Genomic DNA, 144179 nt, shown 5'->3' on the forward strand with positions numbered 1-144179 from the left:
AAACGACAGCGTGTCACCTTACTTTAAAAAAAAAGAAAAAAGGCGGGAAATGGGGGCCGCGCACGGACAGGGCCCCTCCCTCACACCACATGCGGTTAATTAGTTGGCCATCCAGAGGCACTCAGTCTATTAGTCACCCATTCAGTCAGTCAGTTCTGCCTTTCAACAACAGGGGGCAGTAGAGGTGCACCGTTCCCGGAAGCACTGCAATACCGGGTCGATGCCTGGAGCGGACGGGGCAAGCCCCACTTCCGGCTCCCTGTTCCAAAAATCTGTTTAATATGTGGTCCCCTCCATGGGGGACGTATCAAAATGACCTTTTCATACCAAAACAAAATGTAAATCAGCTCAAATACATGAATAATAAATATTATGCTTGTACTACTTACATTAACACATAATCACAATCTATAAAGCTGAAACATTCCCACACTATGCAAATCATGCCAACACAGTACAATAAGACTTTCAAAGATAATATTAAACAAATAGAACTACCTGCAGAACTATTACCCATAAAACAGGAAAAGGGCAATAAGACCAGCAAATACAATTATACACCATTTAAACCTAATTAAAACTATATGGTCAATAAAACAATTAAAATGTCACCTTCTATGCATGCTATTAAAAAGTTAAGACCTTTAACCCTCTGGAGTCGACGGCATCGTCGGCAATGCCGCGATCTTTCTTGTGTATTTCAGTTCATAACTCGCTGAAATCTTATTATAGAAACATGAAAAAAACGCTGACTAAATCCGTAATCTGCCTTCTTTTCAAAACGTCCATTGTCGGAAGTATTAAACTTTTAAAAATTAGGTTAAATCGGCAAAAGAGTAAACCATGTCACCTTACTTTGTTTTACCTGCATCGGGGGTGTGTAGTACCACTGTCACCCGAAGATCGCTATTCACATTCTAAATAGCCGCATTAGCGCGTATTCAGATCGCATTCGCATGGTAATTTGATGAACAACGCAACGGTGGAACGCGATCCAGATACATCCCCTTCAGCGCCATAAAAGGGGGGTAGGGACGTGGCCAAGTGACAATGGCTCATTCATACACATGAAAGTTGCTACATATTCAATGAAAGGAGCCAGAAATAGTTACATGAGTTAGATTTTTCTTATTCATTTATCCAAATGAATATTGCAACTACACCATTTAGTCATCTTCATGTAGCCAAGACTTTGGTGATCAGATATCTGGGATCAAGACAAACTGCCAGCATTGCTTCCCAGATAGCAAAATCTTTCTGGCCCGGATGTGGCCCACATCACGCATAATCATCTGGCCCACATACCGCATGGAATGACGGCGATTGAGCGGACCGCTCTCGGTTGCCGCATCAGGTTAACATCTGGGCCAGAGCAGGGCCTTATGTTAGCCACGAGTGGCCAGGCTCTGTCTGAGATCTGGCCATATTATGGCCCATTACCAGTTTCTGAACCTCACAGATGTTAACCTCGTAAGAGCTACTTTTCAACAGGAACTGTATACAGTCCCTGATCAGGCTTCAAATGTGTTTAGAAACAACAAAAGTCCAATGTCTTAAAGAATTTTGAATTTGAGGAAAAAAACAAAAAACAAAAAAAAAAACAAAACAACACCCGTGGATGTCTGGTGCTGGGTGGGTAGTGGGTACTGTCGTTTTGAGGTGGACACACCCTTTACATTTACAGCATTTAGCAGACACTTGTATCCAGAATAACTTCCATTTTCAATTTGGGGTTAAGGGTCTTGCAAATGAATCCAGCTTCAGTTGTATAAATGCATGTTTATGGGCCCATGAGTCATGAAAAATAATGAATGTAGTGAATTACTATATTCTCAAATTACTTTTTGTAGTTTTGCGAACAACATCATTTATTAAACAAACAAATCTGAATTGGCAGAATGAAAAATTAAAAATGAAAATAAACTATTATTTAATTCCTTGGAACAACAACCTGTGGAAAACTGTGAATTTTCAATATTTTCCTTGAGACTTGAAGGAAGAGTCCGTAAACGGAAAATGTGCCAGTAATTTTCTGCCAGTACATTTTCCGTTTTTTGACTGATTTTTTTTTTTTTTACAGTGTATACCTTTTACCAGTGAGCCGCAAGCCATATAACAATTTTTTAATAAAGTATTTAACATGTGGTCCATCTCTGTTTTGTGACATTTGGGCCACATTTGTCTAATCACAAGTGGGCCACTTTTACGATACATCCGTTTGCCGGTGCCGGAACCGGGCCAGCAGTGCCACACATTTGCCCGAAGTGGCCCACATCCGCATGCTATCTGGGATACTATGTACTTTTATAATGTTTCTGCAAGTGTTCCAAACTGCATTTTGCAATGTCTATACTTTGAATGTCAAATTACAAACTTCACATAAATCTGACATATTTACAAAGTACACTAAGATTAAGATGAGTTTGTTGCCAAACCAAATAGGCTACAGTATATAAGAAATAATTTATTTGCCAGGAATTAAGTTTATGATATTGAATGTGAGCATGGCCCAGTTAGTGAAAGTGTGTCCCCTACCCCTAGACTCCAGAGGGTTAAAAAGGAACACATCCGCAGACTTCCAAGCTCTGCACAAGGGTCGGGCTAAAACGGCATCATACACCTTCCCAAAACACATACAATCAGTAAGCTTGGGAATGAAATAGGTTAATCGCACAATAAACAGCACAACAGATCAAATAAAATGCTAATAAATGTTAATAATGTTAATATTGATGAATAAGTGCTACAGTGATCAACCAAAACAGTGCTCAGTAAAATCTTTACGTGCCATTAAATAAAATCCATACCAAATAAAACACACACACAGAAAATCAAAGCACACTTACCTAAAACCCGAAGTGTCCTCTGTGTGCTTCAGGAAAGTGCATCACGTCAACCCTGTAGGATGGAGTGTCACCACCTAGACGTACCGGGGCAGCTTTCGCCTAGGATCAAGGCAGTTGGATGGATGTCAACTTACCTCTGGGGGTAGGTCGTTTAGGTAGATGGCTGCTTCCTTCAGGGGGCTGGGGGTTTGGGTGAATGTCAGCTTACTTCTGTGATCAGGGTGTTTGGGTGGGAGCGAGCTTACCTCTGGGGTCAGGGGATTGAGTTGAAAGCAGCTTGCCTCTGGGGTTGGAACATTTGGTTGGATGTGAGCTTACATGAGGGGCCTGCTTTTTTGGGTGGACAGCAGCTTGCCTCTGAGATCGTCTGCCGCCGCCCCCCAACTTTCACAGCCAGGACCTCCTCCCTTCCTTAAGGTACAGTAGAATATTTCAGACATCCCAACCTGCAAAAACTCAATTCAGGGAGGTGCCCCCAACCGCCCGACAAGGAGTGAGATGTAACTTCAACAAACTTGATTTCAGTTTAATTTCTTCATTAATTTCCTCTAGTCAGCGCACTAAATTACAAAGGTCAATATTATGTATTATTTTGACAATAATATAAGTAGATTATTTTACCATTTATGCAAATTCCTTAATTATATTCCATTGCTATTTTACAAAAGTCTTCAAGGAGTCTGACAGCATTGGCAACTAACCAAGTGTCTAACTAGTGTAGACCTGAATAATACAGCACATGAAATGACACTTGTTAAACTCACCTCAACATGCATTTTACAGTCGTTTAAACCGTCATGAGCAATGCTGAAATCACTGTTGCTAACAGTACAGCATGCAACACTGTCATTATTTTCATCCTTATTAAACAAGGATACACTTTTGTGTAGTCTGAAGTGAAATACGTTTTATATTTCCGTTTTTTGGGGCACTCTCGCTCTGTCATGATGCTCCACTTAACCGATAACTTCGGTCCTCGAGAGGTTAAATAAAAGCCCGCCCGCATTGAAATCTGATTGGCTTATTTTGCTAAGTAAACCAATCAGGATGCTGTCTATCTAGCACGGGCTACAGGCACAAACGCAGGGACCCACACATATGCACGTTATCTCTCTTTCTCTCTCTCTCTCATTCCGTCGTACGCGCGCGTCTCTCAAGTGCGCGATGCTCACACTACTGTCTCGCATGCATGCTCTTGTTTACTTGCTCTTCTTTCCGGGATATTTTATTCAATTTGCGGGTATCAGGGAGTCGCTGTCAATATGTGGGAAACTCCCGGAACTTCCGGGAGAGTCGGGATGTCTGGATAACTGCTTATTTGTACTATAATGATAGCTGTTAATTTTCAGGGAGCTGTGATGATATTAGAAATTGTGCAGGGTTATATAAGTACTGTGAAGCTGTCGTTATCCAGTTAAATGTTTACAAATATTTATTATTTTATCATATTTTATGTATACTTTCAGCTTATTCACAGGTCTCTCCTACATTCATCTTACCGTCCGTCCATGCCTACTTTAATGTAAAATCAGACAGATTGCTTAACTTGCAGCTGTCCAATTACGCGTACATATTTTATTGTTGCAGATAATTAAGGTAGGTAATACAACGCTGAAGGTTAGATGTATAGTACGATTACATATGTACAACATGTGGTCATTTCAGTCAGACAAACGTTTAAAATGGAAAACGAGCTTTCCGTTTTTACCGGCAATTTCCATAGCACGTCTTAGTCGAAGTACTACACTGCCATCTATTGGACAAGTCAGGTTACTGAATCGTGAAATGTGTCTGTACTAAAATGGATAATATCTTCAGTCATGTTTTCTTTTAGGACCACTACAAGAGGATTATCAGTATGAAAGTTTATCAATACAAATCATTTATTAAACTAAATATTACAGGGCTCTCCCTGAAAATAAGATGCTCTTAGCTTCCAAAGCCAAGGACACATTCTAGTGATTTTCCAGGAGACTGGACCTAACTAACATGGGGCCTTATGAAAAACAATCAATCAGTTCATGTTGAAGCTCACAAGGTGTGGAGAACAAGAAACACAAGTATGGGAGAAAGGCAAGGTGCAAAGCATACACAAGCAGTGTAACGACATATCAGTTACAATGTATGATTAAACATACATCATTTCTCACAGTATGAATAGTGGCCCGTTGCTCCTACTATAGCCTCACGCCTCCAGGGTCATGGGTTCAATCTGCACCCCTGCTGTAATAAACAGTGAAGTTATTACAGTAACATGATGTTTATCAGTAAAATAGTACAATACTGTAGAAAAAATGATTTCTGGGCAATATTTATGAGAACCTTGCCGATAAAATACTGTAATGTACTGTAATTCTGTACATGAACTTCAAAAAAATAAACTGTAGAATTTACTCAGATTGAATGATGTAACAATTTGCACTCACTTTTTTGGGTTGACTTTAAACCAGGGGTGGCCAATCTTATCCGCAAAGGGCCGGTGTGTATGCAGGTTTTTTGGATAACCTGTAGGTCAGCTGTTCAAACCCAGGTGTGAGGACTCTTCAGCCAATCAGTCCTCTAATTAATGACCTAATTAGGGAGTTGCAGCAAAAACTTGCATACACACCGGCCCTTTGCGGATAAGATTGGCCACCTCTGCTTTAAACCCATTTTAAGTAAAGTATACCCAATTCTAGGAAATATTTTAAATAAATGAAGCTAAAGTCTACCTACTATCTGTCAGGGTCAGCCCCTGCTGTGGTCCTACCGTGTCCCTTCCCCGTTTGACCAGCAGGCGTTGCTGGTCATCTTGTCCTTCATGTTTGTCTTTGAGTTTCCCCTGTGCTGTTGGTCTCGTGGCTCAACACCTTGAGCGTCCGGTTGTCTTTGTACCTTCTGTCCTGTGTTTGAATCCCACCTCCTGTTTTTGTATTTTGCTCCCTAGTGTTTCAGTTGAGTTTGTCTAGTTATTGTATTTGGTGATTTTGTATATGGGTTTTGGTTTTGTTCCTTCTGCCCCTGCTTGTGTCTTTACCTGTTTAAATTCCCTAGTGTTGGTTTCTGTTTCCCTGTGTCCCTGTTTAGTTCCTTTGAGTTTATTAGTTTCACCTGTGCCCTGTTTCCCTGGTCTTTGTTAATTAGTCTCACCTGTCCTGTGTTAGTCTCGTTACCCCTTTAGTATTTTAGTTCCTGCTTCTGTTTAGTTCCTCAGTGGTTCATTGTTTTTGTGTGATTTGTTGTTTGCGATGTTCAATGGTTTTGCTATTTTCAGTGTTTGATGTGTATTTGGTTTTTGTGATTTAGTCTTAGTTTATTCCCTTTAGTTTTTGACCCCTCGTGGTCCTTTTTGGTTTGTTTGGTTTTGTAGTTTTTTCTGTTTTATTTAATAAACCCTGTTTGTTTTTCTTTGAGCCGCAAGTGGGTCGTCCACCCTTTTTTGTGCCTGCACCATGCCTCGCTCCCGTGCCCGAGCCGCCCGCAACCTTGACACTATCACAGTACCATCCTATAATATTTACTCAAATCAATTAATATTTCAATATTAATATTAATTAATTTCAATTTTAACAATTAATATTTCAAATCAAAATTTGTACTCACTCGTTTGGGTAAATTGGGGTATTATTTTTTATGAGTAAAATAAACCCAAGTTTATCAAATAACATACCTAATGTATTTAATGGGCCCTTTTCAGCATTAAACGCAAAGTGGTACCAGGTTTGAAACAAGGGTCTTTGCCAGCATGGCCTGATACAGTTTTCTGTCCCTTTGGGAGTAAAGGTCTTTGCTCAAGAGCTCATTAATGTGGCTATTCTGCCAAGACTGGGCTGTTCTGCAGCTGTGGTATATTTCATCCACCGTCATGAAGGAAACTCTCCCAAATACTGACCTTGCAAGATGTTCTCTGTTGAGATAAAAAAAAATGGAATAGTTGTGATTGCTCATGTAATGCTTTTTACGGGTGATGTATTTGTTAATGTAAGGCCATTTTGATTACCCACACTTGGCCTTGTAGCCTTATATTTGCAGAAAAGAGCCTGAGCAGTGATATTCTTTGCTGTGTGGGTCTTGGAACTGCCCACTCCCCTGTAGACCAATAGTGTTGGATGTATATTTGCATAGCATAACATGGTACTGCCTTTGATTTAGTAGATTTTTAATTCACTGTTATGATGTTGAATAGGACAAGTGCATAAATCCCCAAATATATTGGCTACCACAGCTAAAATGGATCTTGGTGGGATGTGTTGGTTTGTGCTCCATGGAGTGATCTTGGGTGGGAGGCTAAGATTGGATGTAGATAGAATAAAAAAACCTCAATGTCTTCTAACATCCCCACCGTAAGAACACATTAAGTCCTGCTCATACTAATTCTGATATCTAAACCATCAGCTTTTCAGGACTCTTTGGCAATTATACATCTCAAAACACACAAAGCCAACTGATAGAGAGCAATCAGTTTAAATAACCAAAGGAATGCTGAAATAAAACAAGCAATGATATGCGGTAGAGACTAATATCTGTGGCATTCCATTCTCAATTGTGGTGGGATTCTAAATATTATGTAAACATGGATATCCAAAAATTAAGCCTAATTAAAATCAAAATATTAAATGAGCAAAATTATTAAATTTGTTGTTCTATCCCAAGTCTTGATTAAAAAGCACTTCTAACCTGCCGCTGACAGGTTACTGTGAATTATTATTTCTGTTTTTACAATATAGATGTTAAAGCACTTGATTTTATTGGTAACGCAGCGGTAACGTAAAGTTACTTGAAATTGTAACAGTAATCTAATTATCAATTATCAAACGCGTTAAATTACTCCGTTATTAAAAAAGAATCAAATTCCAGTAACACGTTACTATAAGTGACAATGTAAGAGACAATAAAAAGCAAATGTAACCATTATGAAAATATTTCAGATATTTTACTGAAAGGTATATCACAGGCCCTGGTGACCCGCACCATCTTGGTCTTCAAGGCTGGCTGCACAAGTTGCCAAAAGGCCTGGAAGTGATGATGATGATGGTGACGATGATGATGATGACGAAACCCTTTATTGCTGTTGCAATACACCATGTTACTAGTCACAAGTACAAGTGAAAATAACTGCCCATCAACCCGACCATACATATACACAAACATCACATTATAGGGGGTAGACAGGTCAGGAAGACAGGGGATATAGGAAGAACAGAGAAAACAGAATTACATGAGAAGAGAGGAGGAGAATTAAAACAGCCCCCAGACTGTACTCCAGTAGGGAGGACATTGTAGGAACAGAAAAAACACATAGAACATAAGAACATAAGAATTATACAAACGAGAGGAGGCCATTCGGCCCATCGAGCTCGCTTGGGGAGAACTTAACTAATAGCTCAGAGTTGTTAAAATCTTATCTAGCTCTGATTTAAAGGAACCCAAGGATTCAGCTTGCACTACGTTATCAGGAAGACTATTCCATACTCTGACTACACGCTGTGTAAAGAAGTGCTTCCTTAAATCCAGTTTGAAATGTTCTCCCGCTAATTTCCACCTATGGCCACGAGTTCTTGTATTTGAACTAATGCTGAAGTAACTATTCGGTTGAACAGCATCCAAACCTGTTAGAATCTTATAGACCTGGATCATGTCCCCCCTCAGTCTCCTTTGCTTGAGGCTGAACAGATTTAGCTCAAATAACCTTTCCTCCTATGACATTCCTCTAAGACCAGGAATCATTCTTGTGACCCTACGCTGCACCTTTTCTAAGGCCGCAATGTCCTTTTTAAGATATGGTGACCAAACCTGCACACAATATTCTAGGTGAGGTCTCACCAAGGAATTGTATAATCTTAGCATTACCTCCCTTGACTTAAACTCCACACACCTGGAGATATACCCCAACATCCTATTGGCCTTTTTTATTGCTTCCCCGCACTGGCGAGAATGAGACATGGAAGCATCAACATACACACCAACGTCTTTCTCATATTCAGCTACCTTTATTTCAGTAGGTCCCATAAAATACCTGTACTTTATATTTCTGCTCCCTACATGGAGTATCTTACATTTGTCTATGTTAAATTTCATCTGCCAGGTGTCGGCCCAGTCACTAATTAAATCAAGATCCCGCTGTAGCTGCTGAGCCGCTAGTTCAGTATCTGCTACACCATCCACCTTGGTGTCATCTGCAAATTTCACCAGTTTACTGTATACATTGGTGTCTATATCATTTATGTAAATTAGGAACAATAGTGGTCCTAAAATTGAACCCTGCGGTACCTCAGCAACATCAGCACATGGTCACTACACCTTACAACATAAAAAGTTGTGACTTGCAACAGGGGAGGGGAATGGGGAGGTGGAGGTAGTCCAGCATAGACAAACAGCCATCTGGTCCTGCAGCCATAGAGGCTGGTCACAGACCCGCCTGTTCAGGTTGAGGGTATGAAGCGGCGAATGCATGGGATGGGGGGAGGGTGCAGTGAGTGCATATCTGTACGTATGTATACTGTATGTGTGTGTGTATCCAGGTGTCCTTGGGATTGGGGGAGAGGAATCTTCGATAAACCAGGGCAATGCCTAATCCAATCAGCATCAGACCTGTAATCATGGTTCCGAATAGGTAGATAACATCACTGAGAAGCTCACGACTTTGCAAAGGATTTTGGATAGCGGAGACCAGCGTGGACATTAGAAGAGCTGTGAAATTACAGCTTCTCGCCCGGAAACCCAAACAACCCTATCCTATCTACTTTTGGCTCCCCCCTAATCAGCATTGGCCTTGGCCACTGCTGAATTAACAACTCCCCCGGAAGAACAAGGCAGTGAGACTCTCTTGCATTCCTCTCCCCCAATCCCAAGGACACCTGGATACACACACACATACAGTATACATACGTACAGATATGCACTCACCGCACTCTCCCCCCATCCCATGCATTCGCCGCTTCATACCCTCAGCCTGAACAGGCGGGTCTGTGACCAGCCTCTATGGCTGCAGGACCGGATGGCTGTTTGTCTATGCTGGACTACCTCCACCTCCCCATTCCCCTCCCCTGTTGCAAGTCACAACTTTTTATGTTGTAAGGTGTAGTGACCATGTGCTGATGTTGCTGAGGTACCGCAGGGTTCAATTTTAGGACCACTATTGTTCAAATACAAGAACTCAGCATTAGTTCAAATACAAGAACTCGTGGACATAGGTGGAAATTAGCGGGAGAACATTTCAAACTGGATTTAAGGAAGCACTTCTTTACACAGCGTGTAGTCAGAGTATGGAATAGTCTTCTTATAACGTAGTGCAAGCTGAATCCTTGGGTTCCTTTAAATCAGAGCTAGATAAGAATTTAACAACTCTGAGCTATTAGTTAAGTTCTCCCCAAGCGAGCTCGATGGGCCGAATGGCCTCCTCTCGTTTGTATAGTTCTTATGTTCTTATGCTCTATGTGTTTTTTCTGTTCCTACAATGTCCTCCCTACTGGAGTACAGTCTGGGGGCTGTTTTAATTCTCCTCCTCTCTTCTCATGTAATTCTGTTTTCTCTGTTCTTCCTATATCCCCTGTCTTCCTGACCTGTCTACCCCCTATAATGTGATGTTTGTGTATATGTATGGTCGGGTTGATGGGCAGTTATTTTCACTTGTACTTGTGACTAGTAACATGGTGTATTGCAACAGCAATAAAGGGTTTCGTCATCATCATCACTTCCAGGCCTTTTGGCAACTTGTGCAGCCAGCCTTGAAGACCAAGATGGTGCGGGTCACCAGGGCCAGTGCAGCTAAGCTGTGTTATCAGGGTCTCGTGGATTAATGCATACTACACTAAATAAGACTTTAGCCTGAAAGCTTAGCCTATTGGTGCTTAATGGAAATATGAACTAATGCAAAGGTGATCACAAAGGCTGCAATTAATCATGTTATATAGCCCCAAGCCATTTAAGTTTCATCTTTAACTATTTCATTTAGGTGGTAAATATACTTTTATATAAGCAGTAAAACTAATTGTACGTTTGCAGTACTTTTGCTAATTTTAGTTCACTTTCTTTCTTATCTCTAACAGAAACTTGCGCCCATAGACGAGTTGCTTCTGTTCCTAATGCATCTCTCCGTGGCTCTGCCTCTCTGCGATCATGCCAACCATTTTGGTATCCACCGCACCACTGTCAGCAGAATTATAACGACCTGGACACACTTTTGGTACCACCTGCTTGGTTCTATCTGTCTGTAGCTACCAAAAGAAGCCATACAAGCTCAATTACCACCAGAGTTTTCCCCATATGCAAACACACAAGTGATGCTGGACTGTACAGAAATCTTTTGTCAAACACCATCATCTCTTGTTCTGCACAGCTGACATGGGCATTATGGTGGACATGGGGTTTCTTGTGCACACTCTTGTACCCTGCAAGGTTTACCGGCCTGCTGTCCTATCAAAGAAAACTCAGATGAGTAAACAAGATGTTGAACAAACACAGTCCATCGCCCATTTGCGGGTTCATGTCGAAACGTGTATCCGGAGAGTTAAGGAGAACAAACTTTTTGAGAAAGTTATTCCCTTATCTGTGTGTGGAAGTATTGATGAGTTGTTCCGTGTGGGTTAATTCTTGGTAAACCAACAGAATGTCGCTTGTCAAGGCATGGGCAACTGGACAGTGAAAGTCTGTACTCAACTCAAAAGCCTGGACTGCCACCTGACTGGACATTTCTCTGTGAGCTTTCATATGCTGTTTTGTATTTTGTCATGTTAACAGTGCTGTTTGTTTTTTGTACCCTGTGATATACCTTTCAGTAAAATATCTGAAATATTTTCATAATGGTTACATTTGCTTTTTATTGTCTCTTACATTGTCACTTATAGTAACGTGTTACTGGAATTTGATTCTTTTTTAATAACGGAGTAATTTAACGTGTTTGATAATTGATAATTAGATTACTGTTACAATTTCAAGTAACTTTACGTTACCGCTGTGTTACCAATAAAATCAAGTGCTTTAACATCTATATTGTAAAAACAGAAATAATAATTCACAGTAACCTGTCAGCGGCAGGTTAGAAGTGCTTTTTAATCAAGACTTGGGATAGAACAACAAATTTAATAATTTTGCTCATTTAATATTTTGATTTTAATTAGGCTTAATTTTTGGATATCCATGTTTACATAATATTTAGAATCCCACCACAATTGAGAATGGAATGCCACAGATATTAGTCTCCACCACATATCGCTTGTTTTATTTCAGGATTCCTTTGGTTGTTTAAACTGATTGCTTTGTATCAGTTGGCTTTGTGTGTTTTGAGATGTATAATTGCCAAAGAGTCCTGAAAAGCTGATGGTTTAGATACCAGAATTAGTATGAGCAGGACTTAATGTGTTCTTACGGTGGGGATGTTAGAAGACATTGAGGTTTTTTATTCTATCTACATCCAATCTTAGTCTCCCACCCAAGATCACTCCATGGAGCACAAACCAACACATCCCACCAAGATCCATTTTAGCTGTGGTAGCCAATATATTTGGGGATTTATGCACTTGTCCTATTCAACATCATAACAGTGAATTAAAAATCTACTAAATCAAAGGCAGTACCATGTTATGCTATGCAAATATACATCCAACACTATTGGTCTACAGGGGAGTGGGCAGTTCCAAGACCCACACAGCAAAGAATATCACTGCTCAGGCTCTTTTCTGCAAATATAAGGCTACAAGGCCAAGTGTGGGTAATCAAAATGGCCTTACATTAACAAATACATCACCCGTAAAAAGCATTACATGAGCAATCACAACTATTCCATTTTTTTTTATCTCAACAGAGAACATCTTGCAAGGTCAGTATTTGGGAGAGTTTCCTTCATGACGGTGGATGAAATATACCACAGCTGCAGAACAGCCCAGTCTTGGCAGAATAGCCACATTAATGAGCTCTTGAGCAAAGACCTTTACTCCCAAAGGGACAGAAAACTGTATCAGGCCATGCTGGCAAAGACCCTTGTTTCAAACCTGGTACCACTTTGCGTTTAATGCTGAAAAGGGCCCATTAAATACATTAGGTATGTTATTTGATAAACTTGGGTTTATTTTACTCATAAAAAATAATACCCCAATTTACCCAAACGAGTGAGTACAAATTTTGATTTGAAATATTAATTGTTAAAATTGAAATTAATTAATATTAATATTGAAATATTAATTGATTTGAGTAAATATTATAGGATGGTACTGTGATAGTGTCAAGGTTGCGGGCGGCTCGGGCACGGGAGCGAGGCATGGTGCAGGCACAAAAAAGGGTGGACGACCCACTTGCGGCTCAAAGAAAAACAAACAGGGTTTATTAAATAAAACAGAAAAAACTACAAAACCAAACAAACCAAAAAGGACCACGAGGGGTCAAAAACTAAAGGGAATAAACTAAGACTAAATCACAAAAACCAAATACACATCAAACACTGAAAATAGCAAAACCATTGAACATCGCAAACAACAAATCACACAAAAACAATGAACCACTGAGGAACTAAACAGAAGCAGGAACTAAAATACTAAAGGGGTAACGAGACTAACACAGGACAGGTGAGACTAATTAACAAAGACCAGGGAAACAGGGCACAGGTGAAACTAATAAACTCAAAGGAACTAAACAGGGACACAGGGAAACAGAAACCAACACTAGGGAATTTAAACAGGTAAAGACACAAGCAGGGGCAGAAGGAACAAAACCAAAACCCATATACAAAATCACCAAATACAATAACTAGACAAACTCAACTGAAACACTAGGGAGCAAAATACAAAAACAGGAGGTGGGATTCAAACACAGGACAGAAGGTACAAAGACAACCGGACGCTCAAGGTGTTGAGCCACGAGACCAACAGCACAGGGGAAACTCAAAGACAAACATGAAGGACAAGATGACCAGCAACGCCTGCTGGTCAAACAGGGAAGGGACACGGTAGGACCACAGCAGGGGCTGACCCTGAGAGATAGTAGGTAGACTTTAGCTTCATTTATTTAAAATATTTCCTAGAATTGGGTATACTTTACTAAAATGGGTTTAAAGCAGAGGTGGCCAATCTTATCCGCAAAGGGCCGGTGTGTATGCAAGTTTTTGCTGCAACTCCCTAATTAGGTCATTAATTAGAGGACTGATTGGCTGAAGAGTCCTCACACCTGGGTTTGAACAGCTGACCTACAGGTTATCCAAAAAACCTGCATACACACCGGCCCTTTGCGGATAAGATTGGCCACCCCTGGTTTAAAGTCAACCCAAAAAAGTGAGTGCAAATTGTTACATCATTCAATCTGAGTAAATTCTACAGTTTATTTTTTTGAAGTTCATGTACAGAATTACAGTACATTACAGTATTTTATCGGCAAGGTTCTCATAAATATTGCCCAGAAATCATTTTTTCTACAGTATTGTACTATTTTACTGATAAACATCATGTTACTGTAATAACTTCACTGTTTATTACAGCAGGGGTGCAGATTGAACCCATGACCCTGGAGGCGTGAGGCTATAGTAGGAGCAACGGGCCACTATTCATACTGTGAGAAATGATGTATGTTTAATCATACATTGTAACTGATATGTCGTTACACTGCTTGTGTATGCTTTGCACCTTGCCTTTCTCCCATACTTGTGTTTCTTGTTCTCCACACCTTGTGAGCTTCAACATGAACTGATTGATTGTTTTTCATAAGGCCCCATGTTAGTTAGGTCCAGTCTCCTGGAAAATCACTAGAATGTGTCCTTGGCTTTGGAAGCTAAGAGCATCTTATTTTCAGGGAGAGCCCTGTAATATTTAGTTTAATAAATGATTTGTATTGATAAACTTTCATACTGATAATCCTCTTGTAGTGGTCCTAAAAGAAAACATGACTGAAGATATTATCCATTTTAGTACAGACACATTTCACGATTCAGTAACCTGACTTGTCCAATAGATGGCAGTGTAGTACTTCGACTAAGACGTGCTATGGAAATTGCCGGTAAAAACGGAAAGCTCGTTTTCCATTTTAAACGTTTGTCTGACTGAAATGACCACATGTTGTACATATGTAATCGTACTATACATCTAACCTTCAGCGTTGTATTACCTACCTTAATTATCTGCAACAATAAAATATGTACGCGTAATTGGACAGCTGCAAGTTAAGCAATCTGTCTGATTTTACATTAAAGTAGGCATGGACGGACGGTAAGATGAATGTAGGAGAGACCTGTGAATAAGCTGAAAGTATACATAAAATATGATAAAATAATAAATATTTGTAAACATTTAACTGGATAACGACAGCTTCACAGTACTTATATAACCCTGCACAATTTCTAATATCATCACAGCTCCCTGAAAATTAACAGCTATCATTATAGTACAAATAAGCAGTTATCCAGACATCCCGACTCTCCCGGAAGTTCCGGGAGTTTCCCACATATTGACAGCGACTCCCTGATACCCGCAAATTGAATAAAATATCCCGGAAAGAAGAGCAAGTAAACAAGAGCATGCATGCGAGACAGTAGTGTGAGCATCGCGCACTTGAGAGACGCGCGCGTACGACGGAATGAGAGAGAGAGAGAAAGAGAGAGAACGTGCATATGTGTGGGTCCCTGCGTTTGTGCCTGTAGCCCGTGCTAGATAGACAGCATCCTGATTGGTTTACTTAGCAAAATAAGCCAATCAGATTTCAATGCGGGCGGGCTTTTATTTAACCTCTCGAGGACCGAAGTTATCGGTTAAGTGGAGCATCATGACAGAGCGAGAGTGCCCCAAAAAACGGAAATATAAAACGTATTTCACTTCAGACTACACAAAAGTGTATCCTTGTTTAATAAGGATGAAAATAATGACAGTGTTGCGTGCTGTACTGTTAGCAACAGTGATTTCAGCATTGCTCATGACGGTTTAAACGACTGTAAAATGCATGTTGAGGTCAGTTTAACAAGTGTCATTTCATGTGCTGTATTATTCAGGTCTACACTAGTTAGACACTTGGTTAGTTGCCAATGCTGTCAGACTCCTTGAAGACTTTTGTAAAATAGCAATGGAATATAATTAAGGAATTTGCATAAATGGTAAAATAATCTACTTATATTATTGTCAAAATAATACATAATATTGACCTTTGTAATTTAGTGCGCTGACTAGAGGAAATTAATGAAGAAATTAAACTGAAATCAAGTTTGTTGAAGTTACATCTCACTCCTTGTCGGGCGGTTGGGGGCACCTCCCTGAATTGAGTTTTTGCAGGTTGGGATGTCTGAAATATTCTACTGTACCTTAAGGAAGGGAGGAGGTCCTGGCTGTGAAAGTTGGGGGGCGGCGGCAGACGATCTCAGAGGCAAGCTGCTGTCCACCCAAAAAAGCAGGCCCCTCATGTAAGCTCACATCCAACCAAATGTTCCAACCCCAGAGGCAAGCTGCTTTCAACTCAATCCCCTGACCCCAGAGGTAAGCTCGCTCCCACCCAAACACCCTGATCACAGAAGTAAGCTGACATTCACCCAAACCCCCAGCCCCCTGAAGGAAGCAGCCATCTACCTAAACGACCTACCCCCAGAGGTAAGTTGACATCCATCCAACTGCCTTGATCCTAGGCGAAAGCTGCCCCGGTACGTCTAGGTGGTGACACTCCATCCTACAGGGTTGACGTGATGCACTTTCCTGAAGCACACAGAGGACACTTCGGGTTTTAGGTAAGTGTGCTTTGATTTTCTGTGTGTGTGTTTTATTTGGTATGGATTTTATTTAATGGCACGTAAAGATTTTACTGAGCACTGTTTTGGTTGATCACTGTAGCACTTATTCATCAATATTAACATTATTAACATTTATTAGCATTTTATTTGATCTGTTGTGCTGTTTATTGTGCGATTAACCTATTTCATTCCCAAGCTTACTGATTGTATGTGTTTTGGGAAGGTGTATGATGCCGTTTTAGCCCGACCCTTGTGCAGAGCTTGGAAGTCTGCGGATGTGTTCCTTTTTAACCCTCTGGAGTCTAGGGGTAGGGGACACACTTTCACTAACTGGGCCATGCTCACATTCAATATCATAAACTTAATTCCTGGCAAATAAATTATTTCTTATATACTGTAGCCTATTTGGTTTGGCAACAAACTCATCTTAATCTTAGTGTACTTTGTAAATATGTCAGATTTATGTGAAGTTTGTAATTTGACATTCAAAGTATAGACATTGCAAAATGCAGTTTGGAACACTTGCAGAAACATTATAAAAGTACATAGTATCCCAGATAGCATGCGGATGTGGGCCACTTCGGGCAAATGTGTGGCACTGCTGGCCCGGTTCCGGCACCGGCAAACGGATGTATCGTAAAAGTGGCCCACTTGTGATTAGACAAATGTGGCCCAAATGTCACAAAACAGAGATGGACCACATGTTAAATACTTTATTAAAAAATTGTTATATGGCTTGCGGCTCACTGGTAAAAGGTATACACTGTAAAAAAAAAAAATCAGTCAAAAAACGGAAAATGTACTGGCAGAAAATTACTGGCACATTTTCCGTTTACGGACTCTTCCTTCAAGTCTCAAGGAAAATATTGAAAATTCACAGTTTTCCACAGGTTGTTGTTCCAAGGAATTAAATAATAGTTTATTTTCATTTTTAATTTTTCATTCTGCCAATTCAGATTTGTTTGTTTAATAAATGATGTTGTTCGCAAAACTACAAAAAGTAATTTGAGAATATAGTAATTCACTACATTCATTATTTTTCATGACTCAAGGGCCCATAAACATGCATTTATACAACTGAAGCTGGATTCATTTGCAAGACCCTTAACCCCAAATTGAAAATGGAAGTTATTCTGGATACAAGTGTCTGCTAAATGCTGTAAATGTAAAGGGTGTGTCCACCTCAAAACGACAGTACCCACTACCCACCCAGCACCAGACATCCACGGATGTTGTTTTGTTTTTTTTTTGTTTTTTGTTTTTTTCCTCAAATTCAAAATCCTTTAAGACATTGGACTTTTGTTGTTTCTAAACACATTTGAAGCCTGATCAGGGACTGTATTCAGTTCCTGTTGAAAAGTAGCTCTTACGAGGTTAACATCTGTGAGGTTCAGAAACTGGTAATGGGCCATAATATGGCCAGATCTCAGACAGAGCCTGGCCACTCGTGGCTAACATCAGGCCCTGCTCTGGCCCAGATGTTAACCTGATGCGGCAACCGAGAGCGGTCCGCTCAATCGCCGTCATTCCATGCGGTATGTGGGCCAGATGATTATGCGTGATGTGGGCCACATCCGGGCCAGAAAGATTTTGCTATCTGGGAAGCAATGCTGGCAGTTTGTCTTGATCCCAGATATCTGATCACCAAAGTCTTGGCTACATGAAGATGACTAAATGGTGTAGTTGCAATATTCATTTGGATAAATGAATAAGAAAAATCTAACTCATGTAACTATTTCTGGCTCCTTTCATTGAATATGTAGCAACTTTCATGTGTATGAATGAGCCATTGTCACTTGGCCACGTCCCTACCCCCCTTTTATGGCGCTGAAGGGGATGTATCTGGATCGCGTTCCACCGTTGCGTTGTTCATCAAATTACCATGCGAATGCGATCTGAATACGCGCTAATGCGGCTATTTAGAATGTGAATAGCGATCTTCGGGTGACAGTGGTACTACACACCCCCGATGCAGGTAAAACAAAGTAAGGTGACATGGTTTACTCTTTTGCCGATTTAACCTAATTTTTAAAAGTTTAATACTTCCGACAATGGACGTTTTGAAAAGAAGGCAGATTACGGATTTAGTCAGCGTTTTTTTCATGTTTCTATAATAAGATTTCAGTGAGTTATGAACTGAAATACACGAGAAAGATACACGGCATTGCCGACGATGCCGTCGACTCCAGAGGGTTAGAGGTCTTAACTTTTTAATAGCATGCATATAAGGTGACATTTTAATTGTTTTATTGACCATATAATTGTAATTAGGTTTAAATGGTGTATAATTGTATTTGCTGGTCTTATTGCCCTTTTCCTGTTTTATGGGTAATAGTTCTGCAGGTAGTTCTATTTGTTTAATATTATCTTTGAAAGTCTTATTGTACTGTGTTGGCATGATTTGCATAGTGTGGGAATGTTTCAGCCTTATAGATTGTGATTATGTGTTAATGTAAGTAGTACAAGCATAATATTTATTATTCATGTATTTGAGCTGATTTACATTTTGTTTTGGTATGAAAAGGTCATTTTGATACGTCCCCCATGGAGGGGACCACATATTAAACAGATTTTTGGAACAGGGAGCTTGCCCCGTCTGCTCCAGGCACCGACCCGGTATTGCAGTGCCCCCTGTTGTTGAAAGGCAGAACTGACTGACTGAATGGGTGACTAATAGACTGAGTGCCTCTGGATGGCCAGCTAATTAGCCGCATGTGCTGTGTGGGAGGGGCCCTGTCCGTGCGCGGCCCCCATTTCCCGCCGTTTTTCTTTTTTTTTTAAAGTAAGGTGACACGCTGTCGTTTGTGCGGTGGGCAGCTGTGCTGAGGTAAGGCATGACGTCATCTTTGCCTTTTGAATTTTCCCTCATGTTTGTTTAAATGATTGCTGTTTTTTGAGAGGACAGGAGGACAGGGAGGACGCCGGTGGCTGCGACGCCCCTGGGCATTCTACTCCGAGCGGGGGCGTCACGGAGGCCCGGCTAACGGCGACCCGCTAAGCGGCGGCCCCATATCCACTCGGGTCTCTCTTCGGTCTTCAGGACCGGTATACATTTCTTCTCCTTTCCGGATTGGAAAAAAAAAAAAGGCAAAAGTGGAATAGTTGACGAAATGGCGTCGGATGGCGTAGCTTCTAGCGGTGGGGCGTAAAGACCTTGCATTCCAGAGCATCCCCGCGCATATGAGAGTCTGCTCCGTACATCTCCGTTCAGGTAAGTCAGCTTCCGGTGTGATCACTAGACTCCATTCTTGTGTTTGTCCCTAAAGAGAACAGCCAGGATAGGAAATGCTGGAAACCCATCCCGACCGGAGTCCATCCCTTCCTGGTGGCACAGTAACCCGAAAGTGTTTGTTAGTGTGGTTTATGTCAGATTAGGAGAGCTGAAATGAACCTTTTGTTGGATGATAGTCGGCGACCAAAACAAGAGCTAGATCACAGAAAAGTGTGACAGCGTCAAAGTGAAATGCAACGCTGGATGGAAGTTTTCTAGTACTGATGAAGGATGTAGAATCAGAATCCAGATATGTTTCCATACAAGGAATTTGCCTTGGTGGTGCTTTTACATGACATTACAAAGAACATAAGAACATAAGAAATTTACAAACGAGAGGAGGCCATTCGGCCCATCAAGCTCGTTTGGGGAGAACTTAACTAATAGCTCAGAGTTGTTAAAATCTTATCTAGCTCTGATTTAAAGGAACCCAGGGTTTTAGCTTCCGCTACACTAGCAGGAAGACTATTCCATACTCTAACTACACGCTGTGTAAAGAAGTGCTTCCTCAAATTTGTTTTAAAATGTTCTCCCGCTAATTTCCACTTATGGCCACGAGTTCTAGTATTTAGAATAATATTGAAATAGTCATTTGGCTGAAGAGCATCCAGACCCGTTAGAATCTTATAGACCTGAATCATATCCCCCCTTAGTCTCCTTTGCTCAAGGCTAAACAGATTCAGTTCCGCTAACCTCTCCTCATAAGACATTCCTCTAAGACCAGGAATCATTCTCGTAGCTCTTCGTTGCACCTTTTCTAAGGCAGCAATGTCCTTCTTGAGGTATGGTGACCAAACCTGCACACAGTATTCTAGGTGGGGTCTTACCAAGGAATTATATAAGTGTATCATCACCTCCCTTGACTTAAACTCCACACACCTAGAGATATAACCCAACATTCTGTTGGCCTTTTTTATTGCTTCCCCACACTGGCGAGAGTTACCCACATTTAGCAAAGACATATGCAGAAAGGTAATAAACAATAGACTGGCAATTGGGTAATATGATAATTATATGATAATTAAGTTTATTAATGGCAGTAATGATGGTATTATGATATTTATATATGTGTGTGTACATAGTAATCATTGTAGTATGAATATAAACTATATAAATGGTATAATAATTTAAAGGGCTCTTAAATGGTGCCGTTATTAAGTAGCAGCCAAGTCAACTATATGTGCAAGAGTGCAATATGTATACAGAGTTTGCAGTATGTGTGCATAATGTGCAAGAGTGCAGAATATAATCATAGAGGAAGTTTATCAGTTGTTCACTGGTTATGCTGGTGGATATTTCACTGCAGCTGACGATTAATTGAACGTCCATTCAGAGACTGGTTTGGTTAATGAGAGAGACTACCTGAGGGGAGAAGCTCTTGGCATGTCTTGTGGTCTTGGTTCTGATTGCCATGAGTCTACTCCTGGAGGGTAAGGCTTGAAAGATGTGGTGAGCAGGGTGAGATGGGTCCTCAAAGATTTTGTATGCCCGTTTCCTGGTTCTGGTGATGTACAGTGTCTGGAGGGTAGGCAGGTTACTGCCGATTATTCGCTCTGCTGAGTGGATGATGTGTTGCAGTCTGGCCTTGTCTCGTTCAGTGGCTGATCCAAACCAGGCTGTGATGGAGGAGCTAAGGATGGACTCAATGATTGTAGCGTAAAACTGGGCCATCGTGGTTATAACATGTTATTTTGGATCAGGCACGGACAGTTGTGAGAGTTCATTCCGCATTAGCTCCGATAGAATAGTATTAAATGCAAAGCTAAAGTCCACAAACAGAATCCTAACATATGTCTCAGGGCACTCCAAGTGTCGGAGCAAGAAATGGAGTCCAGTGTTAACTGCATCGTCCACAGGTCTGTTGGTTCTGTAGGCAGACTGTAGCCTGGGGTCAAGCGATAGGTCTGTGATGGTTTTAAGGTATGACAGCACAAGTCTCTCAAAAGCCTTCATTACCACCGATGTGAGAGCCACCAGTCTGTAGTTACTGACTGGTTCAGTGACTGGTTGAAAATATCTGTGAAGACAGGTGACTATTGATCTGCACAGTGCTTCAGAGTGGCTGGGGAGACAGAGTCTGAACCAGGAGCTTTCCTTGTATTCTGGCTACTGAAGATCTTGTTTACATCTCTGTCGTTGATTCTCCTGGGGAGGTGGCTGGACGTGGGGGGGGGGGGTGAGCTGGGTATAGTGTGGGCGAGGTGTGAAGGTACCCAGGTGTGAAGAAGGCCATTGAAAAGGTGAGGGCTGTATGATGCGCGAATGTGGCTTTTCAAACCCGCAGTAGAATTTGAACAGGTTTTTGTCACCACTCCTGTAGGCTTCATCTTTTGTTTTATGAAGCTGCCTGAGTTCAGTTGTAAACCATGGGTCGTCATTATTATAGCTGACAACAGACTTTTTGGGAATGCGAGAGTCCTCGCAGAAGCTTATGTGTCATGTTACAGTGTCCGTGTATTCATCCACGCTGTTAGTAGCAGTTTTGAAAACATTCCAGTCTGTCGAGTCAAAGCATGATTTTAATTGCTCTACAGCTCCGCATGTCCAGTGTTTCACTCTAGTAACGACAGGTTTAGCAGTTTTCAGATTTTGTCTGTATGCTGGAATTAGATAAATTGTTGCATGGTCAGAGTTTCCTAGTGCAGCACCAGTCATTTTCTGTCATTAAAATGTGACATCTTTTCAGTTACCTATTTATTTGTTTTGGCTTTTTCTTATTATTATCTATGTGTTCATTGTAATTGATTAATAAAATTATTTATTTTCATTATTATTTCTTTTTCACTTATCTTTGAAATGTGATTTTGAAGTTTTAATGTGATTGTATCCTTGTCTTTGTAAAGCACTTTGAATTGCCTTGTGCCTGAATTGTGCTATATAAATAAACATGCCTAAAATCCTTGACGATGACAATGTGCCCAGCCAGCTGTGAACTGTTCATGCGCTTCAAGAGATTTGTAGTTTTTAAACTCTTTAAAAGTGTACGCACTAATGACAGACACTAGGTGGTTGACAGTGTCCCCATAAGAAAGCCAAGGTAGCGCATCGGGATCCCTTGTCCATGTGTTTGCTGGCATTTCATAAGGGTCGACAAGGACACCATAGGCAGTGGCGTACTCTCACTGTTCTTCGCTTTCTCCATCTTTGCATTTCTTGCAGTGTGAAGATCTGCGAGCTGTTTAATTTTAGTGACCGCTCCTTTTCAGGATTATGTAGTATATGTTTAACATTAGTTCAAAGTGTGGAAGGGAAATTTAAAGTGATGGTAGGCCAGGGTTGGGAGGCATTGTAGGATTGTTCTTGTGTCTCAGGTTTTGTTGTTTTGGGGATGGTGCCGTGTGTCCTTGACTCACAGCCACCTGCACGGAACCAGCTTTGCAGGCCACAGACCTTGGAGAACTGGGCTGAAGGGAACATCGCCGGGGGAGAAAGGGGACCTGCAGGAAGCCTTGAAATGTAGCTGCTATACTATGCTAGATGCAGTTTGTTGTATGGTAGCATTTGAACACACAAGCAAGTTATGTATCCATAAGGGTTGTATATGTTTACGCGGAAGTCTTTATTTAGGTAATATAGGGTTGGGGTTTCCCTTACTGATAGCATTGTGAGCCATGCCAGCCATGGACACCGAAGGGGGGGTTGCACCTTTTTGCTGGGTTGGGAGTGGAATTTCCCTAATGTTTAGGGTTTTTGCCCTCCTTCCTAGGCTGGATAGACAGGCTTATGTGTGGGACTCATAGGAGGCCTAGGCCTAACGAGGATTGGAAGCTCAACATCCTTGAAGTAGACCAATAGTGGCGTATTATGTTTGTTGTATGGTCGAAACCTGGTTTGCAGATGTTTGGTAACCAATCAGGACTTAGAAGTCCATATAGGGGAATTCGTCTTATAGTATATTAACCTGCTGATTTCTGGGTGCGGGGTGCATTGCGCATTGTACCCGAGTGTGGCTGGAACACTATGCTGGATTGCTGAATAAAGAAGAAAACTTTGCTCATTATGTTAAGATGGAAGCAGAATTGGGAGTTACGTCAGTCTGCAGCAGCGCTGGATCGTTTTACGGCACACTGCTTGCCTGGTCGCAGCCTCCAAAGAGCAAGAGTTCCAGAAGTTCACCTGCGCTCCAGAGACATTTCATAGTTATTATCTTATGTGCCCCTCTCGTTTGGTAGTTCATTTTCTGTCCGTGATTACGGGTGTGCGTGTATGATGTTCAGTAAGTAATGTTTTCTATACTTTTAATGTAGTTGATTTCTTTCTGTATGCGCAGTATCGGTGTAGTGTTACTAGATTGCGTATATGGCAGCTTGTTGGATTTACATGCCCTGTTATCGTTGATGTAGCAATTTGTCGTGGGTCAGCATTTGTATGTGGTAATTATAATTTCTTATTGCTATTAATCAAGTTAAAGGAGCACCTCCAACTTATTATATAGTTTACTGGTAATCCTTCAGTGCCATCTTGTGGACATATTTGAAACTACCATAATTCGCTTACCTTTTCCAGAATGTTCAGTCGTTATTCCCTTTATTGGTTTATTTCAGAACCACGCCCACATATTGGATTGGATGGTGCCTATTGTTAGTTGCTGGGCTGTAACTACAGAATTGCGAGTAAAAACCTTAAACCCACCTTGGCTGTGATCCCAGTGCTCTGACCGGCACTCTTCTGAGAACACTACCTCATCCGGAACCACGATTTCATTAGTCCACCTAATCCTCCCCCACACATTACATGCGAGGTCTGGAGTTTGATTCAAGTGTGACAGAGTGAGAGTGATTATAGAGGATTATAGAGTCATAGTTCTTTGGGTTAATTCTGACTACCACAAAAGTTTACAAGCCCTATTTTGGCAAGAGCTAATCCTAATCATTTTCATCCTTGCCGTTTAAATCACTCATGAATAGATGTGTTTGTGAGAATTTGGTTTGTTTTAAGCATTTTAAATTTAAATAAATACTGCAATACTCATTGCAGAAATACATCTTTTCCAATATTGTGCAGCCTAATAATGAAGTACTTACTACTACGAGATATCTAACAACATACGATACAACATTCAACAGGGGGTAGTGAAGTGATATGTGGCAGATCAAAGTGCCAATTCGATGTGGGGCAGTGATTAGCATGTGGAGAATGCTGCAGCAGTATTACAAAATCAGCAACTCTTTTAAAAATAATAGTGATATAAATATATTATTTATTAATAAGTATATAGAATCAGTACACAAAGTATAAGTATATAAAGTTTAAGTATATAAAGTATATAAGTATAAAAATCTTAAGTATAAAAAAAGATATAAGTATAAAAATGTTATGTTTAAAAATGTTACAAGTATAAAAATGTTATAAGTAAAAAAAGTTTAAGGGCTCAGAGGCCTGCTGCTCCTACTCATCAGAGTGGATCTGTTGCTTGAACTTCTTCTTCAGAGCCTCTGCTAAGATGGCAGCAAAGTCCTCTGAGGGCATGGGCGTCCCCTGCGTCAGTCCCCTCCTCGTCACTGGCGTCCCACCTGGCGACCTCATCACTGGGCGCAGTTTAATGTGCGGCAGCTCCGCCAGAACATCCACCATGTTGGGGCCATTGGTGGGTCCTGCGCCACTTCCCTGACGATGACTCGTCTTCTGCTTCGGGCCCTGGATATTAGCAGGCGGAGGAGGAGGAGGGGGTGGGAAACAGCTTGGAGCTGAAGTGGGGACTATAAGAGTCCCAGTGGTCTCCGAACTGCTCCGGGGCATATTTGGGTCAGTCAGGGCACCAGCAAGCTGGGAGATCTCAGACCGTAAACGGTCCACCTCGTCTTCGAGGGCTGCAATCTTCTCCCAAACTGCCACCCACTGATCCCCGTGATCCCCGTGTCCACTGGGGAGGTGGATGCCACTCCCGACCTTTGCAGAGGCGTTGCCATTTATAGCAACCCCCGTTGCAACACTTCAGGATGTCTTCACAAAGCGCTGGGAAAGAAAAAAATCTCCAGTTGCAAAAAACTTGTTGCATTGCGCAGTTCAACGCAGAGGGGGCGACTCTGTGAAACAAGCGATCTTCCTTGGTCGAAAAAATACTGAATTCGGAACGGAATCAAATCCAAAAAAAAACAGTCTGCACACAAAGTACAGAGAGTTAGATGTCTTATTTAAACATCACACAAAATTATATTTTTTTCCATCATCCATTAACATACAGCGCAATCTCAGATCCACATTAGGCCATACTATACAGATTTCCTGAATAACATTAATATACACATATACATGTATATATTTATATATGCACATTATAAACATTTAAACCTGCAATGGTACTAACAGGGTGGCTAAACTGAATAACACCATATCACAGTCAACGTATTCCGATCAATTAGCAAGTAGCCTTATAGGTAGCTTTAGCATTTTACATACAACTACAAAAAATGATACATTAGCAAAGAAAATAATCAACCACACAATCAACAAAGGTTCACATTCATATCCTGACTGTTTTTCCTTCACACTAATGATCCCTATATCTATATTTTCCTTAACATTTAACCAAACAGGTAAATTGACCTACCAGGATATCCAAAAGAGAGCAATTGCACCAAAATCTTTCTATCCACTAATTGCTGCAATTGTATGCTTCGGCCAAAAAAAATAAACAGTGCTCTAAACGTTGATATCTACACAAATATATATATATATATGTAGATATGTAGATATATGTAGATATATACGTTTATTTCTCTAAGTTGCCGTTCACTCTTCTTTCCGCTCTCTTTACCCGCCTTCCTCCGTCTAGAAAAGCCCGCCGGAAAAAAAACTCCCACCCTACCTTTCGGCACTCAGGAACGTCTTAAAGAGACAGCTGCCCACTTTGGTATACACACACTTATTGTAAGGTTCATGTCTCCCTCTTTACAAATTACGCTCTATAATAGCTTCAAATCATTATGGTACTTTAGCTTTATAGACCTGGCTTCATATGGTTTTGTTATTATTATTTTTGGTATTAGTATTATTATTTTAAGAATGAAGCTAAATAATATAGCCGCCCACTAATATGTCACATATGGGTTAAAATGCAGAGGACACATTTCGTCGTTGTGTGATGTGCCAAGAATGGCACTTGATCACAAAGTACAAATACTTTTTTACTTGCCAACATTCATAAGCAACGTTATTTTTCAGTACAGTTGCGGTTTTTATAAATCTTGGTGATTAATATTCGCGGAGAGCGTGGGGTTTCCATTTATCTATAACATTTATATTGTTAAAGGAAACACAGCTTAGCAAGCTGTTTAATTTTAATGACTGATTGTTTTCAGTATTAACTAGTATTTGTTTAACATTGGTTTAAAGTTGACTGCTGCTACTTAAGCAGCAGCTCGGCATGCGCTCTCTGAGCTGATCCTAATCACTTTCATCCTTGATATTTCAGTCAGTCATGAATGGAGGTGTTTGTGAGAAACTTATTTATTTATTTTTTTAAAAAGATCCTTTATAAACACTCCAATACTTACTGCAGAAAATGATTTTACGCAATGTCCTGCAGTCCAGTTATGAAATACTAATCTAAAAACATACAATGTGCTGCCCACAGAAACGCTGTCTGTGCGCAGCCTGCTGGCAAAAAGCGGAACTACAGTTACAGCTAATAAGGCAGAACGGAAACATCGGCGTCACTCCTTGGACTGATGATAGCTTATAAATAGTTCTCAGTGAACCAAATAGAATGAACCAAATTTCACTGGTCCCATGCAAACTGACACCCATCTGGAACAACCCTGACATCCTGTTAAATAAAAAAAGTGATAAACTTCCTGGCTTGGCATAATAAAGGAATCAAGCGCCTCGAACATATAATCCAAGACAATTGCATGATATCATTTGACAAAATTACAGAAACTTATAACATTGAGAAAAACAAATACTTAGAATATCTTCAACTTAAATCAATAATACATAATAGATGGTGCCGTAAGCAATTAGATCTGGAGCTTTCACCAAAAATAGCAAACTTTTTAATAACTCCAACTAAAAAACTACTGTCTAGGATTTACGTGCATCTAGCAGAATCTGATACAACGCTCTCACTCCCTACCCACAAATGGGAAAGGGATTTGCTCATCAATCCAGACACTAACTTCTGGAGGCAAATTTGCTTGAATACCTTTCGAATGAATCAGAACTCCAACCTGCAGCTATTACAGTACAAAATTTTACACAGAACACACTACACAGGGCAGAGGATGTTCCAGATGGGTATCAGAGATACTGACATATGCCTAACTTGTAAGAAGGATGCACCAGATAATTACCTGCATGCTTTCTGGTATTGCACACCGGTCAACGAATTCTGGCAAAGGATTTGTGAAGACTCATCTACACACCTAGGGCATCCCATCCCACCCTCCCCCTCACTCTGCCTGCTTGGGGACCTCACCCCGCCTGGCTGGACCGGCTCCCCGTTTGCCGGGGGGTCTGGGGTTGTCCCGTCCTTGGCTGCTAGCTGGGGTCTCATCGGGCGTGGTGGGGTGGGTCTCTCCCGGTCTGCGCCTGGGGGGGGGGGGGGGGGGGGGCGGTTCCCTACTGCCGGGCTGCTTGTGGCGCCCCTGAACACCTCGGTTGGCCGTCCCTGCCGGCTGTGCGGGGTCGGGGATGGGGACTAATTGGGGCCAGTCGGGGATTCCAGTCGGGGGGGGGCCCACTCCTGGCACACCCTTATTGCTCCCCTGGGCCCAACATCACATTTCACACAACACTAGGGCCTTGAGGGGCGGTGGGGAGGTGCGCCGAGAATTTTTACTTGCATGTTAGACACCACATGACACTAGGGCTGAGGAGGTGGGTTGAGGCAGGTGGGGCTCTGCCGTCTGCCAGCGGTGGAGCCCTCATACCCGAACTGCACCCACTAATTTTAATGCATTGTAGACTTAAACACACAACTCTCTCACACATGTACATGCACACTTCACACCAACATGGGTCGGGGAGGGGATGGGGGCTGAGGAGCCCCCCCTAACTCTCTGTCTCTGGCCCTGTGCGGGGGGGGTGGCCCGCCGGGTGGAAGACCCATCATGGGGGGGTTCGGGCGGCCCTGGCGGGTGTGGGCGGCCTCCTCTCTTGGGCTGCGGGCCGGGTGGTGCTTGGCTCTGCTGCGCCGTGGTGGGGCCCTGGCGGGCGGTCCGGGGAATCTTGGGACGCTCTGGGCCCTGCTAGGCAGATTGCGGGGTTCGGTTTGGGCTGGGCGGGGGGTCTGCCGGTCGCCGCGGGTCCGCTCCCGGGTGGGGGGGGGGGGTTCTTTGTATGGGCCCCCCTTGGATCGTCCTGCAGTGTTGGGGGGGAGGCGTGCCGGGTCGCTGCGGTGGGCGGCGGCCCGTCCTGCCGGGGGACGGGCTGGGGGGGCTGGGGCCCCTCCGGTGTGTAGGGGGCCGTCCGCCGGGGGGGGGGGTTGGTCCTGGTTGGTGGGGCCCTTTGGCCCTGGACCCGCGTGCCTCGGTGGGGGGGTTGCGAGTGGGGCTGGGGGGCTCGCCGCCCGTCCTCCCTCTGCGGGCCTCCCTGTGCGGGGGTTGGCGCCCCCTTAGTCCCTCGCGGGCTCCCTCTCGGGTTGGGCGGGTGGTTGTCTCTGGGATGCGTGGCTGTGGGCCCTTGTGCCAGGGAGGCGGTAGGGTGGCCTCGGTTGCCTGGTTCTCCTGCCTTCGCCTTGGGCCTGGGGGGGGGGGGGGGGGGGGGGTGCTGTCACCTCCCCTGACGGCATCATATGCCAGCACATCCAATGACAAATCAGGTCACACCTGCACTTGCACATACATACAAGAATGGTTGAGCGATCAATATCATTATTATTATGACTTTTTAGGGTATGTTATAGATTTAGGAATTGAAATATACATATATAAGGGTACGGTCACGTGTGTGTATGCTACATATACACTCACCTAAAGGATTATTAGGAACACCTGTTCAATTTCTCATTAATGCAATTATCTAATCAACCAATCACATGTCAGTTGCTTCAATGCATTTAGGGGTGTGGTCCTGGTCAAGACAATCTCCTGAACTCCAATCTGAATGTCAGAATGGGAAAGAAAGGTGATTTAAGCAATTTTGAGCGTGGCATGGTTGTTGGTGCCAGACGGGCCGGTCTGAGTATTTCACAATCTGCTCAGTTACTGGGATTTTCACGCAGAACCATTTCTAGGGTTTACTGGAAAAATTGTTGCCTGGTGTGATGAGTCTCGATTTCTGTTGAGACATTCAATTGGTAGAGTCAGAATTTGGCACAAACAGAATGAGAACATGGATCCATCATGCCTTGTTACCACTGTGCAGGCTGGTGGTGGTGGTGTAATGGTGTGGGGGATGTTTTCTTGGCACACTTTAGGCCCCTTAGTGCCAATTGGGCATCGTTTAAATGCCACGGCCTACCTGAGCATTGTTTCTGACCATGTCCATCCCTTTATGACCACCATGTACCCATCCTCTGATGGCTACTTCCAGCAGGACAATGCATCATGTCACAAAGCTCGAATCATTTCAAATTGGTTTCTTGAACATGACAATGAGTTCACTGTACTAATATGGCCCCCACAGTCACCAGATCTCAACCCAATAGAGCATCTTTGGGATGTGGTGGAATGGGAGCTTCATGCCCTGGATGTGCATCCCACAAATCTCCATCAACTGCAAGATGCTATCCTATCAATATGGGCCAACATTTCTAAAGAATGCTTTCAGCACCTTGTTGAATCAATGGCACATAGAATTAAGGCAGTTCTGAAGGTGAAAGGGGGTCAAACACCGTATTAGTATGGTGTTCCTAATAATCCTTTAGGTGAGTGTATGTTGTCTTTCTCTTTTTAGCAGACATGGAAGCAGATTATCTGTTTTGTTTTTTTTCTTTTCTCCCTTTCTTTCCCCTCTCTCTCCCTCCCTCTCTTCCCCCCTTCTTCTCCTTTGTTCCCCCCCCCCTTCTTTCGAGGAAGTAAATAAAAATAAAAAATAAATAAATAATAAAATAAATAAATAAATACAAATAAAGTAGTCCTCCGCAGAGGGGGGGTGGAGGAGGGAATATTTATAAAAAATAAAATAAAAAATAAAATAGAAAAAAATTACCATGCGAATGCGATCTGAATACGCGCTAATGTGGCTATTTAGAATGTGAATAGCGATCTTCGGGTGACAGCGGTACTACACGCCCCCGAAGCAGGTAAAACAAAGTAAGGTGACATGGTTTACTTTTTTGCCGATTTAACCTAATTTTTAAAAGTTTAATACTTCCGACAATGGACGTTTTGAAAAGAATGCAGATTACAGATTTAGTCCGCATTTTTTTTTCATGTTTCTATAATAAGATTTCAGCGAGTTATGAACTGAAATACACAAGAAAGATCGCGGCATTGCCGACGATGCCGTCGACTCCAGAGGGTTAAAGGTCTTAACTTTTTAATAGCATGCATAGAAGGTGACATTTTAATTGTTTTATTGACCATATAATTGTAATTAGGTTTAAATGGTGTATAATTGTATTTGCTGGTCTTATTGCCCTTTTCCTATTTTATGGGTAATAGTTCCCCAGCAGGCATTTTCTGTTGTAAAGATGTTGTTACAACGTTGTCTCTCAACATTGAATAACCGTTATCAGAGTGTTGGTTTACATAATATTTCCATATTGATTCAATGTTGAGATTCAACTTTGTTTATACAACAAATGTAAAGAGAATTAGTTAATGTAAACAGTGCAACAGTTAAGGCAGTAAATGATGTGAATAGTGCAGTACCACTAACACTGCCAAAAAAATGTAAATGTTCATGTTGGTTGTAGAAGAAGAATTAAGATTTAACATATGCTGTATCAAAGACACTTGGGTTTTTTCCTAACTGGTATTCATTTTGTGTTTGCCATCACCTCCTGCTCTGCACAGCAAATGTGCCAGTGTTAAATTAACACTGCATGGTGTCTATATGGGTCCACACCATTCAGTGTTGTCTTTAACACTTTTCAGTGTGCAGTGACTGTTGTTTGTACAGTGTTAATATTTATGAACTCTTATAGTGTTCAATTTACAACCTAGAGTGTTAAGACAATGTGTCTCCACCTCTTTCCAGATTGCAAGCCCATAAGGGTGGCACACAGGTACAAAATGGGTGGCCCATATCTGCCCTATTTTAATGTCTCTCATTTGAACTCATTTGGGCATTCAGCTGCTGTGTTTTACTAACCCACCATAATAAGAAAGACTCAGACCAACATAGCCTTTTATCTTTTTATGCAAGTTTCATTTCAGTTCAGCTCTTAATAACCAACAAACTGTGCTGAGAACCATCTGTGGTATAAAAGTGTGTGAAATATATGGCACCAAACACCGACTATGAAGCTAATCTGTGTTAGACTGCATAACATAGTTGTTTAGCAGGGCTGAAAGAAGGTGAGAGCTATCTTAATGACTGAAGGAGTGTATTTCGCTAAAACAGATACAATGGGTGGTGGCCTCATTGCTTTTAGACTACAACTTGCGATAGAGGAACAAATCAAATCACTTTGCTCATTTAATATTAAGACTTTCATTAAGCTTAATTTTTAGAAACCCACCACGATTGAGGATGGTATGGCACTGATATTAATCTTTACTAAATTACCATATGTGTTTTTCTGTGTTGGTGTAAGCTGATTTGTCTGAGCAGTGTAGTTCTTATATATCTGCATCCCCAAAGAAATCTCAATTGACAAGGCACATAATGTCCAAATGATCTTCCTGGAGGGCCCAGGCTTAGAAAAGAAACAAAATGATTGGTTTTCTGTAGCATTTTTCACCCAGCCAATACCTTCTCTTGTTAAGCCATAGAGGCCAAACCATCCCTCCTGGTCCCTGGCTGGCACGCAGGAGCCATTTCTGGGGTTTTTGTTCTTGCCTTATTCATCACAATCGCGGTGGATTAAAAAAAAAAAAATCTATTAAATCGACAACAGTACTGTGTCATGCTATGCAAATATACATCCAGCACCACTGGTCTACTGCGGAGGAGGTGGTACCAGGAGCTGCACAAAAAAAAAGAGTATCACAACTTTCCTGACACCTTTCTACATATGTTAATCATCCAAGGGAAGGACTGGCAATCAAACATATCCCCACGCCATTAAAATATAGACTACTCCGGAGAGATACCCTATACTTCTCCAAGAGTTTTTTTCTCTGACTCAATAGCAAGATGCTATAAGACCACAGCTCTCTATTCTTCAAGATCAATCAGAACCAAGCCAGTAAAACCTTAATATGAAACAAGAAAAAGCTGTAAGATCCTGTTTGGTCAGAGTCTTTCTCTTGATGGTGGGTAAATCTGAGATGGCTCTTCTGATCCTCATGACGTCTTGTGCGCATATTAAAATGGGGCAGATATGGGGCTGTGTAAAAGAGCGTGAACGATTGGCCTCACAAATAACAAATCAATGAATGAACATTAATAACTTTTACTTTAGATGTTGGTCAACTTCATGATTGCCTATGCTTACCTTTTGGATTGCCTGTGCCTAGGATCCACCTCTTCGACAGCTTCCAAGTGTTTGCAAAACCAGAGCAGCGCTCAAGCGGGAGACCGTTGGAGAATGCAGGAAGTGCGCATGCGCGAAGGCGGTTCGGCGGTCAGTCCAAACCGAGAGATTACAGCATTTTAAAAAAATATACCTCCAAAATATTAATAAATGTTTGCAGAGTGCTACCAGAATGATTTTTTCAACTTTTTAAAAAAATATATTATATTGTTATATTTCGACGCAAGATCAGCATAGTGCCAATGCTGTTCCTGCTTGCTCACAGCAGGCATTGAAATCTCAACATCATATTTATGTTGAAACAATGTTGTCAACATAAAGACAGGATTTCAACTGTCATTCAACGTTGTGACAATGTCGGATGCCTGCTGGGTATGTATATTGGTTTGTATATTTAGTGTCTGTCCTGTGCTGCCTTATGCTGTCTTACACAGTCTTAATTACTTCTGTGTAAGAAGTGAAATTTGCTTTGTGTTATCCTTATGTTGACTATGTGCATCTTTTTATGTCTGCACATTGAGCCTGGGGATATGCAATTTTGTTCAGCTATGCTTCCGTTGTTGTACTGTTGTATGGAGTGAATGACAATAAAGTTCACTTACTTATATAAATGATTTGATTCAATAGTCAGTTCTTGATGCCAGCATTTGGATTGAGTGGGCTGCTAGCCTTGGTGCACATGAACCTTTCCAGCGTTGCCATTCTCTATAGTAAATGCTGTTCTGCATATCAGGCAATCTGTGCACTGACTGGTGTGTTTTTATAGGTGAAGTACCCCAACGGAAATGCAGGCGGCCCAATCCGAGACCAGCGCGTAAGTCTCCCAAGCATTCGTTTCCTGTCTCCAATGAGACAATGAGACGGCAGTATTTTTCTCAATGTGCAGTACTGACTGCCAAGTGTGCTGTCTGTCTGTCACTAACAGCCATCAATTGATTTGACTCTTGTATTTTTACACTTTATTTTGCATAATTGTACCGTCATTCTTTTATCAGGACGAAGGAGGAAACCTAAAGGACGGAAGGGGGCCATATACCAAGAACTTACAAAAGCTGCCTTCGATTCAACCCATGTGGGATCGCTACCATCCTGCATCGAGTCCCAACTATGTCGCACCCTGAGCCCTACTCACCAGCCTTATCATCAACTTCCTTCTTAGTTCCCTCACCAGTCCCATCCTCTTTTGTTTTACCTCCTTCTCCATCTCTTTTTATGGACTCCCCTCCTTCATCCCCATGCGTAGCCTCACCAGTTAGCCCAGCTCCAGAACCATCTTCAGCTCCAGCCGTAGTTCATCCCACCCCTCTGCCTCACGTTCTGGTGCAGGCCCCCTCATCTCAGCTGGTCATGGGTCCAACACCACCGTTTTTGTCCCCTTCTCTTGTTATTGAAAAAATGGAAAAATTCAGTCATTACTATATAAGCAACTACAATAAGATGACCTATGATGCCAAGTGCTCTGCTCATTACTGGTGCCAGGAGTTCTGGAATGACTTCATGAGCTCAGCTCACATCTGCAAGCAACAGAGGAATGGAAACTCTGAGGCTCACTATTCGTACGGGGATAATGAGGGTGCCCCTGCGACCGAGACTTGATGAAGATGAGGTCAAATTTCCTAGTGATGTGCTGGACCAGCTGAGTGACATCCCTGGGGTTCTGGAGATGGCTGTGGAGATGGGCTATCTGTCAGATGTAAATAGCGACACTTCACATAACATAAGATAACATAGGATAAGATAAGATAGGTAAAGGTATGTTTAAGAAACAATTGCATGGGGACTTCCGGTTGACGTTCGACATGTGAGGCTGTGAGGTCCTGGAGCTCAGTGAGCAATTTCATTTTCATTATATTTACATACTTGCAGAAGCCATATTGATAGATAAATATTTATCCGAAAAGTTTAACATCACTAATTGAAGGACTAAGGCAGCAAGAAAACGCGTTTAAAAGTTTTGTTTTCCTCCTCGTTTAAAAATGGCTAGTCACTCACAGAAACCTGCTACAGCTACAGTAGCAAGAAGGCTACCACTGAGGGTGATGCACAGCAACTTTCTTCGGATTCGGTTGAGAAAATTATGACAGCGATTGAACTATTGGGCACGAAAATAGATACACAAACTGCTGTCCTCTGACAAGAAATAACTTCTATCCGCCAAGAGTTGCATTCTATGGCTAGCTCCTTACAGACTGCTAATGCACAGCATTCCGAGCATTTGGACGACCTCGAGCAGTCTACCACGGTGTGGAGCTCTACAGTCTTTACTTTGGAAACTGCCGTGAAAAAACTGCAGTCAGATGTGTGTAACCTGACAACTAAATGCATTGTTGGAATAGAGGAGGGCCAAGAGGGGACCAACCCGCGGCAATTCTGCGCAACTGCTTTGAAGGAGATACTGAACCTGGAGGAAACTCCACGTCTGGACCGGGGCCACCATTCATTAGGACCGAGGCCATTCATAATCCGCGTACATCATGGTGACGTGAAAGATCGCATCCTTCGTCTCTCCAGCCAGAAGAAGCAGCTGTTTTACAAGGAGAAGCGTGTGCACATCTTTCCGGACTTCACTCTGGCGATAGCAAAGAAGCGAGCTGCCTTTAAAGAGCAAAGCAGCTCCTTAGAACTGTTAAGGATGTGAAATTTGGTCTCCGTTATCCAGCTACATTCCGTTTCACATTTGATGGCGAGGAAAAAACCTTTACCGATCCCCATCGGGCCATCTCGTATATAAAGACTACCATTCTCCTCCATCATGATCAGGTACAGACATAACTTTCAAAAACGGTCAGTGTTTTTTAAGTGACCAAACTGTACAGGTTTATTTCACCGTCAGTGTCAAAGTTGAATTAACCAGGTCTATAGCCTACTAAATGCAGATAGTGCTATGTTGCTCAATTTATGAGAAAGACATTTATTTTCCCTTTTTTCTCTCGGTTCTTATTAGTCTATGGAAAGGTTTGGTGTAGGCACTTTTTTCAACATGCCGGGAATTCTTGTTCTCTTCCTCATATAAATGGGCTATAACATATGAATAGTTGATTTTCTTGAGCTGCTTTTGTTTACTATAATTTTAAACCATTAAACCATAGTATTTCACATTAGGCTACTGAATTGAAAACCAATGGGCTGCTCTTTGATAGTACACTATGTTTAGTGGCCTAATATTAGTTTAGGCCTACTTCATTTGAGACATTACAAAATACATGGTATTTTGCACTATACTGTGGTACCTCGGTTCTCGAACTTAATCCGTTCCGGACTCCAGATCGAATCCTAAAAAGTTTGAGTTCTGATCTAATTTTTCCCATAAGAAATAATGGAAAACCAATTAATTGGTTCCCGGCCCCCCAAAATTACACCTAAATATGTGTGTGTGTGTGTTTTTAAGCATTTCAACACAAAATGAACAGGATAAAACAAGAAGAGCATTTTTTTTCTTAATGACTTCCAAAACGATAAAGATATTATCCCAACATTACCCCTGCCCTGCCCCGATCGTCCGCTCCTTCCGTGTGCCACGCCCCCTCGTTAAGCTCGTGTGGGATCCCCATGTGATCAGCTGTTTCTGGTTGTTGTCATTAGTCCTCTGTATTAAGTCCGCTTGTAAATTTTGTTTCCCCAGTCCGGTCATTGGGTGCGTTCGACTTGCTTACAGCGCTGGCTTAAAGCAACGCATTCTGATCCTGACGCAATGCATTACGATTAGATGCATTGCGACCTCTCACCCGGCTGCACAAACTGGAACCGCCTCCGTGACGACACACCTTTGCCCTTATTGGCTGAAGAGTTTAGTTACATGCATGACGTTTGTATCCTAGGCAGTTTTTTTTTTTTTTTTTTTTTTTTTATTGCCCACCACCACCCCCCCTCTTCGGAGGACAACTTTATTTTACATTACATTCAAGAGCAAAGAGTGTGGCTGCTCCGAACTCACCGGTACCATGGAAAAAGGAAGAGAAAAAAGAAAAAAAGAAAAACAGGGGGGGATACAGAAACAACAAGCGTAACAATAACAACAGACATCAATCACTATGGGGACAGGGGGAGAAAAAAAAAAAAAGGTATACAGAAATAATAACACTAAAAATGTAGGTAGGGGTGGAACAAAATTAAGTGTAGGGGAATACAGAATACAAACAAGCATAAGAAACATAACACTCATCAAACAACAAAAATTATAACAACATCAGTGGTAATAATAATAATTAATAATGTAACAAATCGGCATTATATACACTCACCTAAAGGATTATTAGGAACACCATACTAATACGGTGTTTGACCCCCTTTCGCCTTCAGAACTGCCTTAATTCTACGTGGCATTGATTCAACAAGGTGCTGAAAGCATTCTTTAGAAATGTTGGCCCATATTGATAGGATAGCATCTTGCAGTTGATGGAGATTTGTGGGATGTACATCCAGGGCACGAAGCTCCCGTTCCACCACATCCCAAAGATGCTCTATTGGGTTGAGATCTGGTGACTGTGGGGGCCATTTTAGTACAGTGAACTCATTGTCATGTTCAAGAAACCAATTTGAAATGATTCGAGCTTTGTGACATGGTGCATTATCCTGCTGGAAGTAGCCATCAGAGGATGGGTACATGGTGGTCATAAAGGGATGGACATGGTCAGAAACAATGCTCAGGTAGGCCGTGGCATTTAAACGATGCCCAATTGGCACTAAGGGGCCTAAAGTGTGCCAAGAAAACATCCCCCACACCATTACACCACCACCACCAGCCTGCACAGTGGTAACAAGGCATGATGGATCCATGTTCTCATTCTGTTTACGCCAAATTCTGACTCTACCATTTGAATGTCTCAACAGAAATCGAGATTCATCAAACCAGGCAACATTTTTCCAGTCTTCAACTGTCCAATTTTGGTGAGCTCGTGCAAATTGTAGCCTCTTTTTCCTATTTGTAGTGGAGATGAGTGGTACCCGGTGGGGTCTTCTGCTGTTGTAGCCCATCCGCCTCAAGGTTGTGCGTGTTGTGGCTTCACAAATGCTTTGCTGCATACCTCGGTTGTAACGAGTGGTTATTTCAGTCAAAGTTGCTCTTCTATCAGCTTGAATCAGTCGGCCCATTCTCCTCTGACCTCTAGCATCAACGAGGCATTTTCGCCCACAGGGCTGCCGCATACTGGATGTTTTTCCCTTTGCACACCATTCTTTGTAAACCCTAGAAATGGTTGTGCGTGAAAATCCCAGTAACTGAGCAGATTGTGAAATACTCAGACCGGCCCGTCTGGCACCAACAACCATGCCACGCTCAAAATTGCTTAAATCACCTTTCTTTCCCATTCTGACATTTAGATTGGCGTTCAGGAGATTGTCTTGACCAGGACCACACCCCTAAATGCATTGAAGCAACTGACATGTGATTGGTTGATTATATAATTGCATTAATGAGAAATTGAACAGGTGTTCCTAATAATCCTTTAGGTGAGTGTACAGTCATTGACAAAAGTCTTAAGGACATAGTAACTTAAAAAGGCATATAACTTTATTTCTAATCAATCAATTGTTACAATGAATGGATCAATTTAATGCCAAGGGCTTTCACATTAATAACTGGGTACAAAATGAAACAGTCAAAAAGTGTCCTGATGTTCACAGCTTGTTAAAGTCCATAACACCTGTTTTTGCAAGGACAAAAGTCTTGTCATGTCTTTTAATTATTCAACCAATCACAAATTAGAGGTTCACCTGTGACAAATATTGTAATTAACATAATCCCAGGTGTGTATAAAAAGAACCCCAGCACACCAGACCTTCACTTGAAGTGCAACCTAACTTCTGACAACATGCCAAAGATTCAACCACAGACCAAGTCTGCTGCTGAGGTGGCAGACATCGTTAATGTATTCAAACGTCAAGTGGAGAGGATTAAAAAAAGATATGAAGAAACTGGTGATGTTCATGACAAGCCCAGGTCAGGCAGACCCCGTAAGACAACTCTTTGAGAGGACCGTTTGTTGCTTCGAAAGTCCAGGGCCAACCCTTTTTCAACTGCAGCAGAGCTACATCAGAACTGGTCACCAGAAATCGCTGTGTCTACAAGAACAGTTTCTCGAATTCTCGCACGCAGTGGTCTCCATGGCCAAATTAGTGCTCAGAAACCAGCATTAACAAGAACACAACAAAAAAAGCATGTTGAATTTGCCAAGGCCCACAGCTTGCAGCAAGGATGGACAGAGGCAAAGTGGCAGAAGGTTGATTTTTCTGACGAATCATCCATTGAACTACATACCAAATGCCGCAAATACTGCAGAAGACCTGTTGGAACCCGCATGAACTCAAAATTCACCCAGAAAACAGTCAAGTTTGGTGGAGGAAAAATCATGGTTTGGGGTTACATCCATGGGGGTGTTCGAGAGATCTGCAGAGTGGATGGCAACATCAACAGCCTGAAGTATCAAGATATTCTTGCTGCCCATTACATTCCAAACCACAAGAGAGGGCAAATTCTGCAGAAGGATGGCGCTCCTTCTCATACTTCAGCCTCCACATTGAAGTTCCTGAAACTGAAGAGGATCAAGGTGCTCCAGGATTGGCCTGCCCAGTCACCAGACATGAACATTATTGAGCATGTCTGGGGTAAGATGAAGGAGGAGGCTTGGAAGACGAAACCAAAGAATCTAGACGAACCCTGGGAGTCCTGCAAAACTGCTTTCTTTGCCATTCCTGATGACTTCATCAACAAGTTATTTCAGTCATTGCCAAGACGTATGGATGTGGTCCTCCAAGCTCATGGGAGTCATACACATTATTAATTTTTTTTCCAAGGCACCATGACTTTATGTTCTGATGTTATTGTAGCATGTTTGGGAGCCCCCCAGCCCCACCCGCAACCCCCCCACCGAGGCAGGCGGGTCCAGGGCCGAAGGGCCCCACCAACCAGGACCACCCCACCCCCCCCCGGCGGACGGCCGCCCACACACCGGAGGGGCCCCAGCCCATCCCCCGGCAGGACGGGCCGCCGCCCACCGCAGCGACCCGGCACGCCTCCCCCCCCAACACTGCAGGACGATCCAAGGGGGGCCCATACAAAGAGACCCCCCCCCACCCGGGAGCGGACCCGCGGCGACCGGGGAGCGGCAGACCCCCCGCCCAGCCCAAACCGAACCCCCCAATCCGCCTAACAGGGCCCAAGAGAGGAGGCCGCCCCCACACCCGCCAGGGCCGCCCGAACCCCCCCATGATGGGTCAGGGCCAGAGACAGAGACAGAGAGTTATGGGGGGGCTCCTCAGCCCCCATCCCCTCCCTGACCCATGTTGGTCTGAAGTGTGCATGTACATGTGTGAGAGAGTTGTGTGTTTATGTCTACAATGCATTAAAATTAGTGGGTGCAGTTCGGGTATGAGGGCTCCACCGCTGGCAGACGGCAGAGCCCCACCTGCCTCAACCCACCTCCTCAGCCCTAGTGTCATGTGGTGTCTAACATGCAAGTAAAAATTGAGGGGCAGTGTCTCGGCGCACCTCCCCACCGCCCCTCAAGGCCCTAGTGTTGTGTGAAATGTGATGTTGGGCCCAGGGGAGCAATAAGGGTGTGCCAGGAGTGGGCCCCCCCCCGGCACCGGGGCCAGATCCCCGACTGGCCCCAATTACTCCCCATCCCCGACCCCGCACAGCCGGCAGGGATGGCCAACCGAGGTGTTCAGGGGCGCCACAAGCAGCCCGGCAGCAGGGAACCGCCCCCCCCCCAGGCGCAGACCGGGAGAGACCCACCCCACCACGCCCGATGAGACCCCAGCTAGAAGCCAAGGACAGGACAACCCCAGACCCCCCGGCAAACGGGGAGCCGGTCCAGCCAGGCAGGGTGACCCCCGCCCCCCGGCCACCCCAGGCCCCCCCCCCCCCGGCGAGGCAGACGCTCCTCCCACCTCCCCCCCCAAACCACCCCACAGTGTCCGAGGGCCCCGCACCGGAATCGCCAACGGCAGACAACGACCCACCCCCACCAGGCAACGGGCCCGGGCAGACCAGGCCCCCCAGCATGCGGGCGACCACCCGCCCGGGAGCCGGAGCAGCGGCCCCAGCAGATAGAGCCCACGCCCCCAAACCCACACACCCCAGCGCAGCGGCCCAGGCGGAACCCAGAGGCCCCACCCTCCGATCCCCCCCCAGCGCGCCACCCACCCCGGGGGGGCAGAACCTCCCATCCCCCGCTCCGCCCCCAACAGGCCAGGCCAGCGGCCACCCAGAGACACTGACCACGCGCCCTCAGCCAAGAGAAACACCAGAGGACCCCAACAACCCAGCCTCCAACCCGGGACGGTGACGGCAAGGCCCCACCACCCGTGACGACATTACATTAAAAAATTAATTATTGGAGTCCAACTGTCTTCAACTGTCTTCATCGATCAAATGATTTTTCTTACAGGCAGACATCCTCTCCATGGAAACATAATCCAAGAGTAGATTTTTGAACAGATTTATGTTTAAATTCTCTTTTGACTTCCAGTTCAGAAGGATTGTTTTCTTAGCAACGGTTAGTACTGTGAGAAGCATGCAAGATTTATTCGTGTCCATATTAGTGTTAGTGAGGTCCCCAAGCAGGCAGAGTGAGGGGGAGGGTGGGATGGGATGCCCTAGGTGTGTAGATGAGTCTTCACAAATCCTTTGCCAGAATTCGTTGACCGGTGTGCAATACCAGAAAGCATGCAGGTAATTATCTGGTGCATCCTTCTTACAAGTTAGGCATATGTCAGTATCTCTGATACCCATCTGGAACATCCTCTGCCCTGTGTAGTGTGTTCTGTGTAAAATTTTGTACTGTAATAGCTGCAGGTTGGAGTTCTGATTCATTCGAAAGGTATTCAAGCAAATTTGCCTCCAGAAGTTAGTGTCTGGATTGATGAGCAAATCCCTTTCCCATTTGTGGGTAGGGAGTGAGAGCGTTGTATCAGATTCTGCTAGATGCACGTAAATCCTAGACAGTAGTTTTTTAGTTGGAGTTATTAAAAAGTTTGCTATTTTTGGTGAAAGCTCCAGATCTAATTGCTTACGGCACCATCTATTATGTATTATTGATTTAAGTTGAAGATATTCTAAGTATTTGTTTTTCTCAATGTTATAAGTTTCTGTAATTTTGTCAAATGATATCATGCAATTGTCTTGGATTATATGTTCGAGGCGCTTGATTCCTTTATTATGCCAAGCCAGGAAGTTTATCACTTTTTTTATTTAACAGGATGTCAGGGTTGTTCCAGATGGGTGTCAGTTTGCATGGGACCAGTGAAATTTGGTTCATTCTATTTGGTTCACTGAGAACTATTTATAAGCTATCATCAGTCCAAGGAGTGACGCCGATGTTTCCGTTCTGCCTTATTAGCTGTAACTGTAGTTCCGCTTTTTGCCAGCAGGCTGCGCACAGACAGCGTTTCTGTGGGCAGCACATTGTATGTTTTTAGATTAGTATTTCATAACTGGACTGCAGGACATTGCGTAAAATCATTTTCTGCAGTAAGTATTGGAGTGTTTATAAAGGATCTTTTTTAAAAAAATAAATAAATAAGTTTCTCACAAACACCTCCATTCATGACTGACTGAAATATCAAGGATGAAAGTGATTAGGATCAGCTCAGAGAGCGCATGCCGAGCTGTTGCTAAAGTAGCAGCAGTCAACTTTAAACCAATGTTAAACAAATACTAGTTAATACTGAAAACAATCAGTCATTAAAATTAAACAGCTTGCTAAGCTGTGTTTCCTTTAACAATATAAATGTTATAGAAAAATGGAAACCCCACGCTCTCCGCGAATATTAATCACCAAGATTTATAAAAACCGCAACTGTACTGAAAAATAAAGTTGCTTATGAATGTTGGCAAGTAAAAAAGTATTTGTACTTTGTAATCAAGTGCCATTCTTGGCACATCACACAACGACGAAATGTGTCCTCTGCATTTTAACCCATATGTGACATATTAGTGGGCGGCTATATTATTTAGCTTCATTCTTAAAATAATAATACTAATACCAAAAATAATAATAACAAAACCATATGAAGCCAGGTCTATAAAGCTAAAGTACCATAATGATTTGAAGCTATTATAGAGCGTAATTTGTAAAGAGGGAGACATGAACCTTACAATAAGTGTGTGTATACCAAAGTGGGCAGCTGTCTCTTTAAGACGTTCCTGAGTGCCGAAAGGTAGGGTGGGAGTTTTTTTTCCGGCGGGCTTTTCTAGACGGAGAAAGGCGGGTAAAGAGAGCGGAAAGAAGAGTGAACGGCAACTTAGAGAAATAAACGTATATATCTACATATATATATATATATTTGTGTAGATATCAACGTTTAGAGCACTGTTTATTTTTTTTGGCCGAAGCATACAATTGCAGCAATTAGTGGATAGAAAGATTTTGGTGCAATTGCTCTCTTTTGGATATCCTGGTAGGTCAATTTACCTGTTTGGTTAAATGTTAAGGAAAATATAGATATAGGGATCATTAGTGTGAAGGAAAAACAGTCAGGATATGAATGTGAACCTTTGTTGATTATTTTCTTTGCTAATGTATCATTTTTTATAGTTGTATGTAAAATGCTAAAGCTACCTATAAGGCTACTTGCTAATTGATCGGAATACGTTGACTGTGATATGGTGTTATTCAGTTTAGCCACCCTGTTAGTACCATTGCAGGTTGAAATGTTTATAATGTGCATATATAAATATATACATGTATATGCGTATATTAATGTTATACAGGAAATCTGTATAGTATGGCCTAATGTGGATCTGAGATTGCGCTGTATGTTAATGGATGATGGAGAAAAATATAATTTTGTGTGATGTTTAAGTAAGACATCTAACTCTCTGTACTTTGTGTGCAGACTGTTTTTTTTGGATTTGATTCCGTTCCGAATACAGTATTTTTTCGACCAAGGAAGATCGCTTGTTTCACAGAGTCGCCCCCTCTGCGTTGAACTGCGCAATGTAACAAGTTTTTTGCAACTGGAGATTTTTTTCTTTCCCAGCGCTTTGTGAAGACATCCTCAAGTGTTGCAACGGGGGTTGCTATAAATGGCAACGCCCCTGCAAATGTCGGGAGTGGCATCCACCTCCCCAGTGGACACGGGGATCAGTGGGCGGCAGTTTGGGAGAAGATTGCAGCCCTCGAAGACGAGGTGGACCGTTTACGGTCCGAGATCTCCCAGCTTGCTGGTGCCCTGACTGACCCAAATATGCCCCGGAGCAGTTCGGAGACCACTGGGACTCCTCTTATAGTCCCCACTTCAGCTCCAAGCTGTTTCCCGCCCCCTCCTCCTCCTCCTCCTCCTCCACCGCCTCCGCCTGCTAATATCCAGGGCCCGAAGCAGAAGACGAGTCATTGTCAGGGAAGTGGCGCAGGACCCACCAATGGCCCCAACATGGTGGATGTTCTGGCGGAGCTGGCGCACATTAAACTGCGCCCAGTGCTGAGGTCGCCAGGTGGGACGCCAGTGACGAGGAGGGGACTGACGCAGGGGACGCCCATGCCCTCAGAGGACATTGCTGCCATCTTAGCAGAGGCTCTGAAGAAGAAGTTCAAGTATCAGATCCACTCTGATGAGTAGGAGCAGCAGGCCTGAGCCCTTAAATTTTTTTACTTAAACTTTTTTTTACTTAAATTTTTTATACTTATAACATTTTTATACTTATAACATTTTTAAACTTATAACATTTTTATACTTAAGATTTTTATACTTATATACTTTATGTACTTAAACTTTATATACTTATACTTTGTGTACTGATTCTATATACTTATTAATAAATAATATATTTATATCACTATTATTTTTAAAAGAGTTGCTGATTTTGTAATACTGCTGCAGCATTCTCCACATGCTAATCACTGCCCCACATCGAATTGGCACTTTGATCTGCCACATATCACTTCACTACCCCCTGTTGAATGTTGCATCGTATGTTGTTAGATATCTCGTAGTAGTAAGTACTTCATTATTAGGCTGCACAATATTGGAAAAGATGTATTTCTGCAATGAGTATTGCAGTATTTATTTACATTTAAAATGCTTAAAACAAACCAATTTCTCACAAAGACATCTATTCATGAGTGATTTAAACGGCAAAGATGAAAATGATTAGGATTAGCTCTTATGATTAGCTCTTGCCAAAAGAGGGCTTGTAAACTTTTGTGGTAGTCAGAATTAACCCAAACAACTATGACTCTATAATCCTCTATAATCACTCTCACTCTGTCACACTTGAATCAAACTCCAGACCTCGCATGTAATGTGTGGGGGAGGTTTAGGTGGACTAATGAAATCGTGGTTCCGGATGAGGTAGTGTTCTCAGAAGAGTGCCGGTCAGAGCACTGGGATCACAGCCAAGGTGGGTTTAAGGTTTTTACTCGCAATTCTGTGGTTACAGCCCAGCAACTAACAATAGGCACCATCCAATCCAATATGTGGGCGTGGTTCTGAAATAAACCAATAAAGGGAATAACGACAACATTCTGGAAAAGGTAAGCGAATTATGGTAGTTTCAAATATGTCCACAAGATGGCACTGAAGGATTACCAGTAAACTATATAATAAGTTGGAGGTGCTCCTTTAACTTGATTAATAGCAATAACAAATTATAATTACCACATACAAATGCTGACCCACGACAAATTGCTACATCAACGATAACAGGGCATGTAAATCCAACAAGCTGCCATATACGCAATCTAGCAACACTACACCGATACTGCGCATACAGAAAGAAATCAACTACATTAAAAGTATAGAAAACATTACTTACTGAACATCATACACGCACACCCGTAATCACGGACAGAAAATGAACTACCAAACGAGAGGGGCACATAAGATAATAACTATGAAATGTCTCTGGAGCGCAGGTGAACTTCTGGAACTCTTGCTCTTTGGAGGCTGCGACCAGGCAAGCAGTGTGCCGTAAAACGATCCAGCGCTGCTGCAGACTGACGTAACTCCCAATTCCGCTTCCGTCTTAACATAATGAGCAAAGTTTTCTTCTTTATTCAGCAATCCAGCATAGTGTTCCAGCCACACTCGGGTACAATGCGCAATGCACCCCGCACCCAGAAATCAGCAGGTTAATATACTATAAGACGAATTCCCCTATATGGACTTCTAAGTCCCGATTGGTTACCAAACATCTGCAAACCAGGTTTCGACCATACAACAAACATAATACGCCACTATTGGTCTACTTCAAGGATGTTGAGCTTCCAATCCTCGTTAGGCCTAGGCCTCCTATGAGTCCCACACATAAGCCTGTCTATCCAGCCTAGGAAGGAGGGCAAAAACCCTAAACATTAGGGAAATTCCACTCCCAACCCAGCAAAAAGGTGCAACCCCCCCTTCGGTGTCCATGGCTGGCATGGCTCACAATGCTATCAGTAAGCGAAACCCCAACCCTATATTACCTAAATAAAGACTTCAGCGTAAACATATACAACCCTTATGGATACATAACTTGCTTGTGTGTTCAAATGCTACCATACAACAAACTGCGTCTAGCATAGTATAGCAGCTACATTTCAAGGCTTCCTGCAGGTCCCCTTTCTCCCCCCGGCGATGTTCCCTTCAGCCCAGTTCTCCAAGGTCTGTGGCCTGCAAAGCTGGTTCCATGCAGGTGGCTGCGAGGCAAGGACACACGGCACCATCCCCAAAACAACAAAACCTGAGACACAAGAACAATCCCACAATGCCTCCCAACCCTGGCCTACCATCACTTTAAATTTCCCTTCCACACTTTGAACTAATGTTAAACATATACTACATAATCCTGAAAAGGAGCGGTCACTAAAATTAAACAGCTCGCAGATCTTCACACTGCAAGAAATGCAAAGATGGAGAAAGCGAAGAACAGTGAGAGTACGCCACTGTCTATGGTGTCCTCGTCGACCCTCATGAAATGCCAGCAAACACATGGACAAGGGATCCCGATGCGCTACCTTGGCTTTCTTATGGGGACACTGTCAACCACCTAGTGTCTGTCATTAGTGCGTACACTTTTAAAGAGTTTAAAAACTACAAATCTCTTGAAGCGCATGAACAGTTCACAGCTGGCTGGGCACATTGTCATCGTCAAGGATTTTAGGCATGTTTATTTATATAGCACAATTCAGGCACAAGGCAATTCAAAGTGCTTTACAAAGACAAGGATACAATCACATTAAAACTTCAAAATCACATTTCAAAGATAAGTGAAAAAGAAATAATAATGAAAATAAATAATTTTATTAATCAATTACAATGAACACACAGATAATAATAAGAAAAAGCCAAAACAAATAAATAGGTAACTGAAAAGACGTCACATTTTAATGACAGAAAATGACTGGTGCTGCACTAGGAAACTCTGACCATGCAACAATTTATCTAATTCCAGCATACAGACAAAATCTGAAAACTGCTAAACCTGTCGTTACTAGAGTGAAACACTGGACATGTGGAGCTGTAGAGCAATTAAAATCATGCTTTGACTCGACAGACTGGAATGTTTTCAAAACTGCTATTAACAGCGTGGATGAATACACGGACACTGTAACATGGCACATAAGCTTCTGCGAGGACTCTCGCATTCCCAAAAAGTCTGTTGTCAGCTATAATAATGACGACCCATGGTTTACAACTGAACTCAGGCAGCTTCATAAAACAAAAGATGTAGCCTACAGGAGTGGTGACAAAAACCTGTTCAAATTCTACTGCGGGTTTGAAAAGCCACATTCGCGCATCATACAGCCCTCACCTTTTCAATGGCCTTCTTCACACCTGGGTACCTTCACACCTCGCCCACACTCTCCCCAGCTCACGCCCCCCCCCCACGTCCAGCCACCTTCCCAGGAGAATCAACGACAGAGATGTAAACAAGATCTTTAGGAGTCAGAATACAGGGAAAGCTCCTGGTCTCCCCAGCCACTCTGAAGCACTGTGCAGATCAACCATCACCTGTCTTCACAGATATTTTCAATTAGTCACTGGATCTTTGTATCTTAAGTCATCCACAATAACACCTTTTCCAAAGAAACCCAGAGTCTCTTGCTTCAGTGACTACAGACCAGTGGCTCTCACATCAGTGGTAATGAAGGCTTTTGAGAGACTTGTGCTGTCATACCTTAAAACCATCACAGACCCATCGCTTGACCCTCTATAGCACAGGTGTCAAACTCCAGTCCTGGAGAGCAAGAGCCCTGCACATTTTTGGGTTTCCCCTCATTTAACACACCTGATTCAACTCCTTGTGCTAATTACCACACAGCTCTTGAGCTGAATCATTAGTGGTGGAACAGGGAAAGAACTAAGCTATACCGGGCTCTGGCCCCCCAGGACTGCAGTTTGACACCCCTGCTCTATAGTCTGCCTACAGAACCAACAGACCTGTGGACGATGCAGTTAACACTGGACTACATTTCTTGCTCCGACACTTGGAGTGCCCTGAGACATATGTTAGGATTCTGTTTGTGGACTTTAGCTTTGCAAATTTATACTATTCTATCAGAGCTAATGCGGACTGAACTCTCACAACTGTCCGTGCCTGATCCAAAATAATATGTTATAACCACGATGGCCCAGTTTTACGCTACAATCATTGAGTCCATCCTTAGCTCCTCCATCACAGCCTGGTTTGGATCAGCCACTGAACGAGACAAGGCCAGACTGCAACACATCATCCACTCAGCAGAGCGAATAATCGGCAGTAACCTGCCTACCCTCCAGACACTGTACATCACCAGAACCAGGAAACGGGCATACAAAATCTTTGAGGACCCATCTCACCCTGCTCACCACATCTTTCAAGCCTTACCCTCCAGGAGTAGACTCATGGCAATCAGAACCAAGACCACAAGGCACGCCAAGAGCTTCTTCCCTTAGGCAGTCTCTCTCATTAACCAAGCCAGTCTCTGACTGGACGTTCAATTAATCGTCAGCTGCAGTGAAATATCCACCAGCATAACCAGTAAACAACTGATAAACTTCCTCTATGATTATATTCTGCACTCTTGCACATTATGCACACATACTGCAAACTCTGTATACATATTGCACTCTTGCACATATAGTTGACTTGGCTGCTACTTAATAACGGCACCATTTAAGAGCCCTTTAAATTATTATACCATTTATATAGTTTATATTCATACTACAATGATTACTATGTACACACATATATAAATATCATAATACCATCATTACTGCCATTAATAAACTTAATTATCATATAATTATCATATTACCCAATTGCCAGTCTATTGTCTATTACCTTTCTGCATATGTCTTTGCTAAATGTGGTATGTTCTTTGTAATGTCATGTAAAAGCACCACCAAGGCAAATTCCTTGTATGGAAACATATCTGGATTCTGATTCTACATCCTTCATCAGGACTAGAAAACTTCCATCCAGCGTTGCATTTCACTTTGACGCTGTCGTTTTTGAAACACTTTTCTGTGATCTAGCTCTTGTTTTGGTCGCCGACTATCATCCAACAAAAGGTTCATTTGAGCTCTCCTAATCTGACATAAACCACACTCACAAACACTTTCGGGTTACTGTGCCACCGGGAAGGGATGGACTCCGGTCGGGATGGGTTTCCAGCATTTCCTATCCTGGCTGTTCTCTTTAGGGACAAACACAAGAATGGAGTCTAGTGATCACACCGGAAGCTGACTTACCTGAATGGAGATGTACGGAGCAGACTCTCATATGCGCGGGGATGCTCTGGAATGCAAGGTCTTACGCCCCACCGCTGGAAGCTATGCCATCCGTCGCCATTTCGTCAACTCTTCCACTTTTGCTCCTTCCTGTCTTTTCCAATCTGGAAAGGAGAAGAAACGTATACCGGTCCTGAAGACCGAAGAGAGACCCGAGTCGATATGGGGCCGCCGCTTAGCGGGTCGCCGTTAGCCGGGCCTCCGTGACGCCCCCACTCGGAGTAGAATGCCCAGGGATGTCGCAGCCGCCAGCCTCGGGGCCCAGACTCCTCCCTGTCCTCCTGTCCTCTCAAAAAACAGCAATCATTTAAACAAACATGAGGGAAAATTCAAAAGGCAAAGATGACGTCATTCCTTACCTCAACACAGCTGCCCACCGCACAAACGACAGCGTGTCACCTTCCTTTAAAAAAAAAATAAAAGAGAAAAACAGCAGGAAACGGGGGCTGTGCACGGACAGGGCCCCTCCCTCACAGCACATGCAGCTAATTAGCTGGCCATCCAGAGGCACTCAGTCTATTAGTCACCCACTCAGTCAGTTCTGCCTTTCAACAACAGGGGGCAGTAGAGGTGCACCGTTCCCGGAAGCACTGCAATACCGGGTCGATGCGTGGAGCGGACGGGACAAAATGGTGACAAAATATAATGGGGGTCAGGAGATGGACCATGGCTGAGATCACCGTCGAGTCAGGTAGCAAAAATCACCAACTGTGACAGCAGCCCAGCAGCAGTGGCCAACATCATGCTGGGTCCTCGTTTAGGGTGGCCAGCAACATGCCTATCTGCCATATATGACAAACCACAAGATGGCACTGCTTGTGCATGCCTTTTGAAATGAACTGGAATGCCGCTAGCAGGCACGCAAGTTACTTCACAAGTTCTAGAGCACAGCAATGCGTTTTGACTTTCTGTTAGCTATGTACGCAGTGATGGACATAACTGGTTCACAAGTACGCATTAACCTTTAAAAGCGATACATGCAGCAATCGGTTGTACATTTTTTATGTGCATTTGCGCCAATATGACAAATTACCGTGCATTTTAACCTCTATTTTCCTTACTTCTTTATTTTACGTTTTCTCTGTTTCATTTCAGTCAGTCTAACATATTGGTACATGTTTATATCACTCTCTACGTGTAAAGGGAGCAGACACAGGAAAAATGTACTGAAGACCCTTGAAATGATATTTATTCCTGATGTGAAATTGCTGTTTTTGTTTTAGATTCCAAATTTAACCTTTTATTTAATTTATCCCTTTTTCCCAAATAAAACGATGCATTTAGTTATAATCTATATTATTTTGATTTGGGGTCAGAAGTTCCAAAATCACCAGGTAAGTTAATTGATTTTATGTGTTTTAACTCCTAGACAGATATAAATGAAAACTCTATTTTTAAATAATTTATTGTCCTTTTTTTTTTTTTAATTAAAAATTGGATCCCTCATGGACCAAGACTTCAAGGGCATTTGTACAATTCACCTGTAACTGGATCTGCAGTCTTTTTCTCCCCACACCCTCTGCTTGTTCCCTTCTTCTCTTTTGTCTTCACTCCAGGAGAGCTCCTCAGACATCTCCAGCCTGTAATTCCTGGGAAATGCCACCTGCCACTCACCCTTGGAGGCGTAGCCCATTCTCAGGATCTCATACGTCACCATTCATCACAGAGTCACAACGCCTGCAAACATCTGAATAAAAGTAAGAGCCCGTTTTTTGAAACTTACACATTAAATTTTCCTCTCTTTACCATTTTATTCTTTTAAGCTTCATTCTGTTTAATTACATTTAGTATGGATTAAGGCACAGGCGGCCCGGAGGACATGGAGTGGGACCCTCCAGTTCTTGCCCTGAGTCCCAGTCCGTGGTGTCAGCCCCGTGACCAGAGTTTCCCCAGCCGAGGAGGTTATCGCCGTGACAACGGCAGGGTCAACGGAAAACTGGTCGGGGGTTCGGCTCCAGGAGGAAAGATCTGGGGTATGCTACCCAGACTTACCGCCTGACCCCAGCTCGGTCCAAGGGGGTCTTTTCGGGGGACCCCATCCATTGGTTCCCGAAAGGAACCACCTGCGGTTTCCTCCGGCACTGGTACTGGCCTTTGCTTTTGTTCTGCAGGGTCCACGGTGTGGTCCGGTTCCTGTCCTGCCTGCTCCTCGATGCCCTCCGGCTCTGCCGACCCCTCGCCGTCTACCGATGCTGTTCTTCCCTCGGCTGGCGCAGACGAGAGGAGCTCGTCCTTCTACAGACCCAGACAGGACTCCGAAGGCCCCCCTGGCCGCGACCCTTCTGCGGCACCTCGGAGCTTGATCTGTAGTCTTGCTTCCCCGTGGCTCTCCCTGGTTTCACCTCTTAGCCCGATTTCACTCTTCCAGCCCCCACTCCAGTCACTCTTGCTTCCCACTTTAGGTTCCCCCTGGCTCCCTCTCCTGGCCCTATTCTTGTTGCACATTGTTTGTCTGGTTGTGTCCTGCCCTGTCTGTCCTGTGCCACCTTTGGTCCTTTTGGTGCCCAATCCCTCCCTTTGTCTCCTTCTTCTGTTTCCTTTGTTGCCACTTGCCCACTGACACCCGCTGTTTGTCTTTTGGTCCCTAGTCTGCATCCCTGTCGGGTTACCTGGCCTGTCATGAGTTGTGTCCTGGCGGTTTGTCTCCCCTGCTGTCCTTGGTTTTGCCCTGGTCTGTGTGTCCCCTTAATGATACCTTTGCACCAGGAGGGCACAGGATTGGGGGGTGTTACTGTCATGGCCTGCCCGTCCTGTCAACCTTACTCTCCAGTTCTCCTCCCTGACGTGGCCCTAATGAGCCACGCTTGGTCTTTATTAGTCTCACCTCATGTTCCTGTCCTTCTGTCAGTCACTACCAGCTGCCTTGTGTTTTCCCATTCCTTAGTTTGGTAAAGTGCCCAGGCCAATGTTCTCCAGTTCTGTCCTTGTCTGTTTGCGTCTCTGTGCCCAAGCCTGCCTGCCAGAAAAGCTCCCCGCAAAGGGGGTTCTGCCCTACAGCTTGCATTCGGGTCCTACTTCCCACCGGTCATGTGACAGAGGAATACAAGGTTAGTGCCAGGCAGAAATTAATAGCCTATCTTTGATTTTGCATTCATTTGGTAACTTGTTGAAGTTATCTGATAGTTCTTTCGATTCCAAAGACATATGATTCTTGCGTGTGCATTATGCATATCCAAAGTTAACGCATGTTGTGTTTATCTTACGCCGTACATGACTCATTGTCGTTATGGACAGTAAGCACTTTATGTCAGTTATCCATTGCTCCTTTTCGTTATGCTATACAGCCGCTTTATACATGTGGAGACTTATATGCACACACATTTTTCACATTCCATTAGTTTCACACATTTTACTGTCATCGTACTTCTCTTCTGATGCCATTTTATTTATTTGTTTGTTTATTTGTAACCTGGTAACTGCACACTGAATCTTCTTATATTTGTACAATGACACCAAATCTTATTTGGTAATCATGAATTACCAAAACCTTAAATACACAAGGATAGATTCAATTATTGCTGAAAAAATCTACGCAGAGATATAAAAATGTAATATTCTCATCAAAATCACATGCACAGCAAAAAATGTAGGCAGTAACTATATACTGCTCTTCCAAAAAAACAACCTTTAGGTTCAAAACGACATCCATCGAGAAAAGAAATATATCCTCCTTGTATCGACAGGAATACTTTATCTGCATTGTAAAATAGCATAAATAATTTATGACAAAACAAAAAGCTTTTAAATTTACTGTACATGATTGTTAGCAAAATCAGAAATGTCAGTGTGGTAAGATCATGTACTTTATATAGTCAGTCAGTCAGTCAGTTCTGCCTTTCAACAACAGGGGGCAGTAGAGGTGCACCGTTCCCGGAAGCACAGCAATACCGGGTCCATGCGTAGAGCGGACGGGGCAAGCCCCACTTCCGGCTCCCTGTTCCAAAAATCCGTTTAATATGTGGTCCCCTCCATAGGGGACGTATCAGATATTAAACTGATAAAACAGATTTTTTTTTTCAGATCCAAATACTTTATTAAACAGTTCTGCACAATTATTTACATCGACACAAACACATTAAAACATATAATAGAAACTGCACTTAAAAAATTGGCACTGTCAACAAGGGAATTAAAAACATTTTCCTACTAAAACAATGATATTCAGAAATAGTCATAATATAACAGGCTGAAATTTTCCCACATCATACAAGTGAATGCCAATACAATAAGACATTACTGAAAATATTTTAAAATAGTATTAAACAAACTATCTGCAGAACCATTCACCATAAAATAAGCAAAAAAAAAAGCAATAAAAGCAACCAATATATTTACACACCATTAAAATGTAAAGTAAACACATATGGCCACTTTTACAATTAAAATGTCATCTCAAATGCATGCTTTTGATGCAAGATGAGCATCCTGGTTTCTTTTTATGAGCCCAAGTTATTTATGGCAAAATTAGGTTTTACAGGGGATCGGTAAATAACATGTTCGTGCAGTCTAGTAACATTCGGGGTGAATCATGGACGATTGATCTGAATTTCAGGACGATCAGTCCACATACGATCAGAATTAATCCACAATTACAACTTCCCAGAATATTATAGTAAAAGGATTAATTCCATGCCACGTGGGTGACGTAATCGTCCGTGAATTCATCCTAATACATGCCCCCATTGTTGTAAGTGGCGTATTCATCCCGCAACCTTCTCTCCAGCTGCAGAATGGAGAATTTCTTCTCCATCCTGCGCTGCTTGCTATACTGCATGGAGAAGGTTTGGATCCTGTCCTTCACACTCTCCCACCATTCGGCCACAGAGGGGAAGGTAGGCTTGTCCTTCTGCCACTCGGAGAAGTGATCTAAAAAAAGGTGTCTAAAATCGCTCTCCTCCAGAATCTGCAGGTTCATTTTCCAATAGCCGCCCCCATATACAGGGGCGTCTATGGAGGCAGTGGCCTCCACTGCCAAGTGGTCAGTGGGCCACTGTGGGGAGAGGGACACCTTTTCAAAAACAACGGGGGGTGAAGCTAAAATGTAGTCGATGCGACTGCTGGCTCCGCGACTATTATGCCAGGTGAAGCCCAGCATGCTGGGGTTGCATGTTTTAAAACCATCCACAAGTTTAAAGGAATGAATAAAATGGCGAAAATGCCCTGAGCTGACATCTTCTCTACCCTCCAACGCGATGTTAAAGTCCCCTCCTAAAATCAAGTGTCGATCTGTGACACACAACGGGGACAACTCCTCAGAGAGAGTTATACGGGACGAGGCCTCCACTGGAGCGTAGATGCATATGGCCCGGAGGCGCTGTCCCCTCCATGTGGCGTCCACTCCCAAAACCCTGCCTTGAAGAGCGGTAAATGAACTTACTTCCTCAAAGGCGCGGTCGCCAAAAAGAATTCCGACGCCTGAGGAGTGGACACCACCTACGCTCCAGTAGGATCTATCCCTCTTCCATTGTCGTGAAAAGAGAGCCTCGTCCCGCTGGTCCCGGAGGTGGACTTCCTGCAGAAAACAAATGCTGAAGGGGAAGATGCCAGCTGATTAAAAACCAACGTGCGTTTTAAAACGTTCCTCAAACCCCTGACATTCAAAGTGACAATATTAAAATTGGCCATGAAATATTAAAATGATCAAATACAATTAAAAACAACAAACTAATTAGACAAAATGTAGATATTAAAGGAATTCAAACAGAAAAAACAGACCATAAGATAAGCCTTTATGCAGATGACGTATTACATTTTCTTAGGAATTCTCCAACCTCTCTTCTGAAGACAATATCACTTATAGATAAGTTCTCATCTATATCAGACTACTCCGTCAACTGGAGCAAATCAACAGTTTTGCCTTTGAATTGTAGTTTCCAAAACACAACTACTACTCCTTTACAGTCAGGTAACCTTAGATACTTAGGCATAAATTTTTCCACCAGACTCTCAGATCTAGTACAGATGAATCATATTCCTTTGTTAAAAAAGGTGGAAGAGGATCTTGTGCAGTGGAAATCTCTACCTATATCACTCATTGGAAGAGTTGCCACCATTAAAATGATGGTCCTGCCTAAAATCAATTACTTGTTCTCAATGATCAATAATAAACTCTCTATGGCTTGGTTTAAATCACTAGACTCAAGCATCTTGTCATTTTTATTGAAGAACAAACCATCACGAATCAGCTTGAAAACTCTGCAAAAAGCCAAAGGTAATGGTGGTCTAGAACTACCAAGTTTCTATCACTACTTCTTAGCCAACAGACTGCAGTATATAACAAACTGGATCAAATCAAGCCCGGTAGATAGTCCATGGCTGGACTTAGAACAAGCAATCTGCGGAGAAGTAAAATTGTCTGATCTGCCTTTTATAAGTGTTTTAAGAGCCTTAGTATTAACACCTCATTAACAGCCTGGTGGGAATTTTTAAAAATAACTAGGTCTCCACTTATCCCCTGCAAATTAACACCCATTTGGAACAATCCAGATATTTGCCGAAAAAAGATAAAATTGAGCTTTCCCTTATGGCATGATAAAGGGATTAGAAATCTTGAACATGTTATGCAAAACGGAAAATTTATTTCATTCGAGGAACTAGTCTCAAAATACGGAATTAGCAACAGTAAATTTCTTGAGTACCAGCAATTCAGGCAAGGTTCAATCTTAATCAGTTTAACTTAGAAATACCTCCATGGGTGCTAGAATTTTTAAATCTTTCTAGCCCCAAATTATTGCAAAAAATGTATAAGTTATTGTCAAAAATGGATGACTCAATTTCCCTCCCAACCTCAAAATGGGAGCAAGATCTATCCATCGATCCAGATCAAAACTTTTGGAAAGAAATATGTTTAAACACCTTCAAAATGACTAAAAACCCCAACTTACAGCTTATACTATACAAAACTCTGCATAGAGCTCATTATACAGGACAAAGGATGTTCCAAATGGGCCTTATACACTCAAACCTATGCACCCACTGCTCAGGTAACTCTGTAGAGAACTACATGCATGCCATATGGTCCTGCACACCGGTGCAGAAGTTCTGGCAAAGGATATGTGAAGATCTATGAATTTGGTTTAATTGCTATATCCCAACCTCACCTACATTGTGCATTTTAGGTGATGCAAGTGTATTAGATATGGAAGAAAATAAAGTGCACATGATCCTTACTGCCTTAGGCATTGCAAAGAAAACTATCTTCATGAACTGGAAATCAAAAAATAATTTATGTGTTACTCAGTATAGAAATTTAATTCTAGACCACATAAGTTTGGAGAGAATGTCTAATTCCCTCCAAAAAAAACAATTGGGCGAATTGGATTCTCTCTGGTCCATTCTGGCCAATTCCATTATGTAGGAGGGGGTGGTCGGCTGTGGTCTCGTCTCCTCATGATTCTGGCGGGTGGTGGGGTTGGGCCCCCGGGCTATGGGCGGCTAGTGGCTTCTTGGAGCTGGGGGGGCTGTGGCTGCCATCCTGTGATGTCTGGGTGTCTGCCCTGGCTGGTGGTGGGGGGGGGCTATTTGTCGTCGAATGAGTGGGTGACTGAGTACGGGCTGCCCTTCGGGGTGGGGGGGGAGGGGGGCTAGCTCTTGGCGTCGGCACTGCTCCGGGATGTTGTCGCCGGGGGTCTCGGGTCCGCTCCTTCCAATGTAACGGTGGGGGGCTGGGGTGCCTACTGAGCCTCAGTGGATTTGTTAATGTAGGCTGTAACAGTCTCTGAGTACTCCTGGAGGTCAGTGGTGTTGTCGTATGTGGCAGCCTGCTTAAACATACTCCAGTCTGTGGTGTTAAAGCAGTCCTGTAAAGCCTCTGAAGACCCTTCCGGCCACACTTGTATCTGCTTCCGAACCGGTTTGGTGACTTTAACAAGCGGTCTGTAAGCAGGCATTAGCATGACAGTAATGTGGTTTGAGGCACCGAGCTGGGGGAGGGGGAAAGCCTTGTAAGCTCCTCTTTGGGTGGTGCAAACAAGGTCCAGTGTGTTATTTCCCCGTGTAGGAAAGTCTATGTGTTGCTGTATTTTGGGAAACACACTCTTTAAGTCTGCATGATTGAAATCCCCAGCCAAGATGAGAAAAGCATCTGGGTGGGCTGTCTGCTGCTCACTGATACATGCTGGTACAGTTCATTCAGTGCCTCCCTCCTGTTGCTGCCATTGGAGGTGGGAGGGATATACACAGCAAACAACAGTATAGCTGTATATTCCCTCGGTAGATAGAACGGCCGGCACTTAATAACCATAAACTCCAACACTGGTGAACAGTATTTGCAGACCGCAACAGCATCGCAGCACCAGGCGTCATTGATGTAAACACAAAGCTCGCCACCGCGGGTCTTACCTCCCGCGACGACAACTCTGTCAGCACGGTAGCATGTTAGCTGGTCAAGCTGAATGCCGCGGTCCGGGACACAGTCACTGAGCCATGTTTCCGTGAACAAAAAAACACAACAGTCCTTTACATTCCTCTGAGATGAACATAGTAGTCGGATGTACTCCAGTTTCTTATCCAATGAGCGTACGTTGGCCAGAACGATGGAGGGGATAGCGGGTTTGTGTGGGCAAGCCACCAGCCTAGCTCGGATATCTCCACTCTTATCCCTCTTCTGCTTTCTCTCACGCCACTTGAGGCACCTCCATTTTGGGCGAGGTGCAGGAGTGGGGGTCGGTGATTGAGTAGGCCTGCGGAGCAGACCCAGATCATTCAGCTCTTCGGCGTCCACAGAGTCTAACTTAAAAAGTTTGTTTCTGCCGATGTTGAGCAAAAATGTTTGGCTATATATGGGCTTAAGAACAGATAAACGCGACAAAGGCGTACAGAAACACTGCAACGTCCAGGACGAAAAACACTGTTTAGTCGGGAGAGAGAGAAGCCGCAGTGTGTGCACGCGTCGCCATTTTGGGAGAGAAAAAAAAATAAAAAAATAAAATTTGACTTCTGAGGTACCACTGTACCCTGTAAATTTTAGAACGTGAAACGGTCGGCTAAGTTGACCTCGAATGGTTCTGCGTGCTCATTGGTTATTGCTACGTATATCTGGAAGCAGAAGCTGTAATTTTTATTTCTCTCGGTCTTGATTTGGGCGATCTTCATTTACTGTTTGTGTTCCATTGCTTTAAATAACGTCTGCAAAGGGTCCTTTCAGTCGCTTGCATGGTTTTCTACACACCTGTCTGGGATGCTTTAAGCGTTCCAGCTTTCGTGTGCGCAAGCCCACTGCACCATCCTTGACTGTTGCAACGGGGGTTGCTATAAATGGCAAAACCCCTGCAAAGGTCGGGAGTGGCATCCACCTCCCCAGTGGACACGGGGATCACCAGCATGCTCCTGTTGCAGCAGAGGCAGGGTCCGAGTGGGCGGCAGTTTGGAAGAAGATTGCAGCTCTCGAAGACAAGGTGGGCCGTTTACGGTCTGAGATCTCCATGCTTGCTGGTGCCCTGACTGACCCACATATATCCCGGAGCAGTTCGGAGACCACTGGGACTCCTGTTGTAGTCTCCACTTCAGCTCCAAGCTGTTTCCCACCCCCTCCTCCTCCTCCACCGCCGCCTCCTCCTCCTCCTCCACCTGCTAGTATCCAGGGCCCCAAGCAGAAGACGAGTCATCGTCAGGGAAGTGGCTCAGGACCCACCAAAGGCCCCAACATGGTGGATGTCCTGGCGGAGCTGCCCTGCGTTAAACTGCGCCCGGTGCTGAGGTCGCCAGGTGGGACGCCAGTGCCAAGGAGGGGACTGACGCAGGGGACGCCCATGCCCTCAGAGGACATTGCTGCCATTTTAGCAGAGGCTCTGAAGAAGAAATTCAAGCAATAGAACCACTCTGATGAGTAGGAGCAGCAGGCCTCTGAGCCCTTAAACTTTTTTTACTTAAATTTTTTATACTTATAACATTTTTATACTTATATCATTTTTATACTTAAGATTTTTATACTTATATACTTTATATACTTAAACTTTATATACTTATACTTTATGTACTTATATACTTTATATGCTTATATTTATATACTTATACTTTGTGTACTGATTCTATATACTTATTAATAAATAATATATTTGTATCACTATTATTTTTAAAAGAGTTGCTGATTTTGTAATACTGCTGCAGCATTCTCCACATGCTAATCACGGCCCCACATCGAATTGGCACTTTGATCTGCCACATATCACTTCACTACCCCCTGTTGAATGTTGCATCGTATGTTGTTAGATATCTCCTAGTAGTAAGTACTTCATTATTAGGCTGCACAATATTGGAAAAGATGTATTTCTGCAATGAGTATTGCAGTATTTATTTAAATTTAAAATGCTTAAAACAAACCAATTTCTCACAAACACATCTATTCATGAGTGATTTAACACTATGTTTGCTAAACCTACGCAAATCTACGTAAAATCCCCTCGGCCCGACCTCGGGTTGAGAGGCCATTAGCTCCATTGTCCTCCTGCTTTTGTTGTGCAAAAACACTAGTTACCTGTGAACCCTGCCACATTTGCATTTCTTTACCCTCACTGCTGCTGGCAAGCTTGCCATGTTGTCCCGAGATAGATTCCTTTCCATCATGAAACACCTTCGATTTGACGACAAGGACACGAGGGCAGAACGGGTGAAAACAGACAGATTTGCGGCGATCTTGGACATCTGGAAATGCTTCACTAGGAACTGTATTGAGAGTTTCACTGCAGGACAACACATCACCGTAGATGAGCAGCTGTTCCCGACCAAGGTTCGTTGTCCATTCACACAGTATATCGCATCCAAGCCGGACAAATCTGGAATCAAGTTCTGGATGGCGATGGATTTGGAGACCAAATACGTCTGCAATGCATCCCCTTACTTGGGAAAGGACCCCAATCGTCAGAAGGGGGAGAGGCTGGCAGAGAATGTGGTCATGAGTCTGATGGAGCCATTTCTGGATGACGGGAGAAATGTCACAACAGACAATTTCTTCACCTCACTGTCGTTGTCACACAGTCTGCTTCAGCGCAAAACCACACTACTGGGCACGATGAATAAAGCTCGTCATGAGCTTCCTCCATCGGCAAAGGACACTGCAGGCCGAGAGAAATTCTGCACGTCAGTGTTTAGAAGCGGCAGTGTCTCCTTGACAATCTACGCGCCAAAAAAAAAGAAAACTGTGTGTCTTCTGAGTTCCTTGCACCGAGACGTGATGATCGGGGATGGTATAAAGAGGAAACCCAACACGATAACAGACTACAACCATATGAAGGTATGTGAATGTGCATATAATTTTATACCAGTGCTACAATGTTTCCTGATATGTACTATACAGGCCTATATCGGGTAGAAAAAAATATACTTATGTCTCTCTCTCTCTCTCTGCTTTTACAGGGTGGTGTAGATGTGTTGGACCAGATGGCACGCAAGTATACAGTACGAACAGCAACACACAGGTGGCCAGTAGCCGTATTTTATAACATGCTGGACCTGGCGGCAGTGAATGCCTATGTTCTGTACAAGGCGTGCACAGGGTGGAAAGGCAAAAGAAGATCATTTCTGAGTCTTCTAGCCATGGAACTCAGTAACCGATTCATGCTGCAAAAGGCAATGGAAGCAGAGAGGGAAGCTTTTGCAGCTGCTGCATCATTTGCTGCTGCTGTGCCAGGAACTGTTCAGACAACTCAGTGCCAGGTACAAGAGAGCTGCAACAGGAATCGCAGCAGATATCTCTGCGCAAAGTGTTGCAAATTCACCTGCGCCAAATGCAGGCACAGAGGTTACTGGGTCTGCAAACGCTGCAAACACTGACTATGAAACCACTGAGATGATGAAGAGGAACTGAGGGACTGAGAATTTTTTTTTACTTCTTTTATTATTATTATTATTATTGATTCTGTTTTCAGTCTATTTTTGACAAATAAAACACTTGTGTTTCTATATTTTGTGAAATTGTGTCTTTCATATTTGTGGGTCAGTCAGAGTGTGGGATATTTTGTATAGATATGGCAAGCTTGCCAGCAGCAGTGGCGGTAAAGAAATGCAAATGTGGCAGGGTTCACAGGTAACTAGTGTTTTTGCGCAACAAAAGCAGGAGGACAATGGAGCTAATGGCCTCTCCACCCGAGGTCGGGCCGAGGGAATTCTCACCAGAAAATAAAAAGCTCAGTATTAAAAGCTCAGTAACTAGTAACTAGCTCAGTAACTAGCTCAGTAACTAGTGTTAAACGGCAAGGATGAAAATGATTAGGATTAGCTCTTGCCAAAATAGGGCTTGTAAACTTTTGTGGTAGTCAGAAATAACCCAAACAACTATGACTATACCCCACGGAAATCTTTAGTAAAAACCGAAAGATTTATACGGGATGAAGAGAGACCCGAGTCGATATGGGGCTGCCGCTTAGCGGGTCGCCGTTAGCCGGGTCTCCGTGACGCCCCCGCTCGGAGTAGAATGCCCAGGGGCTCCTCCCTGTCCTCCCGTCCTCTCAAGAAACAGCAATCATTTAAACAAACATGAGGGAAAATTCAAAAGGCAAAGATGACGTCATGCCTTACCTCGGCACAGCTGTCCACCACACAAACAGCGTGTCACCTTACTTTAAAAAAAGAAAAAGAAAAAGAAAACCGGCAGGAAACGGGGGCCACGCCCCTCCCTCACAGCACATGCGGCTAATTAGCTGGCCATCCAGAGGCACTCAGTCTATTAGTCACCCACTCAGTCAGTTCTGCCTTTCAACAACAGGGGGCAGTAGAGGTGCACCGTTCCTGGAAGCACTGCAATACCGGGTCGATGCGTGGAGCGGACGGGGCAAGCCCCACTTCCGGGTCCCTGTTCCAAAAATCTGTTTAATATGTGGTCCCCTCCATGGGGGACGTATCAAAATAACCTTTTCATACCAAAACAAAATGTAAATCAGCTCAAATACATGAATAATAAATATTATGCTTGTACTACTTATATTAACACATAATCACAATCTATGAGGTTGAAACATTCCTACACTATGCAAACCATGCCAACACAGTACAATAAGACTTTCAAAGATATTATTAAACAAACAGAACTACCTGCAGAACTATTACCAATAAAACAGGAAAAGGGCAATAAGACCAGCAAATACAATTATACACCATTTAAACCTAATTACAATTATATGGTCAATAAAACAATTAAAATGTCACCTTATATGCATGCTATTAAAAAGTTAAGACCTCTAACCCTCTGGAGTCGACGGCATCGTCGGCAATGCCGCGATCTTTCTTGTGTATTTCAGCTCATAACTCGCTGAAATCTTATTATAGAAACATGAAAAAAAATGCTGACTAAATCTTTAATCTGCATTCTTTTCAAAACGTTCATTGTCGCAAGTATTAAACTTTTTAAATCGGCAAAAAAGTAAACCATGTCACCTTACTTTGTTTTACCTGCATCGGGGGTGTGTAGTACCACTGTCACCCGAAGATTGCTATTCACATTCTAAATAGCCACATTAGCGCGTATTCAGATCGCATTCGCATGGTAATTTGATGAACAGCGCAACGGTGAAACGCGATCCAGATACATCCCCTTCAGCGCCATAAAAGGGGGGAGGGATGTGGCCAGGTGACAATGGCTCATTCATACACATGAAAGTTGCTACATATTCAATGAAAGGAGCCAGAAATAGTTACATGAGTTAGGTTTTTCTTATTTATTTATCCAAAGAATGCTCCAGAATAGAATGCTCTCTCCGGGTCGGGGATGGGATCCTTCCGCAAGTGGAGGAGTTTAAGTATCTCGGGGTCTTGTTCACGAGTGGGGGGACGATGGAGCGAGAGGTCGACAGGCGGATCGGTGCGGCGTCCGCAGTGATGCGGGCGCTGCATCGGTCTGTCATGGTGAAGAAGGAGCTGAGCCAAAAGGCGAAGCTCTCGATTTACCAGTCGATCTACGTTCCTACCCTCACCTATGGTCACGAGCTATGGGTAGTGACCGAAAGAACGAGATCGCGAGTGCAAGCGGCCGAAATGAGTTTCCTCCGCAGGGTGGCTGGGCTCTCCCTTAGAGATAGGGTGAGGAGCTCGGTCATTCGGGAGGGACTCGGAGTAGAGCCGCTGCTCCTCCGCATTGAGAGGAGTCAGATGAGGTGGCTCGGGCATCTGATTAGGATGCCTCCTGGACGCCTCCCTGGTGAGGTATTCCGGGCATGTCCCACTGGGAGGAGGCCCCGGGGAAGACCCAGGACACGCTGGAGGGACTATGTCTCTCGGCTGGCCTGGGAACGCCTCGGGATTCCCCCAGAGGAGCTGGATGAAGTGGCCGGGGAGAGGGAAGTCTGGGATTCCCTGCTGAGACTGCTGCCCCCGCGACCCGACCTCGGATAAGCGGGAGAAAATGGATGGATGGATGAATATTGCAACTACACCATTTAGTCATCTTTGTGTAGCCAAGACTTTGGTGATCAGATATCTGGGATCAAAACAAACTGCCATCATTGCTTACAATGTAGTTTTATAATGTTTCTGCAAGTGTTCCAAACTGCATTTTGCCATGTCTATACTTTGAATGTCAAATTACAAACTTCACATAACATATTTACAAAGTACACTAAGATTAAGATGAGTTTGTTGCCAAACCAAACATATAAGAAATAATTTATTTGCCAGGAATTAAGTTTTTGATATTGAATGAAATGTGTGACCATGCCCCAGTTAGTGAAAGTGTGTCCCCTACCCCTAGACTCCAGAGGGTAAAAAAGGAACACATCCGCATGACTTCCAAGCTCTGCACAAGGGTCGGGCTAAAACGGCATCAAACACCTTCCCAAAACACATAAAATCAGTAAGCTTGGGAATAAAATAGGTTAATCGCACAATAAACAGCACAACAGATCAAAATGTTAATAAATATTAATAATGTTAATATCGATGAATAAGTGCTAACAGTGATCAACCAAAACAGTGCTCAGTAAAATCTTTACATGTCAATAAATAAAATCCATACCAAATAAAACACACGCACAGAAAAACAAAGCACACTTACCTAAAACCCGAAGTGTCCTCTGTGTGCTTCAGGAAAATGCATCATGTCAACCCTGTAGGATGGAGTGTCACCACCTAGACGTACCGGGGCAGCTTTCGCCTAGGATCAAGGCAGTTGGATGGATGTGAACTTACCTCAGGGGCCTGCGTGTTTGGGTAGACTGCAGCTTGCCTCTGGGATCAGCATGGTTGGGTGAATGGCTGATTACTGGGAACAATGTGTTTAAGTGGATGGCAGCCTACATCTGGGATCAGGGTGTTTTGGCGGACAGCGGCTTGCCTCTCTGATCAGGGTGCTTGGATGGACAGCAGCTTACCTCTGTGGTTGGGCCGGTTGCGTGTTTGGGAGCTTACCTCTAGGGCCAGGGCGTTTGGTGGACGGCAGCTTACCTCTGGGATCAAGGCGTCTGAGTGGATGAAAGCTTACCTCTATTATCAGGGTGTTTGGGTTTATGTCATCTTAACTCTGGGGTCAAGGCGCTTGGTTGGATGCAGTTGGTTGGATTGGAGCTTTACCTCTGGAATTAGGGCATTTGAGTAGATGACAGCTTAACTCTGTGATCATTGTGTTTGGGTACATGTCAGCTTACCTCTGGGGTCAGAGCGTTTGTGTGTAGGGCAGCTTATCACAGCTAACTATCGATTAGTTTAACTGAATTTATCCAAAAATTATTATTATTTCTATACCTGACAGACAAAATATTGTGACTTACATATAATGTGACATGTTGTTAATGCAACCAGTAATCAGAAGACAGTGTGACATGTGCTGCACACCAGGGCAATTTCAGAATCACTAATCAGATCTGCAGTTAACACCAAGTTATGGTAAACCAAGTGACGCCTATATAATATACATGTATGGAAATCACACAATCCGAAAAATAGTTTCCCGAAATATTAACACAGAGGTATTTCTCACTCACTATAAAACACGATGTAAATTTCCCTGTAGTAATTAATAGATTAACAGACAAAAAACCCAGAGTCACACCAACGAAAACACAACGCAATGCTAGGGCCAACTAGCAAGAACTGGCTAACCAGGTAAAAATTCGCAATGAACTTCTAAATTATCGAAACTCAGTTACATCAATAAGTACATAAGTTACCACGAAACATACATGTATTAGTTTAATAAAGTCTAAGCAGAAATGATCAAAATAAATACGGTTTTGGTTTTGTTTGCCGGAGCTCAAACGTCGGACATCTCCCTTAGTAAAAGGGTGTGGACTCTGGCCGTTGACAACCACGTGCTGCTCGCGCCACACAACGTCGTTGACCGCAGTCTGTCATACTCTCGCGTGTTACGTCTGACTGACACGCGCCGCAATAGTGAGATTTAGCAGTACTAACGTTAAAAAAAGCTCTTACTGACCTCATTTTACTGTATCATATGCGCAGTAATTTATCTTGCTTTCTTAAAATAACCAATAAATTTTGGTGCTACTGCTCTGTTTGAGTCCATGAATTATGTCCTGCATAGAAATGTGTAGTGGCAGAACATTTAAACAACTGGATCGCATTTTAAAACATAATCTTATGTAGACATCACACCTCTCCCGGAAGACTCCCGCAAATGCACCACAGCTCCCTCACACCCCCGAATAATGTGCAGCATCCTGGAAATCTGTCCACACAGAAATAAAAGCAATCAAACGTAGGGAAGTGACCACGTGCCTACAGATCGTATGTTGGGCGTGGCTACGGATCGTCTGTCGCCGCCCCCCAACTTTCACAGCCAGCACCCCCCCCCCTCCCCTTCCCTAAGGTGGGAATTCAGACATCCCAACCTGCAAAAACTCAATTCAGGGAGGTGCCCCCAACCCCCGACAAGGAGAGAGATAACTTCAACAAACTTGATTTCACAGTTTAATTTGTTCATTAATTTCCTCTAGTCAGCGCACTAAATTACGAAGGTCAAAATTATGTATTTTGACAATAATATAAGTAGATTATTTTACCATTTATGCAAATTCCTTAATTATATTCCATTGCTACTTTACAAAAGTCTTTCATGACAGCATTAGCAACTAACCAAGTGTCTAACTAGTGTAGACCTGAATAATACAGCACATGAAATGACACTTGTTAAACTCACCTCAACATGCCTTTTACAATCGTTTAAACCGTCATGGGCAATGCTGAAATCACTGTTGCAAACAGTACAGCCTACTTTAATGTAAAATCAGACAGATTGCTTAACTTGCAGCTGCCCAATTACGCGTACATATTTTATTGCCGCAGATAATTAAGGTAGGTAATACAACGCTGAAGGTTAGAGGTATAGTACGATTACATATGTACAACATGTGGTCATTTCAGTCAGACAAACGTTTAAAATGGAAAACCAGCTTTTACCGGCAATTTCCATAGCACGTCCTAGTCGAAGTACTACACTGCCATCTATTGGACAAGTCAGGTTACTGAATCGTGAAATGTGTCTGTACTGAAATGGATAAAACAAACATAATATCTTCAGTCATGTTTTCTGTTAGGACCACTACAAGAGGATTATCAGTATGAAGGTTTATCAATAAAAATAATTTATTAAAATAAATATTACAGGGCTCTCCCTGAAAATAAGATGCTCTTAGCTTCCAAAGCCAAGGACACATTCTAGTGTTTTTCCAGGAGACTGGACCTAACTAACCTGGGGCCTTATGAAAAACAATCAATCAGTTCATGTTGAAGCTCACAAGGTGTGGAGAACAAGAAACACAAGTAAGGGAGAAAGGCAAGGTGCAAAGCATACACAAGCAGTGTAACGACATATCAGTTACAATGTATGATTAAACATACATCATTTCTCACAGTATGAATAGTGGCCCGTTGCTCCTACTATAGCCTCACACCTCCAGGGTCATGGGTTCAATCTGCACCCCTGCTGTAATAAACAGTGAAGTTATTACAGTAACATGATGTTTATCAGTAAAATAGTACACTCAAAAAAATATTTAGGCCTAATATTTAGGATTTATGTAATTTAATTGCATATAAAATTTCCATGCATTTGGATTACATAGTTTTAAAGAAAGCAAATTAATAAACGTAATATAATGTGTATTCATCAGTTTAATATAAATAAAACAATTACGAATGAGATTTATGTAATTGTGTTATGTCCAATGTTTTTTAAATAGATAATAACTAAGATTATGCATTTACAATACATACAATTTGTTTTAAATTCATATGAACCAGATTTATGTATAAATTTTTAATAAAGATTATATAAAACTCATTAATAAATTCAAAATGTTTAAAATGCATTTATAGAAATTATATTTATGCAATTCTCCCAATGGATCAAATGTAAAAAAAGACAACTGTTTCACATTTTAACCATTTATTGATACTGAAATGCATGTAAAACTACATTAAAAAAACAGAATTAGTAACACTAAGTTAAACACTGTTCAGTCTTTGATTATGTAAAACTTCTCAAAGTGTAAATGAGCAGCTGTGACAAAAACCATGACACTTTTCTCCATTTTTCTATAACAAAAAAATAAAGCAAGCAATTGTAAACAGAACTAAGCAGCGATAAGTCAAATATTAATAAAAGATTGTTCTTAACAACCTTGTTAAACTGGAGGTACACTTAATTGGATTTACTTAATTTAATAGTGGACAGTGGTTGCACACAGATGTTTTGCTTTGGCAGCAACTTGAACAATTGAGTTAAATTAACATAACTTATTCATATTCAATAAACCTGTGTACTTTCTGTTTATACAGTGTGATTGAAACATGTTTTGTTAAAGTAATTTGAGCTCTTGGAACATTTTATTCCTTCTTGATTTTATCACTTTATTCCAACACTATTCAATAACTTTTCCTCCAATACTATTTCGTCACTTAAAAACTACATGTTATTTTCATTTTACATGTTAATATTATATTTGAGTGTCAATTACACAATTTTACAATGGTATTTTTATTTTTCTTTCCCATCAGTATAATTTAGAGCAGCAAAACAACTCTCCCATTTTCCAATGGTTTCAGTTCTAGACAACAGCTGATTTATTTTCAATTTCTAAACCCAAATGAATACAAAATGAATAATGAAGAAAATGACAAAATCCAAGTTACGTTATTTTCTGCAAAATATTTTCATTCATTGTGCGTTATTATTATAATTCACATGTTCCCAACATTTTGATATTTTATGTACACAGCAAATGTGCCAGTGTTAAATTAGCACTGCATGGTGTCTATATGGGTCCACACCATTCAGTGATACATTTAACACTTTACAGTGTGCAGTGAGTGTTCTTTTTACAGTATTAATCTTTATTAACTGTAATAGTGTTCAATTTACACCATAGGGTAAATCAATGAGTCTCCACCTCCACATATCTTATAAAAGGCAGATCAGACAATTTTACTTCTCCGCAGATTGCTTGTTCTAAGTCCAGCCATGGACTATCTACCGGGCTTGATTTGATCCAATTTGTTATATACTGCAGTCTGTTGGCTAAGAAGTAGTGATAGAAACTTGGTAGTTCTAGACCACCATTACCTTTGGCTTTTTGCAGAGTTTTCAAGCTGATTCGTGATGGTTTGTTCTTCAATAAAAATGACAAGATGCTTGAGTCTAGTGATTTAAACCAAGCCATAGAGAGTTTATTATTGATCATTGAGAACAAGTAATTGATTTTAGGCAGGACCATCATTTTAATGGTGGCAACTCTTCCAATGAGTGATATAGGTAGAGATTTCCACTGCACAAGATCCTCTTCCACCTTTTTTAACAAAGGAATATGATTCATCTGTACTAGATCTGAGAGTCTGGTGGAAAAATTTATGCCTAAGTATCTAAGGTTACCTGACTAAAGGAGTAGTAGTTGTGTTTTGGAAACTACAATTCAAAGGCAAAACTGTTGATTTGCTCCAGTTGACGGAGTAGTCTGATATAGATGAGAACTTATCTATAAGTGATATTGTCTTCAGAAGAGAGGTTGGAGAATTCCTAAGAAAATGTAATATGTCATCTGCATAAAGGCTTATCTTATGGTCTGTTTTTTCTGTTTGAATTCCTTTAATATCTACATTTTGTCTAATTAGTTTGTTGTTTTTAATTGTATTTGATCATTTTAATATTTCATGGCCAATTTTAATATTGTCACTTTGAATGTCAGGGGTTTGAGGAACGTTTTAAAACGCACGTTGGTTTTTAATCAGCTGGCATCTTCCCCTTCAGCATTTGTTTTCTGCAGGAAGTCCACCTCCGGGACCAGCGGGACGAGGCTCTCTTTTCACGACAATGGAAGAGGGGTAGATCCTACTGGAGCGTAGGTGGTGTCCACTCCTCAGGCGTCGGGATTCTTTTTGGCGACCGCGCCTTTGAGGAAGTAAGTTCATTTACCGTTCTTCAAGGCAGGGTTTTGGGAGTGGACGCCACATGGAGGGGACAGCGTCTGCGGGCCATATGCATCTACGCTCCAGTGGAAGCCTCGTCCCGTATAACTCTCTCTGAGGAGTTGTCCCCGTTCTGTGTCACAGATCGACACTTGATTTTAGGAGGGGACTTTAACATCGCGTTGGAGGGTAGAGAAGATGTCAGCTCAGGGCATTTTCGCCATTTTATTCGTTCCTTTAAACTTGTGGATGGTTTTAAAACATGCAACCCCAGCATGCTGGGCTTCACCTGGCATAATAGTCGCGGAGCCAGCAGTCGCATCGACTACATTTTAGCTTCACCCCCCGTTGTTTTTGAAAAGGTGTCCTTCTCCCCACAGTGGCCCACTGACCACTTGGCAGTGGAGGCCACTGCCTCCATAGACGCCCCTGTATATGGGGGCGGCTATTGGAAAATTAACCTGCAGATTCTGGAGGAGAGCGATTTTAGACACCTTTTTTTAGATCACTTCTCCGAGTGGCAGAAGGACAAGCCTACCTTCCCCTCTGTGGCCGAATGGTGGGAGAGTGTGAAGGACAGGATCCAAACCTTCTCCATGCAGTATAGCAAGCAGCGCAGGATGGAGAAGAAATTCTCCATTCTGCAGCTGGTGAGAAGGTTGCGGGATGAATACGCCACTTACAACAATGGGGGCATGTATTAGGATGAATTCACGGACGATTACGTCACCCACGTGGCATGGAATTAATCCTTTTACTATAATATTCTGGGAAGTTGTAATTGTGGATTAATTCTGATCGTGTGTGGACTGATCGTCCTGAAATTCAGATCAATTGTCCATGATTCACCCCGAATGTTACTAGACTGCACTATTTACCGATCCCCTGTAAAACCTAATTTTGCCATAAATAACTTGGGCTCGTAAAAAGAAGCCAGGATGCTCATCTTGCATCAAAAGCATGCATTTGAGATGACATTTTAATTGCATAAATGGCCATATGTGTTTACTTAGATTTTAATGGTGTGTAAATATATTGGTTGCTTTTATTGCTTTTTTTTGTGCTTATTTTATGGTGAATGGTTCTGCAGATAGTTTGTTTAATACTATTTAAAAATATTTTTAGTAATGTCTTATTGTATTGGCATTCACTTATATGATATGGGAAAATTTCAGCCTGTTATATTATGACTATTTCTGAATATCATTGTTTTAGTAGGAAAATGTTGTTTTTAATTCCCTTGTTGACAGTGCCAATTTTTTAAGTGCAGTTTCTATTATATGTTTTAATGTGTTTGTGTCGATGTAAATAATTGTGCAGAACTGTTTAATAAAGTATTTGGATCTGAAAAAAAAATCTGTTTTATCAGTTTAATATCTGATACATCCCCTATGGAGGGGACCACATATTAAACGGATTTTTGGAACAGGGAGCCGGAAGTGGGGCTTGCCCCGTCCGCTCCAGGCATGGACCCGGTATTGATGTGCTTCCGGGAACGGTGCACCTCTACTGCCCCCTGTTGTTGAAAGGCAGAACTGACTGACTGACTGACTGACTATATAAAGTACATGATCTTACCACACTGACATTTCTGATTTTGCTAACAATCATGTACAGTAAATTTAAAAGCTTTTAAGAAGATTCAGTGTGCAGTTACCAGGTTACAAATAAACAAACAAATAAATAAAATGGCATCAGAAGAGAAGTACGATGACAGTAAAATGTGTGAAACTAGTGGAATCTGAAAAATGTGTGTGCATATAAGTCTCCACATGTATAAAGCGGCTGTATAGCATAACAAAAAGGAGCAATGGATAACTGACATAAAGTGCTTACTGTCCATAACGACAATGAGTCATGTACGGCGTAAGATAAACACAACATGCGTTAACTTTGGATATGCATAATGCACACACAAGAATCATATGTCTTTGGAATCGAGAGAACTATCAGATAACTTCAACAAGTTACCAAATGGATGCAAAATCAAAGATAGGCTATTAATTTCTGCCTGGCACTAACCTTGTATTCCTCTGTCACATGACCGGTGGGAAGTAGGACCCAAATGCAAGCTGTAGGGCAGAACCCCCTTTGCGGGGAGCTTTTCTGGCAGGCAGGCTTGGGCACAGAGACGCAAACAGACAAGGACAGAACTGGAGAACATTGGCCTGGGCACTTTACCAAACTAAGGAATGGGAAAACACAAGGCAGCTGGTAGTGACTGACAGAAGGACAGGAACATGAGGTGAGACTAATGGCGCTTTTCCACTGCATAGTACGGCACAGCACGGTTCAGTACAGCTCACCTTGGTTTGGCTCAGTTCGGCTCGGTTTGCGTTTCAACTGCAGTTTAGTGCCGCTTTAGAGTGGGCGGGATTATTCACATGTCGTTATAGTTGCGCCGCCTCTACTGCCGTGACATCATCGTAAACGCGCCACAAACAAACACACAACAATGGAGCATATCGACGGAATGGTGTTCTTCATTCTCGGCATGTGGATGTTTTTAACAGCAAGGCGAAGGAGTTTGTTTTAAAAGAGGCTGATGGCAGCCAAAGAAAACACAGCTAAAAAAACTAAGAGAGTTTTCACTTTTTGGTAACGGTTCGGCGCGCTTGGAACCTTGGCTGAGATGGTACTAAAAAAAGGACCAGGTACCGGGTACTGTTCCCAGTGGAAAACCCCTCAAAAGTGAGCTGAACTGAACCGTGTCGTGCCGTACTATGCAGTGGAAAAGCGCCATAATAAAGACCAAGCGTGGCTCATTAGGGCCACGTCAGGGAGGAGAACTGGAGAGTAAGGTTGACAGGACGGGCAGGCCATGACAGTAACACCCCCCCACCCCCCAATCCTGTGCCCTCCTGGTGCAAAGGTATCATTAAGGGGACACACAGACCAGGGCAAAACCAAGGACAGCAGGGGAGACAAACCGCCAGGACACAACTCATGACAGGCCAGGTAACCCGACAGGGATGCAGACTAGGGACCAAAAGACAAACAGCGGGTGTCAGTGGGCAAGTGGCAACAAAGGAAACAGAAGAAGGAGACAAAGGGAGGGATTGGGCACCAAAAGGACCAAAGGTGGCACAGGACAGACAGGGCAGGACACAACCAGACAAACAATGTGCAACAAGAATAGGGCCAGGAGAGGGAGTCAGGGGGAACCTAAAGTGGGAAGCAAGAGTGACTGGAGTGGGGGCTGGAAGAGTGAAATCGGGCTAAGAGGTGAAACCAGGGAGAGCCACGGGGAAGCAAGACTACAGATCAAGCTCCGAGGTGCCGCCGAAGGGTCGCGGCCAGGGGGGCCTTCGGAGTCCTGTCTGGGTCTGTAGAAGGACGAGCTCCTCTCGTCTGCGCCAGCCGAGGGAAGAACAGCATCGGTAGACGGCGAGGGGTCGGCAGAGCCGGAGGGCATCGAGGAGCAGGCAGGACAGGAACCGGACCACACCGTGGACCCTGCAGAACAAAAGCAAAGGCCAGTACCAGTGCCGGAGGAAACCGCAGGTGGTTCCTTTCGGGAACCAATGGATGGGGTCCCCCGAAAAGACCCCCTTGGACCGAGCTGGGGTCAGGCGGTAAGTCTGGGTAGCATACCCCAGATCTTTCCTCCTGGAGCCGAACCCCCGACCAGTTTTCCGTTGACCCTGCCGTTGTCACGGCGATAACCTCCTCGGCTGGGGAAACTCTGGTCACGGGGCTGACACCACGGACTGGGACTCAGGGCAAGAACTGGAGGGTCCCACTCCATGTCCTCCGGGCCGCCTGTGCCTTAATCCATACTAAATGTAATTAAACAGAATGAAGCTTAAAAGAATAAAATGGTAAAGAGAAGAAAATTTAATGTGTAAGTTTCAAAAAACGGGCTCTTACTTTTATTCAGATGTTTGCAGGCGTTGTGACTCTGTGATGAATGGTGACGTATGAGATCCTGAGAATGGGCTACGCCTCCAAGGGTGAGTGGCAGGTGGCATTTCCCAGGAATTACAGGCTGGAGATGTCTGAGGAGCTCTCCTGGAGTGAAGACAAAAGAGAAGAAGGGAACAAGCAGAGGGTGTGGGGAGAAAAAGACTGCAGATCCAGTTACAGGTGAATTGTACAAATGCCCTTGAAGTCTTGGTCCATGAGGGATCCAATTTTTAATTAAAAAAAAAAAGGACAATAAATTATTTAAAAATAGAGTTTTCATTTATATCTGTCTAGGAGTTAAAACACATAAAATCAATTAACTTACCTGGTGATTTTGGAACTTCTGACCCCAAATCAAAATAATATAGATTATAACTAAATGCATCGTTTTATTTGGGAAAAAGGGATAAATTAAATAAAAGGTTAAATTTGGAATCTAAAACAAAAACAGCAATTTCACATCAGGAATAAATATCATTTCAAGGGTCTTCAGTACATTTTTCCTGTGTCTGCTCCCTTTACACGTAGAGAGTGATATAAACATGTACCAATATGTTAGACTGACTGAAATGAAACAGAGAAAACGTAAAATAAAGAAGTAAGGAAAATAGAGGTTAAAATGCACGGTAATTTGTCATATTGGCGCAAATGCACATAAAAAATGTACAACCGATTGCTGCATGTATCGCTTTTAAAGGTTAATGCGTACTTGTGAACCAGTTATGTCCATCACTGCGTACATAGCTAACAGAAAGTCAAAACGCATTGCTGTGCTCTAGAACTTGTGAAGTAACTTGCGTGCCTGCTAGCGGCATTCCAGTTCATTTCAAAAGGCATGCACAAGCAGTGCCATCTTGTGGTTTGTCATATATGGCAGATAGGCATGTTGCTGGCCACCCTAAACGAGGACCCAGCATGATGTTGGCCACTGCTGCTGGGCTGCTGTCACAGTTGGTGATTTTTGCTACCTGACTCGACGGTGATCTCAGCCATGGTCCATCTCCTGACCCCCATTATATTTTGTGAATGTAAACCCGTTTAAGTTCACTGCTGCACAGTGGGAAGCAAGTGATCAACCCTGGCGTGTACTGACAACGTAAAATTCGAATAATACTTATCGATGTCAAATATGTGTATCTACATGCAACTAACCAACTATTCAATCAGACTCAGGATGTGCAACAATACCATGCCCATTTACAAAACAATACTCATATACTTTAGTTTGTGTTCACTAAAGGGGGGGGCGAGGCCATTGAAGCACCATGCTTGCATTAGTTATAGGACAGACATGTGATCGTGTTAAATCCCCAAAACACAAAAATAACATAACGCTACAGTCACCACATCCTGTCAGCTGGATGGAAGGATACTTTTTTTTTTCAAACACTGGGAAAGTTGGCCGGTGAAACAAAACTGGACACAGACAGAAAAGAACCCCACAACTCTCCTCACTGATCTGTCACTCAAAGGTCAACCCCCCCCCCCCACACACACACACACACACAGGACCATAGCTCAGCCAAGGCTGGTGATGTTGGAACGGCCACCGGGGGGCGCCACTATGCGGTGGCCAGGGCGCCTAGGGACATTGTCGTCAGCTTGGGGACCTGAAAGGCAGCAACAGACTAATTTCAGAAAGGGCTTCAACTGGATGTGTGCAGTGATCATTTTCCATATAGAATTTAAATGTTTTAAGGTCCTTCCAGCAAAAATGAACTACAAATAAACTACAAATTTACCTCAAAATGGCAATTCCATGGCAATTATGGATGTTCAGTTGTTAATAATAAAAATATATGTTTATTTATACTCAAAGCTTCATAAAACCACACGGGCAAGATTATACGCTGATCCTGGCTCTGCAGAGGACGGCAAAATAGCGCATTGATATTTGTACTCATGCACCAAATTTATCGACCCATGAAATGAAAGAAGAGTTAATCATGTGGAAGAGAAGAGAGGAAGAGACAGGTAGATTGTAGAAGACGTCATGCAGAGAACCACTGACACGTATGGGTATGAACTTGAAGAGGAGCCCCAGGTTTGGGATGAGAAACAGACACGAAACACCGGAAGGGAAAAAGAGGATGGCCACCAGGTGCAGAATGGCCTGCAGAATGCAGGAAATACCCCAAGAAGCCATGCAAAGGATCCACTCCTTACTCAGAAGTCAACTTGGCCAATACCCAATCAAACCCATACCCAAAATTTTCAGCATCAAAGAACTCTTAATTCTCCTTCACTGTCTTTTAGCCCTCAGTCTCTCCCTGGCTCCTTCCTGCCCTGGTACCTCATCTATCACCAAGGAGTTTACAGCCTACAGGAATGTCCATCATCATGACACATCGAAGCAATAGCGGTTAACCTCACAAACCTATAGCTGATGTGTGCTTGTTATGTTTGCTTGTATTTGTGTTACCCTCCAACTGCTGAGAGTCCGGCCCTGGAAATATATAAGATGATGCAGGTGAGGTCAGGGCAAGGTGCTAGGAGACATCAGTGTCAATACAAGTACAGACAATCGTCATTGTGGGGTCCCTTGCTCCCCAACATGCTGGGGAACCAATAAAAAGGAAGAAGGCATGGACTCTGCCCAATTAAAGACCTTATTGCATGTGTGTAGGAAACCAAATTTCTCTGGGCTCCGCGTGTATCACGGTTACATATGAAGCACACATGTGTTTAAACTTAAAAAAAATCAGGATGAAAGGTGCCTTATTCCCTTTTGCACAGTCATGATACATTTCTGTAATCACATCTCGTCAGCAAGGGGGTATCTCACGCCCCGAAAATTAATATGAATAATTTCTGTTTTTCACCATTTTACTTCAGGTGCTCCGGTTCGATAAGCAGACCCTGTCTCACTCAGTCACCCACTCAGTCAGTCAGTCTGAGTCAGTCCGTTTAATATGTGGTCCCCTCCATGGGGGACGTATCAGATATTAAACTGATACTACACTTGATCTTAGCCAAAAGGCCGAGAAGCCTTTTATTAGATGGATTTTTGGAACAGGGAGCCGGAAGTGGGGCTTGTCCCGTCCGCTCCACGCATCGACCCGGTATTGCAGTGCTTCCGGGAACGGTGCACCTCTACTGCCCCCTGTTGTTGAAAGGCAGAACTGACTGAGTGGGTGACTAATAGACTGAGTGCCTCTGGATGGCCAGCTAATTAGCTGCATGTGCTGTGAGGGAGGGGCCCTGTCCGTGCACAGCCCCCGTTTCCTGCTGTTTTTCTCTTTTATTTTTTTTTTAAAGGAAGGTGACACGCTGTCGTTTTGGTAAGGAATGACGCCATCTTTGCCTTTTGAATTTTCCCTCATGTTTGTTTAAATGATTGCTGTTTTTTGAGAGGACAGGAGGACAGGGAGGAGTCTGGGCCCCGAGGCTGGCGGCTGCGACATCCCTGGGCATTCTACTCCGAGCGGGGGGCGTCACGGAGGCCCGGCTAACGGCGACCCGCTAAGCGGCGGCCCCATATCGACTCGGGTCTCTCTTCGGTCTTCAGGACCGGTATACGTTTCTTCTCCTTTCCAGATTGGAAAAGACAGGAAGGAGCAAAAGTGGAAGAGTTGACGAAATGGCGACGGATGGCATAGCTTCCAGCGGTGGGGCGTAAGACCTTGCATTCCAGAGCATCCCCGCGCATATGAGAGTCTGCTCCATACATCTCCGTTCAGGTAAGTCAGCTTCCGGTGTGATCACTAGACTCCATTCTTGTGTTTGTCCCTAAAGAGAACAGCCAGGATAGGAAATGCTGGAAACCCATCCCGACCGGAGTCCATCCCTTCCCGGTGGCACAGTAACCTGAAAGTGTTTGTGAGTGTGGTTTATGTCAGATTAGGAGAGCTGAAATGAACCTTTTGTTGGATGACAGTCGGCGACCAAAACAAGAGCTAGATCACAGAAAAGTGTTTCAAAAATGACAGTGTCAAAGTGAAATGCAACGCTGGATGGAAGTTTTCTAGTCCTGATGAAGGATGTAGAATCAGAATCCAGATATGTTTCCATACAAGGAATTTGCCTTGGTGGTGCTTTTACATGACATTACAAAGAACATACCACGTTTAGCAAAGACATATGCAGAAAGGTAATAGACAATAGACTGGCAATTGGGTAATATGATAATTATATGATAATTAAGTTTATTAATGGCAGTAATGATGGTATTATGATATTTATATATGTGTGTACATAGTAATCATTGTAGTATGAATATAAACTATATAAATGGCATAATAATTTAAAGGGCTCTTAAATGGTGCAGTTATTAAGTAGCAGCCAAGTCAACTATATGTGCAAGAGTGCAATATGTATACAGAGTTTGCAGTATGTGTGCATAATGTGCAAGAGTGCAGAATATAATCATAGAGGAAGTTTATCAGTTGTTCACTGGTTATGCTGGTGGATATTTCACTGCAGCTGACGATTAATTGAACGTCCATTCAGAGACTGGTTTGGTTAATGAGAGAGACTACCTGAGGGGAGAAGCTCTTGGCATGTCTTGTGGTCTTGGTTCTGATTGCCATGAGTCTACTCCTGGAGGGTAAGGCTTGAAAGATGTGGTGAGCAGGGTGAGATGGGTCCTCAAAGATTTTGTATGCCCGTTTCCTGGTTCTGGTGATGTACAGTGTCTGGAGGGTAGGCAGGTTACTGCCGATTATTCGCTCTGCTGAGTGGATGATGTGTTGCAGTCTGGCCTTGTCTCGTTCAGTGGCTGATCCAAACCAGGCTGTGATGGAGGAGCTAAGGATGGACTCAATGATTGTAGCGTAAAACTGGGCCATCGTGGTTATAACATATTATTTTGGATCAGGCACGGACAGTTGTGAGAGTTCAGTCCGCATTAGCTCTGATAGAATAGTATAAATTTGCAAAGTTAAAGTCCACAAACAGAATCCTAACATATGTCTCAGGGCACTCCAAGTGTCGGAGCAAGAAATGTAGTCCAGTGTTAACTGCATCGTCCACAGGTCTGTTGGTTCTGTAGGCAGACTATAGAGCAGGGGTGTCAAACTGCAGTCCTGGGGGGCCAGAGCCCGGTATAGCTTAGTTCTTTCCCTGTTCCACCACTAATGATTCAGCTCAAGAGCTGTGTGGTAATTAGCACAAGGAGTTGAATCAGGTGTGTTAAATGAGGGGAAACCCAAAAATGTGCAGGGCTCTTGCTCTCCAGGACTGGAGTTTGACACCTGTGCTATAGAGGGTCAAGCGATGGGTCTGTGATGGTTTTAAGGTATGACAGCACAAGTCTCTCAAAAGCCTTCATTACCACTGATGTGAGAGCCACTGGTCTGTAGTCACTGAAGCAAGAGACTCTGGGTTTCTTTGGAAAAGGTGTTATTGTGGATGACTTAAGATACAAAGATCCAGTGACTAATTGAAAATATCTGTGAAGACAGGTGATGGTTGATCTGCACAGTGCTTCAGAGTGGCTGGGGAGACCAGGAGCTTTCCCTGTATTCTGACTCCTAAAGATCTTGTTTACATCTCTGTCGTTGATTCTCCAGGGAAGGTGGCTGGACGTGGGGGGGGGGCGTGAGCTGGGGAGAGTGTGGGCGAGGTGTGAAGGTACCCAGGTGTGAAGAAGGCCATTGAAAAGGTGAGGGCTGTATGATGCGCGAATGTGGCTTTTCAAACCCGCAGTAGAATTTGAACAGGTTTTTGTCACCACTCCTGTAGGCTACATCTTTTGTTTTAGGAAGCTGCCTGAGTTCAGTTGTAAACCATGGGTCGTCATTATTATAGCTGACAACAGACTTTTTGGGAATGCGAGAGTCCTCACAGAAGCTTATGTGCCATGTTACAGTGTCCGTGTATTCATCCACGCTGTTAATAGCAGTTTTGAAAACATTCCAGTCTGTCGAGTCAAAGCATGATTTTAATTGCTCTACAGCTCCACATGTCCAGTGTTTCACTCTAGTAACGACAGGTTTAGCAGTTTTCAGATTTTGTCTGTATGCTGGAATTAGATAAATTGTTGCATGGTCAGAGTTTCCTAGTGCAGCACCAGTCATTTTCTGTCATTAAAATGTGACGTCTTTTCAGTTACCTATTTATTTGTTTTGGCTTTTTCTTATTATTATCTATGTGTTCATTGTAATTGATTAATAAAATTATTTATTTTCATTATTATTTCTTTTTCACTTATCTTTGAAATGTGATTTTGAAGTTTTAATGTGATTGTATCCTTGTCTTTGTAAAGCACTTTGAATTGCCTTGTGCCTGAATTGTGCTATATAAATAAACATGCCTAAAATCCTTGACGATGACAATGTGCCCAGCCAGCTGTGAACTGTTCATGCGCTTCAAGAGATTTGTAGTTTTTAAACTCTTTAAAAGTGTACGCACTAATGACAGACACTAGGTGGTTGACAGTGTCCCCATAAGAAAGCCAAGGTAGCGCATCGGGATCCCTTGTCCATGTGTTTGCTGGCATTTCATGAGGGTCGACGAGGACACCATAGACAGTGGCGTACTCTCACTGTTCTTCGCTTTCTCCATCTTTGCATTTCTTGCAGTGTGAAGATCTGCGAGCTGTTTAATTTTAGTGACCGCTCCTTTTCAGGATTATGTAGTATATGTTTAACATTAGTTCAAAGTGTGGAAGGGAAATTTAAAGTGATGGTAGGCCAGGGTTGGGAGGCATTGTGGGATTGTTCTTGTGTCTCAGGTTTTGTTGTTTTGGGGATGGTGCCGTGTGTCCTTGCCTCGCAGCCACCTGCACGGAACCAGCTTTGCAGGCCACAGACCTTGGAGAACTGGGCTGAAGGGAACATCGCCGGGGGGAGAAAGGGGACCTGCAGGAAGCCTTGAAATGTAGCTGCTATACTATGCTAGACGCAGTTTGTTGTATGGTAGCATTTGAACACACAAGCAAGTTATGTATCCATAAGGGTTGTATATGTTTACGCTGAAGTCTTTATTTAGGTAATATAGGGTTGGGGTTTCGCTTACTGATAGCATTGTGAGCCATGCCAGCCATGGACACCGAAGGGGGGGTTGCACCTTTTTGCTGGGTTGGGAGTGGAATTTCCCTAATGTTTAGGGTTTTTGCCCTCCTTCCTAGGCTGGATAGACAGGCTTATGTGTGGGACTCATAGGAGGCCTAGGCCTAACGAGGATTGGAAGCTCAACATCCTTGAAGTAGACCAATAGTGGCGTATTATGTTTGTTGTATGGTCGAAACCTGGTTTGCAGATGTTTGGTAACCAATCGGGACTTAGAAGTCCATATAGGGGAATTCGTCTTATAGTATATTAACCTGCTGATTTCTGGGTGCGGGGTGCATTGCGCATTGTACCCGAGTGTGGCTGGAACACTATGCTGGATTGCTGAATAAAGAAGAAAACTTTGCTCATTATGTTAAGATGGAAGCGGAATTGGGAGTTACGTCAGTCTGCAGCAGCGCTGGATCGTTTTACGGCACACTGATTGCCTGGTCGCAGCCTCCAAAGAGCAAGAGTTCCAGAAGTTCACCTGTGCTCCAGAGACATTTCATAGTTATTATCTTATGTGCCCCTCTCGTTTGGTAGTTCATTTTCTGTCCGTGATTACGGGTGTGCGTGTATGATGTTCAGTAAGTAATGTTTTCTATACTTTTAATGTAGTTGATTTCTTTCTGTATGCGCAGTATCGGTGTAGTGTTACTAGATTGCGTATATGGCAGCTTGTTGGATTTACATGCCCTGTTATTGTTGATGTAGCAATTTGTCGTGGGTCAGCATTTGTATGTGGTAATTATAATTTGTTATTGCTATTAATCAAGTTAAAGGAGCACCTCCAACTTATTATATAGTTTACTGGTAATCCTTCAGTGCCATCTTGTGGACATATTTGAAACTACCATAATTCGCTTACCTTTTCCAGAATGTTCAGTCGTTATTCCCTTTATTGGTTTATTTCAGAACCACGCCCACATATTGGATTGGATGGTGCCTATTGTTAGTTGCTGGGCTGTAACCACAGAATTGCGAGTAAAAACCTTAAACCCACCTTGGCTGTGATCCCAGTGCTCTGACCGGCACTCTTCTGAGAACACTACCTCATCCGGAACCACGATTTCATTAGTCCACCTAATCCTCCCCCACACATTACATGCGAGGTCTGGAGTTTGATTCAAGTGTGACAGAGTGAGAGTGATTATAGAGGATTATAGAGTCATAGTTGTTTGGGTTAATTCTGACTACCACAAAAGTTTACAAGCCCTATTTTGGCAAGAGCTAATCATAAGAGCTAATCCTAATCATTTTCATCTTTGCCGTTTAAATCACTCATGAATAGATGTCTTTGTGAGAAATTGGTTTGTTTTAAGCATTTTAAATGTAAATAAATACTGCAATACTCATTGCAGAAATACATCTTTTCCAATATTGTGCAGCCTAATAATGAAGTACTTACTACAACGAGATATCTAACAACATACGATGCAACATTCAACAGGGGGTAGTGAAGTGATATGTGGCAGATCAAAGTGCCAATTCGATGTGGGGCAGTGATTAGCATGTGGAGAATGCTGCAGCAGTATTACAAAATCAGCAACTCTTTTAAAAATAATAGTGATATAAATATATTATTTATTAATAAGTATATAGAATCAGTACACAAAGTATAAGTATATAAAGTTTAAGTACATAAAGTATATAAGTATAAAAATCTTAAGTATAAAAATGTTATAAGTTTAAAAATGTTATAAGTTTAAAAATGTTATAAGTATAAAAATGTTATAAGTATAAAAAATTTAAGTAAAAAAAAGTTTAAGTAAAAAAAGTTTAAGGGCTCAGGCCTGCTGCTCCTACTCATCAGAGTGGATCTGATACTTGAACTTCTTCTTCAGAGCCTCTGCTAAGATGGCAGCAATGTCCTCTGAGGGCATGGGCGTCCCCTGCGTCAGTCCCCTCCTCGTCACTGGCGTCCCACCTGGCGACCTCAGCACTGGGCGCAGTTTAATGTGCGCCAGCTCCGCCAGAACATCCACCATGTTGGGGCCATTGGTGGGTCCTGCGCCACTTCCCTGACGATGACTCGTCTTCTGCTTCGGGCCCTGGATATTAGCAGGCGGAGGCGGTGGAGGAGGAGGAGGAGGAGGGGGCGGGAAACAGCTTGGAGCTGAAGTGGGGACTATAAGAGGAGTCCCAGTGGTCTCCGAACTGCTCCGGGGCATATTTGGGTCAGTCAGGGCACCAGCAAGCTGGGAGATCTCGGACCGTAAACGGTCCACCTCGTCTTCGAGGGCTGCAATCTTCTCCCAAACTGCCGCCCACTGATCCCCGTGATCCCCGTGTCCACTGGGGAGGTGGATGCCACTCCCGACATTTGCAGGGGCGTTGCCATTTATAGCAACCCCCGTTGCAACACTTGAGGATGTCTTCACAAAGCGCTGGGAAAGAAAAAAATCTCCAGTTGCAAAAAACTTGTTACATTGCGCAGTTCAACGCAGAGGGGGCGACTCTGTGAAACAAGCGATCTTCCTTGGTCGAAAAAATACTGTATTCGGAACGGAATCAAATCCAAAAAAAACAGTCTGCACACAAAGTACAGAGAGTTAGATGTCTTACTTAAACATCACACAAAATAATATTTTTCTCCATCATCCATTAACATACAGCGCAATCTCAGATCCACATTAGGCCATACTATACAGATTTCCTGTATAACATTAATATACACATATACATGTATATATTTATATATGCACATTATAAACATTTCAACCTGCAATGGTACTAACAGGGTGGCTAAACTGAATAACACCATATCACAGTCAACGTATTCCGATCAATTAGCAAGTAGCCTTATAGGTAGCTTTAGCATTTTACATACAACTATAAAAAATGATACATTAGCAAAGAAAATAATCAACAAAGGTTCACATTCATATCCTGACTGTTTTTCCTTCACACTAATGATCCCTATATCTATATTTTCCTTAACATTTAACCAAACAGGTAAATTGACCTACCAGGATATCCAAAAGACAGCAATTGCACCAAAATCTTTCTATCCACTAATTGCTGCAATTGTATGCTTCGGCCAAAAAAAATAAACAGTGCTCTAAACGTTGATATCTACACAAATATATATATATATGTAGATATATACGTTTATTTCCCTAAGTTGCCGTTCACTCTTCTTTCCGCTCTCTTTACCCGCCTTCCTCCGTCTAGAAAAACCCGCCGGAAAAAAAACTCCCACCCTACCTTTCGGCACTCAGGAACGTCTTAAAGAGACAGCTGCCCACTTTGGTATACACACACTTATTGTAAGGTTCATGTCTCCCTCTTTACAAATTACGCTCTATAATAGCTTCAAATCATTATGGTACTTTAGCTTTATAGACCTGGCTACATTTGGTTTTGTTATTATTATTGGTATTAGTATTATTATTTTAAGAATGAAGCTAAATAATATAGCTGCCCACTAATATGTCACTTATGGGTTAAAATGCAGAGGACACATTTCGTCGTTGTGTGATGTGCCAAGAATGGCACTTGATCACAAAGTACAAATACTTTTTTACTTGCCAACATTCATAAGCAACGTTATTTTTCAGTACAGTTGCGGTTTTTATAAATCTTGGTGATTAATATTCGCGGAGAGCGTGGGGTTTCCATTTTTCTATAACATTTATATTGTTAAAGGAAACACAGCTTAGCAAGCTATTTAATTTTAATGACTGATTGTTTTCAGTATTAACTAGTATTTGTTTAACATTGGTTTAAAGTTGACTGCTGCAACTTTAGCAACAGCTCGGCATGCGCTCTCAGCTGATCCTAATCACTTTCATCCTTGATACTGTATTTCAGTCAGTCATGAATGGAGGTGTTTGTGAGAAACTGATTTATTTATTTATTTTAAAAGATCCTTTATAAACACTCCAATACTTACTGCAGAAAATGATTTTACGCAATGTCCTGCAGTCCAGTTATGAAATACTAATCTAACGACATACAATGTACATGCAGCCCACAGAAACGCTGTCTGTGCGCAACCTGCTGGCAAAAAGCGGAACTACAGTTACAGCAAATAAGGCAGAACGGAAACATCGGCGTCACTCCTTGGACTGATGATAGCTTATAAATAGTTCTCAGTAATCGCTTGTGTGATTATAAATGTCCTGTGTGTTATGTCATGTATAGTGGTTAATGTTTATTGTTGTGTGTATTGTGTGTGTATGTGTGCGTGCGCCCACCGTGTGTATGAGGAGTAAACGGGGCGACGTGCATGGTGAGCAGTGCCGGTGTGTGGGTTGTAGTAGTGCCATTGTAATAAACGCATGCATCTGATGATTAATTATTGCGAGCATGACTCAGCGACCCACTATTAAAATACTTTATTAGAAATATTATAGTGTGTGTGTGTGTGTGTGCGCCCGCGCATGTTTGCTAGCCTGGCGCCGCTGAGTCATGTGACAGCTGGGAGCGGCAATGAGAGCAGCAGCGCGAACACACATCCGCAGTGCATTCGGGAGAGAGATTGAAACTGAAGTATCGATCTCATTAAACTGGTATTGATCAATATAAATACCAACATTATTATCGATACTTGGATCGATCCGCCCACCACTATCGGACAGTATTGCTGTGTTATAATCACTTCAGCATAAATGTTAAACCTAGTGTTACTGTTTCTGTCATGTCGATATCAAACAGTAAACGTTGTAATGGGTTGTTTCTATATATGTGCTTTTAAACAGTATGCCTACATGTGGGGCTAACAGAACACATCTACCCTATAGGTATACATATATACTATAAACCTGTTGTGGGTTATAAAGCCAAATAAGGAAAAATAACAGTGGGCTATAGGTAGCATAGTGAGCACATTAAATTGTGCCGTTATTAAGTAGCAGCCAAGTCAACTATATGTGCAAGAGTGCAATATGTATACAGAGTTTGCAGTATGTGTGCATAATGTGCAAGAGTGCAGAATATAATCATAGAGGAAGTTTATCAGTTGTTCACTGGTTATGCTGGTGGATATTTCACTGCAGCTGACGATTAATTTGAATGTCCATTCAGAGACTGGTTTGGTTAATGAGAGAAACTGCCTGAGGGAAGAAGCTCTTGGCGTGTCTTGTGGTCTTGGTTCTGATTGCCATGAGTCTTCTCCTGGAGGGTAAGGCTTGAAAGATGTGGTGAGCAGGGTGAGATGGGTCCTCAAAGATTTTGTATGCCCGTTTCCTGGTTCTGGTGATGTACAGTGTCTGGAGGGTAGGCAGGTTACTGCCAATTATTCGCTCTGCTGAGCGGATGATGTATTGCAGTCTGGCCTTGTCTCGTTCAGTGGCTGATCCAAACCAGGCTGTGTTGGAGGAGGTGAGGATGGACTCAATTATTGCAGCGTAAATCTGGGCCATCGTGGTTATAACATGTTATTTTGGATCAGGCACGGACAGTTGTGAGAGTTCAGTCCGCATTAGCGCCGATACAATAGTATTCAATGCAAAGCTAAAGTCCACAAACAAAATTCAAACAAACAAACAAAATTCTAACATATGTCTCAGGGCACTCCAAGTGTCAGAGCAAGAAATGGAGTCCAGTGTTAACTGCATCGTCCACAGGTCTGTTGGTTCTGTAGGCAGACTGTAGCCTGGGGTCAAGCGATGGGTCTGTGATGAATTTAAGGTATGACAGCACAAGTCTCTCAAAAGCTTTCATTACCACCGATGTGAGAGCCACTGGTCTGTAGTCACTGAGGCAAGAGACTCTGGGTTTCTTTGGAAAAGGTGTTATTGTGGATGATTTAAGACACAAAGATCCAGTGACTGGTTGAAAATATCTGTGAAGACAGGTGATGGTTGATCTACACAGTGCTTCAGAGTGGCTGGGAAGACAGAGTCGCTTTCCTTGTATTCTGACTCCGGAAGATCTTGTTTACATCTCTGTCGTTGATTCTCCTCGGGAGGTGGCTGGACGTGGCGGGGGGGGGCTTGGGGTGAGCTGGGGAGAGTGTGGGCGAGGTGTGAAGGTACCCAGGTGTGAAGAAGGCCATTGAAAAGGTGAGGGCTGTATGATGCATGAATGTGGCTTTTCAAACCCACAGTAGAACCCATAGTATCACCACTCCTGTAGGCTTCATCTTTTGTTTTAGGAAGCTGCCTGAGTTCAGTTGTAAACCATGGGTCGTCATTATTATAGCTGACAACAGACTTTTTGGGAATGCGAGAGTCCTCGCAGAAGCTTATGTGCCATGTTACAGTGTCCGTGTATTCATCCAAGCTGTTAGTAGCAGTTTTGAAAACATTCCAGTCTGTCGAGTCAAAGCATGATTTTAATTGCTCTACAGCTCCACATCTCCAGTGTTTCACTCTAGTAATGACAGGTTTAGCAGTTTTCAGATTTTGTCTGTATGCTGGAATTAGATGAATTGTTGCATGGTCAGAGTTTCCTAGTGCAGCACCAGTCATTTTCTGTCATTAAAATGTGACGTCTTTTCAGTTACCTATTTATTTCTTTTGGCTTTTTCTTATTATTATCTATGTGTTCATTGTAATTGATTAATAAAATTATTTATTTTCATTATTATTTCTTTTTCACTTATCTTTGAAATGTGATTTTGACATTTTAATTTGATTGCATCCTTGTCTTTGTAAAGCACTTTGAATTGCCTTGTGCCTGAATTGTGCTATATAAATAAACATGCCTAAAATCATTGATGATGACAATGTGCCCAGCCGGCTGTGAACTGTTCGTGCGCTTCAAGAGATTTGTAGTTTTTAAACTCTTTAAAAGTGTACGCACTAATGACAGAAACTAGGTGGTTGACAGTGTCCCCATAAGAAAGCCAAGGTAGCGCATCGGGATCCCTTGTCCATGTGTTCGCTGGCATTTCATAAGGGTCGACGAGGACACCATAAACAGTGGTGTCCTCTCACTGTTCTTCGCTTTCTCTATCTTTGCATTTCTTGCAGTGTGAAGATCTGCGAGCTGTTTAATTTTAGTGACCGCTCCTTTTCAGGATTATGTCGTATATGTTTAACATTAGTTCAAAGTGTGGAAGGGAAATTTAAAGTGATGGTAGGCCAGGGTTGGGAGGCATTGTGGGATTGTTCTTGTGTCTCAGGTTATGTTGTTTTGGGGATGGTGCCGTGTGTCCTTGCCTCACAGCCACCTGCACGGAACCAGCTTTGCAGGCCACAGACCTTGGAGAACTGGGCTGAAGGGAACATCTCCGGGGGGAGAAAGGGGGCCTGCAGGAAGCCTTGAAATGTAGCTGCTATACTATGCTAGACGCAGTTTGTTGTATGGTAGCATTTGAACACACAAGCAAGTTATGTATCCATAAGGGTTGTATATGTTTACGCTGAAATCTTTATTTAGGTAATATAGGGTTGAGGTTTCCCTTACTGATAGCATTGTGAGCCATGCCAGCCATGGACACCGAAGGGGGGATTGCACCTTTTTGCTGGGTTGGGAGTGGAATTTCCATAATGTTTAGGGTTTCTGCCCTCCTTCCTAGGCTGGATAGTGTTGGAGCACGGCGTCTCCACCGGGTCCGTGGATGAGAAGAGATTCACAGCTGACACGGGGAGAAGTTGCAAATCACCGGTTTATTGTCTTGACTGATTATAATCAGGGAGCGGCCGTCTGACATACATTCAGCATGTACAGGAGGAGGCTCTGCCATATGTATCAGCTGTATCCCTTTTAAAGCCCTTTGGGCATCCCCCCCCCCTTTCTCGGTACCTTCCGTGTACGTGACAACCACATGTATGATTCCAGCCGGCTCGTAGTTGTCCTTCTGGAAGGCTAAAAGATAAGTAGGGGGCGCTGATATTCTCTGTCGCCCCCCCTATCTGTTCCGATTAGGTAGCCTTGCCTTGCCGGCGCGCCAGTCAGTTCTCGTTTTGATTAGTTATAGCATTATAGAATCATTCCCTTTATTTTATTAATTATTCCCTCAATTCCCCCTTTTGATCTCCGCGCAGGAGATCACCCTGATTATGCTGATTAGTAATATTTTCCCTTATTTATGAAATTTTGCATTCCGCCTTTTGATCTCCGCAAGGAGATCACCCTATTGGCGGGGGAGTCGTAGTTCAAAGCTGTCCAAATGACCTTTGCCCCTCTCCGGCCCGACAGGCAGGAGAGGCATCATCCGCGCATAGGTGTCATCACGGTAGTGATGAGACGAACTGACAGTGCGCGCAGGCAGGGAATACAACAACACCCACAAGTGACTAAAATCGCAGCAAAAGTAGCAAAGGATAATAAAAGCGAGCCCATTAAGCCTTTCCACTGTCCGAACGCTGAGGTCAGCCAAGCATTCCAGATGTTATTGATCCCGGATTGTGCATGCATTGTTTTGGAGAGGGTCCGGAGACCCTCGAGTGCCCTGGTCACTGAGCCGTCTGGTGCTGTGTTGTTGGGAATGTAAGTACAGCATACTTCCCCAAACATAGCGCACACTCCCCCCTTTAGGACTCTGAAGAGTTCCACACACAATCCTTTCCATCCAGCCTAGGAAGGAGGGCAAAAACCCTGAGCTTCAGGGAAATTCCACTCCAAGTCCGCCACAGGTCTTATAGTATATTAACCTGCTGATTTCTGGGTGCGGGGTGCATTGCGCATTGTACCCGAGTGTGGCTGGAACACTATGCTGGATTGCTGAATAAAGAAGAAAACTTTGCTCATTACATGCGAGGTCTGGAGTTTGATTCAAGTGTGACAGAGTGAGAGTGATTATAGAGGATTATAGAGTCATAGTTGTTTGGGTTAATTCTGAGTACCACAAAAGTTTACAAGCCCTATTTTGGCAAGAGCTAATCATAAGAGCTAATCCTAATCATTTTCATCCTTGCTGTTTAAATCACTCATGAACAGATGTGTTTGTGAGAAATTGGTTTGTTTTAAGCATTTTGAATTTAAATAAATACTGCAATACTCATTGCAGAAATACATCTTTTCCAATATTGTGCAGCCTAATAATGAAGTACTTACTACTACGAGATATCTAACAACATAAGATGCAACATTCAACAGGGGGTAGTGAAGTGATATGTGGCAGATCAAAGTGCCAATTCGATGTGGGGCCGTGATTAGCATGTGGAGAATGCTGCAGCAGTATTACAAAATCAGCAACTCTTTTAAAAATAATAGTGATATAAATATATTATTTATTCATAAGTATATAGAATCAGTACACAAAATATAAGTATATAAATATAAGCATATAAAGCATATAAGTACATAAAGTATAAGTATATAAAGTTTAAGTATGTAAAGTATATAAGTATAAAAATCTTAAGTATAAAAATGATATGTATAAAAATGTTATAAGTATAAAAATGTTATAAGTATAAAAAATTTAAATAAAAAAAGTTTAAGTAAAAAAAGTTTAAGGGCTCAGAGGCCTGCTGCTCCTACTCATCAGAGTGGTTTTGTTGCTTCAATTTCTTCTTCAGAGCCTCTGCTAAGATGGCAGCAACGTCCTCTGAGGCCATGGGCGTCCCCTGTGTCAGTCCCCTCCTCGGCACTGGCGTCCCACCTGGCGACCTCAGCACCGGGTGCAGTTTAATGCGGGGCAGCTCCGCCAGGACATCCACTATGTTGGGGCCTTTGGTGGGTCCTGCGCCACTTCCCTGACGATGACTTGTCTCCTGCTTGGGGCCCTGGATACTAGCAGGTGGAGGAGGCGGCAGTGCAGGCGGGGGTGGAGGCGGCGGAGGGGCGGTGGAGGAAAAGGGGGCGGGCGGTGGAGGAGGAGGGGCGGCAGGCGGAGGAGGAGGCGGCGGTGGTGGCGGCAGTGGAGGAGGAGGGGGCGGCGGGCGGAGGAGGAGGCGGCGGTGGTGGCGGCAGTGGAGGAGGAGGGGCGGTGGAGGAGGAGGCGGTGGAGGAGGAGGGCGGTGGAGGAGGCGGCGGCAGTTTAGGAGGAGGAGGGGCGGTGGAGTAGGAGGGGGCGGTGGGCGGAGGAGGAGGCGGCGGTGGTGGAGGAGGAGGCGGCGGTGGAGAAGGAGGTGTCCCCAGTGTCAGTCCCCTCCTTGGCACTGGCGTCCCACCTGGCGACCTCAGCACCGGGTGCAGTTTAATGCGGGGCAGCTCCGCCAGGACATCCACCATGTTGGGGCCTTTGGTGGGTCCTGCGCCACTTCCCTGTCGATGTCTCTGCTTGGGGCCCTGGATACTAGCAGGTGGAGGAAACGGCAGTGGAGGAGGAGGAGGCGGGGGTGGAGGCGGCGGAGGAGGAGGGGCGGTGGAGGAGGTGGTGGCGGGCGGTGGAGGAGGAGGGGGCGGCGGCTGACTGAGGAGGAGGGGGCGGCGGACGGAGGAGGAGGGGGCGGCGGACGGAGGAGGAGGGGGCGGTGGTGGAGGAGGCGGTGGCAGTTTAGGAGGAGGAGGGGGCGGTGGAGTAGGAGGGGGGCGGCGGGCGGAGGAGGAGGCGGCGGTGGAAGAGGAGGCTGCGGCGGTGGAGGAGAAGGAGGTGTCCCCTGTGTCAGTCCCCTCCTTGGCACTGGCGTCCCACCTGGCGACCTCAGCACCGGGTGCAGTTTAATGCGGGGCAGCTCCGCCAGGACATCCACCATGTTGGGGCCTTTGGTGGGTCCTGCGCCACTTCCCTGTCGATGTCTCTGCTTGGGGCCCTGGATACTATCAGGTGGAGGAGGCGGCAGTGGAGGAGGTGGCGGAGGAGGAGGGGCGGTGGAGGAGGGGTGGTGGAGGAGGAGGGGGCGGAGGAGGGGGCAGCGGCGGTGGAGGAGGAGGAGGAGGCAGCGGTGGAGGAGGAGGGGGCGGGAAACAGCTTGGAGCTGAAGTGGGGACTACAAAAGGAGTCCCAGTGGTCTCCGAACTGCTCCGGGATATATGTGGGTCAGTCAGGGCACCAGCAAGCATGGAGATCTCGGACCAGAAACGGCCCACCTTGTCTTCGAGGGCTGCAATCTTTTTCCAAACTGCCGCCCACTCGGACCCTGCCTCTGCTGCAACAGGAGCATGCTGGTGATCCCCGTGTCCACTGGGGAGGTGGATGCCACTCCCGACCTTTGCAGGGGTGTTGTCATTTATAGGACTTGAGGATGTCTTCACAAAGCGCTGGGAAAGAAAAAAATCTCCAGTTGCAAAAAACTTGTTACATTGCGCAGTTCAACGCAGAGGGGGCGACTCTGTGAAACAAGCGATCTTCCTTGGTCGAAAAAAAACTGAATTCGGAAGGGAATCAAATCCAAAAAAAACAGTCTGCACACAAAGTACAGAGAGTTAGATGTCTTACTTAAACATCACACAAAATTATATTTTTTTCCATCATCCATTAGCATACAGCGCAATCTCAGATTCACATTAGGCCATACTATACAGATTTCCTGAATAACATTAATATACACATATACATGTATATATTTATATATGCACATTATAAACATTTCAACCTGCAATGGTACAAACAGGGTGGCTAAACTGAATAACACCATATCACAGTCAACGTATTCCGATTAATTAGCAAGTAGCCTTATAGGTAGCTTTAGCATTTTACATACAACTACAAAAAATGATACATTAGCAAAGAAGAAAATAATCAACCACACAATCAACAAAGGTTCACATTCATATCCTGACTGTTTTTCCTTCACACTAATGATCCCTACATCTATATTTTCCTTAACATTTAACAAAACAGGAAAATTGACCTACCAGGATATTCAAAAGAGAGCAATTGCACCAAAATCATTCTATCCACTAATTGCTGCAATTGTATGCTTCGGCCAAAAAAAATAAACAGTGCTCTAAACGTTGATATCTACACAAATATATATATATATATATATGTAGATATATACGTTTATTTCTCTAAGTTGCCGTTCACTCTTCTTTCCGCTCTCTTTAACCGCCTTCCTCCGTCTAGAAAAACCCGCCGGAAAAAAAACTCCCAGCCTACCTTTCGGCACTCAGGAACGTCTTAAAGAGACAGCTGCCCACTTTGGTATACACACACTTATTGTAAGGTTCATGTCTCCCTCTTTACAAATTACGCTCTATAATAGCTTCAAATCCTTATGGTAGCTTTATAGACCTGGCTACATTTGGTTTTGTTATTATTATTATTGGCATTAGTATTATTATTTTAAGAATGAAGCTAAATAATATAGCTGCCCACTAATATGTCACTTATGGGTTAAAATGCAGAGGACACATTTCGTCGTTGTGTGATGTGCCAAGAATGGCACTTGATCACAAAGTACAAATACTTTTTTACTTGCCAACATTCATAAGCAACGTTATTTTTCAGTACAGTTGCGGTTTTTATAAATCTTGGTGATTAATATTCGCGGAGAGCGTGGGGTTTCCATTTTTCTATAACATTTATATTGTTAAAGGAAACACAGCTTAGCAAGCTGTTTAATTTTAATGACTGATTGTTTTCAGTATTAACTAGTATTTGTTTAACATTGGTTTAAAGTTGACTGCTGGTACTTTAGCAACAGCTCGGCATGCGCTCTCTGAGCTGATCCTAATCACTTTCATCCTTGATACTGTATTTCAGTCAGTCATGAATGGAGGTGTTTGTGAGAAACTGATTTATTTATTTTTTTTAAAAGATCCTTTATAAACACTCCAATACTTACTGCAGAAAATGATTTTACGCAATGTCCTGCAGTCCAGTTATGAAATACTAATCTAACGACATACAATGTGCATGCAGTCCACAGAAACGCTGTCTGTGCGCAACCTGCTGGCAAAAAGCGGAACTACAGTTACAGCAAATAAGGCAGAACGGAAACATCGGCGTCACTCCTTGGACTGATGATAGCTTATAAATAGTTCTCAGTAATCGCTTGTGTGATTATAAATGTCCTGTGTGTTATGTCATGTATAGTGGTTAATGTTTATTGTTGTGTGTATTGTGTGTGTATGTGTGCGTGCGCCCACCGTGTGTATGAGGAGTAAACGGGGCGACGTGCATGGTGAGCAGTGCCGGTGTGTGGGTTGTAGTAGTGCCATTGTAATAAACGCATGCATCTGATGATTAATTATTGCGAGCATGACTCAGCGACCCACTATTAAAATACTTTATTAGAAATATTATAGTGTGTGTGTGTGTGTGCGCCCGCGCATGTTTGCTAGCCTGGCGCCGCTGAGTAATGTGACAGCTGGGAGCGGCAATTGAGAGCAGCAGCGCGAACACACAGCCGCAGTGCATTCGGGAGAGAGATTGAAACTGAAGTATCGATCTTATTAAACTGGTATTGATCAATATAAATACCAACATTATTATCGATATTATCGATACTTGGATCGATCCGCCCACCACTATCGGACAGTATTGCTGTGTTATAATCACTTCAGCATAAATGTTAAACCTAGTGTTACTGTTTCTGTCATGTTGTCGATATCAAACAGTAAACGTTGTAATGGGTTGTTTCTACAGTATATATGTGCTTTTAAACAGTATGCCTACATGTGGGGCTAACAGAACACATCTACCCTATAGGTATACATATATACTATAAACCTGTTGTGGGTTATAAATCCAAATAAGGAAATATAACAGTGGGCTATAGGTAGCATAGTGAGCACATTAAATTGTGCCGTTATTAAGTAGCAGCCAAGTCAACTATATGTGCAAGAGTGCAATATGTATACAGAGTTTGCAGTATGTGTGCATAATGTGCAAGAGTGCAGAATATAATCATAGAGGAAGTTTATCAGTTGTTCACTGGTTATGCTGGTGGATATTTCACTGCAGCTGACGATTAATTGAATGTCCATTCAGAGACTGGTTTGGTTAATGAGAGAAACTGCCTGAGGGAAGAAGCTCTTGGCGTGTCTTGTGGTCTTGGTTCTGATTGCCATGAGTCTTCTCCTGGAGGGTAAGGCTTGAAAGATGTGGTGAGCAGGGTGAGATGGGTCCTCAAAGATTTTGTATGCCCGTTTCCTGGTTCTGGTGATGTACAGTGTCTGGAGGGTAGGCAGGTTACTGCCGATTATTCTCTCTGCTGAGTGGATGATGTGTTGCAGTCTGGCCTTGTCTCGTTCAGTGGCTGATCCAAACCAGGCTGTGATGGAGGAGGTGAGGATGGACTCAATGATTGTAGTGTAAAACTGGGCCATCGTGGTTATAACATGTTATTTTGGATCAGGCACGGACAGTTGTGAGAGTTCAGTCCGCATTAGCTCTGATAGAATAGTATTAAATGCAAAGCTAAAGTCCACAAACAGAATCCTAACATATGTCTCAGGGCGCTCCAAGTGTCGGAGCAAGAAATGGAGTCCAGTGTTAACGGCATCGTCCACAGGTCTGTTGGTTTTGTAGGCTGACTGTAGCCTGGGGTCAAGCGATGGGTCTGTGATGGTTTTAAGGTATGACAGCACAAGTCTCCCAAAAGCCTTCATTACCACCAATATGAGAGCCACCAGTCTGTAGTCACTGAGGCAAGAGACTCTGGGTTTCTTTGGAAAAGGTGTTATTGTGGATGATTTAAGACACAAAGATCCAGTGACTGGTTGAAAATATCTGTGAAGACAGGTGACTGTTGATCTGCACAGTGATTCAGAGTGGCTGGGGAGTGTTGGAGTACGCCGTCTCCACCGGGTCAAGAGATTCACAGCTGACACGTGGAGAAGTTGCAGGTCACCAGTTTATTCTCTGACAGATTGCAATCCGGGAGCGACCATCTGACATACATTCGGCATGTACAAGAGGAAGCTCTGCCATATGTATCAGCTGTTTCCCTTTTAAAGCCCTTTGGGCATCTCCCCCCTCTCTCGGTACAGTACCTTCCGTCTACGTGACAACCACATGTTTGACATTTGCTCTAGTTAGTCGGTTAGTACTTGTCCTTCTGGAAGGCTAAAAGATAAAGGGGCCGCTGACGTTTTCTGTCGCTCCCTCTATCTGTTCCGATTAGGTCCCCCTGCCCTGCCGGCGCCAGTCAGTTCTTGTTTCAGTTAACTGCATTTTCTAGAATCAACCCCCCCCCCCCCTTTCATCATGCCCTGCTTTAAGCTATATTCTCCTTTTCCTCTATTCATTGTATGTTCTTTATAATTCTATTGAATCCCACACTAACTAGCAATGTTGGTAGTAACGCGTTACTGTAATTCCACTACTTTTGTCTGTAAGGAGTAAAGTAACTAATTACCATTTCAAATTAAAAAACGCAAAGTACTGAAATTTCAACGGACTCGTTACCTTTGTCTTGCGTGAAAATATTAATGGATAAAGGCAGCATGTTCCCCTAATTTCCTGTTTATGATGTAACGCCATCCGACCTTACCGTGGCGCAATGAATGGGTGATATTATAGGTACGCTGATAGGTACAATTAGACAGTTGTATTGTCTGGCACTGTCACAGCAGCAACACTAAAGTAATATAACTATCCAGAGAGCACACATGCATTGGCACTATGTCTCCGCGGTACTTGAAAATCCATCGGCAAACATCTCTGTGTTGCAGAAACATCACCACCGAACATTTGAGCCCATATTCCCCCGATGGTAAAGCGATCAATATGCAACATCTAGACCACTATTATTTTCCTTTATTAGGCTATATATACAGGTTAGGTCAGGCAGGTGGAGCATGCGCTGATCGATGCAGCGCGTTTCGCCGCACCCGTGCACCACACGTCGAAACTCCTCACGGACACACGGTCCAGTCCCACCCTCATTATAATTACTTTTATATGCAGTAATTGATAACTAGTCTGAAGTCTGACGGTTTTTTTCCTGACACCCGAGGTCCGTTTTGTCTGAGTCCGATGTCTGATGCCGTTTTGTCTGAAGTCTGACGGTTTTTTTCCTGACACCCGAGTCCGTTTTGTCTGAGTTCGATGTCTGATGCCGTTTTGTCTGAAGTCTGACGGATTTTTTCACAAGACCTGAGGATGTCCTAAAATGAACACCGTAGAAGGGGATGCGGTTTCGACAGAATGCTGTAGAGGGCACTGTGTATGCTAAATTGAAGGCTCCAGGAATGTTGTCGGCATTTCATTTCATTTCATGGTCACACGGCCATTGGCTCTGAAATTAAACTGTTCTTTTAAATAGAATTGTTTAAATTTGCAAACTGAATTGTATGCTGTGTTTGAATGTTCAGATATCATTAGATATTTCACTGCAGATTTTTCAGCTTAATGGCCTCTGAAATTGGTACTCTGTCACTAAGACGTACTACACAAACAAAGCATTTTCTGCCCAAGGTAAAGGCTTCTTATTCAGTTTCCCTACAGTGGATAGCTGGGGTCCGTGGGATGTTTGGATGTTAGTGTCAGGGCATTCTAGTAGAATGTGACCATTGGCAACAATGGGCTGGACAGCTCTGTGCTCATCTTGTCTCATCTGGGACTCCCACCATCACTGCCACTGAGCATCTCCTCTACAAGCAAACACTGGGGTGCCACCAAGACCAGCAGGCTGCTGGTGGCTCTGGGATGCAACCACTACTGAGGCCAGATGAGGGAGCCACTAATGATGGCTTGAAGACATATCAGTGTCAGAATGACATGTTTGAGATAAATGTAGAACTACAGGATAAATTTACAGTTATACCGCCAGGTGTTTTCATAACAGCTCGCTTATAGTAACATTATCACTAGCATCCATTTCACTTGTTTGACGAGAGAAAACTGACAGACTTTTGTCTCTCATACGTTCCCTGCATGTAATTATGCACTAAATAATGAATTGTCATGACTGTTATTTGATAATGTGTGTGGTTTTTATGTTGTTTTTATGGTCTTGTCGGCACGGTACTGACAGTAATTTTGTGTCACCAATTAGCTAGCATCGCTCACTTGGTTAGTTTAGACGTCCAGTCTAAACTAGGTGACCTAAGAGCGAGGTTGGGGTTCCAGCGCGATGCAAGAAACTGCAAAATATTTCACGGAAACGTGGCTGACCCCCCTGGTACTGGATCTATAAGTGGTGACTCCGTCGGACTCTTTCTCTCTTTTTCCTGTTTCATAACTGCTTGCTGTTGGTCATTTAGGACTTGCTCTTTGTCCATGAAACTATGTCACCACTATGCTTGCAAATTTAAGGATCTAGGAAATTAGCTTATATAATATAATATTATAATATAAATATAATTTTATATATATAATAATAATATACAGCTGCAGACTCTTAATGCCACTCTCAGGCCCCTTCCGTTTGGTGGACACATGTGCAGAAAACAAAGAAACATGTACTTTATCAGTTTCACAAGTTTTCAAAGTAGAGTTGGATGGCACCTTTAACCTTAAAGGCCTGTATTTGCGGCAGAATGGTCATGCAATTTGGGTTTAACACCAAAATCATGTCCCTGTGCTTGCATCATTTAATGAATTGCCCCTCTATGTTTTTTGCATTGCACTTGAGAACTGAAGAAACCTTTAATTCAATGGCAAGTCCACTACAATTCTCTACATGTACATGAGTTTAACCAATCATTATTTAAGCTAATCAAATTTTGTTTCAAACTTCACAATGTTTTAAATAACCACACAGACACAAACCAAATGCAAAATAATCCACATTTATTTATATCTTAGTCTTATCTAATTCTATGTTACCATATGTTATACAAAATCTTATCTTAACCTTATCTTAACTTACTCTATATTAGTCTTATCTTATTCTATGTTACCTTACGTTATACAATCTTATCTTAACCTCATCTTACTCTATATTAGTCTTATCTTATTCTATGTTACCTTATGTTATACAAAATCTTATCTTAACCTATATTAGTCTTATCTTATTCTAATCTTATGTCATACAAACTTAGGATAAGTTAAGGTTAAGATAGTTTAACCTTAACTTATCCTAAGTACTTGTGAGATCTCTCACCTAATTATTTACAGGTTCTATAAAAAACTATTTACATCACACAGATAGCCCATCTCCACAGCCAACTCCAGGACCCCGGGGATGGCACTCAGCTGGTCCAGCGCATCATTAGGAAATATCACCTCAGCTTCATCAACCCAATTGTCAACATACGTGTAGTGAGCCTCTAGGTTTTGGTCCCTCCCCTGCTTGCAGATGGAAATTGCATTTAAAAACTCACTCCAAAACTGAATACACCAATGGTAAGTTAAGCACTTGGCCTCATAGGTCATTTTAGGGTAGTTGCTAAGATAATAGTTATGCAACTTATTGAATCTTTCCATTTTTTCAAAAACAACAGAAGGGGACATAAATGGGGGTGTCGGACCCGTAACCAGCTGAGATGAGGGGTGCGCTGGAACCTGATACGGAGGGGTGGGATGAACCATGGCCGGAGCTGAAGATGGATGTGGGGCTGGGCTTACATGTGAGACTACGTGTGGTGACGGAGGAGGAGAGTCTGTAAAAAAAGATGGAGATGGAGAGGAGACAAAAGAGGATGGGATGGGTGACGGAACTAAGAATGAAGTGGAGGAGAAGGCCGGTGAGCAGGGCTCAGGCTCAGGCTCTGACATAGATGGAGTGCGACACAGGATGGTTGCAACCTCGTCGTCACTCTGGGTGAGATCCTCACACGGGATCTTCTCACCCACTTGGGTTGAGTCAAACGGGTTTCCCAATTTGCAGTTACTGAAGCGTACTAGATTCTGTAAATTTTTTGTAAATGGCCCCTTTTGTTTTTTACACCAATTTCTACGTCCTGACCGGCCTCCCGCCGTATTTCTACGGCGTCCTGAGCCCTGCTGACCCCTGCTGGTTGCCACCGGGGAGGGAGCAGACGAAGTGGCGGCAGACACGGTGATGGAGCTGGGTGCCGGCGGCCCAGTGCGGCATTTCCTCCGATGGCCTCCACCACTGGTGCTGGTTCGTCCTTTGGGGTTAAAAAGACAGGGGACAGCACATTTAAATAAAGTGAATCCTTATGTCACTCTACAACAAAACTACATCACATACATCACAGATATCACACTTGGCAGTCAGTATTGCACATTGAGAAAAATTCTGCCATCTTATTGGATACAGGAAACGCAAGCTTTGGAGACTTATGTGCTGGTCTTGACACAAAACACAAAATACTGTACATGTATGAAGTAATTGCCAGTTTATTGGTAAAATATTTTTGTTAAAGCTTTTTAAATATTACATAATAATATAAGTGATATAAAAACCTGTGAGAATCCAAATACTATCTACAACTTCATAGAGTATGATACTCAATGCAGCCTCTGCAAATGTTTCCAGAATCTAGCCGGGGTAATTTCTTCTGATGTACAGTAGCAGCAGATCTCCATCATGATCTCCAAACTGCAGCTGACAGTGTGTGAGGAGCAGGAGAGAGATCTCTACTCAGTACCACTGTAATGAGAAACACTCACCTGTGAGCCCAGCAATGAGAAGAAACAGGAGCATCAGAGGATCCATACGTGTGTGTGTCACTGAGCCCAGATCTGAGGAAAACTGACCCTCACTTCCTTATCCTCTGGACCTTCACTGTCTCTGTCGTTTCTATTCTCACACACAGCAGGCAGAGTGAAAGGGGAGTGGACACTTTAAACAGGAAGTGAGAAAACCACAAGGCTGAATATTTAGCACCAAATACTTCAGCAAGTCATTCTATTATTATTACTATATACAGCGTAAAACTTATAATAAAATGCATCATAATTTTTCTTTATGCTGCTAGGACACTAAAAGATTTACTATGCACAAGGCATATATATTTGCTTATGATGACAATAGAATTTGTAGTATTAAACAAGGGAGCCATGGTTTGAATAAAAGAGGCTCTGTGATGCACTTTGTGTGAGAGAATGGAAGGGAATAGCTGTGCAGACATCTGACATGGGCATGGGGGGACGGGTAAATCCCGGGGGGGACGGAGGGGACATGTCCCCCCCTATCCGAGGGTTGTCCCCCCCAAAAAAAAAATATATATAAAAAAAATCGCACTATCTATTGTGAAAAATATATGTATGTATATCTAAAATAATTCTGTAAGTAGAAAAAAAAACAAATGCAAAAAATGCATTTAGAAACAGTTAAGTTCCCCCTCCCCTTCCTCACAGTGGTTTGGCCAACTGCCTGCTTTCCCAGTTCACCTCAGCTACACGCACGAGTCAGGTGTGTGGCTCAATTAATGTTGAACTCCAGTAAGTAGGGTATTTTATTCACTTTAAATAAAGCGATTCTCTTTAATGTAGTTGATGCAGACTCATTCATAAATTAGTTGCGGCAAAAATGCTGATTACCGATGTAATTTTCCATGAATCTGCTATATTAGCGATTAAAATATTACTTATCTAGTTAACGTTAGCTTGTTTACAATAGCTTGTTGCATAGTGCATTGCAACTAACACGCCAAAGCCGTTTCCCATGCATTGTTTTATTTGTGACGACTCGGCATAATGTTAACTTAACATTAACGGCCACAATTAGCATATTGTTTAGCTGTGCATTTACTAAATGAGCACTGTGCTACGTCTGAACTGACCCCACTGTATTTTTTTGTATAATCAATTTCTATTATGCATTTAAAGTCATGTTTAAATTTTATTGTATGTTGATGGCTTGACTGTAAACAACATAAACAATGCAATAAATAGTTTTGAAGAAAAGTCTGCTTTGTCATTGAACCTGAGAAAACCTTTGAAAATAACCATAATGAGGCAGTCTCCATGCTACAATGATAATGATAGAAGCAAAGTTTTTCATTGTGGGGACATATCTTTATAAGTACAATTTGACTGTATTATTTGTGTCCCCTTCAAAAATTGCTCATGAGAAATTTTATATTTATTGTCCCCCCCTACTGTTAAATGAAATTTACGCCCATGGACATGGGATTAATGCCTACAGAAGGTCAGGATGACGATAATTATGGTATGGAGTATCTAAGGGGGTAACCCAGGTGATTACACAATCACGTACAAGAAAAATTGAGTCATTTGAAGGGAACTTTGATTACCTGTTCAGTAATGAACAAACACCAGTTTATTAGTAATAGTAATAGACAAATTTTAACTAATCATTCAACCACAGGGCGAAGCTGCAGCAATTTCACTGGGACTGGGCACTACCTGAACTGGGTTCAGTGATATCAGGTCAGCTGCCTTCCGCCATCTCCTCTTTCAATGTCCAGTGAAAGGGAGCAAAGCAGCTGTGTGCTTTGGAGAGTCAATGGAAGAATTTGTGGAGAGTTTCGAGGCACCATGTCGCAGAGAAGTGATGTGTTGAGTGGCCTTGGCTGAGTTCCAGGGAGCCGAACCTTCTCGGCAACAAGAGGGAGCAGTAAGGGCAGGTTGTCTGCGTCACTACTAGAAGCCCAGAAAGGTCTTCCTCTTCCTTGGGCTCCTCCAGTCGCTATCGCTCCATGGATCAATTAGTGGACTGTTGACGATCCACTGAGGTGTGCAGGCCAGTGGCTTGGGCCAAGGCAGGAGGCTGGGTGCTGGGGCCAAAACAGATACCAAGGACTGGGGCTCTGACCCCATCACCACTGGATCACCTGCAGGAGCAAAGGACACGAATCCCAGCACAAGGGGTGTCACAGAGTCTGGGGATCATCCTGCTTAGATTGCAGAACTATTCAACTGCTCCAGTTACTAATTTAATCCAATGTATGATATTTGTAAACATTCTTTAATAGACATTACCACCAAAATTCCTGTAGTAATTAACAGCTATTTTAGAGCGGAATTCCAAAAATGTTACGTGTTTCCACAGTTTTGGCCACTAGTGTAGACTGTGGGGCCAGTTGCAATATTGTTTCTGTACACATAGTAATTCCTGACATTCTGACTGAAAAGACAAATCAGTTACTAGCAATGTGTAACAAAAGTACACTGTAGCCCTTCGTCTGATGTAAACACGTACTGAAGAACCTAGAAATATGAAAAGGTATCATGTAGTCTTCATGGACTATGAATCTGTTGAAGGTGCAGTAAGAGAATATACTGGCACTAGACATTGCTGTGACAGAAGATTCCACAGAAGGGCCATGGACAGTGGAGCACATTAAAGCTACATATCCTGATGTTTTCAAAGGCGATGGCTGCTTGGATGGAGAATATGAGATAGAAGTAGACAGGAGGGCAACACCAGTCAAGCTATCAGAGAGACAGGTTCTGCTTTCCATCATGTCTGCTTTAAAGGAAGTGCTGCTTCACCTAAAGAGGAGGGGAATAGTAACACCTGTGGACAAAAGCATGGAGTGGATCAGCAGCCTAGTCCTCACAAAGAAGCCAAACGGTGAGCTCAGCGTGTGTACAGACCCTAAACCACTGAATAAAGCACTGAAGAGGAACCATTTTCCTCTCCCTACCATTGATGACATCTTGCTAGATCTAAAGAAGCTTTTCAGTGTGTGACATCAGAAATGCCTGTTGGCCTGTCAAGCTGGAGGAAAACTTCAGCTACCCGACCACTTTCTCGCCCCCTTGTGGCAGGTACAGGCGGCTGTGCATACCTATGGGCATCAGCACTGCTCCAGAGATTTTCCAAAGATGACTGAGCCCTGGAACGGCTTGGAGGGAGGTCATGTGATTACAGACGGCATTTCGATCACAGGTGAGGGAGACACAATGGAACTGGCAGAGAAAGATCTTGACAGAAGACTGACGTAATTTATGGACAGATGTACTGAGTAAAACATCAGGCTAAATGCAAAGTAAGAGTGAGACAGACGCTGTTCCATTCATAGGATATTTACTGACAGTGGATGGACTTCAATTTGATCCAGAAAAAGGCAAAGCAATCCAGCAGATGCCCAACACATGTTAAGGGGGGCAAAGACTCCTAAAAATGGTAAATTTCTTAGCCAAGTTTTGCAGCCACCGTTCAGACCAGTGTGAGCCTCTGCGACAGCCGACCCATAAAGGCAGTTTGTGGGAGTGGACAGACATTCAGGATGCTGCATTCTCCAAAATTAGAGAGTCCATTGTGAATGCACCGGTACTGAAATATTATGATCCCAAGGAAGACTTGATTCTCCAGTGTGATGCTTCAGACACCAGTTTGGGTGCAGCTGTGATACAATGCAGAAAACCAGTGGCTTTTGGGAGCAGAGCACTCATGCAAACTTAGCAAGGATATGCTCAAATAGAAAAGGAGCTTCTAACAATAGATACTTCACTGATCAATACTGGTGACTAGAGGGGATACCTGACTACCTAAGAGAGAATCGGATTTATCCAGGACTGGGTCATGGACAACATTAGCATCTGTTCCTGTAATGAACTCATAATCATGGAGTTTAAGGATATGGCTAGAGAGGTCCAGGAAGAATGAGCTTTGTGGGGGGTGAGGGCATAAGCAGAAGCGAAACAGATCTTACTTCACCCAACTCAGACAGGATAGAATTAGAACATTTCTGTGCATTACTGCCACATGGTGGACACAGAAAAGACTGCAGTCAATTCTAAAATCAGTCAGTCAGCCCAGACGTCTTTACTCTGAGTATAACCTCTTACTGTACCTGACATTAATCCATAGGAGATGCCCGTCCATCAGAGGGCTCATACACAGTTAAGGGCGGAACTACATGCTGTCAAATTATAGTGAATTTGTACATTTTCCTAGGATGTCTGCTGTTAGTCATTATAAACAGGAAGTGAAATAACGACCAACCTAAAGTAAGTGATTCTCACCTGGTGGCCCATCAGAGGATGAAGAGGAGCATCAGAGGAGCCTTTTTATGTGTCTCACTGACCTCAGATCTGTGGAGACTGACACTCACGTCCCAATTTTCCGTAACTTCACTGTTTCTCTGTCTTCTCTATGCTCACATACAGCAGTCACAGTAAAGAGGGAAGGGTCACTTTACACATCACACAGGAAGTGATGCAACAACAATGATGTTTCGTACACAATGGGGTCCCTGGTCCTCCTCAGTTATATCCAGGTTTTCATGGTTCATCATCATGAGTTTGACACTGTAATATTACTTGTCAGGGTCGGTGCCCGTCTGGCCCTGTACTCTGTGCCTTTTCCCTGTCTGATGTTGCCTTAGTCAGGCCGCCGCGTGGCTCAGTGGGCTGAGTGTGCAGCTCAGAGGCAGACATCCCTCCTTCATCAGCTTGAGGTCTGAGTTCAGTCTCACCTTCTGTGTCATATTTTGGTTTTATTTTATCTGTATTCATTCCTCACTGGAATACCAGGGTCTCTCTCTGCAGTGCATTCCTTACAACTTTGCTGTTTGCTTTTAAAGCACTCAGTGGATTAGCCCCACAATACATTTCAGATCTGCTATTTCCATATTCAACCCCCCCGGTCTTTCTCTGTAGCTGCCCCCTGACTTTGGAATAGTCTCCACATTAAGCCCTGCACTACTATTGAAGAGTATAAATCTTAAGTTAAAGATCCACCTTCTCTCTTGCTTTCCAGGTTCTCCTATGGTTTTTGTCATGAAGTTTTTAATGACACATTTCATTTAATTTTAATTAACCTCTTACTCTTTACATCTGTTACTTATTGTACTACATTTCCATAAATTTTTATTTTCTTATTTCTTATATGCATGCTTTCATGTAATTTTATTTATACATTTTACCATCAATATAGTACTTGCTAATCAGTTCTCTCTAGACTGGGAAGCACTTTGGATAAACTCCTGTTGTTTTTAAATGTGCTCTATAAATAAATGACTTGACATCAGGCATCAGATCCCTTGGTTTAGATGGTTGGTTTAGAGCACAGGTGTCAAACTCCAGTCCTGGAGAGCAAGAGCCCTGCACATTTTTGGGTTTCCCCTCATTTAACACACCTGATTCAACTCCATGTGCTAATTACCACACAGTTCTTGAAGAACATAAGAACATAAGAAATATACAAACGAGAGGAGGCCATTCGGCCCATCGAGCTCGCTTGGGGAGAACTTAACTAATAGCTCAGAGTTGTTAAAATCTTATCTAGCTCTGATTTAAAGGAACCCAAGGATTCAGCTTGCACTACGTTATCAGGAAGACTATTCCATACTCTGACTACACGCTGTGTAAAGAAGTGCTTCCTTAAATCCAGTTTGAATTGTTCTCCCGCTAATTTCCACCTAAGGCCACGAGTTCTTGTATTTGAACTAATGCTGAAGTAACTATTCGGTTGAACAGCATCCAAACCTGTTAGAATCTTATAGACCTGGATCATGTCCCCCCTCAGTCTCCTTTGCTTGAGGCTGAACAGATTTAGCTCAAATAACCTTTCCTCATATGACATTCCTCTAAGACCAGGAATCATTCTTGTGGCCCTACGCTGCACCTTTTCTAAGGCCGCTATGTCCTTTTTAAGATATGGTGACCAAACCTGTACACAATATTCTAGGTGAGGTCTCACCAAGGAATTGTATAATCTTAGCATTACCTCCCTTGACTTAAACTCCACACACCTGGAGATATACCCCAACATCCTATTGGCCTTTTTTATTGCTTCCCCGCACTGGCGAGAATGAGACATGGAAGCATCAACATACACACCAAGGTCTTTCTCATAATCAGCTACCTTTATTTCAGTTGGTCCCATAAAATACCTGTACTTTATATTTCTGCTCCCTACATGGAGTACCTTACATTTGTCTATGTTAAATTTCATCTGCCAGGTGTCAGCCCAGTCACTAATTAAATTAAGATCCCGCTGTAGCTGCTGAGCCGCTAGTCCAGTATCTGCTACACCACCCACCTTGGTGTCATCTGCAAATTTCACCAGTTTACTGTATATATTGGTGTCTATATCATTTATGTAAATAAGGAACAAAAGTGGTCCTAAAATTGAACCCTGCGGTACCCCACTATGAACGCAGGCCCACTGTGACATCGAGCCTCTTATAACTACTCGCTGCTTCCTATCCGTTAACCAGTTATCAATCCAAGTCGCTACAGTTCCTAAAATACCTGTCGCTTTGAGTTTAAGTGAGAGCCTCTTGTGGGGAACAACATCAAAAGCCTTTTGGAAATCTAAATAGATGACATCATAGGCCTTCTTATCATCAACTTCCTGAGTAGCTTCCTCAAAAAACTCCAACAGATTTGTTAAACAGGATCTACCTCTCCTAAATCCATGCTGGCTATCCCTCAAAATGTTATTTGAGTCCAGGTAATCTACCATTTTCTCTTTGATTATAGCCTCCATAACTTTACCAGTTATACAAGTTAGACTGATTGGCCTATAGTTTGACAAATTACTTCTATCCCCTTTTTTGAAAATGGGCGTTATGTTGGCATGCTTCCAATCAGAAGGTACCACACCTTCAGATAAGGATTTTTGAAACAGTAATGTTAAGGGTCGGCAAATAATATCCCTCATCTCTTTTAACACTATAGGTAAGATGCCATCAGGGCCCTGTGATTTATTTATTTTGAGCTTAGCTAGGCTTTGCAAAACATCAGCTTCAGTTATATATATATTAGTTATAGACGATGTTGGATTAGTAATAAGAACTGGTAAGTTACTAGTGTCCTCAACAGTGAATACCCGTGCAAAACTATCATTGAACTCATTTACTATGTCAATGTCGTTTTCAATTATAAGACCCTTACTATCCTGCAGATTAGTGATTTCAGCTTTTAGAGCTCTTTTAGAGTTAAAATACTGGAAGAAACTTTTAACGTCATCCTTAGCCTCCAATGCGATCTTCCTTTCGACATTCCTTTTAGCTCGTCTAATGTCATTTTTTAATTCAGCCTGTAGATTTAGATACTCTTGCTTTATTATGTCATCATCAGTTATTTTCCATCTCTGGAACAAAGCCCTTTTCCTCCTTACTTTATACTTTATGTCCCTATTAAACCACCTAGGTTGCAATTTCCTAGATTTATTCTTGCTAGAAACAGGTATGAAGTCCTCTTGTACTTGCAATAATGTGCTTTTAAAAAATTCCCATGCCTCTTCAACAGTTTTGTTAATTAACTCCATCCAGTTCACAGTTTCTAGTTTTAATCTCATACAATTGAAGTTAGCCTTCCTAACATTATATATTTTTGATTTGGACTTTGCTCTTCGGGCATTAAACTTAACCTCAAATTTAACCATGTTATGATCGCTACTGTCAAGTGGTTCTAAAACGTCTAATTTACCAATCCTGTCCTGGTTATTAGACAAAACAAGATCAAGAATGGCATCTCCCCTGGTAGGGGTGTTAACAAACTGAGTAAAAAAACAATCCTGTACTAATTCCACCATGTCAAGTTCATTTTCAGAAGAGCCAGCAACAATGTCCCACTGCATCCCCGGTAGATTAAAATCACCCATAACTACCACATCATTTTTATTGCTCATAATCCTAATATCACTGTATAACAATCTGCTTTCCTCAGCAGCTACATTGGGTGCTCTGTACATTTTGCTGAATCATTTGTAGTGGAACAGGGAAAGAACTAAGCTATACAACCTCCAGGACTGGAGTCCGACACCCCTGGTTTAGACGGTGTGTTTAGTTTAGACGGTGTGGTCTGCTGGGGCAGCAGCATCTCTGCTGGGGACAGGAAGAGACTAAACAGGCTGATCCGGAGGGCCAGCTCTGTTCTAGGATGCCCTCTGGACCCAGTGGAGGGTGTGAGTGACAGGAGAATGGTGGCTAAGCTGCCATCCCTGTTGGATAACATCTATCACCCCATGCAGGAGACTCTGACAGCACTGAGCAGCTCCTTTAGTGGCCGGCTGCTGCATCCACGATGTGGGAAGGAGAGATTCAGAAGGTCTTTCCTTCCAACTGCTGTCAAACTCTATAACAAAGTCCTTGCAGCTGACCACACACACACACACACACACACACACACACATACAGACTAACAAAACACACACATCCAATACACCATGGGGTTTTCTTATGTGCAATATTTCTTTGAGTGCAATTCCACAGTGTTGTACATATATTTATGTTTATATTTTTATATCCACTCTGTACATATATAGATTTTATCCTATTGTTTTTCATTTTTGCTGCTTTATTCTTGTACTGTCCACTTTCTCCCGTGACAATGCAAATTTCCCACTTGTGGGACTAATAAAGGATATCTTTCTTATCTTATCTTATCTTATCTTATCTTATCTTATCTTATCTTATCTTATCTTATCTTATCTTAGCTCCTGTGTGTGACTGCCCTCTAGTGGATAAACAAAATTCAGCTACATAAGTCAATATTACAGTTTTTTCCAATCATTTTTACACTTGTCTCAATACCATGACTTTTTCCAAACACTTCACACTGTAAACTTTCGGTGCAAAATGCAGTACAGTTTTTTTCAATCGCTAACAAGCGCTTACCCATACTTCAGATACTTTTTCTAAACTCTTAACACAGACTCACACCTACAAAACACAATTGGCCAAATGGATAATTTTCTTCTCAAAAATACATTTTGTTAAATATATACTAACTCTTCATTTCAAAATAGAACACATCTTTCTCTGCACACACTAACTTTACAAAAGCACTATAAATCTGACTCAAAATGAAATTATTCTGTCAAAGAATAACACTTGTTTTCACTTCACAAGGCACATGCAGTCAATCAAAGTACACCAGGTTTCAAAATACTGGCTATTATTGACATTACAAAAACTGCATAGACTTTTATGTTTCAGTTTTACAGGTATTTGCATGCAAAACATGCAATCCACCATTTTGACACCAGAAATGTCTTGGTTGGTAACTGTATGTCCACATGTACAGTAATGTTCACATTCAAAAGCATTCCAGTAAAAAGCAAACAAAAAGCAAAAAGTTTTTTTTTCTTTACTGTTTACTACAGGAGGTACAGTAGAAACACGGTATGATAGAACAGAAAAAGTTTTACAGTATTGCTTACAGTGAACAAAATATCCATGAAACACACAAGAGCATTCTGAACAAAAAAACAACAGCAAAAAGCCAAGATAAAAAGGCCGGGAGGGGGAGGGGGGCTAAAAAAAAGGCAAAAAATTTGCATCTAATCTCTGCGATCTTCAGGGTTAGGCCACATGTTTTCATCAACATCACTCCTCAAAGTCTTGCCTTATAAACCCCACTGAGTCTAAGCCAGAATGGAATAAGCTGTGGTTGGCCCAATTTACCCAGCATAAATCAGCTGTGTGTCAATTATTCAATTGTTTGTTTATTATCAGCTGAGATATATTTTTGATATTGATATTGTTTTTGAACTGATATCATTGCAGAAGCAGAGGTTTTTATACTGTATCTAAGGTTTGGAATATTGTTTTTGCTATTGTGGGATGTTGTGTGTTAACATTCGTAAATACTACAAAAACAGTCCATAATTTTGTTGGGAGGTATAGCTTGTCTGTTAAGAAAATGTAAGCATTGTGGAAATGTGTTCACTGACTGCATATTGGGTGAAAACGACATGAAATGTGTGAATGGTATGGCCACAAAAGACCGATGCTGTGCTAATTGTGTTTAGAGTTTTGAAAATGTGACAACTGTTTGGACAAACGCTTGTTAGCGACTGAAAAAAACTGTAATCTGTTTTATAATGTTCACACAAAAAGAGCTTTTAATGTGTGTTGCACCTTACATCTCCTACTGTACAATGTGCTTCTGCATTTGATTCCTCCTTGACTGGGGGGTAAAGAGAAATAACTAGCAAGAGAGACAGAGAAACTTTTTGGAGGTGCTATTGTCCAAAGTTGAACTGATTGTCCAAAGCCTTTTGGTTGTCAAATGTAAAAAAAGTTCATCTAAATCACCTATTACTCACTGTAATCCTTTCTATACCCACCTCTGTATGACTTCACAGAGCATCACTGGCAACAAAATAAGAGGGTTACAGTTCACGTAGGTGAAAAAATTTCATGTAAAATTTGCCAATCCAGGTTTTCAGCACCATGGACAGCAGCCTACTGTTGCTTGAAGGGCATTATTATGCTCACTTTCAGTTTATAATTTTATATCTATGATCAACTAGAATAGAGTATGCATGCTTCAGTGTTCGAAAAGCACATATTGTTTTCTCATAATGCACATGTCTATTCGCCCTCTGTCTAATCCCACCCCCAATGAGTCCAGTGTGGTTTGATTGGTCGGTTTACCCTTCATTCCCCTGTCTTTCAGTCTGCAGACAGATCCTTGCAGGTAGGCAGACAATAAGGATTGTGTTATGAGGTGACCTCATCATGTCATGGAAGTAAGGGCTGGAATTCCAATGAGGTGTTTTAGGCAGATGAGAGATGAGTGGTTTCTGTGCTGAGAGTTACTCCCTTTGCTATGTACTTTGCATCTAAAGACTTTGCAGACCGTTTACATGCAGTTGAAGCCATGTAACACACTAATAGAAAGGGAAAAGCATAATAGGTCCCATTTACTGAGTGTTATAGCAATATGCAATATATTATTTTATATATAAATTTCTTTTGACGTTGACCAGAAGGTATGTGATACCCCCCCCCCCTTATCAGATAAGTAAGAGCTGCTGTCAGCTGAGACTAGCTGGTGTGATTCATTTCAATTCAATATTACTTGTGTCGCGCATTTTCACAACATTACATTGTCTCAAAGCACTTTACCTTATCCCTGCCCAAAGCCCACAGAGAGCAAGCCAGTGGCAAGGAAAAACTCCCTAGAAGGAAGAAACCTTGGGAGGAACCAGAATGAAAGGGGAAGCCCATCCTGCAAGTGCTGGCAGAGGAAGTGATATGAGCAAAATGGCAAAGTTCCAGTTCACACTGTCCATATTTTAAGATTAAAATGAGTAAAAAGTGGGCGGTCCTGATTTTGTGTCCTACATCACACTCCAAGCACTGGCTGTACAGGTTCCCAGGAGACAATCCAACACTGCAGATAAACCTCCCTGTTTAACTGACTGCCATGGTATGACTACACAGATTGAGCAGGGCCGCATGAGAAAGGTCTCTCTGCAGTTAGCGTAACCATTTATTTTACAACTCATCTCGTCTCATTCTGCTTCATAAAGGTCACACCCCACTCCCAACTTCCTCTGACGCAAGGAGATTCATGCACAAATGGCTACAGCATAAACTGAAACAATAATGATATATAAAAAGGCATTTCATACAAACACAGTATAACAAACTACATGTCACTGCAGGGCTTTAGAGAATAGCTACTTCAATAATTGCGTAGTGATATTGAAGAAGAACATGTCATCGACTATGCCCACTAATCATGGCAGCCTTAATGCGTATATCAATAAAAGTTTTTAAATTTTTAATACGTATTGTCTCTGTTTACGTGATAACGAAGACCTAAATATATATTTGCTTTAAATATGTGACTCATGTTAGAGAAAATATAAGTAAACCATGAGGACAGAAAAGTCACTGAATAACAGGAATGACCGACATATAGTGCCAAACAGATAAGGTGCAAAGACTGTACTCATAGTACAGACAAAGTAAACATAGGGCACTATGTAGGGTAGGTTGTAAATTTGTTTGCACTTTGTAGCTTACCTTGCGTTGACTCTTTGTAGTACGGTCCCCACGACGGTGGTGGAAATAAAAGGGGCTGGTTATCAGGGGGCATGGATTTTGTGGCAGTTTCTATATTGGTGTTGCTGGTGGAGGGAGCTGCATTTCTGGGTTTGGATTCTGCAATGGCTTAAATGTCCTGTGTATTAAGGTGAACACGTGGACGATTACATCGTCCACACAGCATATAATTAATAAGACTTGTTCACTGTCCTCCTGTTACTGTAATATTCTGGGAAGTTGTGATTGTTCAACTCCACTGCGCACAGTTAGGAGCAACTCCACCTAGCAGACATACGTACAAGGTGATTGAGGTATGGAATGATTCTGTCCCTGTATGGACTAATCACCCTCAAATTCTATTGTGTCCATGATTCACCCATATCATTGTGCCAAGGTTGAGCAGCACAACATGTTTTTCCAAGCCTCAGATCACAAGATCCACGGATAGTGAGGATAGCCGAGAAGATCATTAGAGTCTCTCTCCCCTCCGTCATGGACATTCACATCATACGCTCCATCTGCAAAGCCACCAACTTTGTGGATGACCCCACCCACCCCTCACATTATCTTTTCACACTCCTAGCGTCTGGAAAAGCATTCAGGCCTTCACACCCAGACTCAGAAACATGGCATCAGACTACTGAACTCTCAGGGACTGATCTGATACCACACACAACACACACACACACACACACACACACACACATGTTTGTAATTATATATTTGTGGGGACTCTCCATTCATTTCCATGGAGAAAACTGTAATCCCAACATGACATACCACACACACACACACACACACACACACACACACAGAGAGAGAGAGAGAGAGAGAGATTAGGTATCTGAATATTTGTGGGGATTCTCCATTCATTTGTATGGGCATAACCCCAATCCTAACTATGGCAACCTTAATCCTTAATCCCTATAGTAGTAACCAAGAAGTAACAGTAAGTAAGCAAACAAAATACAAGACTTTGACAATTCCTTTGATTGCATTCACAGAATTCTATAAAATTGAGTTTTTTCATTTGGGCACCAAAAACATGTCCCTACAAAGTCAAAATAACATGTTTTTATAACACTGTGGGGACATTTGGTCCTCACAACATAATATATACATTACCATCCACCCAAACACACATACACAGACTGGCTTACCTATATCCTCTATAGATTCCTGAATGAAATATCTGCAAAGCAGTTATTATGGCATGGCCTTAGGTTTGAACATTTGAACATGCAGTTTTTAAGGACACTGCACTAATTCTAAAGGAAACACTGCACTAATTGTAAAATGGTTTTAAATTAACTTTATTTAACATAAAATAAAATAGAAATCAAACCAAAATTTTGTCTCTCAAAAAACTTGTATATGACATATCTTCGAAATTAAAAACACCAGGATACTGAATTTGAATAACAAGAACTATAGTCTTCTTTCTCAAAAGCGTAAACAACTATCTTAAGACCTACTAGTTCCTGAATTGTAGATGTTGCCTATGAAATTCGTTGAGAGTTGACGTCGCCCTACCAATGCTGCTAAAATGCTAATTGCGTCAACCAGCTATGGAAATACAGCGGCGGTACACCCCCAATACAGCGGTATTACGCATTACCGTAATGCTGCCTAGCAAAAACATAATGTCATAAGAAAATTACAGACAGACTTTATAGACAGAGCTGCGTGGTTACCTATTGACAAGTAGATACATGATTTGGGGGCTTGAAAGGCGGATAGATATCCAATCACGCCCAGCTACAGTAAGCACAACCTAAAGAGACTACTTCTGATTGGACCAGCTTCAAATTCGTCCCTCCCTGACAATTCATTCTGTTTTCATTCGTTGAACATAATGTCAGTACATATCTTCATACTTTTCGACCAATGAAATATCTCGGTGGTTTCCATAGAAACAAAATCATTGCAGGTTAAACACAAACATTCTGACAGAGAGATGGCGCAGAGGTGAGCAGCATCTCTTCGTATGTTTCTTGCTATTTCTTCAAATTATGTTTTGTTAGCATATTTAATTTTATATTTGATTTTATGTCCTACATGCAAATATTGCGGCACAATATCGTTGAAATATATTTATAATTAGTAATTTAAACTGTAGATGCTGTGGCCATTATTATTAATATGATTGTTTATATTTAAATGGTAAGAGAAAATATTTGTGTTAAACTTAAAAACAATAAGACTTATGGTTGATATGATTGGTTATACTCATCCAGCCTGTGATAATGCATTTCATCTTCAGATGTTATTCTGCAAAGATCGCCTATACGTTTACTTTTTAAATGTCCCATGTTCTTGAAGTAAGATTAACCTTTTGCTAGGTTCGGTACCATGGCGATGTTATAGCGTATCGAAGCAGCGTCATAATTTCACAAGCTTTACTGTATTGCAGGGGCGCCGTAAGGGGGAGGAAAGCTAGGACGATTCCAAGGGCCCCTGAGTGACAGGGGCCCTAAAAAATTAGGAAAATTACTGGATTGGTTTGGACTGGAGGGCCTAATATGATATGCTTTCATGGGGCCCAAAATCTCTAGCAACGCCCCTGCTGTATTGTGAAGCAGTTTTAGCAATTCGGCCGTTACTGCCGGAGTAGACTTGACGCCACGAGCAGCTAATGAAGGCTCCATCTCTTTCCATAGGCATTCTTGATGAATAGCATTTAGGAATGAAGTTGAAATAATACAGTGCAGATTTGGCTTTGCGAGTATCACATATGGCTAGTTAATTATATGTCTTGTTTATTCACCAGAATGAGAATTGCGAGAGCTGTTTCCTGGACCAACGACCAGCACTGGGGAGCCTGGGACCTGTGGGACGAGGTGATTGACTGGCGAGATAAGGAAGGTTTGGAGGAGTACTCACCAGCAACACCCCCCACTGTCCAGGCTGGGGAGGTTATGGGAGCACTGGGAGGTGTGACTGACTGGTGTAAGGGAGGGTGTGAGCATGAAAGGCTCTGAGACTCTTCATAACAATTATGGCCTGACATCTGAAGAGTGGGAAATTTATAAGACGTACTACCTTCAGAAAAAGAAGAAGGTCAGGAAGAATAGGAGCACTCAGGGGATAGGTGAGGTAAAGGGTGCGATTAGTGGGGAAAAGGTGGAGGTGGCAGAGAGGGAGAAACATGTGGGGGTGACCTCCAGTGTACAGGTGGAGGCCGCAGACCTGAATGTAGGCATTAATAAAATGCAAAATGGAAGCAAGGGGAAGCAAGGTGAGGTGGGGGTGAATGTGAAGGTGGTTAAGGGGGGGGGGGAAATTTACCTGAAGGCAGAGGATATGAAAGGAAATGTGAAGGTGGAGGCTGTGCAAGTCCAAGTGTGTGAGTTTGGGCTTGCAGAAGTAAAATCTGGGGATGTAAATGTTGAGATTGTGGGGGTAGAAGTAGGGGAGGTAATTATTGAGGGTGTGGGCATGGTGAGTGATGTAACCATGTTGGAAATAATAGTAAGTGATGTACTAGTTGAGATTATAAATAGAGAAGGAGGTCAGGAGGAAACTGGCGGTGTAGAGATAGATGTGGGTCAGGTAGAGATAGAAGAAGTAGAAGTGGTGGGAAATTAATATTAAAGTTGAGCTTGTATAGCTCTTTATATAGAGAAGAGCTAAAATATGAAGAAGATGAAGTTGTGGTTCTGCTGCTGCTGTTTGGGGAACATTAAATAATTGAAAGAGTATCAAAGATAATGAATTAAGTGTGATAAATTTTTAGATGTATATGTGGAATGTTTCATAATAATGTTTAACGTTTATTAAGAGAATAATGTATATTTCTAAGTAGATTTGTAAACTGCTCTTTAAAGTATTATTTTTCAGAATTCCAGAATTACTAAAATCCCCAGGTAAGTTAATTTGATTTCATTGTTTAAACTGCACACACATAAAGATGATTAGCCCTGTTATGTATTTGTGTTTTATTTATTGTTTATTTATTAAGCACCGTATCCCTCATTAAGGGCATGTTGTACAGGTCACCTGTGTTCCCATAAACTTTAACTTGTCTTGCAGTCTTGTTCCCCCCACACCCTCTGCTTGTTCCCTTCCTCTGTTTCTGTCTTCACTCCAGGTCCAAGACGTCTCCAGCCCACTGTCCTTGGGAAAAGCCACCATCCGTGGCCACTGCTCCGGCTTCTCTGGGCCCTCCTGCCCTGCAGTCTTCTTCAGCTGTCCACCCTGTGTTGGTCTGTGTGTCAGTTGTGCCCTGCGTTCCCTGTCTTTTCTGGTTTCTTGCCCGTGTTTGGTTCCTGTTAGTGCGGTGCCCCTGTCTGAGCATCATGTTTGCCCTACTGTGTACCCAGTGTGTCTCTATGGTGTTCTGTTGTGTTGTCGTCCTGGTCCTAGTTCTCTCTAACCCAATCGTGATCCGTTTCCTTACTCCTGTGTGGTCTTGTCCTGTCGGGTCTGCAGTCCATATAGTTCCTTGCTCCGCTTGTGTCCTCTGTATGGTTAACGGCCTGTCTTGTCTTCCCCAGCTCCTGTAACCCACACGAAATGTTTCTTGTCCCGTGTTATCACTCGTCTGTGGACCTGTCCTGGTGTGTGATGTACGTTCTATCATCCTGGTTGTCCCTAGTCTGGCCCCAGTTCTCCTAGTGGTGTCCCGTCTTGCCCCCAGAGTGCCCTGTCCTGGTGTTGCCCCTGCCTACCCTTGTCTGTCTCGTCCCCTAGTGGTGTTCGGTCTCTGCACCCTTGTCCCGCAGCAGTGCCCATCTGGTGTCTTGTCCTGCCCTCTTCCACTGTGTCTCCCATCTTAGTGTACGTATAGCCTGCTGTCTTCCCCGCTGTCCCATCTGCTCCCTCACATGCCCTGTAAAAAGTGTCCTTCAGTCCTGCGATCCTCAGTCCAGTCATTGATGTTGCTGCCTGCATGTGCTCCCCAGTGTGTCCTGTGTCTAGTGTTCTTGCCTGATCCTCCCTACCCTGTTTGGACCCCTTGTGGTCTGTTTCCTTTGCCCTTCCTGTAGTGTAGTTTTCTTTAATAAAGCCCCTTTTGGTTTTCCTCCATGCCTGTCTTCGCCTCTGTCCTTGCCCTCGACGTGACACCATTACAGTGTGACCAGGTAAATGCTGCTAGCTGGACACCACACTACTGTAAATGCTGCTGAAGGCTTACCTCAGTTTATCATTATTCCCTTCGTCTTGAAAGAGAACAGCAGCAAAAAGTGGGAAAATGATTAAAAAGTAAAGAACACTGTTCTTCTTAAGGTCAAGTCATTTTTGGAACTGAAATTAGAATAATGAAATATATTCAACAGAATGGTTGTCCATCCATCCATCTTCTGAAACCACTTAATCCCAACCAGGGTCATAGGGAGCCTATCCCAGGAACAATGAGCACAGACAGGGACCAACCCTGGGCAGTCGCCCACACACTACAGGGCCAATTTAGACTAATCAATTAACCTATCCTGCACATTTTTTGACCGTGAGAGGAAATTGGAGCCCCCAGTGAAAACCCACACAAACAGCGTGCAAACTCTACACAGATAGGACCCAGGACCAAACCCAGGACCTTCTTGCTGTGAGGCAGTAGCACTAACCACCGCGCCACCCTGTTGAAATGGTCGTTTGTAAAATAATACATTCAGGTTATGTTATTGTAGATCTGGAACGTGGTGTTAAAATGTAGTGGTGAACTTAAGACTCCCCATTCAGTATCGCTGTTTTCCTAATGATAGACACAACAATTAATATTAAATATTTTGTATAAGGACTGCAGGGCATCGTCCAAGCAGCAGAGAAGCTCATTGACTGCAGTCTCAACCTCAGTGATTCACTACCTGCCCCAAGAACAAAAAGGCGACCTGGCGAGATCATCGCCGACCCCTCCCACCTTGGCCATAAACTCTTCCAAATTCTGGGCACTTCAATCTATATTTGAATTTATTTTATTATTACATATTTTTTTGCTTCTTTAAAACTAATCCTCTGCTTATTCCCTTAAGACTTTGTTTTAATATTTATTAGGATAGAATATATCATGTCAAATTCAGTGTATACAGGCCTACTTGGCTCAAGAATGATTGACTGAAGTCAACTTCCAAAAATTATAGTGAATTGCATTATTTGCTTTAGGTTTAAAAAAGTTTAGCTTTTTTAACATTTTGTAACTTTTGTTGAAAAAGACATACTTTCCATATACATATACTCAAATTTTCTGTGTCTGTGTCGGAGAGAGTGATCAGCCCCCCCCGGCCGCTGGCCCACAGAGTATGAGACACGCGCTGTTTTACATGCAAGGGTGCACACCGCAGTGTAGCTACAAGGGTGTGGCACCACGAGAGGGTTTATTTATACTTTAAGGTGATCAGGTTACATTGTGGGTGTGAACAACATTTCGAGTGGGATAGAATGGGATGTGGAAGTGGGAGTGGAAATAGGAACAACAGAACGTACAGCAGAGGTGGGCTCGTCTGCTGCACGTGATAGAAAATTACTGTTAAGCACTTTCACAGTTGCCATATAAAACAAGTTATACATTCATAAGAATACACGAGTGATAATATATACACAATCTCAACCCAACAGTCTGCCTTCACCGGACGTGAATTTTCGTTTTACAAGATGATTAGGGAACACTTATTATAAAAGAAGTGCTGTCTGATTGGCCAGTGAACGTGAAAAACATCCCCGGACACGTCCTCTTTTTCATCTCACCAAATATGGTACCCTACCCATACCATTATCCTTCGTCCACCAAACTTTACAGGTGACACAATGCAATCAGGCAGGTAACGTTCTCATGGCATCTGCCAAACCCAGACTTGTCCATCTGACTGCCAGACAGAGAAGCACGATTTGGTCACTCCGCATAACACATTTCCACTGCTCCAGAGCCCAGTGGTGGTGTGCTTTATGCCACACCATCCGATGCTTGGCATCGTGTCTGGTGATGTGAAGCTTGCAAGGCCATGGAAGCCCATTCCAAGAATCTCCCAGTACACAGTTTTTGTGCAGGAGTTAATGCCAGAGAAAGTTATTGAGTCGACAAACCATTAGCAATTTGTATGCACTATGCACCTTAGCACTCTGTTACTTCACGTGGCCTGACACTTTGTCGCTGGGATTCTGTTCCTAAACACTTTCACTTTGCAATAATACCACGTACAGTTGGCTGTGGAATATATAGCAGGAAAGGAATTTCACAAACTGACATTTTGCAAAGGTGGTATCCAATGACAATACCAGGCTAGAATTCACTGAGATCTTCAGAACGACCCATTCTTTCACAAATGATTGTAAACCCAACTGCATGGCTAGGTGCTTGATTTTATACACTTTTGGCAATGGGTCTGAATGAAACACCTGAAGCCTTATATCATGCTCAGGCATTATATAAGGCAACCGGGCCAAGTGTGAGTACACCCTAATACTGACCATTTGCCAGGCTGAGCTCTACCGGGGAGGGTCCTGGTGCAGCTACTGGAAGAGGTGGTGCAACTCTACTCACCTCAGCCACCTGACAGACAACCTCAGTGCCTCAATACCTACACTGGAAGAGTAGTGTGCAAGGGAACAGCAGGCCATGAGATACAGACACCATCACGAAGGGCTACAGAGCCAAAGACTCCACTCACTCACAGAGACAGTCGCTTGTGATGTAACCCAGGGGTTCTTGACGAAGCATTTGTGTTAATTGTGATTATAGCATTATGTGATGTTTCCTCTGTTTATGTTAAAGTTCAGTGGTCAGTTTAACAGATAAACCACACACAGTTCCTTAATAACTATATTTTATTCTTCAAAACAAATATAAAAATAATTATGCAATAAAAAGTATTCTGTGAGCTTGCTGGAAAACAGTTTGGCTACACATTAGTTCACATCAAAGTGATGTGCTTCTGTAATCAGTTATGGCCAACAAGCAACATCTTATGCATGATTTAAAGTGGTCAAAACAGCAAACTGGGATGTGTTGATGCTGGGTGATACTGGTAATTTAATCAGTCTCATATCCCACCAAATCCCATCAGATAAGTAGTTCAACAATGAACATAAATATACCTGAAGGCTGTGGGGCTTCTTTGGATAGTATGCTGGCTTCTGTCCTACCTGAATGAACACAAAACAGCGATTGGTTTAATAAAAAAGCATATATTTGCTTAACAGAAACTGCAACAAACAATGGATAATCTTGATGGGGGTGTGAAGCAGGTAGGAAATGGCAGATGTGATACGCGAGTATGTGAAGTACGTGATGTGTGTGAGTGTGTGGCGTACGTGTGCACATGCCCGTGGCAGAGTCCGTGTGCGTGGAAGGACGGCACTGATAAACAGAAACGCACAGTGGAATGCAGCGGGGAATTTAAATCCATGCAGGTATTCCACTATTCTGTAGAATTTATGGAATAAAGAAATATACGTAGTTACCAATGTAAAACAGACATGCATACATACAGGAACTATACATAACAATGTAAACTATAGATATGGGTATGGAATCGGAATGTGCAGTGCAAAGTGGCTGCTGCTTATCAGTCCAGAAAACTTAACCTATACATGACAATATACATGCATATGAGGACCGTAGGGAAGAAGAAACTGCAGCATGAAGTGACTGGTGCTTATCAGTCCAGTATAAAAAGCAGGTGCAACTGCATGTAAGGTGCAGAGTGCAGTGAGCTGGGTGACCATTACCATAGTGCCTGGGGTGGGGGCACAGCTGGCAGAGGGTGGCAGTAGTTGATCCTTCTGTTGGCCTGGGGGTACAGACTGTTCCGGAGTCGGGATGTTCTGGTATTAACACTCCAGTACCATAGGTGGAAATTAGCGGGAGAACATTTCAAACTGGATTTAAGGAAGCACTTCTTTACACAGCGTGTAGTCAGAGTATGGAATAGTCTTCCTGATAACGTAGTGCAAGCTGAATCCTTGGGTTCCTTTAAATCAGAGCTAGATAAGATTTTAACAACTCTGAGCTATTAGTTAAGTTCTCCCCAAGCGAGCTCGATGGGCCGAATGGCCTCCTCTCGTTTGTATAGTTCTTATGTTCTTATGTTATCTGCCTGGTGTCATGAGACTGACGATTTGTTGGGTGAGGGGTAGGCAGTGTAGACTACAGACAGTGTAGGCTTTGGTGAGCCTCCTTAACCAGCCACTCCATGGTCTTTAACCAGTTTAGATCCTAAAACCAGTTGAAACAAGCAAAGCACATAGGCACAGAAACACAAAGTAAGATGGCTGAACAAAGCCAAGGCGGAGAGGGAGGGAGCAAGATGCATAGGAAGCCTCACACTGCATTGCTTGATATGATGAAGGGCAGCCCTGCCCCCTGTTGGTGGGATGGCAACAGCAGTTCAGTGCTTTAATTAAATTTTGCATCATTTTCATTCCAGTGCTGTAAATGCTAGGAAACATGGATGGGTGATATGTAGCTTAATTAATTAAAGTAAGTTAATTCATGTCAAAAGTAAGAAAGCTGAATTTTACACCACTGCATATAGTTAATTAAGTTTAACCTTTTGCATGACTGGATAGGCCAGCTTTACAAATACCAAACTAAACTTCACTAAGATGATTTCGGTCCAACTCGCAATATGCAAGGCTCATTTCAGCAGCATAGACACATGGTTCGAATTACGGGGGGAACTGGGGGGTACAGTAACCCCCGTCAAGACCCAGACCCCCCCAAAGAGACAAAAATAGCAGTTTGGGGGGTCTTAAAACTTTTCTTTTGCTGTAAAGAAAAAAACAAAAGCTAACATCACCTTGTAGGAAAATTTCTATGTAAAACAATTTCAGACACCGCTAATGTGGACCGTACCATTTTAACCACCTCGGCGCTAGAAACAGCTTAGCCAGTCGGTTGTGCCAGAATTGTGGGAACCCTGATCCAGGATGCACCGGACCTGCGCAGCGCGCCCTGAAGACGCTCCTGCCACTCACCGGCCGTCAAGAGCTCCCTGCTCGTCAGTGAGGAGAATCCGCAGCGGGCGGGGGCTGCTCTGTTGGAGCGGGAGGAGACGTGCTGCAGCTGGGAGGCCCGGCTGGCTGCAGAGCGCCGGGGACTTGACAAGCAGCAGGAGCGGGACCATCGTGACCGTGAGCGGCTGCTGAAACCTGCGGAGGAGCAGGAGCTGGAGCAGCTCAGCGGTGAGTTGACCAGCTGGGAGAAGTAGCGCGACCGCCAGGGGTGGGGGTGAGGGTAAAATGCGGATTCCGCCGGATTCCGCCGAACGTAAACAAAAGGAGGAGCTCAGCATTGCGGTGCAACTGCGCAGCCAGTACAATACGGATGTCCGAAATCGTATTGTTCTTAATGTTAACATTAATTTCATTGTTAATTTGTTAAACATGTGAAAATGTTCTATATGTTATCTGTTGAGCGTTCTCTGGTCGAGGATAATCTGCATTTTTTCCTTCTCTTTTCCCGTCAGATAGATATGTGGATGTCCATGGCTACCAACGTCACTGTTCATGGATGCCTGTTCCTGACGAATAAAATAAATCATAATAAATCAATAAATAAATATGTCTTTCACCAAACATGTCATTATTTTATTGTAATTCTGTATTTCTGTAGATCTCACATCCAAGCACTATTGAACTGTTTTGGTGTTATCTGATTAAATTTTCGCATATAAGTACAGCTATACTGTACAGCTTGAAAGCACTCCTGTGAAATATCTACCTAGAAACGTGGTTGCCACTCTACAAGCCATTTTATGAGAATTAATACACGAAATAAATAAAAGAAAAGGGATATTGCAAATCATCTCTTATATTGAAACATGGAAGTGGCACATAGAAATCCTGCGCTGGGACATGTGATATATTGCCGGAAAGCTCGCAATGTGTACTATACGGAAATGCATGAAAGTTCCCAGCGCAGGATTTCTAAATGTGCATTTCGCCCTGTACACTGTAACCATGTAGACACCACCATCCATAATCTTAAACTAAAAGTCCACGGAAGTGGCACATAGAAATCCTGCGATGGGACATGTGATATATTGCCGGAAAGCTCGCAATTTGTACTATACGAAAATGCATGGAACTTCCCGGACAGGATTTCTAAATGTGCGCTTCGCCCTGTACACTGTAACCATGTGGACACCGCCATCTATAATCTTAAACTAAAAGTCCACGGAAGTGGCACATAGAAATCCTGCGCTGGGAACTTTCATGCATTTCCGTATAGTAGAAATTGCGAGCTTTCCGGCAATATATCACATGTCCCAGCGCAGGATTTCTAAATGTGCATTTCGCCCTGTACACTGTAACCATGTAGACACCGCCATCCATAATCTTAAACTAAAAGTCCACGGAAGTGGAACATAGAAATCCTGCGATGGGACATGTGATATATTGCCGGAAAGCTCGCAATTTGTACTATACGAAAATGCATGGAACTTCCCGGACAGGATTTCTAAATGTGCGCTTCGCCCTGTACACTGTAACCATGTGGACGCTGCCATCTATAATCTTAAACTAAAAGTCCACGGAAGTGGCACATAGAAATCCTGCGCTGGGAACTTTCATGCATTTTCGTATAGTACAAATTGCGAGCTTTCCGGCAATATATCACATGTCCCAGCGCCGGATTTCTATGTGCCACTTCCGTGGACTTTTAGTTTAAGATTATAGATGGTGGCGTCCACATGGTTACAGTGTACAGGGCGAAATGCACATTTAGAAATCCTGCGCTGGGAACTTTCATGCATTTTCGTATAGTACAAATTGCGAGCTTTCCGGCAATATATCACATGTCCCAGCGCCGGATTTCTATGTGCCACTTCCGTGGACTTTTAGTTTAAGATTATAGATGGTGGCGTCCACATGGTTACAGTGTACAGGGCGAAATGCACATTTAGAAATCCTGCGCTGGGAACTTCCATGCATTTCCGTATAGTACACATTGCGAGCTTTCCGGCAATATATCACATGTCCCAGCGCAGGATTTCTATGTGCCACTTCCGTGGACTTTTAGTTTAAGATTATAGATGGCAGCGTCCACATGGTTACAGTGTACAGGGCGAAGTGCACATTTAGAAATCCTGTCCGGGAAGTTCCATGCATTTTCGTATAGTACAAATTGCGAGCTTTCCGGCAATATATCACATGTCCCGGGACAGGATTTCTATGTGCCACCTCCGCTGACTTTTAGTTTAAGATTATGGATGGCGGTGTCTACATGGTTACAGTGTACAGGGCGAAATGCACATTTAGAAATCCTGCGCTGGGAAATTCCATGCATTTCCGTATAGTACACATTGCGAGCTTTCCGGCAATATATCACATGTCCCAGCGCAGGATTTCTATGTGCCACTTCCGTGGACTTTTAGTTTAAGATTATAGATGGCAGCTTCCCCATGGTTACAGTGTACAGGGCGAAGTGCACATTTAGAAATCCTGTCCGGGAAGTTCCATGCATTTTCGTATAGTACAAATTGCGAGCTTTCCGGCAGTATATGACATGTCCCGGGACAGGATTTCTATGTGCCACTTCCGTGGACTTTTAGTTTAAGATTATAGATGGCAGCTTCCCCATGGTTACAGTATACAGGGCGAAATGCACATTTAGAAATCCTGCGCTGGGAACTTTCATGCATTGCCGTATAGTAGAAATTGCGAGCTTTCCGGCAATATATCACATGTCCCAGCGCAGGATTTCTAAATGTGCATTTCGCCCTGTATACTGTAACCATGTAGACACCGCCATCCATAATCTTAAACTAAAAGTCCACGGAAGTGGAACATAGAAATCCTGTCCCGGGACATGTCATATACTGCCGGAAAGCTCGCAATTTGTACTATACGAAAATGCATGGAACTTCCCGGACAGGATTTCTAAATGTGCGCTTCGCCCTGTACACTGTAACCATGTGGACACCGCCATCCATAATCTTAAACTAAAAGTCCACGGAGGTGGCACATAGAAATCCTGCGCTGGGACATGTGATATATTGCCGGAAAGCTCGCAATGTCTACTATACGGAAATGCATGGAAGTTCCCAGCGCAGGATTTCTAAATGTGCATTTCGCCCTGTACACTGTAACCATGTGGAAGCTGCTATCTATAATCTTAAACTAAAAGTCCACGGAAGTGGCACGTAGAAATCCTGCGCTGGGACATGTGATATATTGCCGGAAAGCTCGCAATTTGTACTATACGAAAGTGAATGGAAGTTCCCAGCGCAGGATTTCTAAATGTGCATTTCGCCCCGTACACTGTAACCATGTGGAAGCTGCTATCTATAATCTTAAACTAAAAGTCCACGGAAGTGGCACGTAGAAATCCTGCGCTGGGACATGTGATATATTGCGGGAAAGCTCGCAATTTGTACTATACGAAAGTGCATGGAAGTTCCCAGCGCAGGATTTCTAAATGTGCATTTCGCCCTGTACACTGTAACCATGTGGAAGCTGCTATCTATAATCTTAAACTAAAAGTCCACGGAAGTGGCACGTAGAAATCCTGCCCTGGGACATGTGATATACTGCCAGGAAGGTCGGAATTTGTACTTTACGAAAATTCAAGATTGAAGATTCAAGATTCAAAAGGTTTATTCGTCACGTACACAGTTGTACACATACAACATGTAGTGGAATGTAACCCTGGTCACTCTGAGCAGCTGTGCATGATAAGAGAGTAACAAAATATAGAAAAAATAAGAAAAATAATAAAATAAAAAATATATGAAATGTTCAGCTGTACATAATCTATAAGTGATAGGTAAGAGGTATATAAGTGCAATGTGGAAGAGGCCTGAGGTATGTGCCAATGATTTGGACAGGGTGAAGCAGTAGCCTACCTAGAGGAATTGAGTATTGTCCTGATTTAGGAGCATTATGACCTGGGGGAAAAAGCTCTTCCTTAACCTTTCCGTTCTGTGGTGCGTTTCCCAAAACCATAGTTCGAAGGAACGTTCGCAAACACTGTCCTTAAGTTGCGTATTTCAAACAACTCACGAGCTGTAGTTAGAAGCTTAGTCCCGGGTAAATACGTCAGCGATAGTGGAAAATGCATTCTAAGAAGGGTATACAGTCACCGTGTAAGTAAAAAATTGTATAATCTTTCATAACTAATAGGGAATAATTTAGCTCTACGATCACATATAATGTGAAGTTGTCTGAAAATGTTTGAAACGTAATTGTTGTGTGGGTCTCTGGTCATAAGTACGGTAACTGTCGATAGTGAGCAATAGGGACACCTTGCTGGGTGATGCGGGAAGAATCCTCTGTGTGACCCATCTGTACGTTGACGTCAAACTTCAACTCACCAGTGGCACTTGCACTCTCATCTAGCACATATTGTATGTTCTACACTGTAAAAAAAAAAAATGTTCAGCCAACTCAAAAATTCAAGGCAAAATGCTGCGATAACATTTTTGAGTTAAGTCAACTCAGTTACAAAAGTTCAACAAATTACCTATAGACAGAGGTTCAGCTAACTTTGACTTAAGAGTTAAAGCAACACTAATACAAGTTAGATTAACCTACACTGTAAAAAAAATGTTCAGTCAACTCAAAAATTCAAGGCAACATGCTGCAATACATTTTTGAGTTAAGTCAACTCAGTTACAAAAGTTCAACAAACCTATAGACAGAGGTTCAGCTAACTTTGACTTAAGACTTAAGGCAACACTAATACAAGTTAGATTAACCTAGGTACAAAGTTTCAATAAACTTAGATTGTTAAATTGTCAACACTATTTTGCAAGTTCTATTAACATAGGTTCAGAGGTTTATTCAACTTTGTTGAAGGAGTCAAGTTAAATTTAAATAAACCTGCCTTGTTTAGGTGACATTTTAAGAGTTACTGTTTTCATTAACTTTTTTAAATAGCAAGATTCAACTGTAATATTTCAAGTTGCCTTGTTTAGAGTACTAAAAACATATTACTATTAGAACCTACAGGCTAAAAAGGAAACATTGGATCAACTTAAAATATTACTTAATTTTTTCAAACTTTTTTCAAGTTTGGTTAATATAATTTTTTCAAGTCAGTTCAACTTAAAGTAGTCAAGCTAATACATTAGATTTTTGCACTTAAAACCAATAAAACTGCTCATTCTCAACTAATAAATATAATTTGAAAGAACTAAATAACCCAAAAGCCAGTTTACTGCAACAGTCCACTTTATTACAACACATTGTTGCATCCTTGCATAAATAGCTATAAACAAGATACAGTGGCCAGAAACAGTACCTTTTGTCTTTAGACCACAACTTGGATTGAAAACCAATGAAATCATTCTGCTCATTTAATATTCAGATTTTCATTAAGCTTAATTTTTAGAAACCCACCACAATTGAGGATGGTATGGCACTGATATTAGTCTTTGCCACCTTTGACAGCTTACTGCTTTTGGTTTGATGTATATTAATTGGTCTAAGTGCTGTTATTCTTATGTGTATGCATCCCCTAAGAAATCTTGTTGTGCTTTGCAACACGTTCTTTCAAAGTATATCAAATACGGAGGTACATACTGTATGGTCTGGATGCATTTCCTAGAGGGTCTTGGCTGTGAATCAAAGCGAAGCAAATCATTTTCCATATCATTTTCTTTGAGCCATAGAGGATACTCCATCTGAACTACTCACTGGCAAGCAGACTAAAACCATGTATGTGGTTTTTGTTCTCTTGCCCTATTCATCACAATCATGGTGGATTAAAAAAATATTAAGTCAAAGACAGTACTGTGTCATACTATACAAATATACATCCAGCACCATTGGTCTAAAGGGGAGTGGGTGGTACCAGGAGCTGCACAGAAACTGTTCTGAAACCTTTCTAAATATGTTAATCAGCAAAGGGCGGGACCTGCAATCAAATACACCACTACAACATTAAAATACAAATCACTCGGGAGACACACCCAGTACGTTTCCTAGAGTTTTTCATCTGTCTTGATATCAACATGCTATAAAACCACCAAGACCACAGCTCTCTAGTCTCTAAGATCAGTCAGAACTGAGCCAGCAAAACTTCAATATAAGAAGAAAAAAAAAAGCTGCAAGGTCCTTTTTGGTCAGAGTCTTTCTCATGATGGTGGGTAAATCTGGGATGGCTCTTCTGATCTTCATGACTTCTTGTGCGCATATTAAAATGGGGCAACTAAAAAATTAAAGTTGAACACATTAAAGAAAATTATACATCAATCCTACGTGAAACTTGTGACACTTTTTTCAGTGAGTTCTAATGGTAATATAAGTTTTTATTACGCTAAACAAGGCAACTTGAAATATTACAGTTGAATCTTGCTATTTAAAAAAGTTAATGAAAACATTAACTCTTAAAATGTCACCTAAACAAGGCAGGTTTATTTAACCTCCTGAGACCCGACCTATTCATTTATGTCCATTGTAGTGGACATTGTATTTTTGCATTTATTTTTTCACTGATGTTGGGAAACGTATTTATTCTTGTTGTGCACTAAAGAGGACATGCTGTGAAATTAAAATAAGAATAAATTTGAAAAAATCTAAATTGTAAGATCTCTTATTTCCTCCAAAGACAAATAACCTACAATTGAAGGACACTTTTTTCCTTGGGTCTCAGGAGGTATTTAATTTGATTCCTCAAACAAAGTTGACTAAACCTCTGTACCTATGTTAATCGAACTTGCAAAATAGTGTTGACAATTTAACAATCCAAGTTTATTGAAACTTTGTACCTAGGTTAATCTAACTTGTATTACAGTGTTGCCTTAACTCTGAAGTCAAAGTTAGCTGAACCTCTGTCTATAGGTTTGTTAAACTTCTGTAATTGAGTTGGCTAGCTTAACTCAAAAATGTTATCGCAGCATGTTGCCTTGAATTTTTGAGTTGGCTGAACATTTTTTTTTACAGTGTAGGATAAGGTTAAGATAAGATTGTATAACGTAAGATAACATAGAATAAGATAAGACTAATATAGAGTAAGTTAAGATAAGGTTAAGATAAGATTTTGTATAACATATGGTAACATAGAATAAGATAAGACTAAGATATAAATAAATGTGGATTATTTTGCATTTGGTTTGTGTCTGTGTGGTTATTTAAAACATTGTGAAGTTTGAAACAAAATTTGATTAGCTTAAATAATGATTGGTTAAACTCATGTACATGTAGAGAATTGTAGTGGACTTGCCATTGAATTAAAGGTTTCTTCAGTTCTCAAGTGTAATGCAAAAAACATAGAGGGGCAATTCATTAAATGATGCAAGCACAGGGACATGATTTTGGTGTTAAACCCAAATTGCATGACCATTCTGCCACAAATACAGGCCTTTAAGGTTAAAGGTGCCATCCAACTCTACTTTGAAAACTTGTGAAACTGATAAAGTACATATTTCTTTGTTTTCTGCACATGCGTCCACCAAACGGAAAGGGCCTGAGAGTGGCATTAAGAGTCTGCAGCTGTATATTATTATTATTATATATATAAAATTATATTTATATTATAATATTATATTATATAAGCTAATTTCCTAGATCCTTAAATTTGCAAGCATAGTGGTGACATAGTTTCATGGACAAAGAGCAAGTCCTAAATGACCAACAGCAAGCAGTTATGAAACAGGAAAAAGAGAGAAAGAGTCCGACGGAGTCACCACTAGATCCAGTACCAGGGGGGTCAGCCACGTTTCCGTGAAACGTGATATATTGCAGTTTCTTGCATCGCGCTGGAACCCAAACCTCGCTCTTAGGTCACCTAGTTTAGACTGGACGTTTGCGAGCGGGACTCTGGGCAGGGGCGGGCGATGTGCTCGTTTCCTCAGTCTGTTTCGGACGCCGGCGTGTGTCCCACAGTGCTTCTTTGTTCGGCGCCGCGAGGTCATGCGGTCGTGTCCTTTGTTTGGTTTGTTTTACACAAACGTAAAAGCATGGACTATACTCCTAAAGGGAGGCCTTATTGAAATAATATGGATCATTTAAGGCCTGCATTCAAATATTACATTAAAATGACTAAATTAAAATTATTAAGTTTACCCATCTTTATCACTCTGCCTTAAACAAAGGAGACGCCCGAATCTCCTCGGTATACAGAGTACACTTTAGATGGGCAGTAAGTGCATTTCCCTGCCACTCCAGGGAAGCCGGTGTGGATGTGCAGGCTAGCTGTTTGGTCCCTGTTTCAGGTTCATGCGGCAGAATCTGCAAAGGCGGCCTGCTTGTCGTGAGTCTGGCCTTTTCCTCTTTTTCTCCATCCTCTTCTCCACCCGTTTCTTGGCAGCCTCCAGCTCCTTCTGGAAGAATTCTGTCTCTGCAAATTCATCTAAGGCCATTTTGGGGTTAGAGAGCCCCTCAGCAAAAAATGTTACGTTTGTAAACAAAAATCAGGTAACACTACTTAAGGCCATTGCTTTAGCAATTTATAAACACATTCATAACTATTAATAATGAATCCATAAAGTATTAGAAACATGGCTATAATTATTTATCAAAAGGCATAACACATTATACCCATGTGTATGATGCATTATGAATGATTTATGAAGGTCTCATCTGCAATGCACTATAGATACCCTCAAAATGCATTATGATGGTCGGAATAATATAGCTTTCTACTGCATTACAAAGGTATCTATAGTGCATTATAGATGAGAGCTTCATCAGGCAGTCATAGTGCATAATAAACATGGCAATGTGTTATGCCCTTTTAGAAATATAGCCGTGTTTATAATGCTTCATGAATGCATTATAATGCATGGTCAATGTGTTTAAAAATGACTAAAACAAAAAAAGATGTTACCAAAAATCATTTATGGTTCTGCCTGTGATGCTATCAACACTCAAGCTTTTCTGGTCAGTGCAATTTATAATTGTTCAGACAGATAATAGTCTACCATGTGAGCGATGCTCAGGTCACTGATCAACACAAGTTTGTCAGAAACGGACTGACAAGATTTTTTAACGTTATGACAAAAAACTATACACACAAATATGTAAAACGATCATGTCCATTCATTATCCCATGTGCCATTTTACTACAAGCCATGGACACATAGGCTATGCGGCAAACCTAGCTTCAGCCTCTTACCAAGTGAGCGATGCTAGCTAATTGGTGACACAAAATTACTGTCAGTACCGTGGCAACAAGATTTTATCATACAACAACATAAAAACCACACACATTATGAAATAACGGTCATGACAATTCATTATTTAGTGCATAATTACAGGGAACGTATGAGAGACAAAAGTCTGTCAGTTCACTCTCGTCAAACAAGTGAAATGGATGCTAGTGATAATGTTACTACTGTATAAGCGAGCTGTTATGAAAACACCTGGCGGTATAACTGTAAATTTATCCTGTAGTTCTACATTTATCTCAAACATGTCATTCTGACACTGATATGTCTTCAAGCCATCATTAGTGGCTCCCTCATCTGTCCTCAGTAGTGGTTGCATCCCAGAGCCACCAGCAGCCTGCTGGTCTTGGTGGCACCCCAGTGTTTGCTTGTAGAGGAGATGCTCAGTGGCAGTGATGGTGGGAGTCCCAGATGAGACAAGATGAGCACAGAGCTGTCCAGCCCATTGTTGCCAATGGTCACATTCTACCAGAATGCCCTGACACTAACATCCAAACATCCCACGGACCCCAGCTATCCACTGTAGGGAAACTGAATAAGAAGCCTTTACACTGGGCAGAAAATGCTTTGTTTGTGTAGTACGTCTTAGTGACAGAGTACCAATTTCAGAGGCCATTAAGTTGAAAAATATGCAGTGAAATATCTAATGATATCTGAACATTCAAACACAGCATACAATTCAGTTTGCAAATTTAAACAATTCTATTTAAAAGAACAGTTTAATTTCAGAGCCGATGGCCGTGTGACCATGAAATGAAATGAAATGCCGACAACATTCCTGGAGCCTTCAATTTAGCATACACAGTGCCCTCTACAGGATTCTGTCGAAACCGCACCCCCTTCAGCCTCGTTCACAAAACGTGCGAGTTGTTTTCAGCATACGTTTTCTTTATAAATCCCAAAATCCTCTTAGATACGTACCTATGAATGTTTGGCATCTTTTTCGGTCACATGAAGCCTTTATAAATGAATTCCCGATTAATGCCTCTACGTGGCTAGTGGTGTAATTGTATCATTAGAAACACATGAAAACATCCGGTATAGTCACATGACAAAAGATAACTTCGTGACTTAGCAAACTGCATGGTAGTTATATTACTTTAGTGTTGCTGCTGTGACAGTGCCAGACAATACAACTGTCTAATTGTACCTATCAGCGTACCTATAATATCACCCATTCATTGCGCCACGGTAAGGTCGGATGGCGTTACATCATAAACAGGAAATTAGGGGAACATGCTGCCTTTATCCATTAATATTTTCACGCAAGACAAAGGTAACGAGTCCGTTGAAATTTCAGTACCTTGCGTTTTTTAATTTGAAATGGTAATTAGTTACATTACTCCTTACAGACAAAAGTAGTGGAATTACAGTAACGCGTTACTACCAACATTGCTAGGTAGCTAGGTTTGCTAATGTTAAGGTTAGCAGTGCAGCCTTATGCTACTTCCTCTCGCAAGATAAGACAGCGTTACTGTCACTGTGCAAATACAATAAGATGTCTTTGGAGCAAGCATGTTAAGGATAAAACCACAAGTAAAATACAATATGAAATAAAAGAAATATTCACCAACAGTAAAGAAGAACAAAGATGAATAAAATACTGGTACTGGAAGCAAAGAAACCAGTAAAACATAGTCAGAGAAACATTGGAAAGCTCGGAACAGCTGCGAATGTGCCTCCATCATTGTTCATAATTCTTCAGTTGACGTTGCTACAGTGGAAGAGTGAAATGGCTGAAGATTAATTACAGCCCTGCTGCCTAACTGTCCGGGGGTCAGACAGAGCAGAAAATAAACCACCGCGGGAACCTTTCCATGAAAACTATTAATTAAAACCGATACCTGTACGAAAAACACAACATCGCAATAAGTGTATCGACATATCCCTAGATTCTTAGGAATATTAGCACTACACCAAAATTTCCAACTGTGCTAAATATTCAGTTGTAAATCAAAACCACAAGTGAGATAAGAACGTCTCCCGCTCATTCCCCTCCATCAAATCTTCCACTAACTGAATGGGTCGCTTAATTGTCGCTATGAATTCTGGGAGTCTGTGGAAGGTCACGACCGCAGCTCTCGCGTTACTTGCTACCAGGAAGAAATTGTATTCAAATACTGTAATAGCGACCTAATAATTTTAACAAACGATCAAATTGTATTTATATATATATATATATATATATATATATATATATATATATATATATATATAAATATCAATTATACAGACACGACCTGTATTGTGTCATTCTACATCTTGTTTTGATAATATATTTGTATTGCGTAAACATATTCGATATACAGCCCAGCCACAATTGGTTTCTTTGTCACCCGGAAACTTAGCAACTGTGTTGTGAGCGGATCTGCAGCGCTTTTCTCTTTTTAAACGTGTCTTCTAAATTTGCGGTACTCCTATTATTTTTCCGCGCTTTTGTTAATGTACATCGTGTGTGTTGTCATTTGGTTAAAGTGTTTGACGACTTTGCAGCGCGCTGACACTAATTGGCCACAGTACCATAGCAACCGCATCATAACAGTTGTAGTTGCACTTCGAGTTAATTTGATTTGAACATTCAAAGCAGCTCAGATGTGCAGCTTCCCAGCGAGAGACAAGACGTGATCGAGATGTCTGCCCTGAACGCCACTGTGTGCCTCTGGAGAATCGACTGGCTCCTGCCAAATGGGGCAGTCAGTGTCCGGATTGCTCCGGAAGACATCCCCGGTTCAGTTAGCCATGGTAAGGACGGCACAGTGATGCCCAGAATAGCTCAGCACTCGAAGAATGAAAGTCAGAATAGGGTTGGCTGGTCTTGTTGAATCTTGCAGTCTGTGATAACTGTCTTATTTTGGAACTACATGTCTTAGGATACTAGATAATAAAATGGTTGACTTTTAGGCAAACGGTGATTTGTTACCATGAAGCAGTAAAAATACGGGGCTCTTTTCGGCATGTCTGCTGTATTGTATAATGAAATCAGTAAAATCTGTCGCTGTGATGTGTGGATGGATGAAGTTTTAACTTCTTTTTTTTTGACTGGCTATATTTACCATAATATAAGCTGCACAGAAATGGTCCTCATATTGTTTTAAAGCTATTGTCCAGCTCTATAGGTTGAACAAATAATATGCCACCCCCATACGAATAATTACCATGGGTTATTAAAGTATTAAAAATTCAATAACAAAACACCTGTATTTCAAAATTGATCAATTTTTTAAATAAATCTAGCAAATAATGTCATGAACATCTCCAGAAAATTTGGTCTTTGGTTTTTACGTTGTTGCTGAGACATCATTACTTAATTATGTGAAATGTCTATCAAAACCACAGTTCCTTACAATGCTGTTAGCAGTAGCAGAATAGCAGTTAGTGATCAAGGCATGGTACAGGGTTATTATTTTTCATGACAACTTCAACTATTGCCAGAACTAGCTGTGGAAATATAATTTAAATTAAAACATTTCAAATTACTATCAAAATTGAATAAAAAGACAATATTGCCAAAGTAACTGGGAAAAAAGAGAATTAATGGCACAGTCAGAATAGTTTATTTTCCTCTTAAGTTTACACCTTTGACTAGACACTGGCCTACTAAAAAGGGCCTTCATTTGTCAAAAAGCCTGAACAAAACAAAAATAAATAAACTAGATTGGCTTTTATGCTACTAGGGCGAGGAAAGCATTTCAACATTGGTGTAATAATGCATAAGTTACATCAGTTTCCAGTGTGGTTTTTCGCTGTTGTTCTGCATATCAGGGAATCTGTGCACTAACTGGTGTGTTTTTATAAGTCAAGTTCCCCTGTCGAAACGCAGGCGGCCCGATTCAAGACCAGCGCATAAGTCTCCCAAGCTTGCGTTTCCTGTATCCAATAAGATGGCAGAATTTTTCTCAATGTGCAATACTGACTGCCAAGTGTGATATCTGTGATGTATGTGATGTAGTTTTGTTGTAGAGTGACATAAGGATTCACTTTATTTAAATGTGCTGTCCCCTGTCTTTTTAACCCCAAAGGACGAACCAGCACCAGTGGTGGAGGCCATCGGAGGAAATGCCGCACTGGGCCGCCGGCACCCAGCTCCATCACCGTGTCTGCCGCCACTTCGTCTACTCCCACCCCGGTGGCAACCAGCAGGGGTCAGCAGGGCTCAGGACGCCGTAGAAATACGGCGGGAGGCCGGTCAGGACGTAGAAATTGGTGTAAAAAACAAAAGGGGCCATTTACAAAAAATTTACGGAATCTAGTACGCTTCAGTAACTGCAAATTGGGAAACCCGTTTGACTCAACCCAAGTGGGTGAGAAGATCCCGTGTGAGGATCTCACCCAGAGTGACGACGAGGTTGCAACCATCCTGTGTCGCGCTCCATCTATGTCAGAGCCTGAGCCTGAGCCCTGCTCACCGGCCTTCTCCTCCACTTCATTCTTAGTTCCGTCACCCATCCCATCCTCTTTTGTCTCCTCTCCATCTCCATCTTTTTTTACAGACTCTCCTCCTCCGTCACCACACGTAGTCTCACATGTAAGCCCAGCCCCACATCCATCTTCAGCTCCGGCCATGGTTCATCCCACCCCTCCGTATCAGGTTCCAGCGCACCCCTCATCTCAGCTGGTTACGGGTCCGACACCCCCATTTATGTCCCCTTCTGTTGTTTTTGAAAAAATGGAAAGATTCAATAAGTTGCATAACTATTATCTTAGCAACTACCCTAAAATGACCTATGAGGCCAAGTGCTTAACTTACCATTGGTGTATTCAGTTTTGGAGTGAGTTTTTAAATGCAATTTCCATCTGCAAGCAGGGGAGGGACCATAACCTAGAGGCTCACTACACGTATGTTGACAATTGGGTTGATGAAGCTGAGGTGATATTTCCTAATGATGCACTGGACCAGCTGAGTGCCATCCCCGGGGTCCTGGAGTTGGCTGTGGAGATGGGCTATCTGTGTGATGTAAATAGTTTTTTATAGAACCTGTAAATAATTAGGTGAGAGATCTCACAAGTACTTAGGATAAGTTAAGGTTAAACTATCTTAACCTTAACTTATCCTAAGTTTGTATGACATAAGATTAGAATAAGATAAGACTAATATAGGTTAAGATAAGATTTTGTATAACATAAGGTAACATAGAATAAGATAAGACTAATATAGAGTAAGTTAAGATAAGGTTAAGATAAGATTTTGTATAACATATGGTAACATAGAATAAGATAAGACTAATATAGAGTAAGTTAAGATAAGGTTAAGATAAGATTTTGTATAACATATGGTAACATAGAATAAGATAAGACTAATATAGAGTAAGTTAAGATAAGGTTAAGATAAGATTGTATAACGTAAGGTAACATAGAATAAGATAAGACTAAGATATAAATAAATGTGGATTATTTTGCATTTGGTTTGTGTCTGTGTGGTTATTTAAAACATTGTGAAGTTTGAAACAAAATTTGATTAGCTTAAATAATGATTGGTTAAACTCATGTACATGTAGAGAATTGTAGTGGACTTGCCATTGAATTAAAGGTTTCTTCAGTTCTCAAGTGCAATGCAAAAAACATAGAGGGGCAATTCATTAAATGATGCAAGCACAGGGACATGTTTTTGGTGTTAAACCCAAATTGCATGACCATTCTGCCGCAAATACAGGCCTTTAAGGTTAAAGGTGCCATCCAACTCTACTTTGAAAACTTGTGAAACTGATAAAGTACATGTTTCTTTGTTTTCTGCACATGCGTCCACCAAACGGAAGGGGCCTGAGAGTGGCATTAAGAGTCTGCAGCTGTATATTATTATTATTATATATATAAAATTATATTTATATTATAATATTATATTATATAAGCTAATTTCCTAGATCCTTAAATTTGCAAGCATAGTGGTGACATAGTTTCATGGACAAAGAGCAAGTCCTAAATGACCAACAGCAAGCAGTTATGAAACAGGAAAAAGAGAGAAAGAGTCCGACGGAGTCACCACTAGATCCAGTACCAGGGGGGTCAGCCACGTTTCCGTGAAACGTGATATATTGCAGTTTCTTGCATCGCGCTGGAACCCCAACCTCGCTCTTAGGTCACCTAGTTTAGACTGGACGTTTGCGAGCGGGACTCTGGGCAGGGGCGGGCGATGTGCTCGTTTCCTCAGTCTGTTTCGGACGCCGCCGTATGTCCCACAGTGCTTCTTTGTTCGGCGCCGCGGGGTCATGCGGCCGTGTCCTTTGTTTGGTTTGTTTTACACAAACGTAACAGCATGGACTATACCCCGAAAGGGAGGCCTTATTGAAATAATATGGATCATTTAAGGCCTGCATTCAAATATTACATTAAAATGACTAAATTAATATTATTAAGTTTACCCATCTTTATCACTCTGCCTTAAACAAAGGAGACGCCTGAAACTCATTCCGGTTCACTTTAGATGGGCAGTAAGTGCATTTCCCTGCCATTCCAGGGAAGCCGGTGTGGTTGTGCAGGCTAGCTGTTTGGTCCCTGTTTCAGGTTCATGCGGCAGAATCTGCTTGTCGTGAGTCTGGCCTTTTCCTCTTTTTCTCCATCCTCTTCTCCACCCTTTTCTTGGCAGCCTCCCGCTCCTTCTGGAAGAATTCTGTCTCTGCAAATTCATCTAAGGCCATTTTGGGGTTAGAGAGCCCCTCAGCAAAAAATGTTACGTTTGTAAACAAAAATCAGGTAACACTACTTAAAGCCATTGCTTTAGCAATTTATAAACACATTCATAACTAATAATAATGAATCCGTAAAGTATTAGAAACATGGCTATAATTATTTATCAAAAGGCATAACACATTATACCCATGTGTATTATGCATTATGAATGATTTATGAAGCTCTCATCTGGAATGCACTATAGATACCCTCATAATGCATTATGATGGTCGGAATAATACAGCTTTCTACTGCATTACAAAGGTATCTATAGTGCATTATAGATGAGAGCTTCATCAGGCAGTCATAGTGCATAATAAACATGGCAATGTGTTATGCCCTTTTAGAAATATAGTCGTGTTTATAATGCTTCATGAATGCATTATAATGCATGGTCAATGTGTTTAAAAATGACTAAAACAAAAAAAGATGTTACCAAAAATCATTTATGGTTCTGCCTGTGATGCTATCAACACTCAAGCTTTTCTGGTCAGTGCAATTTATAATTGTTCAGACAGATAATAGTCTACCATGTGAGCGATGCTCAGGTCACTGATCAACACAAGTTTGTCAGAAACGGACTGACAAGATTTTTTAACGTTATGACAAAAAACTATACACACAAATATGTAAAACGATCATGTCCATTCATTATCCCATGTGCCATTTTACTACAAGCCATGGACACATAGGCTATGCGGCAAACCTAGCTTCAGCCTCTTACCAAGTGAGCGATGCTAGCTAATTGGTGACACAAAATTACTGTCAGTACCGTGGCGACAAGATTTTATCATACAACAACATAAAAACCACACACATTATCAAATAACGGTCATGACAATTCATTATTTAGTGCATAATTACAGGGAACGTATGAGAGACAAAAGTCTGTCAGTTCTCTCTCGTCAAACAAGTGAAATGGATGCTAGTGATAATGTTACTATAAGCGAGCTGTTATGAAAACACCTGGCGGTTTAACTGTAAATTTATCCTGTAGTTCTACATTTATCTCAAACATGTCATTCTGACACTGATATGTCTTCAAGCCATCATTAGTGGCTCCCTCATCTGGCCTCAGTAGTGGTTGCATCCCAGAGCCACCAGCAGCCTGCTGGTCTTGGTGGCACCCCAGTGTTTGCTTGTAGAGGAGATGCTCAGTGGCAGTGATGGTGGGAGTCCCACATGAGACAAGATGAGCACAGAGCTGTCCAGCCCATTGTTGCCAATGGTCACATTCTACCAGAATGCCCTGACACTAACATCCAAACATCCCACGGACCCCAGCTATCCACTGTAGGGAAACTGAATAAGAAGCCTTTACCTTGGGCAGAAAATGCTTTGTTTGTGTAGTACGTCTTAGTGACAGAGTACCAATTTCAGAGGCCATTAAGTTGAAAAGTATGCAGTGAAATATCTAATGATATCTGAACATTCAAACACAGCATACAATTCAGTTTGCAAATTTAAACAATTCTATTTAAAAGAACAGTTTAATTTCAGAGCCGATGGCCGTGTGACCATGAAATGAAATGAAATGCCGACAACATTCCTGGAGCCTTCAATTTAGCATACACAGTGCCCTCTACAGGATTCTGTCGAAACTGCAGCCCCTTCAGCCTCGTTCACAAAACGTGCGAGTTGTTTCCAGCATACGTTTTTCATTATAAATCCCAAAATCCTCTTACAAATGTGCCTATGAATGTTTGGCATCTTTTTCGGTCACATGAAGCCTTTATAAATGAATTCCCCGATTAATGCCTCTACATGGCTAGTGGTGTAATTGTATCATTAGAAACACATGAAAACATCTTAATTGCGTTAAGGTATGTAACGGTATAGTCACATGACAAAAGATAACTTCGTGATTTAGCAAACTGCATGTTCTTCATCTCCTCTGTATGGACCATAGAGCTGTGTATCGGAGAGTCTGGCAAAACGTCACGTTTCAAGATACAGGGATTGCAATTCAATATGTTGCTATATTTTTCAATTTTTAAATCTGATGTTAGGAAAACTTGTCAAACACAAACAGCTTCTTTGTTCTTCTCCTACATCCTTATATCCCACAAACCTATCAGCTGTAGACCATGTTAGAAATAATTAAGCAATAAAGCAGAAAGCCAGTCATTCTTAGCACATGGTTTGTTTTGGTCAGCAAAGCTAATAGACAAAGAAAGGTGAAAGGAATGCTGCAGTTTAGAAATTAAATATGCTGCGTTTAACAAAAGTTACAGATAAAAATATAATTGACACCACTCAAAACAGGGGTGACTGTTAATGTGCTTTTTATATGCTGTACAATAAATTAATTGTTTTATAAAATGTCTTCTGTGATGACTCACATACTGTGCACTAGTGCAAAAAGTGGTTTTAAAAGTGTTTTGTTTTCCTAAGGGTTGACAGGTGTGAACTTACAGAGAAATGCTGTGAAACATTGGCTGCAGCTCTCAGATCAAACTCCTCACACCTGAGAGAGCTGGACCTGAGTGACAATGACCTGCAGGATTCAGGAGTGAAGCTGCTCTCTGCTGGGCTGGGGGATTCACAGTGTAAACTGGAGATACTGAGGTCAGTATTACTGGGTATTCCACACTGTAAACTGAATATGCTGTAGTCAGTATTACTGGGTATTCCACACTGTAAACTAGACATACTGTGGTCAGTCTTACTGGGTATTCCACACTGTAAACGGGGGATACTGAGGTCACTTTTAACTGTAATTACTGAAAGGAGTCACATTGTATGAAGGTAGTCACATTTATGTAAAAGTAACACTTGTACTGGTGAGGTGATCTTATTTATCTGAAAGTTTTTGCCTATCTCTCTGCAGGCTGTCAGGCTGTAGAGTCACAGAAGAAGGCTGTTCTTCCCTGGCTTCAGCTGTGATGTCAAACCCCTCTCACCTGAGGGAGCTGGATCTGAGCTACAATCACCCAGGAGACTCAGGAGTGAAGCTGCTCTCTGCTGTACTGGAGGATCCCAGCTGTAAACTGGAGACGCTGAAGTGAGTAGAGCGTGTATGTCTGGTACAGATACTTGTGCATGTATGTGAAGAAAGGGCACCAATAAATAAATGGATACAGCAGTACTAAGTCATTCTGCTTCTCCTGTAGTGTGGACCACGGTGGAGAGTGCAGGACCAGACCAGGCTTTCAGAAATGTAAGTGTGTTTGCAGGTTTTTATTAATAATACCATTAATACTACTTTATGAATGTATTCACACAGTTGTTGTGATGTGTGTTTTTTGCACTGTATGCAGATTTCCATGTTTGTGTTTCGGTGAGTTTCTGTTTTTGTTATTTTAGATAACATCCAAAGAAGAAAAACAACACAGACATCAACAAAAACACTATCCATCCATCCATTTTCCAAACCACTTATCCTTCTTGGTCGCGGGGGGTCCGGAGCCTATCCCGGTAGCTACGGGCACGAGGCAGGGAACAACCCTGGATGGGGGGCCAGCCCATTGCAGGGCACACTCACACACCATTCACTCACACATGCACACCTATGGGCAATTTAGTAACTCCAATTAGCCTCAGCATGTCTTTGGACTGTGGGGGGAAACCTGAGTACCCGGAGGAAACCCCACGACGACACAGGGAGAGCAAGCAAACTCCACACACATGTGACCCAGGAGGAGACGCAAATCCAAGTCCAAGAGATGCGAGGCAACAGTGCTAACCTCTGCACCACGATGCCGCCTCAAAAAAAAATTTCTTTATGTTTGTGTGAGAGTGTAACAGGGTTAAAATGCATTCTTCATCCTTCATGTTTGTTCTTTTTGTGCATGTGCTGAGTGTACGCGTTTCCTTTTTGAGACCCGTTGGTATTGTCCTTAGACGGCTCCCGTAGTCTCCCCCAAACCGGCGGTGACACCGGACTCTCTCCTCAGTCTGCGGTTAACGCTTCTTTGAGGAGGTTTGTGTCCAAAGTGCTTAGAATGAAGTTCATAATTTATTGTAAATTTTTGTGGTAGATATGTTTGTGGTAAGTATGTCTGATGAATGCCGTTACTTTGCATTTTTATTTACCCGTAATTAAGCCTTTACTTTAGCACTAGCAGCGTTTTGTCGGCTCTTCCCGCCAGCGGCCAACATTTCCTGAGGTATTTCACAAACAGGCAAGTCCTGCTTACAGACGGGATCCATTCCTGAAGTCTGTCTTTAAGTCGAGTTTGTAGGTAAGCCGGAAACATAAATGCAGTACACAATAAATAATGGTAAATTTATTCTTGTTATTATACAGTAGAGGGGCGGCATGGTGGTGCAGTGGTTAGCACTGTTGCCTCGCACCTCTGGGACCTGGGTTTGAGTCTCCATCTGGGTCACATGTGTGTGGAGTTTGCTTGCTCTCCCCATGTCGTCGTGGGGTTTCCTCCGGGTACTCCGGTTTCCCCCCACAGTCCAAAAACATGCTGAGGCTAATTGACGTTGCTAAATTGCCCATAGGTGTGCATGTGTGAGTGAATGGTGTGTATCATTAGAAACACATGAAAACATCTTAATTGCGTTAAGGTATGTAACGGTATAGTCACATGACAAAAGATAACTTTGTGACTTAGCAAACTGCATGTTCTTCATCTCCTCTGTATGGACCATAGAGCTGTGTATCGGAGAGTCTGGCAAAACGTCACATTTCAAGATACAGGGATTGCAATTCAATATGTTGCTATATTTTTCAATTTTTAAATCTGATGTTAGGAAAACTTGTCATAGTATAAAAAGCACACCACGTACAAATGGAAGAAATCTGAGTAAAAATATTAACTTTTTTAACGCAACCATAATAGGGGGCTCGATTCGCATTTATCACAGTCCCTGTAACAATTAATCTAACGTCATATATATAGCACCACAACTATTTCGGATTCAACCAACGGTGGTAACGTTACTAGCCTGCAGCGTACGTTGTGCAGGTTACCGAAAATGACTAGTTATCAATTACTGCATATAAAAGTAATTATAATGAGGGTGGGACTGGACCGTGTGTCCGCGAGGAGTTTCGACATGTGGTGCACGGGTGCGGCGAAACGCGCTGCATCGATCAGTGCATGGTCCCCCAGCCTGACCTAACCTGTATATATAGCCTAATAAAGGAAAATAATAGTGGTCTAAATGTTGCATATTGATCGCTTTAACTTCGCGCCACTCTGAAGCACTGTGCAGATCAACAGTCACCTGTCTTCACAGATATTTTCAACCAGTCACTGGATCTTTGTGTCTTAAATCATCCACAATAACACCTATTCCAAAGAAACCCAGAGTCTCTTGCCTCAGTGACTACAGACTGGTGGCTCTCACATCGCTGGTAATGAAGGCTTTTGAGAGACTTGTGCTGTCATACCTTAAAACCATCACAGACCCATCGCTTGACCCCAGGCTACAGTCTGCCTACAGAACCAACAGACCTGTGGACGATGCAGTTAACACTGGACTCCATTTCTTGCTCCGACACTTGGAGTGCCCTGAGACATATGTTAGGATTCTGTTTGTGGACTTTAGCTTTGCATTTAATACTATTCTATCGGAGCTAATGCGGACTGAACTCTCACAACTGCCTGATCCAAAATAACATGTTATAACCACGATGGCCCAGTTTTACGCTACAATCATTGAGTCCATCCTCAACTCCTCCATCACAGCCTGGTTTGGATCAGCCACTGAACGAGACAAGGCCAGACTGCAACACATCATCCACTCAGCAGAGCGAATAATCGGCAGTAACCTGCCTACCCTCCAGACACTGTACATCACCAGAACCAGGAAACGGGCATAAAAAATCTTTGAGGACCCATCTCACCCTGCTCACCACATCTTTCAAGCCTTACCCTCCAGGAGAAGACTCATGGCAATCAGAACCAAGACCACAAGACACGCCAAGAGCTTCTCCCCTCAGGTAGTCTCTCTCATTAACCAAACCAGTCTCTGAATGG

General features: G+C 42.5%; 1 protein-coding gene, 3 long non-coding RNA genes, 1 other non-coding gene and 6 pseudogenes across 5 annotated transcripts; 5 read left to right on the forward strand and 6 right to left on the reverse strand.

The window, feature by feature from the left end:
• Positions 1-179: 179 nt before the first annotated feature.
• On the reverse strand, positions 180-412 carry LOC140582526 (U2 spliceosomal RNA; annotated as a pseudogene).
• Positions 413-15551: 15139 nt separating this feature from the next.
• LOC140582303 (uncharacterized) lies at positions 15552-19470 on the forward strand. The gene is made up of 3 exons (XR_011985233.1): positions 15552-15748; positions 16102-16267; positions 16414-19470. It is a non-coding gene; the product is annotated as an uncharacterized lncRNA (long non-coding RNA).
• A 24052-nt stretch (positions 19471-43522) lies between these two features.
• Positions 43523-45096, forward strand: LOC140582320 (uncharacterized). Its single transcript, XR_011985254.1, has 2 exons — positions 43523-43715; positions 44154-45096. It is a non-coding gene; the product is annotated as an uncharacterized lncRNA (long non-coding RNA).
• Positions 45097-53863: 8767 nt separating this feature from the next.
• Positions 53864-54042, reverse strand: LOC140582619 (U2 spliceosomal RNA; annotated as a pseudogene).
• Positions 54043-62221: 8179 nt separating this feature from the next.
• On the reverse strand, positions 62222-62352 carry LOC140582610 (U5 spliceosomal RNA; annotated as a pseudogene).
• Positions 62353-62716: 364 nt separating this feature from the next.
• On the reverse strand, positions 62717-62908 carry LOC140582554 (U2 spliceosomal RNA). The gene has a single exon (XR_011985457.1). It is a non-coding gene; the product is annotated as a U2 spliceosomal RNA (small nuclear RNA).
• A 731-nt stretch (positions 62909-63639) lies between these two features.
• Positions 63640-67266, reverse strand: LOC140582389 (uncharacterized). The gene is made up of 2 exons (XR_011985337.1): positions 67090-67266; positions 63640-66618 (listed from the first exon to the last, which is right to left on the reverse strand). It is a non-coding gene; the product is annotated as an uncharacterized lncRNA (long non-coding RNA).
• Positions 67267-71683: 4417 nt separating this feature from the next.
• On the forward strand, positions 71684-71861 carry LOC140582630 (U2 spliceosomal RNA; annotated as a pseudogene).
• Positions 71862-77144: 5283 nt separating this feature from the next.
• On the reverse strand, positions 77145-77250 carry LOC140582495 (U2 spliceosomal RNA; annotated as a pseudogene).
• On the forward strand, positions 77217-77354 carry LOC140582642 (U2 spliceosomal RNA; annotated as a pseudogene).
• Positions 77355-140007: 62653 nt separating this feature from the next.
• LOC140582241 (ribonuclease inhibitor-like) lies at positions 140008-142161 on the forward strand. The gene is made up of 5 exons (XM_072706466.1): positions 140008-140066; positions 140638-140811; positions 141074-141247; positions 141357-141403; positions 142100-142161. Exons 1-5 carry the CDS (start codon positions 140008-140010, stop codon positions 142159-142161), a joined length of 516 nt encoding a protein of 171 aa, XP_072562567.1.
• Positions 142162-144179: the final 2018 nt, after the last annotated feature.

This window comes from Paramormyrops kingsleyae, chromosome 24 (assembly GCF_048594095.1).
Source record: "Paramormyrops kingsleyae isolate MSU_618 chromosome 24, PKINGS_0.4, whole genome shotgun sequence".
NCBI lineage: Eukaryota > Metazoa > Chordata > Actinopteri > Osteoglossiformes > Mormyridae > Paramormyrops > Paramormyrops kingsleyae.

What these genes read in the sequence shown, in the direction of transcription:
- LOC140582241 (XM_072706466.1), top strand. Translation starts at nt 140,008, where the DNA reads ATGGCTAGTGGTGTAATTGTATCATTAGAAACACATGAAAACATCTTA. An exon ending in AACATCTTAATTGCGTTAAG is followed by an intron (nt 140,067 to 140,637) that starts GTATGTAACGGT and finishes TGTTTTCCTAAG; the next exon opens with GGTTGACAGGTGTGAACTTA. An exon ending in CAGACCAGGCTTTCAGAAAT is followed by an intron (nt 141,404 to 142,099) that starts GTAAGTGTGTTT and finishes CGGCTCCCGTAG; the next exon opens with TCTCCCCCAAACCGGCGGTG.